The sequence below is a fragment of the Mesoplodon mirus genome, assembly GCF_964341445.2.
Source record: "Mesoplodon mirus genome assembly, chromosome: 11".
Classification (NCBI taxonomy): domain Eukaryota; kingdom Metazoa; phylum Chordata; class Mammalia; order Artiodactyla; family Ziphiidae; genus Mesoplodon; species Mesoplodon mirus.
This window is the reverse complement of record NC_138987.1, coordinates 29451463-29566788: the sequence shown is the minus strand read 5'-3', so window position 1 is coordinate 29566788 and position 115326 is coordinate 29451463. Positions and strand designations below refer to the sequence as shown.

At 44.4% G+C, this 115326-nt stretch overlaps 2 long non-coding RNA genes across 6 annotated transcripts; both read left to right on the top strand.

Annotated features, from left to right (window-relative positions):
• The first annotated feature begins 33988 nt into the window (after positions 1–33988).
• Positions 33989–51096, top strand: LOC309812224. 2 transcript variants are annotated; one of them, XR_014295302.1, is made up of 4 exons: positions 33989–34405; positions 42322–42459; positions 47267–47335; positions 50999–51096. It is a non-coding gene; the product is annotated as an uncharacterized lncRNA (long non-coding RNA). The 2 variants fall into 2 exon arrangements; XR_014295303.1 differs by having other exon boundaries at positions 33989–34915.
• Positions 51097–51322: 226 nt separating this feature from the next.
• On the top strand, positions 51323–99662 carry LOC309812712. 4 transcript variants are annotated; one of them, XR_014295385.1, is made up of 13 exons: positions 51323–51358; positions 53218–53876; positions 54866–54947; positions 56536–56679; positions 56956–57099; positions 59706–60860; positions 61139–61232; positions 66526–66617; positions 67572–67695; positions 77310–77407; positions 84048–84360; positions 86735–86822; positions 98739–99662. It is a non-coding gene; the product is annotated as an uncharacterized lncRNA (long non-coding RNA). The 4 variants fall into 4 exon arrangements; XR_014295383.1 differs by lacking the exon at positions 53218–53876; XR_014295384.1 differs by lacking the exon at positions 53218–53876 and having other exon boundaries at positions 56956–57103.
• The last annotated feature ends 15664 nt before the right edge of the window (positions 99663–115326 follow it).

The window sequence follows — 115326 nt, the reverse complement described above, 5'->3', positions numbered from 1 at the left end:
AGAAGGTGAAAACTCTAATTTGAAAAGATACATGCACCCCAATGTTCATAGCAGCACTATTTACAATAGCCAAGACATGGAAGCAACCTAAGTGTCCATCAACAGATGAATGGATAAAGAAGATGTGACATATGTGTGTATATATATATATATACACACACACACAATGGAATACTACTCAGCCATAAAAAGAATGAAATATTGCCATTTACAGCAACATGGATGGACCTAGAGATGATCATACTGAGTGAAGTAACTCAGAGAAATATTACATGATATCACTTTATGTGGAATCTAAAAAATAATACAAACACAAACAGACTCACAGACATAGAAAACAGACTTATGGCTCCCAAAGGGGAAAAGAGAGGGAGGGAGGGATAAATTAGGAGTATGGGATTAATAGTACAAACTACTATATATAAAGTACATAAAGGATTTACTGTATAGCACAGGGAACTATGTTCAATACCTTACAATAACCTAGAATGGAAAAGAATCTGGAAAAATAAACTGAATCACTTTGCTGTATATCTGACACACAATACTGTAAATCAACTATACGTCAACAAAACAGTAAATAAATAAAAAAAGTGAACCCCTTTAGAAAGACATAATTTGGCAGTCAGATAGGAAGAATAGCATATGCCTGTTCTAGAGGCTGGACCGAATGTGACATCTAAGGGGTAGAGAGGAAATAGGGGTGGCTGGATTGGCACAGCTGACATGTTGTCAACTGATAGGTCAGTGAGGTTAATGGGAAGTGGTCACTTTGAGGAAAATCAAGAGAATTAATATTTATTAAGCTTCTACATGGTGCTCACTTCATCCTGTTCAGTGGCAAGTGGTATAAACCCAACTCAGACCATATTAAGTAATAAGACAAATTTACTGCTTCTTGCAACTGAGAAGTCCAAGATGTATGTCTCAGGCACAGCTGGATCCAGGAGTTCAAGTGATGCCCTTGGCCTCTTTTTCACTCACTCTCGCTGGATGTGGGCTTTATTCTTAGTCAGGCTCTCTCTGCATGGCAGCAAGAGAGCTCCTGGTAGTAACAGGGTTATGAGGTCTTCTTACTGTGTGATCCTAGAGTCAGAGAGAGATTCTTACTATCCTAGCATTTATGTGTCAAGAAAGGGCTGTGATTGATTTTTTGGGGTCATTTGTCTCCCTCTGGCCCAGTCACAGAGTCCAGGTGGAGAGATGCTCCAATTGGCTAGCCTCGATCCTGTGCCTACCCTTGTGGTATACTTGAATGACAGCTTCCTCAGAATCACAGAGTTGGGGAGGGCACCTGTCCCAAAAGAAGGGATGCAAGCCTGACAAAAAGTAACCCATGTCAGTTACAACTTTTGGACATTAATTTCATCATCTATAAAGTAGCAGTAAATGATTCCTAACTTTCAGAGTTATTGTGAAGATTAAATAAATCACTTAATACAGGACTTGACACATACAAGATTTTTAATTTATATACAAAAGATCAGGAAAGACAATAATATACTATAGAAAGGAAAGATATTTGTTAGGAAGATTTTTAGCTGTAAAAATCAGGTATAACATCAGCAAATTCAGCTGAAACTGGTTTAAACACTACAGGGGCTTTATTAGCTCATATATTTGGAATTTTAGAGATATGGTGGATTTCATGGTCTAGGGGGAGAAATGGATAACAATGGAGAAATGGATAATAAACAAGTAAACAAAATCCCTGAAAATCACAGATTGTGTAAGTGCTATAAAGGAAATGGATAGGGTACAGAGTCAAGAATTAAGGGAGGGGATACCTCTTGTATAAAGGGTAGTCAGGGAAGGCAAACCTGAAGAGGTGACCCTTGGGGAGAAGTCTGAAGATGAAGAATTAGCTATATGAAGAGTGAGCATTCCAGGCAGAGGGAACGGTACATGCAAAGGCCTTGATGTCTTCAAAACAGAGCTTTACAGGGTTAATATCTGGTCCATTTGTATATGACAACCATGGTCCAGGAAGTCTGGTGTTTTGCTAAACATATGTGGCCACATTCTAACGTGAACTGGCTGTGATCATTTATGATTTTGTGTATCCTTAATTACAAGTGGCTGCTTCCTTTGACAGGTGGTCCCCAGATGAGACACATGCAATTTTAAAAGGAGAATATGTTTTCACTGCAGAAATTCACTGCTAATTTACTGAAATTTGTGGAGAGGATATTTTTAAACCACAGAATCCTGTGAAGTTTGGGGTATGGAAGTGGAGCAGCAGTGATGCTCTATAAAGACCAGAAAGTGGGGTCTAAGGTTTTCATGTCATAAAACCTGCCCCATGCTATTACAACTTTCTGGTTCCAGTAGGGAATTGTATAGAAAATTAGCAATCAATTTTGTTTGAAAATTATGACAATTATTTTCCTATTGATGAAAATTTACACTGCCCATCTCTACCTGACTGGGAATATCCACTGTATCTTCACCAGTAGTTTCCTCCATCCACTCCCTGAGCTAGTTTTCATTTCTGAATTAGTCTGGATGGGCTATGTTATGTTAAAGTAACAAACCCTGAAATGTCAGGGGCACAATATAGTAAACGACTATTTCTTTTTCTCACCAAGTGCCATACAGTTTGGGCAGCTCTTCCTGTCATGCTGTCCCCATGCAGGTACTTTCATCCTGTGGTCCTGCCTTCTTGAGGTCCTTCATTTCCAGCTGTGCCAATGGGGGTGAGAGAGAGCCCAAGTCAGGGCCTTTTAAGGAGCAGGCCTGAACGTGGCATCCATCATTTATGCTCAAATCCCACTGGCCAGAACTCAGTCATCTGACTCCAACCTAACTTCCTGCATAGTCTTCAAGTCTATAGTACTTAAAAAGTGAAAAGTAGGGCTTCCCTGGTGGCGCAGTGGTTGAGAGTCCCCCTGCCGATGCAGGGGACACGGGTTCGTGCCCCGGTCCGGGAGGATCCCACATCCCACGGAGCGGCTGGGCCCGTGAGCCATGGCCGCTGAGCCTGCGCGTCCAGAGCCTGTGCTCTGCAGCAGGAGAGGCCACAACAGTGAGAGGCCTGCGTACCGCCAAAAAAAAAAACAAAAAACCACATTCCAGAAAGAAGACAGGTAAAAATCCAATCAGTGAAAGGCAAGTCAGTTATTCTGCTTACTGGTAATTCCAGTAAAAAGGATTAGTCAGGGAGTTTGCCATTGTAGTTGGCTGCTTCTCAGAGGTGCCCTGCCAAAGTGAGCTTTCACTTATTTTTTCCTTGTGAGTGAAGAATCTACTGGGGCAGCTTTTCACTTATTTGTTCATTCGTTCATTCATTCTATCATTTATTCATCCATTCAAGATTATGGAACAGCTATCACGTTCCAGGCACGAGGCTTTTCTTCACGTTGGGGAGCAAGAAGTAACTCCCAACAGGTTCTCTTTTGCTTTCTTCTTCCTCTCCTTATTCACTCTCCCAAACCTTTAACATGATCACGTGGGAAAGGCCCAGATGGTGGCATTTTCAGGATGTCTCCCAGGACTCTGGTGAAGCTTCTAGTGGTTAGGAGAGAAGTTAGGGTCTCCTTCCCTATTAAACATCAATACCCCTGGGAGGAATCACACATCAAGCCACTAAACCTGAGCCAGCCATGAATGTTTTAGGAGAAATGTATTAAGTGCTGAGAATAAGAATGAAGAACAACATAGGCCTCTTGGGAAACGGGACAGGATGAGAAGGCAAGGGAATTCTCACAGGAAAGGTGGCAAGGACATACTCTGAAATTTTACCTCAAGCCGAGCCACTTAAGTATGTGTCTCTTGCCTTCTTTGGTCTGGGTGTCATAATAATAACAAAGTGAGTAATGTTTTGTAATTTCCCCCTATACACAGTTTTTCCTTGAGGCTGCCTCTCAATAGTCCCTGGAGGTAAACATTAATACCTCTGAGGAAATGGAAGCTAGGGAAGGGCAATCATGGGCTCAAGTCATCCAGCTGGTAAGTGCTTGGCCTGAATCTGAACCCAGGCCATCTAACTCCAGGGCCTCTGATCCTAAAATCTGCTCTTTCATCTAAGCATGCAAAGTTGCTTGCTATGACCGAATACTCTGTCTTCGTTACTCGTGCAATCAGTTGAGCATTTTGTACGTGCAACCCCTCCACGGAGCACCAAGTTCTGTGCCAAAGGTCATCTGGGCTCTTGCATGCCATCCAGATGTTTGTTGCCAATCTTGGGAATAATTTCTTCCCCTTTGTGACTGGTTGATTGGAATAGAAGTGAGAAGCAAGTCTGGCCAACGACTGCCCAGGAGACCAAGAAATGACAAACAAAAACATACAAAGATGTCCTCATCTTCAAGCTCGGCCCTCCATTTGGGCAACTAAATTGGAAAGAGAGGACTTTTGAGGAAAGACAGGAATTAAAGGATAGTCTATCACCAGGTTTGCTGCTGCTGGAAAACAAAATGCAATGTATTGGGTTGGCCAAAATGTTCGTTTGGGTTTTTCTGTAAGATGTTACAGAAAAACCCAAACGAACATTTTGGCCAACCCAATATTTGCAGGGTGAGGTTGAAGAACTGTTTCTAAGAGAGGCTTAAGCAGGCCTTAAATGAAGGCCTAGATGGGTTAATGAAATAAACGTATTTCCTGCTTCTCCATGATTTATATTTCTAAGGCTGCACCACACAGTAATTCAATGAGGCTGAAATGGCAAGAATGTCTGGCAGATATTTTGGGAATATGATGCTCGCCTCATTGCGGTGGTTCAATTTCATTATCTGGATATGAGTGAGGTACAAAGGGACATCAGAAACAAGGTTTTTTTCTTTTCTCTTTCAGCCTCTACTGCCTCAAACATAGCCCACGCCTTCTCAACTTTATTCATGTCAATATAATAGGATATTTACTGAAGACTTCCTGAAGCTTATGGTCTATTTGAGAATGATGAGGTATTCACTGCTGCTGGTCCTCACAGTTAGGAAGTTTATGCTTCAGTTCGTGGTTTTTCCTTTCCCTCCTGGTGTAACAAGAGACGTTAGCTTTGTCCCCTAAGTAATACTGGGATTGCTCCTCTGCCGTTTTTCAGGGCCCCAGAACTGTTTGAATCCTCTTCCTTCTGTGTGTGTATGTGGGCCAGTGAGGCAGGAGAGATAGAGAACTGTATTAATCTTAGGAGAAGATGTTTCCTTTCCATTCTAGTAGCTTTTTTTGACTACAAACTCTGTGCTACTTATGGTTCCGAGGTGGAAATCTGCCCTTTTTGTCACTTCTGCATGTTTTGCATCACTCTGGGGAATAGTCCCCCCCAAAGCAATGTGACTCCAGTGGGGCATCACCCAGCTGTCATTGCCTTCTACACTGCAGGGGTAAGCTCTTTACCCATTCTATCTAGTTGGAATTCCTGTTCTCCTGAGCCCAGTGAGTGGTCCTGGATTTACTCCAAAACACAAGGCCAATCAGTGCCATTTGGGTGAACAGGTGTGAATGTTGGGAGAGAGAGGTTTGTGTTCTTTTTCTTTTCTTTCTGGAATTATCATGAGAATGATGTAAATCTAGAGATACTAACGGTGGCAGTTTTATAACCAAGTGATAAGAAAGATGGCCTGAGAATTCAGCCAATTGAGAAAAAAAAAAAAGCACTAAGAAAGTAAATGAAATGTGCACTGTAGCATTGTTTGAGCTTCTGGGTTCAGCTGTTCCTAAAGCAAACACTAACCCAAGACTACAGTTATGAGAGTTAGTACCTTTTCGGGGGGTGCTTAATTAGTTTGATTCAGATTGCTGTCACTTGCAACCAAAGAATTCTTGACCGATAGAGTTTCTGAGCATAACCTGGGAGATAAAGCCAAAGGGAACTCTTAGTGGTACAGTGGTGATCAAGACAAACTTGGCCTCTGCCCTCATGTTGTTCATGGTCCAAGGGGCTGTCATTTCAATGGCTATATCAGTCAGAGTTCTTAGCTTCAAACATTAGAAACAAGTTCTGGTTCTTTTATGAAGAAATGGAAATTATTAAAGACTATTTAGTAAACACAGAACCTTCAAGAGGGCCAGACATTGAGACTGCAAGTGCAGAAACAGTTCTGTGGTAGACTTCGTTAGGTGGAGACTCCCCCGCCAGCCCCAGTGGTCACAGACATTGTCCCTTGCCCTGCCAACGTCTGACAGGGTGATGCTGGGGACAGGCCATTAATGATACAATATTTGTCACAGATGCCACTGAAAATTGAAGGTACCTGCCACTGCCCTTCCTAGAATAGACTACACGTGGGGTCTGCCTGTGGGTCAAAGCTGGGCATGGGTTTGTCTAATTGGTGGGGATTGGGTCACATGCCTGTACCCTAGGGGCAAGGGAAGTGACTATCTGGTTTCTGCAGTAACCTCTACCTTGCACTAAGCCTCATAAGATGGGGACTTCTCTGGACAAAGGATGAGCGTTCAAAGATGTTAGGCAGCCAGGATAACAAATATCCACAGTGTTGACCATATTAAGGAAGGTTAAGTTTGAACATACAGCATCTTCAGCCCCAACTACGAGAACTGTGGTGTATGCTGTCTGGGAAGACCCCGGTTGGACAGACTTTGCAAAACAGGCTCATATGGCATATTTCCTCAAAAAGCCAAGCAATGAATGCTGCTTCTCTTTTGTTTGCAAGTTATCTTTTGGTAGAATAATAATAATAATAATGGTGATGATGATGATGATACCAAATCAACTTCTAGTTTAGGATAGGATAAAAATGTTCACTTTTTCTGCTCCAGGTTCTAACTCCATTGAGAAACTGACCCAGGTGTTAGCTTTATTGATGATCAGGCAAAATTAGAGACTACAGCTTGGCCCTTGGGCCATATGGGGCTTTTTTTGCTCCTTATCTTCAGGTGAACTTGTCTAGCTGTCAGAGGCAGAGAAGCCTCCTCCACGTAGGGTACCTCACCTGGGACCAAGGGAAGAAGCTGGGACTCCTGTGGATGGGTGTTGAGCAAGAGAGTGACTCCAAAAGGCCTTGGGTGACCTTGCCCTGTGCCCCTTTTCTGGTCTCACTGGCTAGACAATCAATCACTCTGCGCCACAGGAGAGAGTGGGAAGAGAAGGATGAGCTGTGCCCCTCTTCCTAATATTCCCTCTGTTAAGTAGAAAAGGATTTCCTCTCCTTTTGTCAAAACAAAAGGAATAGGGGCTTCCCTGGTGGTGCAGTGGTTGAGAGTCGGCCTGCCGATGCAGGGGACACGGGTCCGTGCCCCGGTCCGGGAAGATCCCACATGCCGCAGAGCGGCTGGGCCCGTGAGCCATGGCCGCTGAGCCTGCGCGTCCAGAGCCTGTGCTCCGCAACGGGAGAGGCCACAGCAGTGAGAGGCCTGCGTACCACAAAAACAAAAAACAAACAAACAAACAAAAAACAAAAGGAATAAACACTCTCCTAGTACTGCCATTAATTGGGGTCTTCCTCTGTGTCAGACATGCTACTGAGCATTTTACAAAAATGATCTCATTAAATTTTCATGAAATAACATAAGAGCTACCATTTAGTGTTTATGCCAGAAAATTTTCTAAGCCCTTGGCATCTATTAATCAATTCATTCCTCGTCAGCTTTAGGCAGGGTCCTGGTATGAAACAGGATAACTTGAGATTTTAATAAAAGGACAATTTCCGAAGTAGTGAGGGATAGTGAGAATGACATGAGGAAGAGGGCAGGTCCTTGTCTCTGGAAGGATAGGAGCTGTCATCAGGGGAAGCAGCAGCCTGAGGGGACTGTTGGGAAAGTTAGTCTCCGCAGTCTTTCAGCCTCCACTCAGCTGCCTAAGGACCGCTTCCTTACTGAGAGAGAAGGGGCCCACCCCACCTGCACTGGGCCTACCACTTTGGCTGGGATTATCTTTCCCTGCTTCAGGCATGATGAGTGCTCTTTGGTCTAACAGCATGTGTGTCACATGGCACCCAGCCAGCCCCACTGTTGTAGCTGTCCTTCCTTCCACGGTGGCACAGAGGAGGGCACGTAGGCCAACTGCCCTGCGTCAGCCACTGGGAGAGACCTGCCAGCCAGGAGAGACCCACACCACTACTGGAAGCTCATCTTGTCCTGTCTCTTTTCTGTGTCAGTAAAGCTTTGCTCCAACCAGTACTTGACTGCGTTGTGTTCTTCTTGGCGACTCTGGCACCAAGATGCAGTGGGCAGAAGTGTTTAGAACCCTTCCCTGGGACTGGCAACCTGGGCACCATACTCTGCTCCACACTGACCCTGCAGGGAGGGAACTTGGAAATGGCCACGTCACTCTTCTCCCTTCCTCTCATCTGCCAGCTCGCCCCCTCAGCTGAGCTTCAACCGGAGCCAGCGGGCAGGGATATCTGTTGATGTAGTTGTCACCTTCCAAGGGCTCAGAGCAGATGGCAAAAGGTGGAGGGTATATCTGGACGGGCACATGGAAGATCCTCAGCAGAGGCACATGCTATTACTGCCCCTATTTCCTAGACTAGGAAACCAAAGCTCAGAGAGGTTAGATAATGAGTCCAAGGTTATATTAATAAGAAGTAGCAAAGACAGGTGGCAATTCAGTCCCTCTCACTGTAAAGCTTGTGCTCACCACTGTCATTCTGGCGCTGGGGCCTTAGGCTGTACCTTACTGCCTCTGAAAAGAGATCCACAGGCTTGTGTGCTAGGCTGGAGGAGGGGGATTGACATTGATTGGATTTCTACTTTGCACTGTAATAGGCAATTTACTTGCAACAGGCCTATTGAGACAGGTATTACTGATTTCATTCTATGTGTGAAGAATCTGAGCCTCAGAGAGGTTAAGTAACTTGCTTGAGCCCACACAGCTGGTTAAGGTACTAACCTAAGTCTGTTGGATTCTTGAGCCCATGATCTTTCCACTGTTTCATGGGGCAGGAAGGCAACGTGTATGATTCCACAGCAGATGGAGACTTAAAAAATCACAGGTCGGACTGGGCACAGCCAGCAGGATCTGACTCCTTAGCAGTGCTGTGAGTATGCTTTTTTGTTTGTTTGTTTTTGCGGTACGCGGGCCTCTCACTGTTGTGGCCTCTCCCTTTGCGGAGCACAGGCTCCGGATGCGCAGGCTCAGCGGCCATGGCTCACGGGCCCAGCCGCTCTGCGGCAGGTGGGATCTTCCCACACCGGGGCACAAACCCGTGTCCCCTGCATCGGCAGGCAGACTCTCAACCACTGCGCCACCTGGGAAGCCCCTGTCAGTATATTTGAGACGCTTCTTATCCTCCCTCCCGTGACTGCACTTTCCACTCCCTCTGAGTTCCTCCGCCCTCCCTTGTCTTTGTGTTCACTGTTTTTGGCTTTAACTTTTGTTTTCTCAAGGTCCCTCTGCTTCCTCCCGGGACCTGGGGATGCATGTTCACTGTGATATTCTTTAAGCCTTTCCAATGCAATGCGTTCAAATTAAAACCATTTTTTTCCCACCCATCAAACCCGCTTTTCTTCCTCCCTGGTTTCCCATTTTGCTTAATGGCACCAGATAAGAAGGATGGAAACTGGGAAGAACCAGCCTTGCTTTCTGCCTGGCTCCTCCTCCCCACCCACCTCCCGACCTCCGTCTCTCAGGTGGTTTCTCCATCACTCTCCATGCTTTCTGCTTCCACTGCCAGGTCCCCGGTTTTCACCCTCATTCTCTCCCACACCAGTTGATTTCCCCGACTGCTTTCTTCCTTCCCCACTCCCTCGTGCACACTGCCACCGAGTCGTCTTTCTAAAATGCAGATCAGACCTCGCTTGAAAACATTTTCTAGGAGAGATCAACAGTCTTAGTGTTACTGAGCAGGGGCTTGCTGCCTGATGCGCAAAGAAGCCCATATTATGGCGCCGGCTTTTGAGAAAAGAAAGAGCTGTATTGCAGGGTCCACTGGTAAGTAGACAGAAGGCAAAGCTCGCAAACCTATCTCCCCGATCCAGCGTCCAGGGCGAAATTTAAACGGTCAGGGGAATTTCAAACTTGGAGGCTGATTGGCTAGTCTCCAAACTTGGAGGCTGATTGGCTAGTCTCCAACCCGTCCGTATTAGCTATTCGGGCTGCTGGAGGCCAGAATTTCCTTATTGAAGCACTTCTCTCTTCATGAAGGGCTCTGGTGGCAGCATTTCTATTCTTTGAGCTCCGTAGACTGAAGATTCCCGGGTCATCCTGGAGACCCGGCCTCCCGTCTTGCATATGTGCAGTGCTGTCTCTGTAAAATAACTCGAGGTTTGACTAATCAATCAACCCACTTAAGGATGCAAACCCCGTTTAAGCTGGTCAATGTTTTACTGCTGTTTCATTAGCAAGGGGAGGAATTTGAGGCATGGCAGAGTGGGTTGGGGGGCGAGGGGGTGATGGGCAGAATTACAGCCCCCGTAAGGTTCCAGCCCTAATGGCAGAGGGACTTCATAGATGTGATTTTGGTTAGAATCGGTTGACGTTAAGGTAGGAAGATGGGCCCAGGTGGGCCCAGAATAGTCACACGAACCCTTCACAGCAGGAGAAAGCAGAAGGGAAAGTCAAAGAGATTGGGAGTACGAAAAATTCAATAAAAGAATTCAATAGCCGTTGCTGGCTTGTAGATAGAGGAGACCACAGGTCAGGGAAATGGGTAGCTCAGTCCTACAGAAGCAAGGAATTGAACTGTCAACCTCTCAATGAACTTGCAAGTGGGTTCTTCCCCAGAGCTTCCAGAAAGGAATGCAGCTCCGTCAACACCTTGATTGCAGTCTCCTGAGCCCCTGAGGGAAGAACTGGGTGTTGCTTTAAGCTCCTAAATTTGGTGTACTTTGTTTGGCAGCCCTAGCAAACTAACACGACCAGAAGAATAATTCCAAGGGAGATGCGCATGTGCTGACCAGGCACTGTGGCAAGTCCTTCCCACTGCTGTGCCAGGGACAGGGCTCTGAGTTGCAAGCAATGGAAAGAAACTCCAGCTGATCTGAGCAGAAAAGGAATTTATGAAAGAATATGGGGCAGCTCCCAGAATCTCCAGGAAGTCTGGGAAACAAGTCTTGGAAAACGGAAAGCTTGGGGATATAAAGGAAGCAAGGTGGCCAGAATTCAGCCAAAATTGGGCCACAGAGCCTGTTTGCTGAGAAGACTGTAGGGGCCATGGCTGGACACTGCCCTCATACTGGCTTTGCCACCACAGCCAGGTCTGACCTCCGGCCACTGGGCACTGCTGCCCTAGAAAATGCAATGGCCCTGGTCAGAGCTGCTAAAATGAATTCTCCCCCTTCCCTGCTTCCGAGGATCCTTATTTTGAGTTTTGAGATCCTGGGCAGGTGTGTCTGATTGTTCTGGCCTGGATCATAGGCCTAGAAGTTTCAGATGCTGGGAAGCCACAAAATGACTCACAATTAATGACAAATTACCCTACATCGACTCATTTCATCCACATAATAACCCAGCAGGGGGTTACTATTATCCCTATTTAATAGGTGAGGGAACTGAGGCCCTGGGGAGGTGAACCTGCTTCCTTGAGTCCTGAGCTTTCACTGGGCAGAGCTAAAACTTGAAGCCAGTCCACCAAAGTCTTGAGCCTATCCCTTGGGCTCTCCCTGTTGTGACTTCAGCTGGGTGAAAGTCAAGGTGCTGATCCCTTCCGAGGAAAGAAGAGGCAGGCGCATACCATTTGGTCCTTGGTCCAGAGGACTCTGGGTAGATTGATTGAATGTGGGCAGAAATGTATCTGGCCAGATACAGTTCTGACCCATTGGCTTGTGAGGCCTGGGCATGGCAGAACTTTATCTTCCCTATTTGGTGAAATATGCCTTCTAACATCTGTTCTGAGTCAGTCCTCTTTTTTTGTTTTGTTGTGTTTTTTTTTTTTTTTTTTTTTTTTTTCAGTACACAGGCCTCTCACTGTTGTGGCCTCTCCCGTTGCGGAGCACAGGCTCCGGACGTGCAGGCTCAGCGGCCATGGCTCACGGGCCCAGCCGCTCTGCGGCATGTGGGATCTTCCCGGACCGGGGCACGAACCCGTGTCCCCTGCATCGGCAGGTGGACTCTCAACCACTGTGCCACCAGGGAAGCCCTGAGTCAGTCCTCTTTGGTTGTTGTTGATTGTGTGACATGGCCTGCCCTCTCTCAACCTCAAATATAGACAAGGGATGTCTGAGGCCCTTCTGGTGAGAACCCCATGGGGAAGCCTCACCCTTCTGTCTGTCTTGCCCACCTACACCAGATACCAGCTCTCCTGTCCCCTTTGCTGTCTTTCTCCACCTGGCATTGCCAGGAAATGGGACGGAGTCCTGAGGATCCCATTCACCCAGGAATAGCCAGCAGTCACAGCATTCCGTGGGTCACGGGACCCACCTGGTGCGTTCAGCACCCCAGGCACCATCTAGCCTCCTTACCATATCCTTTCTTCTCCTGCCCCACATTCTCTTAGCTGTGAGCCAGGCCAACACCAGAAAGAACAACAACAAAAACCTCCTCTCATTTGGAGCCTATTTTCTTTTTTTCTTTTTTTTTTTTTTTTTGCGCGGTACGCGGGCCTCTCACTGTTGTGGCCTCTCCTGTTGCGGAGCACAGGCTCTGGACACGCAGGCTCAGCGGCCATGGCTCACGGGCCCAGCCACTCCCGCTGCATGTGGGATCTTCCTGGACCTGGGCACGAACCCACGTCCCCTGCATCGGCAGGTGGACTCTCAACCACTGCGCCACCAAGGAAGCCCCTGCAGCCTATTTTCTGACTCGGGGTTTTGGGAGCAGGACCAGGGACAGGACAGTGATTAAAAAAAGGTTTGAGTTACTATACTGGTGTGAGGGCCAGGCTAAATGGAAACAACTAAGCTCAGACACCCGAGAGAGGGAACCCCAATTCAAAAGTGCCTCGGATGATTCCCCCTATAAAAGTTATCTTTGAGGATGACTAGTGGCATTGACAAGGATTGGTTCATTTAGGCATTTATTTATGATAAATATTCAATATAAACCTATATATTCAATACAGATATTAATATACATTCAATATCCAAATATATATGAAAAAAAGATTCAATATATAAACATGATATTTGGTGCACACTTAGGGCTACGCAGTAGAGCACAGGAATAAAGCATAAGAATTGTTTAATACCTATCATGTGCCAAGCACTCAACACACGTGATCTCAGTCTCTAGTTACATCAGTTACATCTCTAGTTACATTTTCTCATTTTACAGATGAGAAAATGGAGGCTGAGCGCATGAGCTAATATGAGGGAGATTCTTTTCATACCTTGTAAAGCACAGTGGATGCATGATTAAAATTACTGCTATTATGATTAATCATTATAATTCACAATAGTAATGACTGTGAAATATAGAGAGTCAATGGTAACAGATGCTCTCTGGACCATAGCCTGTTGGGGTGACAGCCAGGAGGGACAAGATAATGGACTGGGTTCTTTATCCAAAACCCACTTCCCGTATCTATTTAGACACACCCTGTCCTAGGTATTTTGTTCACATAGCTCATCCAATCCTAACAACTATACCCTAAGAGAGCCTATTATTATCCTCATTTTACAATCAAAGAAGTTGAAGCATAGGAAGAGACTAGAAACACTAAGAAATTATTCAAGGTCCCATCACTCGTGGGGATTGAACCCTCGTACTCAGACTCTGGAGCCGGCTTGCTTTGCTGCTAAACCATATAGTCTCCCAGCTAATTGCTAGCCTTTACCACCTGAGGGTGTAGGATTCCCAGATTTCACTAACAAAAATATAGCATGCACAATTAAATTTGAATTTCAGATACACCAGAAATAAATTTTGGGTATGAGCATATCTCATGCACTGTGGCCATGTAATAGACATGCAAAGTCTGTTAAAATACCTAGCAGGTAGTTTGTGCTCAAAAACCCTATTTTCCTTCTCCTATGGCAGACACTGCTAGCTGCCTACCCAAATTCCTGTTAACTTTCTCTCCTCAGTAACAAACAGTAATTTCCAGCTGGGCACACCATCTAGAATAAAAGATGATGTTTCCTGGCTTCCCTTACTGAGCCCTTATATCTAGGTGTGATCAAGTGACTAAGTTATATCAAATGAAATGTAATCACAAGCATTGTTTGGTGCTTCTGGAAAGTTTCCTTAAAAGGGAGGGGACGAACCGTTTTTCCTTCCCTTTGATCTTTCACATTTCCCCCTTCATTTGGCCTGTCATGCAGATGAAATGACAGGCACTGTGGCATTCATATTGGACCATGATGTGACCTTGAGGCCTAAGCCATAAAGTGAGGCCAGTGGAGCAGAAAGACAGATGCCCGTGTTCCCAGTGACCATGGGTTCACCATATTTACCCTCGACTGTTTACCTCGAGACATCTTTTATGTGTGAGGGAAGTAAACTTCTTTCTTATGAAGCTCCATCTGTGTTAGTAACAGTCAAATGCAATTCATAACTGATATGCATCTATTCAGTAAACATTTAATGAGCATCTATTATAAGCTAGACATTGTTCTGGCTTCTGGAAATAAAAGGATGACAACATGTAGCTCATGGTCTTGTCAATTTCTCTTTGTTTGAAATTTAGATCCGAGCTAGGAGAAACCTCAGCAACTACTAGAGTCAACCCATTCGTTTTATTTAGGTAGTATCTGTACTACATTTCCCCTCGTGGTCCGAGAATTTTGGAAGTCACACCTCTCAGCTCATAGCACATTGTCATAATTAGTCCCTGCAAAACCTCTCTCCTAACACCCATGTCCATTCTCTCTCCCTTCAATAGGTACTCATTCTAATGTGATATATCCTTATATATGGGTGTGTCCTTGAGAGATACTGCTGCTGTATGTGTTTTTAATTTTCACAAATAGTATTATGGTATAAATCTTATTCTTTCCTTATTTTCTCACACAATACATGTTTTTTTAAAAAAAACACAAATATTGTTATTAATAATAAAGCTACTGAGTGAAGTTTAAGATTTCTCTGCAAAATATTTTTATTGTGTTGGTTCTTAGAATAGATCCCACTAAGGATGAATAGTTAGGATATTGTGCTCAAAAGTTTGTTTTCAATTTTGGAGTATGTCTTTTTCCCCCTCTTTTTGGTTCAGTTTATTTTTTGAATATGTAAGACACATAGTTCAAAAGATAAAACCAAATTAAAAGTTGAACTCAGAGATGTCTCCTTTCCATCCGTACCCCTCCATCCTATTTCTGGTCCTCATGCTCGTACGAGTAACTATTACTACCGGTTTCTGGTTTTTGTTTCTGGCAAATTTTTTTTTTGGCAAAAGTAAACACATATACAAGTACATGTATATATATTCTTATTTCGTGAAATTTAGTACATGTATAAACAGTCTTCTATACCTTGTTTTCTTTCACTTAATAATATACCCTAGAGTTACTCCGAATCAGTATATAGAGCTCTTCTTTTTTTTTTTGGCTGCACCTCATGACCCCCCCCCGCTCCGGGCAGTGGAAGCACAGAGTCTTAACCACTGGACAGCCAGGGAAGTCTCAATTCTTTGTTCTTTTTAGAGTTGCACAGAAACCCATTGTGACAATGTACAATAGTTCTTCAACCAGTTTTCTATTGTTGGAAATTTAGGTTGCTTCCATTTTTTATTGTTACAGACAATGCCACAATGAATAACCCTGGGTATATATTGTATTTATGGAGGTGTGTTTTCAGTGTAGATTCTTAGCAATGGACTTATTTGTCAAAGGACAAATGCTCTATCCCTTTATGAGATATTTTCAAATCCCCTCCATAGCGATTGCATCCTTTACGTGATGAAATGCATGGGATGCCAGTTAATCCACAGTACTGCCAATAGAGTGAAATCATACCTGTATATTTGTAGCAATCTAATAGGTGAGAAATGGTATCTTACTATAGATTTAATTGGCTTTTTTTTTTTCTTGTTATGAGTGAGGGTGTAGGTGTTTTCTGTGTTTCTGGCTGCTTGCTTATTTTGCATATTAATACTGCCCCTTTGAAGTCTATCCACGCTGCTCTAGGGATGTATACTTTGTCGATTCTCTTTGTAGCATTGTGTTCCATAGACCACATTCATTATGTTTAACTTGTAATTTCCCCTGGCACCAACCATTACCTTAAAGCATTACTGTGAACCAGAATTTCTCTGGGATATACATACCCAGGAGGACTTAGACACATTTAATTTCACTCAGGGCTAACAGACTTCTTTTGGAAATGTCTGAAATGTTTACCTTTCCACCAACATGGCATAGAGTTTTTACTTTTTGAATTTACTAATTTTACAGATAAGGCAATGAGACCTAGATCAGGGATGGGAGGGTCACAAAGTTTGCCAGTAAGAGCCAGGATTTAAGACCTGGTCTTTTAAGTCCATATTAACCATTGTTTGTTAATGCCTTATTCTATAAAAAAATGAATTAATTCAACAAACATTTTTGGAGTGCTTACTGCATGGCAAGAAAGATGCTGGGCCCTAGAGATACAAAGAGGAGGTTATAGTCTTGGGAGGGGAGATCAGTAAATAAGCAAATGGCCACAGTCAGGATTTATGTTTCCATCTGCAAATGAGCACGTGTCACATGGATGATCTGTGTGAACTGGCCAAGCCAGCCTTTCTTCCTACTCTTGCCCAAGTCAGAGCAGGATGAAGGAGGCTGGTGGTTTTGTTCTTTTGTCTTCTCTAGATTCCCCTGCTGGTCACATGAACATTTTATGAGGTTCTCTGGGAATGTTTCCATATCTAGAAATGTTGGCCAACTCACCCGCCATAGTAAGAAGCTCTTTGGAAAGTTCAATGCACATATAGTTAGAAAAAAGAAATACATTTGTACAGGCACATCTTCCTCTGGCAATGTCCTTAGGACTGTGAATTTAGAAAAATTGAGTTTTTCTTTTACAGTTTTGTCCAACTTGGCTCCCATAATTTCCCACCTTCATTAGAAGCAACAAGATGGGCTGGAGTAGGGTCTCACACTTGTCAATGCCTGGGGACTTTTTTCCAATTCCTTTTCTCTCTGTGGTTTTTTTTTTTTTTTTTTTTTTTGCGGTACGTGGGCCTCTCACTGTTGTGGCCTCTCTCGTTGCGGAGCACAGGCTCCGGACACGCAGGCTCAGCGACCATGGCTCATGGGCCCAGCCGCTCCGAGGCATGTGGGATCTTCCTGGACCGGGGCATAAACCCGTGTCCCCTGCATCAGCATGCAGACTCTCAACCACTGCGCCACCAGGGAAGCCCTCTCTCTGTGTTTTAAAAAGATATTGTCTTCTGAACAGACTGTTTGTTAAATAATAACCACTTTTCTTTTTCTGCTATTTATGATTCAAATGTATAAATATTTCTGACTATAATATAATAAAATCACATTTTAGGAATTCTTATGATAGCCCTGATAGTCAATCAGGGCTTCTAATCAGTATCTAGTAAGTAGTGCTGGTATACCTGGTCTCCAGGATGGGACTGACAGACCTCAATAATATCTAAGAACTTTTCTGGTTCCATATTTCTGATTTTATCTTTCTGTCATCTATCTATCTATCTATCTATCATCTTTCTATCTTTCTATTTATCTATCTATCTAGGCTTACATCTCAGGAATTCCTTTGATGCACCTAGGATTATTATTAGATAAATTCAGCAGATTCAGTTGATGGGATCTCAGACAAAATCCAAGTATAGTTGGATTTTGAAATGTTTGGTTAAACTTGGTTAAAACTTTGCTCTGTGAAGTCAGACTATCTGTGTTTGAATCCCAGACCTGCCATTTGCTCCTTGATGGCTGTATGACCTTGAGCATACAAGGTCATATGTATCTCTAAACCTCTGTTTATTCGTCTGTGATTTAACTCTAATAGTCATTCCTCTTATGAATATTATGGGGCTATTATGTGGATTTAAAGAGATAAGAAGTGAAAAGTGCCTTGTAGCACATAATACATGCCAACTTGTTATGATGGTGATGAAGAAGATGATGATGATGGTGATGATGAAGAAGAAGACAATGCCTTTAGAAGTTTTGTTTTAATTTTTACCTATGTTGCTGTCCTCACCACTATCATGTAAGTTGCATTTCCAAGCTGCCTATTAAATTCTCCAAACCTCACACTGCTTGTGCCCTTGAAAATATTGGGGTCTTTGGGCTGTACATTTCACCACCAAGTTTACTTGATGGATTTAACATTCATGGCTTTGGTCTAGATCAGTGATTTTCAACTGGGATGACTTTTTTTCCCCTCCAGGGGATATTTGTCAATGTCTGGAGACATTTTTGGTTGTCACAATGGAGGCCAGGGATGTTGTTACACATCTACACTGCACAGGAATGCCTCTACAATAAAGAATAATCTGATCCAAAATGTCACTTGTGCCAAGGTTAAGAAACCCTGGCTTAGATATAATGGGGGAGGCAGTCACTGCATCTGTTTTGGGGCAGGACAAGGGGTGAGACTTTTCCTTCAGTGTCCTGGGGATGGTGTGAACTTTAGTGTGGCAGACAGTGTTTTGTTGGCAGCCAGAGGCTCCTATCAGAGATACTTCACAGGGTCCTGGAGGGAGGCAGGGAGCTGCAGAGGAGGCTAGTATCTCCTTTGGTTCCCAAAACACAGGCCTCCCTAAGACCTTCATTTCAGGCCTCATCACCAAGGTGGAGTCATGTAAGCTTGAGAATAATGGTCTTCAGATATTGAGTAGCTACTGTGTGCCAGGCATGGCTTTAAGCCCTTAGAATATATGTATATTATTCAATTAAATGCTCTATTAGTTGGGACTTTTGGCAGCAGGTGACATCTTAAACTGGTTTCATCAAAATAAAGATAATTTATTTATTTGCATTGGAAAAGTCTTGGCTTCAGGTATGGCTAGATCCAGGGATTCAGAAAATGTCATCGAGTCCTACTCTTATTTTCTCCATCTCTTGGATCTGCTTCTCAATCAGGCTGCCTACTGTGACAACATGTCTTCTAGAAGTTCCAGTTTTATTATAATCTACCCACTTCACAATCTGAAGAGATTCTCTCTTCTTGATAAAGTTCTCAGAATGAGAATAGGTTCACCTGTTCACATGTTGGTTTCTGAACAACTGGCTGTGGCTATGCGAATTTCATGCTCAAATCATTCAGGTCTCTGTCAAATGCCGAACTTGGACCTGAGGGTGAGGTCAGCTTCACAACATGGGCTGAGACTGGAGGCAGGTGGTTTTGCAAGGAAACTCAGGAGCCTATATCCAGAAGGGGGCATGGATGCTGAGCCTGCAGAAGAAGAGATGATGCATCCATTTCACAGATGAGGAAACTGAGGCTAACTTAGACCGAGGTTAAGTCACTTGCCCAAGTCACAGCCAGTAAATAGAGCCACCGAGCTTCTGACTCAGGTCTCCCTAACTCCAAAGCCCCCGCCCTGCCTGCTACATACTGCTGAAGGCATGCTGCACCACATGCTTCTTTCTGTGCCCTCTCCTCATTACATTCTCCAGCTATTCCTGGTTCTGAGATCCTACTTTTACTCTCAGGAGTTCTGTACATATGTATTAATCATGCTCTCCTCCCTCCACCCTTATTAATAGGGCTTTGTGGTTTTAGGGACCACCTTGCATTCACTATCTTGTTTCAGCTTGTCCTCACAATAATGCAGGGAGGTAAGCAGAGCTCAGATTATTAACTCAGCTGTTACTGATGTGACAACCACAGCCCAGGGGACCTGAGCAGAGAGGCCCATTGATGATGGTGGTGTGCAGTGAGTGCATCACAACCTTGAACATTAATGGTCCCCCTACAAAGTGTTCCCCCCACTTGTCCCTCAAAAAGCAGCAGGAGGTGAGTTAGCTCTGGATCAGATGGCAGACTCACGGGCGTCCTAATACTAACCCTGGAATAGACAGATTCCCACCAGATTACGCAGTGAGGTCAGAGCTGCCGGGAGGTGGGAGAGCAGAATGAATGCTCCAAGTGGGCAACATGGTCCTGAGAAGAAGGGAAGAGAAAGGAGAAGTGAGAGGAGGGGAGGGGCGGGGAAACGGCTTCCTTTCAACCTCACCTATCAGGTTAAGTGCCCCCTTCTTCCCTGGGGAGAGGTGGGAGAGGGGCCGGAGAAGCTGAGAGTGTTACTCCAGGGGAGGGAGAGGAAGCTTCCCCTTCAAGGGTCAGAATTGCTTGCTGATGCAGAGTCCTGGGCTCTGAGATTCATGGAAGGTTCTAGGGAAGCTGCCTTGCCCTAGCCCTCAAATTGTTCACATACCACAGATGTTTGAGGGAAAGAGTTGGTGGGGGGATTGAGGAGGGAGGAGAGGGGAAAACACAGAGGCACTGTAACCACTAAAATCCTATCCTTTTACCCAGCGTGGTGCAGTGGTTAGCTGCACGGGCTTTGCAGTCCGACAAATGTGGATTTAAATCCCAGCTCTGCCTTTTACTGTGGGATATAGAACACATCATGTAACCTCTCTGCATTGTATCATCTTCATCTATAACATGGCGGTCATGACACGGACCTTGTGTGGTTACCCTGAGATTTAAAGAGAGAGTATCTGTGAAATGCCTGGAACATAATAGGTGCTCAGTAAAACTATGAACAAAATCCAATCTCCTCGACATGGTCTGCAGGCCCCACGTGCTCTGGCCCCTCAGATCTCTCCCATCCCATCTCCTCTCCCCTCCCTGTGGTTTATTACACAGTGTGCAAACACCAGTCTTTCTCTGGCTCCTCCAACATGCCAAGCAAGTTCCAAGCCTTTTCATGTGCTGTTCCCTCTGCATGGAGAATTGTCCGCATGAATTTTCAGCCTTATGGCTCCTTCTTATCTCTAGGCTCTCACCTCCAAGGATGCTTCCTCTCATCTTCTTGTCTAAGCTTTCTCCCCCTTGTGGACCCGAGCTTCTCTCTACCACATGACCCTGTCATCTCTTTCATAACATTTATCATTATCTGACATTCTCTGGAATTGTTTTATTGTCGTTCTTCCATGAGGATGGAAGCTCCATGAGGACAGAAACCTCCTCTGTGTTGCTCATGCTGTAGCCCCACTCATGTTGGGCACGTAGTTGGTGCTCAATAAAATCTCCTGGAGACGAGAATGATGATGGTCATGCTGGCAGTGATACTGGAGGTGATGAAGACTTGTTCATCTCCTCCTTCCCAGGCTTCAGAAATTTTTTTCTTTTCTGAACTTCCTCAGCTGCAGAGCCTCTCCCTGTGTCTTGCAGGCGTCTTGAGGATAAGAGGCAGTGCAGGTCGAAGAGAAAGCAACCCACGGGAAGAACTTTCAGGAGGAGGCAGCTCGGCTTTTGGGAAACAATGACGTGAAGCAGCGGGGTTTTCTTGGCTTGAGGCCTGAGATTCTAGAGAGAGTTTATAGAAAGCTATCCCATTATTACCGCTTGTTATTGATCATCTACATACCTCTCCGCACGGGCCAGGATCTTTTACAATGCCTTTTATCAAATTTTCAAAGAGCTTTATACATGTGTTTTATTAGCTATTATTAACCTGGCAGGGGTGTACCTGTGTCAAACGGAACGCTTGCATTTTGTGGGACTGGAATGTTTTCTGTTTTCAGATGTCTGATGTCGTCTCCTCAGCTGGTTGTGTAAATATCAAAGAACAAAATGTCAAGAGCAACATGAGCTTTTTGAAGGCAGGGACTACATCTGAATCATCTTTTTATCCTCAACACAAGACCTGGTGTGTAGTAGGTACTTAGTAAATGTTTCTTGAATTCATAAATAGAATGAACATAAGTCAGTAAGTAATTGAGACATCCCTAGTGTAGACACACATCATATATGGAGGGAAAAATCATCAAAAGTCAGATCACCATCTGCAAGGGTTAGCTTTCCCCTCTGTTCCTGGGCTGTGGTCTATGGACCCTTCTTTTTTTCCCCACACCTCTCCTCCCCATGCTAACCAGTTCAAGAACAGGAAGAAAAGGTTCAACCCTGCCAACAGCAAACTTGCACGTCTCTCTCTCCCTGAAACCAACAATCCAAGACCGGGTGGCAGAGATGAAAATGTTCTTTTGTTAACTGGCTGTTGGTCAACTTGTATATATCACTGTGTTGCAATATAATTTTTGGAATCTCAAAAGACATTTCTAAAATAATAAAAAATCCCTAAAAATATGTTATGTAAGTAACACATGCCTCGTGTAGAATAGTTAACAAATATAAAGAAAAAGAAGAAAACAGAAATGACCTGTAATCCTACCATCCAGACGTAATCACGGCTATTTATCAAGGATTTAAAAATATTTATAGGTAAATGAATAAATAAATACCTATACATATATATACACCTGTAAGTGTTACCTATATGTATGACATATATATGTATGTACGTGATTTTCACAACCATGACATCAAATCGCACTAATTGTAATAGCTGATATCCATAGAGGACCTCCTATGGGCAGGTTTTAGTTTAATGTCTTTGTATGTTCTAGCTTACCTAATCCTCATAATAACACCATGACGTAGGTATTAATATGATCATCCTCGACTTAGAGATGAGGAAACTGAGTCATAGAGAGGTTACATAAGGTGGCACAGCAGTAAGTGATGGAGCCAGTATTTAAACCTTGGCAATTTGACTCCAAACTTCATTTGGCAATAGATGGGAATATCTTGCCATATTAATCATTTTTCTATAGCTATGGCTGTGAAGTTTTTATTGTACTACCCAAGATGGTAGACAGATTTCAAATCATGTGCCAAATTTTAAAAAATAAAGAAAAACTCATGATTAGTTTCAGTCCAAAATTTGAAAATGAGCTAAGATATTCCCATAATAGCTTGCTAGGGCTGCCATAACAAGATACTATGGAGGCCATAATTTCAAAATCAAGGTGTCAGCAGGGTTGTTTCCTTCTGACAGCTGTGGGGAAAGGCTCTGTCCCTGGCCTCTCTCCTTGGCTTGTAGACGGCCAACTTTTCCCTCTGTCTCTTCACATCATCTTCCCTCTTACGGATCTGTCTTTGTGTCCAAATTTCCCCCTTCTTTAAGAATACCAGTCATATTGGATTAGGGTCCACCCTAATGGCCTCCTTTTAACTTGCCTACCTCTGTAAAGGCTCTGTCTCCAAATAATATCACATTCTGAGGTCCTGGGAGTTAGGCCTTTGACATAATTTTGGGGGGAAGACACAATTCAATCCATACCATTTCCCAATCACCACCATAAGGACATTTGTCTATATAATTTCTTTTTATTTGTCTTGTTGGAAGTACTGATGTTTTGCAATTGTAGCCTGCTGTGCAAAAAAATTATGAAATATGTTAAGGACTTAGGAAATTGGCTAATATATCAGAAAGCTGTATGCCATGGAATTTCTAGGGCAAAAGTGTCCTTTAAATAAAGATGAAACTGATGAGAAGAATTCAGCCAGTGAGAGATCAGGAGAAGATGAACAGCTTCTAGGCAGATGAACAACTTGTACAAAGGTTCCATAGCAAGAAAAACTTGGGAGATTTGGGTGTTGGTATTCAAGAAACAGAAAGGAGGCTGAGGCATATTGGGTGAGGGGATAATCTTGGCAGATAAGGTTGGAGACGTAGAGAAAGGCCAGATTGTGAGGGACATTGTAAGCATGGAGGGCAGGTCCATTAGATGTCCTCCTCACCCTCCTGGACACACAGCTAGACTACATTTCCCAGCTTTCCTTGCAGTTAGGTGTGGTCACGTGACTGAGTTCTAGCCAATGGCACCTCCATTTCCCCAGTGCTTGATGTTCTTTCTTCAACCACAATGTGGTTTAGTAACCACATGTTTAAGATGGTGGAATCATAAGATGGAAGGAGCCCGAATCCTGAATCATTACTTGGATGTCAGCTGCCCATTGACCAGGAACACCTGTTTGGACTTTAGACATTGTCTTAGCTTGGGCTGCCATAACAGATTGGCACACACTGGGTGGCTTTAACAACAGGCATTTATGACTCACAGTTCTTCAGGCTGAGAAGTCCAAGATCAGGTGCCAGCTCTCTTGCAGATGGCTGCCTTCTTGCTGTATCCTCTAATGGCTGAGAAAGAGAGAGAGAAAGAAATCTCTAGTCTCTTCCTCTTCTTAGCAGGACACTAATTCCATCATGGGGGCTTTACCCTCATTATCTCACCTAAAACTAATTACTCCCCAAAGGCCCTAGCTCCAAATACCATCACACTGATGATTAGGGCTTTAACATATGAATTTGGGTGGGTCTAGGGTGGGGGTGACACAAGCATTCAGTCCAAAGCACAAGTGTAAGAATTAAACTTCTGTTGGGTTTTGTCACTGAGGTGCTTGATACAGCTGCTAGAACTGCCTTAACATCTGGATAAGTAGCATGAATTTTTTTTCTTAAGTGCATGGGAGACCATTAGAAGATTTTTAGCAGAAGCACCAGACCATACAACTTAAGTTGTGGCTGATTTAAGATTTTGGATATAGTTAGCTGACTGAGTGAGGGGCTAGTGCTAAGGAAGTGAGTGAACCTTTCAGTTATCCATGCATCTGTGGGTTTCATTCTATTTTTGCAGCCAGAATGCTATCTGACCACTTCTAGAGGGACATCATGGCAGAGAGTGGGCAACCTTGCTCAAACCATCTTTCTTGCTGGGCAAATGATCCCAAGTGTCCAGTGTCCTGACGGTCAGTCCCTGCTGTCTCCATTGGACAGAACTTTTTTGTTGTTGTTGTTTTGCCATACGTAGGCCTCTCACTGTTGTGGCCTCTCCCATTGTGGAGCACAGGCTCCGGACGCACAGGCTCAGAGGCCATGGCTCACGGGCCCAGCCACTCCACGGCATGTAGGATCTTCCCGGGCCGGGGCATGAACCCGTGTCCCCTGCATTGGCAGGCGGACTCTCAACCACTGCGCCACCAGGGAAGCCCTGGACAGAACTTTTGACTCCATCTCACAATCCTTCCAAGCCTACTCCTTTCCCCTCCACTTCTCCACCTCAGTAAATGGCACCCCATCTCCCCAATTTCTAAGGTCCCCATACCTAGGAATCATTCGAATGTCTTGCCATGGTTGACAAAGCCCTACATGGTCTGACCACTTTCTACTCTTCCGTTTTCCAACCTTGTCTCTGGCTGTCTTGTTCTCACTCACTCAGCTCCAGACACACTGGTCTTCTTACTGTTTCTCAGACAAAAACCAGTCTGTCCTGGCCTCAGGGTCTTTGCAGAACCTTTTCCTTCTGCCTGGAGCACTCTTTCTCCAAGTCCTTTGCATGGCTCTTCTTCCCATCCTCAAACCTTGTTCCTCAGAGAAGACATCATACCCATGCCCCTCAACCTGCTCTTCCCTTGCCCTCAAGTCACAGGTATATTATCTCCGTGTTTCATCATCTTCCTAACACTCATCACTGTCTAAGGCAGAACCCCAGAAAGAGGCCATGGTAACAAAGTAGGGGGAGATGTTAAGAGGACCATGTCGGTAGCTCTTGTCAGACCCCAGTGACTCAAGGCAACTCAGTGCTGTAGCCTTTGAGAGAGGGGCTGGAACAAATAGTGACTTGAGCTGTGAGCTGCCCCAGCCTATAACGCAGTCAGAGAAGAGAGAGGACGTGATCCCCCAGACACCAGGAGGGCCAGGAGATGCCATCGTGGGAGTAGGAGAAAGAGAGTGGCCGTTGCTACCTGGTGGCTGGGAGGCGACATTGGTGAGCACATTTGAGCCCTGCCGAGGGCTCCCACAACTCACTGGGGGGAATCTGATGGTGGTTGGATCTCCCCTGACTGTGTGGGTCTGGAGCCAGAGAAATTCTGTTTGTTACCGGTACTGGGTAGAGGGGAAAACTGTGGCTAAAATGACAAATCCTCTTCTTTAAGAGAGGTGGGGTGTGGTTAACTGGACTGAGGCCTAGAGAGTGATAAGGAACGCTGATTTCACTCGGTGCTCCGCAGTGGGGAAAGGCCAACCCCACAGGACATTTTTGTGGGCCGGCTGTAAAGGGTGATCTTGGTCATGAGGGACTTTTGGGTTTATCGGTCTTCTGGCTGCATTAGTCCGAGGAGAGTTTGGGGTGGGAAGGTGGTGGGTGTGTGTTGTGATGTGGAGAGGAATCTTGGCCAAGTAGAGGCTGGACGCTTTGAGCCAGGAAGCCCTTTAGGAGAAACATTTTCTTCTGTTCTCACATTTCCATGAGGAACTTTTGCCCCACTTTCCAGGAGGTGAAAGTATTTGGAAGTAATGCGTTTCCTACCTTTGTTCACTGAATCTTCCCCCAAGGGATGAAGAGGATCTAATCTGACTGGTCAAACCAGGAGAAGGAAGTGAATATGCATATTCACCTCTTCCCCTTTTTCTTCCTTCATTATGGTCTGTCTATAGAACAAAAGTTTTCTCCCAGGGTCCCCACGTGCAGCTGCTCATGTTGTACACTGCAAAACTCCATATGGTCCTTTGCATAAAGTGGGCAAATGGCACTCCTTAGAGTTGAGCAGGGTGCTAGCCCTGCATTCTCCTCCAACTCCAGCCCCCAGTGGAGTAAACACCTCTGGATCAGGACTCAGAGACAGTTTTTAGAGGCAGTTCTGGAAGTGCATGTCTTGCTCTCCCAGTATAGGGCTCTGTTAGTGGCCAGAATAATGGCTTCCTACTCCCAAAGATGTCCACATTCTAATCCCCAGAACCTTTGAATATATTACCTTACATGGTGAAAGGAACTTTGCTGATGTGATTAAGTTAGGGATCCTGAGATGAGAAGCTTACCCTGGATTACCTGGGTGGGTCCAGTATAATCACAGGGTCCTTATAAGACAGAAGGTGATGTGATAAGGAAAGAGAGAGACTTGAAGATGCTATACTGGGGGCTCTGAAGATGGAAGAAGGGGCCGTGAGTCAAGGAATGCAGGAAAGATTCTCCCCTAGAGCCTCCAGAAAGGAGCACAATCCTGTGACAACAGCGTTTTAACCCAGTGAAATTAATACATGTTGGGTTTCTGACATTCAGGACTATAAGATAAAAAATTTGTGTTGCTTTAAGCCACTAGGTTTTGGTGATTTGTTACAGCAGCAGTAGATACTAATACAGACTCAACTGGTATTAAGCAGCAGCTCCCCTTCTTGCTGCCCTGGTGTCTGGCTCTCCTTCATGAGTTGTGCTCCAAGGTCTAGAGCTGTGTTGTTCACAGCAGTAGCCACTAGCCATATGTAGCTCTTAAAATGAAAATTAAACACAAATTTAAAATTCACTTGCTCCATTGTACTAGCCACACTTCAACTGCTCAAGAGCCACAGGTGGCTTGTGGCTACCTATTGGACAGTGCAGGTACAGGACATATTCATCATCATAGAAAGTTTGATTGGATGGCACTGGGCTGGACATTGGGGGAAGTCATAGGAACCCCATCAGCCAGGGGGTATCATCCGTGTTCTCCAGCCAGACAATACCAAGTTGGCAGTTTAGCCTCCATTTGACTTCTGTGTTTATAGTTCTTGAGGTATTTTGCCCTGGGGGCAATGGGGCAGAGGTGAGATGGATCCCTTCAAATCCCAACACAATCAAGTGAGGACAAGGGTGTAATAGAACTGGGGACCGAAAGGGGAACTAGAAGGGAGAGGCCCAGCTGCCAAGGACCCAAGGACGCCAGGCCCAGCACTCAGTAGGAATCCTTGACCCCCAAAGAGATCTGGGGGAGAGGAAATGGTCAAGTCCTTCAGAAACATAACTCAGACAACAGCTGGGTTTCTGGAACCCTTGAGATCCAGAAAAGATTGGTTTGAAAACTCGTTCCATTCCCTGGGCAGTCCAACACTCTCCTCCAGACTTCTGGATATTCTTGACATCCTCCAAGCCATTTTTGCCTTGAGACTAACCTCTCTGAACTACATTAACCCCGACCTGACTTCCAGCTCCTACTTTGATTTCAATGCAAAGCAATGCTCCCTACTCCACCCCACCCTGCCGCCCACCAAGTGTTTGAGAGACGGTGTGGCGTGGCAGTGAAGGCCATGGATCCTGAAGTCAGACTGCCCGGGCCTGTCACTTACAAGCTTTGGGACCTTGGACAACTTACCTAACTCCTCTGTGCCTCACTTTCCTCATCTGGAAATTTGAGATAATAGTTAACTTGTTGTGGGGATTAAATGAGTTAATTTGTGAAAATTCCTAGGACAGTTCCTGGCATGTAATATGTCCTTAAAAGGGGTAGGTTAATATTTGTAGGTATATTGAAAAGTTCGGGTTCACAGAGGGAAAGCTGTATCTTGCTGTAAACAATTCAAATAGCCAACTAGCCATTCCTGGCTAATTACATCTGTTCAGCTTCTGCCACTAAAGGTTCTAATTAGCCTGCCCCTGTTTGTGGTATCTGTCTCCTGGTCTTATTTCTCTGCTTTCTTTGGCAGGCGGTCCCCAGAGTGGGTGTCCCAACTGGCTGTAGCAGGGTAAGGGAGTTTAAAATGCAAGTCCCTGACTGCAATTTTACAAAGATTTTTTTTTCAGTCCAGATTTATTACTCTTTGTGTGTCTATGCCAGGGGCATTTCAGACTAAAATAGCCATTGTTATCTATTTCAGAGGAAGTGGGAGATAGGCGCCTCCAGACACTGTCTGTGAGCAATCGGCTGCGGCTATGAGTCAGTAATTCCTGGTCCCCTTTCTGCAGGGTCTAGGCTGGGGGCTGTCCGGGAGCTAGTCTAAGATTTATTCTAGAGTGTTGCTTAAGCCCTGTGCAAGCACCACCCATCTGAGAGAGAAGACGAAAGGACCTCTAGTGGCAAATATGGGAGGAATCAGCATTGATCTTAGCATCCAAAAGATCTAGGTTTTCTCCCACCTCTGCTCCTTCCCAGCTCTGTGACCTTGGGCAAATGACTTCACTTCTCTGGGCCTCAGTTTCCTTACATGCAAAACACAGTAGCTACGAGGCTGCCACTATAGTTCAGCATGATAATGTATTTAAAAGGCAATAGTGCATTTAATGAGCCTGGTATGTAGTAGGTGCTCAATAAACAGTAGTTATAGCTTATCTGGTGATCAGAACATTATTATGAGGAAGGTGTTATTGCCCCCCTCCCTTTTTTTTTTTTTTTTTTTTTGCAGTACGCGGGCCTCTCACTGTCGTGGCCTCTCCCGTTGCGGAGCACAGGCTCCAGACGTGCAGGCTCAGTGGCCATGGCTCACGGGCACAGCCGCTCCATGGCACATGGGATCTTCCCGGACTGGGGCACGAACCCGTGTCCCCTGCAACGGCAGGCGGACTCTCAACCACTGCGCCAGCAGGGAAGCCCTATTGCCCCATTTTGACTGAGCCAACTGCCAGAGCTCACAAAGCTGATAGATGTCAGAGCCAGGATGACAGCCCGACTGATTCCACGTGTTATGATTTTCTTTGTCTCTTACATAGTACATGAAATTCACGAATGCTTTCTTTTTGTAAAAACTCAATCATCAGAAGCTGAAGAGTGAAAAGTAAAATTTGTCCCTTATCTGTTGACCCTACTTTCCTCCTCAGAGATAACAACTGTTCATAATTCATTATGGATGAGAGTCGCCCATTTTCTATGAACTTCCCTAATAATTTTCACCATGCTCTTTAAATGTGAGTGAGATCTATCATCTGTTATCTATCCCTCTATCCAGTTCTGTGGCTCATTTTTGACACTTAGCTCTATGTCTTGGAAAATTTTCTACACCTGTATATATATGTATATAACTTTGTCTTAGTTTTGGTAACCACTATTAAGATTCCATCAAATGGCTGTAGGGTAAATTATGTAATCAAATTTACTAGTGATTACTCTATTGAGAACGTTTGGATTGTTTTTAGTGCTTCACCTTTGAATTTCACTTTGTGTTAATGTAACAGGACTTTAAATTTTGATGTAGCTGTGTCTGTCAATCTTTCCTTTACAGCTTCTGAGTTTTGTGTCTTATTTACAAAGGCCTTCTCACCATCTCAAGGTTGTAAAAATATTCTTGCAAGTTCTCTTCTGGTATACTAAAACCCCATTCTGTTCCTGGAAGCGGGGCCCAAAATGTTGTCACTTAGGAGGTGGGGTTGGTGTTCCAGCGTTAAAGATGAGAATTAATTGCCAATCACTGGTCGTGCTATATCTGAATTCATTTGTTATGGGGGACACTCTGTAGTTTTGGTTTTTATGTTGAAGTCTAAATCATCTGGGATATATTATTTTGAATGGCATTGAGTAGGATCTAGTTTTATTTTTTCCCTTGTAAATGAGAAATTGTGTCAATATCATGTATTGGAGGGTCTTTTTTCCTTCTTAAATTGTCACCTTTATCTAAAAAGTATGGTAAGTGTCTAGATATGGATCTGTCTCTGGAATCTCCTGTATATTTGTAGGCTTAATCATATTCATCCATCTATTTTGTTCTATTGCTCTGTACTTGAGCCAGTACTACATTGGCAAAGAGTTAAATGTCCAAACAATACAATAAGTATTTTTGAATGAGTTAATGTAATGAATTACAATGATACATGTCTCGCTTCATGATTCTTGTATTTCTTTTATTACAGTGCTAAATCTGACCTGTTAATATTTATTTGGAAGTTATCATCTGTTTTAGTGAATAGGGAGTATGGTTTTTTTATTTGCATTTTCTCCTTGTTTAGTTTTGGCACAAGTGAACAGTCACTGGTTTTGCCACTGGATCATCCCTCCTCTCTGTTGCATTTCCACATATGTTAGTGACACATTCTGTTCCAGCTGTCATGATGGATCTATAGCCCTGGAGCATCAGTGAGAGGCTGTAAGTAAAGAAAACTCAGATCTCGGTCCTGGATGAAATCACTAGAATCAGGGGGTGTAGTGGAGGGGGTCGCAGGCTGGAAGACTCAGCTCAACAGAGGAAAGCAGGCATCGGTTCTAGGGGTCAGTGTTGTGAAGTTGCCTCAAGGGGTGCCAGGGTATATTCACACCATAGGTGAATGTGTGTGTCTTTTTGTTGTGTATCTTGCATTGGTATTTGTGTATGTGTTTGTGATAAGCCTGGGTGCATGAATGTATGTGCATATGTACATGCCTGTGAACATGTGAATGAGTGTAAGCCCATGTGTGTATGTAGATGTGTAAGAATGTGTGCATGTGTCAGGGTGCTTGTCTGTGTACTGAAGAAATTTCTGCTTCATTCCAAGCTGGTCAGGCAGGACAATGCAGGGATCGCTTAAGCCTTCGTGGGTTTTGCGGGAGGATGGGTCAGCAGGCCTAGATAGGGCACAGTTGGAAAAGGCTGAGGCAGGGAAACTGAAGCATAGGACTGGAAGTGTGGTTTTGACAAAGCAACTTAATCTCTTTTAACCTCAGTGTCCCCAGGTAAAACATGGGAGAGGCTCACCTCTGCCCTGTCCCCTCCTCTTGTCCTTAAGCTCGAAGGGAGACTCAAATGAGCTGACATCTATGAAAGCCTCTTACAGGTTGAGAGGGAAGGAAATGCTATCAAGCACTGCTTTCTTGTTTCCCAGGTGGGCTGTCACCCACAAGGCTGGGGCAGTGATGTGGCGGCCCAGCAGTGGCTCTGTTCCGTTTGCACTGGGCTGTCAAAAAACACGTGGGAATGTGTTTTCCCCAGGAGCTGGTGCCCTCTGATCCCACGTCAGATGGTTTGGACACTCTTCAAATCAAGCTGGCTTCACTTCTCTGTACCCTGTGGATAGAAGTGCCGGCTCCTCCTACGCCGACCCCATCGGCACACAGGAGCCAAGACAGACAAACTGCATCTCTCTCCAGAGCAGATGCTGGACACGCGGTCCCAGCTTCGGAAGCCACCTGTTGGGGAGAGACAGGAAAACTCTGACCACTCCCTCTGGCTGAACCTGTTCGGCTGGCAGACTCCTCTAACTTTCTCTCAGATAACTGCACTTGTAGGTTTAAAGCTTCCTGGAATAGACTTAAGCAGAACAGCCTGACTTGGTTTTTCCTGCTTTAAATGCTGTGGTGTGGGCCAGCCATGTGCTCTGTAGAGGTCTGTAGGCGTGATGCCATCCATGCCACTTGGTGGCCAAGGACTGGACGGCAAGGGAGAATGGCCACTTTTCAGTATGAAGTAATGTGGCAGAATGCTGCCCATTGGTGACCCATCTGACCAAATGAGGCCAAAAATGTTCAGTCAGAGTGCATATCATGGGAAGTGTATTAGGATTCTTTTTGACAAAAGTGACAAAAAAAACCCCGCAACCACCCAAGTCAAATTAGCTTCAGGAAAAAGTAAAAGTTGTTGGCTCACATAACTGGGAAGTCCAATGTAGGTTTCAGGCATAGTTGGATCCAGGCCTCACTCCTCTTCAGAGTGCCCTCTTTTTCTTCATCTCTTTGCTCGTTTTCCCTCTCTGTATTGGCCTTATTTTCTTCTCCTATAGACAGGTTAACTCCCTGTGATGGAGGAAGATGACCACTGGAAGCCATAACTACACACCCTCCCAAGAACCGCCATAAACAGGAAGTTATCTTCCCAGATTGCTTTAGCAGAAAAGTCTCAGTGAAGCCTGATTGGCTTGGCTCAGGTCATGTGTCCACTTCGTGTCCATTCACTGTGGCTGGAGAGATAAAGTGTTCTGATTGGCCACCCTGGATTCCTGGACCACCCCTCTAACTGGAAGAGGGGGTGGGGGGATTGGCAGTCCCCAGATAGTGCTTGGAGTGGCTTAAACAAAAGACATCTATTTCCTCATGGTTCTAGAGGCTGGAAGTCCCAGATCAAAGACCAGTAGGATTGGTGTCTAGTGAGAGCCTTCTTAATGGCTTAAACACAGCTGCCTTCTCCCTGTGTCTTTACAGGGTGGAGAGCTGTCTGGTGGATGCCTTTTCTTATAAGGACATAATCCCTTTGGATCAGATACCCACATTATGACCTTATTTAACCTTAATTACCTCCATTAAAGCCCTATCTCCACTGGGGGCTGGGGCTTCCCGCCTTTGGGGGGGAAACAAACTTTCAGCCTAGAGGAAAGGGCAGTAAATTTATTCTCAATCCCACTGAATCTGTCTCCTATGATTATGTGTCAGAAACTGAGCTAAGTGCTTTATGTGAATTATCTTAATTAACCCTTCCACCTCTATGAAACAGATATTATCTTTACCTCAGTTTTACATAAGAGGCAATCGAGGCTGAAGGCAGTTAAGTAAGTTAATCTCAGGTCACAGAACTAGTAAGTGGCAGAGCCAGACCTCGGGTCCAAATCTGCCGAGTTTAAAAACCTACACATTTAACCATGATGCTCTCAGCCACTGAAAGCCTACCCCGGTGAGGGTCTAAACCACAATTCTCTTTGAATGTCCAGGCTCCTTGGAAGAATTGGGCTTCGGTATCTGCCTATTTCCTGAAGCACCTAGTTTTGAAATAGTTTCTTATGGATAGAAGAGAGAACTACAGCCTGGGGAATCAAAAAGCCCTTGGTGGTTTGGTTTTGGAAATGATCTCAGGTGCCCTCATTCACACTTGGGTATCCTCTGCCCTGCCCACCATGACTAGTTAAACCATGCTCTTATTGGCAGCCCAGCTCTGAAGGTAGGTAACATCAGGTTCTTGGTTTGATGGAATGACATCAGGAAGCAAAATGTGGAAGACGCAGGAGTTCATGGTCTTAGTTCTCCATCTCCATCAGGGAAGCTAATGAAGCTTTGGGGTCCCTCACTTGCCTAGGGGTGGGCCTGGCTTCGTGTTCACCTGGCCATGTGTTTCTGTAAGCGGTTTTAGCTGCAGTGGGCTCAGTCTGCTATCTCTTTCCTCCCCTCTCCCTCTCCCCTCACACTCTTGGGCTGCGTCATGTTGGGGTGACCACTCTTTCCTTCAAGGCGGTATTGGATGGCCGAGCATATTTTATAGGCATAGTTTTGTCTGATTTTTCTCAAAAAGGTCCCCCCACCCCAAAGTATAAGCTTCAGGCTCCCCAAACTGATCTGCCTCTTCTTCCCTCTGCTGATGGCTTCTACGACTTGTGATCCTCTTTCCAACTAGACGAGTACCTGTGAGTCATCAGTAGGATGGAGATCACAATGCCTCTGCTTTCATGTCACCCTTGGGGTTCCTTTCAGCTCAAAGAGCAGAGTCAACAGCCAGCAGGCCCCGAGTGACCGCCTGACCTAGGTGCCTCTCAGGAATGAGCCTATTATTCATTAACAAGCCTGGTTATGTTATGGGCCAATTAACTTGGGAGGACATGGAAGGGAAATTCCAACATTGTGCAAGACTCCTCATCTCTTCTCCTCTCTGTAGTTTGAGTCTCTGCCACTGTTTACATTTAAGCCGATTTGCTATCCCAGCATCTGCAGTTTGATTATTTGACTATGGCCTGGCTCTTGGTCAAACCACTGGGGAGCCCACTAGCCATGATTATAACGGTTTTTTTTTTAAGTTGGGCCTCTGTGTATGGGCCCACTGGTATTAGAGTGTAGAGTTATTGTAATGAGGTATTAGCCTCATAGAAACAATCGTGCAAAGCAAGTGGGCTGAGAAATGCCAGACAAATGCAGTTGATTATTTGGTCAGTACATCTTTGCTTGATTTTTCGTTCTGTTGTGAAAGAGGGTGTGTGGAAAGAGAGGAGACTGGCCGTTACTGAGCACCTACTGTATATCAGCACGACTTAGGTAACTTTTCCATGTTTTATGTTTTGTTTTGAAATGATTCAGCAAGGTAGCATTATGAGCTTATGTCTATTTACAGAGGAGACACAGAGACGTTAAGAAAATTGCCCTTAGTCACACAGCAAGCAGATGAAGGAGGCATACGCACAGCAGAGTCTGTGACTTCAAGTGCTCCGTTTCTTCCACTTTAAGCTGACTGATGTGGATATACTTGTAGGGGCACTCCCAGTCTCTCCGAGCCTCTTGTGGTTTGTTTTTGGTCTCAGAGCCTCAGTATCAGACATGCTCTGAGGTGGGTGCTGCTTGGCTAGAGGAAACCATGAGAAGCCAGAATTCGGGTGAGGTCCTTTGTAGGAAGAAGAATCACCGGGATCATTTTGGAGGCAACTTGAGGTCAGCGATTTTGCTCCTGACTTCTTAGTGAGCACAGCGCAGCCTCAAGAAATGGACAGACCCGCCATCCCTGGAGCATCTTCTAATTCCGGCTGTGTCACTACTTCTGTGTGTCTTTAGGCAAGTCCGCACCTTTCTACCTCTCTGGTCCCTGTCTACTTTCCAGCATTGCCACCTACCATTCTCTGTCTTGCTCAGGCTGCTTTAGCTTTGCAGAATGCAAGTAGTTTATTTAGTAAGTGATCCCAGGAAATGTGGATGAGGGAGACGGGGCAGGAGACAAGGAAGAGAAGAAAGGCAATAAAGAGTGAGTTATTAGGAATGACCCCTCTGGGCACCCGGAGCTTAATCCTGCTTGGGGTCGTGGGAGCCCATATAGAACAGCACTTCTCATCCCCCACCCAAGGGCAGAGTGAACTTCTGCGACTTTGGAGAAAGCTCTTGAAGAGTTGTATGTTCTGGCCTTTGGAAGACTGGCTACTGTGCACAGAGGTGTCCACTGGCAAGAGGATATGGGGGTGTCTCCACAAGATTCTGATGCAATCAGAAAAACCACTATCTCTTGAAGCCACTGTAGTAGGATTTTCTGTTATTTGCAGCAGAAGGGATTCGCAAGGTGAGCATTTATCTAAAGACACGTCACTTTCTTTCAGTCCACGGAACATGTCACTCTTTTTCTTGCGTTAGATAGGGACTCCCCTCATACCCATGTCTCTGCCTGGTCCACTTTCCCCTCCCCCTCCTCACCCAAGGCCTCACTCCGTCTTTTCAATGCCCTGCAGTTTCCAAAAGGGGCTGTGTCTGACCAACCAATCAAAAGTGGTTTCCCTTCTGCTGTTTGAACCCAGGTCTGACCAAATCCAGACAAAGCATAAGTCCATTTTTTTTTTAATTATTAGATTCAACAAACATAAAATCATCCTGTGAAAGCTTCTAAACACTTACTCAATTTCTATACTAACTGGTAACATACAGTTCATTCCCCAGCCCTGGGCCAGGGACCACACTCTGAGTAGCTCTGTTTCATACGGTTCTGGCCACTGTGTGCCCATTGAATGGGGCTCTGGTTAGCTACTGCTGCATAAAAAGGTCATTCCCAAAACTTCCTGGCTTAAAATAATTATTTTATTATTATCTCTCATGATGTCTTTGGGTTAGGAATTTTGGGAGAGGCACAGCTGGTCAATTCTGGTTTGGGGGTCTCTCATGCAGTGGCAGTCAGAGGTGGCTGGAGTTGTAATGGTGTAGGACTGGAGCAGCTGGGGGCTAGTCAGGCATCTCTCTTTCTCTGTGTAGTTTCAGGACCATTTCATGTGGCCTCTCTGCGTGAGCTAATTTGGACTTCCTCCCAGCATGGTGGTCTCAGGGCAGCTGACTGCTGGCGTGGAGGCATAAATGGAGACCAAGGGTATCAAGAGTGAGTGTCAGGGCTTCCCTGGTGGCGCAGTGGTTGAGAGTCTGCCTGCCGATGCAGGGGACACGGGTTCGTGCCCTGGTCCGGGAAGATCCCACATGCCGCGGAGCAGTTGGGCCCGTGAGCCATGGCCGCTGAGCCTGCGCCTCCAGAGCCTGTGCTCCGCAATGGGAGAGGCCACAACAGTGAGAGGCCCACATACAGCAAAAAAAAAGAAAAAAAAAAAAGAGTGAGTGTCATAGTGAGCAAAGTGTTACCTGAATCGCCTTTTAGAAATTAGCCGAAGTCATGTAGCAGCACTTCTGCATACTCTATTGATTGAATTAGTCACAAAACACACCCATATTCAAGAGAAGGGATATTAAACCCTACCTTTTGATGGAGTAGTGGCAAGATTCTAGAAAAATACATGAGATGGGAGATTCTGTAACCATCTTTGGACTATACAATCTGCCTCCTATGGGGTGGTGGCAAAGGATGAAGGCAGAAAGCCTTGTTAGCAAGCTGGTCTGGGTGAAAAGTGGAGCTGGATATCATATAGGCAGTAAGAAAGAAGAGAAGAAAAGGAGGGCCTGATTTGTATTACGTAGGAGGTAGAAATCGCTAGGAAGTGGTGATCAGGAAACGAGGTGTGAAGGAGAAAGTGGGGCAAGGATGTGCCTCACATTCCTGCTTCCTCCGTTTGGGTGAATTGTGGGTCAGTTGCCAAGGTGGAGAATTTAGGAGGAAGAGCAGGAAGCAGGAGGGAGGCGGTCGATGGCTTTGGCTTTGGCCTTGCTGAGTGGGATTCACATTGCCTAATTCATTAAACTTCTTCCCAGTGTAAGACTGAGCAACAATGTGGAGATTGGAAAAGACTATATCCTGCTCTTAGAAACTCTGCCCGGGAATGTGTCAGGTCCTCGACCTAAACTAGGCAACAGAAGGGCTGGGCTCTCGGGCAGATGGACACACCTGACTGAGGAGGCTGGTAAACACAGCACAGCACAGTGTTTGCCAAACTGCCTGATTGTCAGAATCATCAGGGGAGCCTGTTAAAAATAAAAGTTCCCCGGCCCCACCCCAAACTTACTGAATCAGCATCTTTGGGGGGTGAGTTTGGGAATGCCTCTTGTATATATGCCCCAGGTGACGCTGATGATCAGGCGAGGCTGGCCAGCGCTGGGGAAGTGCGTTGTTCATTGCACAACAATGCACAGCGGCAGGAGGGTCATCCACATGAACAAAAGGTTAGCAGTACCCCCAGAGTTGTGCAAATCTAAGTGTAAATTTGGGCTCTACAGTTTCCTCCTATGTGATCGTGGGAATGTGCATCCAGGCTACCCACATCCTATCCAATTTGGCTACAGATTCAGGGGTTCCCACGATCCCTATGCCCCAGGTCTGATAATTCGCTAGAATGACCTTACGGAACTCAGGAAATTGCTATACTTAATGATTACCGTTTAAAGGATCAGGATACAAATGGGCAGCCAGATGAAGTGGTACATAAGGCAAAATCTGCAAGGGTCCCAAGTACAGAAGCTTCTGTCCCCAGGCCACAGTGATGTGTGTTGAAGTTGGAGAAGCACTGCCCTAGAGCCGCTGTGTGAACAAGTTGTCTAAGCTGTGAGAGGGGAAGGCCAGGTACATCAGATCAGGACATGGCAGGCACCGTTGGGTTCCTACCCAACAGCTATCCTTCTGCCTTTGTACGTGCTGGCAGGACAACAATTCAGTTTTAGGTAATGGGTGGCTGTGCTGTTCTGGAGAGGCTGGCCCTTACCCATGCTCGAATCCTGATTGGTGAAAGCCAGTCAAGGAGCCCTACTTCGACTTGCCACTGCAGGTTTGGGTGTGGCTAGATGATGCAGTGCTGACAGGGAGTTAGGAGGGGATGTCGGCAGGGGTTTTGGACATGGCTATCCTTGTGGATTAAATAGGTAAGGAGGAATCACTCCCTTTTCTGCCCTTAGACGTTGGAGTCAGCAGACGACACCTGGAGGTAGAACAGCCATCTTGGGAACATGAGGGGAGCCAGCCTAAGCAGATGGGCCAGCACAGTGAGGATGGCACTGTGAACCCCCCAGCCCACCTCCACCCCCCCAAAGGCTCTTGAGGTACAGTTGAGATGATAGATTAATCCAGCCCAGAGCTACTCTCTCCCTCAGGAGCTCTTAATACAAATAATAAGGGATAGATGTCTAATGGGGCTTTTTTCTACTCTTGACCAAGGTCCCAAACCTGAGAACTAGAGGCACCTCTCCACTCCCCACCCCCAACATTATAGAAAGGGAGGTACTAGACCAGGTTTCTCCACCTTGGCACTATTGATGTTTTGGACCAGATAATTCTTTGTTATGAAGGGCTGTCCCACTCATCATAGGATGTTTAGCAGCACCCTTGCCTCTCAACCCCCTAGAAGCCAGTAACACCCCTCCAGCTGTGACAACCTAAAGTGTCCCCAGACATTGTCAAATGTCCCTGAAGTGGAGGAGATGGGGCACCAAACCACCCGTAGTTGAGATCCACTGTGCAACACCGTCCATGTACAGGGTAGTCCCAAACGAGTTCTGTGATCGGTAGCCAGCCCTTGCTTCAGCCAATGTTTAAGAGAAGGTGAGACAGATCACGGAATGAAGGGAGGGAGGACTTCTGTGCAGAAAGTTGTCAGAGGCTGGGAGTTCCCCTTCACAGGGAGCAGAGAAGGCCACCAGGAAGGAAACAAATATGTCCCCATCGCGCCCCCCCACCCCCGCCGCTGTCTGGGCTGTGCAAACTCATGGCCTCCAGGCCTCCACTGGGCTGGGGTTGAGTGTAGTCAGAGTTCTTTGGGGAACTTTGGGATGCCTGGATGTTTGGAGAAATCCAGGGACTGTTGCCAGACCCTGGACTGGAGAAGTTTACATGCGAGACACTAGCTTGAGTGACGCTTGACAGGACAGCAAAGGGCGAGGGCTACAGTGGCAGGGAAGGGGTGGGAAAACCATGGCAGATCATCATGGCAGATTCACCCAATTCTGCGTGGAACTTCGAGGTAAGGTGAGGGCCGTGTGGGGTGTATGGGAGAAGGTGGTGGTTATTAGCCGGGGTAGGTCACCTTTGTCAGAGAAGGGGACAGTGGGAAGTACCAAGGAGAGAGTTATTGGTGGTTATTGGAGACAATAACCACCAAAGCATCCTAAACTGCTGCACAGATGGCCACTTTTCCAGCACCAACCAAATCGGGTTTTCCTTTCACACCTGCTCTCCCTCTGCCCTGGAGGGACCAGAAACAGCATTAGCCAGTAAGAGAGGAGCTGGAGCAGGGCTAGACCCCTCTGTCCCCACCGCTCACTGGAGGCTTCCTAGCTGGGATGTGACTCGAACTGAGTGGTTGGGAAGGGCCAGGGTGTGGAGGGAGAAACTTCAGCTTGGGTTAGAACTTGAGGTTTTGATATTCGTTTCTAGGAATTTATCCCTTTCTTCTAGGTTGTCCATTTTATTGGCATATAATTGTTCCTAGTAATCTCTTATGATCCTTTGTATTTCTGTGGTGTCATTTTGTAACCTCTTTTTTATTTCTGATTTTATTTATTTGGACCCTCTCTCTTTCTTTCTCGGTGAGTCTGGCTGAAGGTTTATCAATCTTGTCTCTTTTCAAAGAACCATCTCTTACTTTCATTGATCTTTTCTGTTGTTTTTTTTTTTTTCATTTCATTTATTTCTGCTCTGATCTGTATTATTTCCTTCCTTCTACTAACTGTGGGCTGTTTGTTTTGCTTTAAGAAAGTATGGATGTTTATTTTTATGAGTGAAAAGCATTCTTTTTCCTTCCCACTCCCCACCCAACTCCCTCTGATCTAAGTGACATGTGATCATCCCTCAGGCACAAGATTTCCCTGGACCTCGGCAGAGTAAGTTGGCTCCCTTCCTACATGCCCTGCCGGCACCCTGTACGTCCCTTTCTGGAACATTCTCCAAGCTTTGGATAGCTGCTCCCACTTCACTTTCCCAGTGCAAGCTCCGTGAGAGCAGGTCAGGCTTGCCTCCTTCCCTGCTGGGTCCCTGGCCCAGCTGGCAGCACATAGTAGGTGCTCACTAAAAAATGCTTGCTGACTGAATGAACTGCAGCCTCTCCCGTCGCCTTTGCCGTTCCACCCTTCACTCTCTGGTTCTGTTTTTAAGTGACCTATTGGAGAAAAGGGCAGGGATGATGAAAGTGAGGAAGGAAAAAAGGGGTTGAGGAATTTTGCACAAATGAACCACATTCAGCAACAGCAAATTCACCACATTCTTTAGAAGCCTGTGAAAATCTGGCAGACAAAAGAGGGTTTTGTGAGTGGGTGTCAGATGATGACTGTAGCCATGAACATTTTTTAGGCGTGGGGAAAGGGGTGAGGAATTGCTATATCCTCCTGGACTAGAGAGAACAATGCCTTCTAATTTTAAAAGTCTCTCTTTTAATGTAAAGGGCCCAGTGGATGGTTTAGGAGTATTTCCCTCTTAGAAAAGCAAATCTATTGTCTTAACAGCAACAAGGAAGCCTTCTCTGGAATGAAGCTGTGTCTATAGGTGAGACGGTAAGAAAATATGCTTCACAGCTAGTATGCTCAGGGGCAGGCATGGACAGTGAAAAGATTGGTTCTTTGTCTTTCTTTTTCCGAAACATTTTATTTCAAAGTGATTCCAGATCTATAGAAAAGTTGCAAGTATAGTACAAGGATCTCCCAATATTCTTTACTTAGATTTCCCAAAAGTTTACATTTTACCACATTCATTTGATCATTCCCTCTCTCTATACATATTATCATTTCTTTTTCTGACCTTCTTGAGAGGAAGTTGCAGACACAATGTCCCTTTACCTCTAGATCCTTCAATGTGTATTTCCCCCCCAAACAAGGACAGTCTCTTAGAGTGATCAAAATCAGGCAAGTTACATTGATATAATGCTATTTGTAATCCACAGACCTTATTCAGTTTTGCCAATTGATGTAATAATATCCTTTATAGCAAAAGAAAAAAAATTTTTCTGGCTCTGGATCCATTCCAGGCTCATGTGTTGAATGTAATTGTTAAGTCTCTTTAGTTTCCTGTAACATGGAATAGTCCTCAGGCTTTGTCTTTCATGACCTTGACATTTGTCAAGAGTATGAGCCAGTTATTTTATAGAACGGTCCACAACTTGGATTTATCTGACATTTCCTTATAGTTAGATGCAGGTTTGCATTTTGGACAGGAATATCACAGGAATGATGTGGTGTCATAAAGACTGACTTTGAAAAGGCAAGCATTTCAAAGGGTTTGGCATTCGAGAAAGATTGGAAGCATCACAGAGTGGTTATGACTCCAGGCCTTAGACTCACTTGCTAGAGATGCAGTTTAGAAATGCGACCTTGAGAGAGTCACTTCACCTCTCTCAGGCTTTGTGTTCTAATCTGCAAAATGGGTAGATTGGTACTGGCTTACATTTATTGGGTGCTTACCTATGGCCAGAGGTTGTTCCAAATGTCTTATATGCAATCGCTCATTTAATCCTCATGACAACCCTCTAACAGATGTTTTAGAACATTATTAGAATAATAATGTAAATAATGTAAAAGGAGAGTCCTTTTTTTTTTTTTTTTTTTTTTTTTTCTTTTTGCGGTATGCGGGCCTCTCACTGCTGTGGCCTCTCCCGTTGCGGAGCACAGGCTCCGGACGCGCAGGCTCCGGACGCACAGGCTCAGCGGCCATGGCTCACGGGCCCAGCCGCTCCGCGGCATATGGGATCCTCCCAGACCGGGGCACGAACCCGTATCCCCTGCATCGGCAGGCGGACTCTCAACCACTGCGCCACCAGGGAGGCCCAAGGAGAGTCCTTTTACAGATGAAGGAACTGAGGCACAGAGAGGTTGGACAACTTGGCTGAAGTCACAGCTGATATGTAGCAGTGATGGGCTTCCAACCAGGTTACTTTGTCTCTAGAGGCTGCCTGTTTAATTCCCACCCCATATGGACTCCTGCAAGTGACACCTTCAAAGGTTTTTATGAGGACTAAAGAAGGGTATGCAGGGCAAGCATCTAACCCAGTGCCTGGCACATAATCACAGTAAATACTAAGAGATAATTGTTAATATCTTCCTTTACTCCATTTTTTTCTCATTTTATAAAGGACTGGATGAAGGACATATTCCAACTTGATGATACTGAAGCCTAATTGGGAACCTCAGGCTATCCCCAGACCAGCTGACATTTATGAGGCTCCTGGGTCTCATGAAGCAGTGAAGTCGACCTTGGGCTGTGTTTGGAGGTGAGGGAGAGGAGAACATCCCAGAATCTGCACTTGGCTATGGCTCTCGCCATTGCCCAATGGTGGCTGGTGCAGAATGAAGCCCACAGAGGAGACTGGTGCCACGCGTATTGGGCTTTGGAAAGCTTTGCAGGTGCTTTGTGTTAATGGCATTTCCTCAGGCGGACATAAAGCGTGTTCACATTTCCTAGCTGCTGGCTAGCTAGCTGTGGGGAGGCAGGGAGAAGCAGGCAGATGAGATACTGCCGGGCAGGAGAACTGATGCCTTGGGATTAGAATGTGTAATGCTGGGGATGGGTGGAGGAGATAGTTTGAAGTAAGCTGAGTTCATCACATTTTTGCAGGAATAACCACCCCATGGCCATTTGTTTTCTTGCCTGGATGAGACAGGGATCAAACTTATGGGATGTTACCTGTGTAGGAAAGGGTTATTAAGCGAGTTCCATGGGTAGGTTTCAAGGGTGCTATGAACTCCTCGAACTGTATGTATAGAAGTGTGAGTGAACATGTATCTATTTACATGTGTTTTTCTAGGGAGAGATTTGCAGTTTTTTTTATCAAACCCTCAATGTGTTCTGTTATTTAATGCAGAAAAAGAATCCTTGGTGGTCAAGGAGAGGATATGAGAGAGAAAGGGAGGGAAGGAGGGAGGGAGAGAGAGAGACAGAGACAGAGACAGAGAAAGCGAAAGAATATTATTTCCTAATAGTTACACAAAAAGTTGCTAGGAAACCATTCACTGACTTTGTGAATTATAAACATTTTCTTCTTAACCCCAAATAAATAGACCTCATATCATTCCAATCATGAGAACACAGCTGTTTGTGTGTAGGGAAGGAGTGGGGTTGGGTGTTGTGTGTGTGTGTGTGTGTGTGTGTGTGTGTGTGTGTGTGTGTGTAGGGAGGGGTAGGGATGGTGGAGAAGGGGATGAAGGGAGGGTGAGTGGAGCAGAGAAGAGGAATGTGAGCTTCTTTCTGTCCTTAAGAAGGAGCACAAATGTCCCTGCAGCCCGCCCTCCGTGGATGCCCCAAGATGACGATCCTGGCCTGCAATGATGGTGGCCACCAGGTGACAGGACCTGTCCTTATTTACCCAATGGATGCTCCTCTTCAAATTTGCAAATCTCACAAATGATTCATGTCCTCTGAAAGGAGAAATGAAAGTAAAATAGGCTGTTTAGCTAGTTTGCTTCTCTAGTGGAGCCCTTTGAATTTCTGGGGCCTCATTCTAGGTACGGCTTCAGTGTGTCCCATGTGGGTTATCTGGTTAGTGACCAGAATTCCTGGATTTTTAGGGTGTCCTGGCTTCAGATACTTGGTTCATTTGACAGAACTTCCTGGCTTTGCTCCATCCCTTTGAGGGTCTGTCCTGTTCCTCTTGGAAGATTTCTGGGAGCAGACTCCCTGCTCCCCCAGGAGAAGACTCAGAAAACACTCAGCTACTGACTCTCGCCTTCTCTCCAGTGGGGTCTTATTCCATTTCTTTCCTCCTGTTGAAGACATTTACTAGTTCTCTGTCCTTGGCTCTTCCAAGTGCTCCTTCCCTCCCTCCCTCTTTCTCCCTCCCTCCCTCCTTCTCCTTCCCCCCTCCCTTCCCCCTCCCTCCTTCTCCTTCCCCCCTCCCTTCCTCCCTCCCTCCTTCTCCTTCCCCCTTCCCTCCCTTCCTTCCTTCCTTCCCTCCTCTTCCTCCCCCGCATCACCGCATCACTCTCTATCTCTCTCATTTACTCTAAAACATTTATGAAGGCCTAGCAGGTGCCAGGCACTGGGTGCTGAGTGTTCAGAAGGGAACAGCATAAGGTGTAATCCCTGCTATTACAGCCCTGACACTCACAGACTGCATATAAAAATCTCGTTCTGTCTTCAGTAGGGAGAGAGATTAGAGAGTTGCAGGAGAGAAGGTAGGGAGACCAACTGGGAGGCTGGCAGAATACAAATAGAAATGAGCGGGTCTGAGATAAGGCAACGGCAGGTTTCACTTGATGAATACTGATGCTCTTCCACCGGGTCCATAAAAATTAGTGAGTTCACTGTAGTGGCGTTTCCCTTGTATCAGTTTAAAATGACCCTCTTTGTCCCATATACAGTGCACTTGTGCTTTGCTTTCTGTATCCTCTGGTGTGGTTATTGGCACCCCTGCTTTCTCTTTGTTCATGTCTGCCTTTATATCTGAGGACACAGGGGTTCTGCACTGGACCATGTATTTAAAAGGTTGATTTGTAGAAAAAAGTCGAGGTTGGACAACTTCCACACATTTCATTGATCTTTCGTGGCCAAAAGAGAACACTGGTAGAGCAGGAGGATGGCCTTGTTCAAGGAAGATCTTGTGCCCAGTTCTAAGTCAACGAGCTTCGATGGTAACCTTAAACGTAAGACAGCATGCCCAGGTAGGTCTCGATCCTGGGGGCAGGTAAGAGGCACACAGGCAGTAGGAATCAAAGAAAGGAGCCAGGAGGGAGATGAAAAGATTAGTAATGAGTGTGGTAGTTTGATTTTACTCGCTCTGGTTATGATTTTCTCTGGAGTTAGTTGCCGTGGTGTCAAACTGAGAATTCATGAATGGATTCTCCTACCAGCACTAGCCTTAAGGTTGTGCCATGTACCTGAAGTTCTTTCCAGGAAGCAGGCTCATGGACTTAGGTCTTTCCAGAACCATCATGTTGTCAGGTCACAGTGCCTCGGCCAGAAGGAGCCGACAGGGCAGGACCAAGCATCATGGCTAAACCTTTGGAATCAAACAATTCAATTCCTATTTCCACCCCTTATACCTGTGGGACCTTAGACAAATTACTTAACCTTTTTGAGCCTCAGTTTCTTTATCTGTAAAATATAAGTTATAATAATACCTACTCCGTAGAGTAATGTGAGGGATAGATGAGATGATTAATGCAAAATAGTTAGTGCCTGGCTCAATAAATGGAAACTATTTTTTATTCAATCAGCAAAAATCATTTGATCATATAATTTAGTAACCAGTTATTGAATATTTACTCTATATCAGATACTGTGCCAGTTACTATGAGGCCACTACTGATTTATTCAATGAATTTTTTGAGTATTTTCTGTATGCTAGACATCATATGAGGTGCTTAACCATCAAAACCTTCAGAAGTCTAGATAAAATATCCCCAAGACTCTTCAATTCTAGCACTCTGTGAGACCCCAGGTTATGAACCAGTTTTTCTTAATTCACGCAACAAGCATGATGCCAAGAACTTTGTGAACCATTGAAAATATAAACAGAAATAAAACTTGGCCCTAACCAGGAGAGGTTTCCAGCCAGGAAGGGCCATTTTGACACCTCTGTCTTATCATTTCTTTCTTTCTTTGAAAGTAATCTATAGTTGAGTTCTCTTTTGTGATGTGCTCTATGGTTATATTAATTAATTAATTAATTGGATAGATCTGTGTTGTGCATCTGCTCTGTGCAGCTCATAGTACTGGGTTCTGCTTAGAATATAATAAGGAAATAAGATATAGTCCCTAACTCTAGGAAGTTCTAATTTAGTGATGGAGATTAGGCATCCATGAGAAATCAAACAATAATATAATAATATTTCACTGGACACAATGAATGCATGAATGAAATGATGACTTTGAGGAAGCATCATGGTTAAAATGCGTGGACATCATAGGCAAATGGATCTGCCTTCAGCCTTGCCTCTGCTCTTAACTAAGTCTTGATTTTGCCAAGTCACTTAATCTCTTTGAAAAGTCTGTCATCTTTAAAGTAGGATGAAACATTGTGAATATTCACAGAGACAGTGTCCCTGGCATAGAAAGGCATGACTTTTAGCCATTACTAACAGCATTAATATTATCATTATCATTATCATATTCATGCACAAACCCTCCCAGTCCTGTGTGAGGTTGTACATGCATATCTGTGCCCACTGTTTGTGTGGTTAGACATTTCACTTGTCATTCATAATCCAATCTGATCAGAGAGATTCACTCAACCATCTGTTCATTGAATAAATATTCACGGAATGCCTACAATGTTCCAGGCACTGTCCCAGGCACTTTCCCAGGCACTAGGGATACAGTAGCGAGCAGTTGACCCTAAAAGTCAAGGTCTCTGTCGTTATGGAGCTTATCTTGTAGTGGAGGACCCAGAAGATACATATAACACATACACTATCATGTCAGGCAGTGATAAAATGAAGTGTTATGGAGAAAGGGGGTTGAGCATCTTCTCTCTTTCTATGACACAGGGACTATTGTATTCCTGAACTTGTTTCCCCATATCCAGAGCAATTCATCAGCATGAGTATCTCTGGTCTCCTATGAAGCACATGGGCTTCTAGGAAAAGAGAGGCTGGGAGATAAAAGGGAAAACCCGAGAGGGGGGACTTTCCAATAATGCTGGAAAAAAATAATTACGGGTGCTCACATTTGATCTGAATATTGGTCAAAACGCATGGCTTGAGTGGCTGGTAGCCAGCAGGGAACAGCTGCTTTTGCTGTCACTGTTCCCTTCAGTTAGAGAGGGAGATGTCCAGTCAGCCTGATGTATTGAATAATTTAACATCCATTAGATATTCTTTATTTTACCATTACTTATGACTTGCTGAGTCCTGGCATTAAGCTTTGGACAAAATAAGGTGCAGGTGGAAGGCATGGCCTGGGGCTAAAGAGGTTTCAACGTCAGGAAGGGACAAATCAAAGTGTCCCCAGCTGTCACTAAGTGCATTGGCTGAGAAGGTGGTGACACCTCCAGGGTGTGAGTCTAGCTTGTCCTTCATTCCCTGGATTCCTCACACCTCCGACTCATCCCCGCTTCCTGTTCCTTCCCTGCCTCTCTTCAGGGATGTGTCTTGACCTGGCAGCCAGTCCTTCATGGGAGAAAATGAACCACACACGTCAGAACCACCCAGGTATCTCAGGGATTTGGCTTGTGAGCCCAGGCATCGCATATTATGTTTATAAAAGTCGGGAAGAAAGAGAGATGGGAGAGGGGAGGCCTGAGGAGGAAGCAGAGACGCACACACGGAGGCCATTTTACTCCCATGAAGAGGAGCAGATGTTTCTCCTGTTATATTTTCCACCTCTGGAGGGGCTGAGACGCCGGGGTACCATTGCTGGCTTCTCCCAGGGTTCAAGGTGGGGAGTCTGACGGAAGTGGGAGGAGGGTCCGGGCTCTTCCCTTCCCAGCTTTAGTCACACACGGGGCCGCGAGGAGACCACGTGCTGTTTACATTCCCTTTCAAGGATCTACTGCAGAAGAAGCTCTCAGATTGCCAAAACGCCTCACATTCCTCCAGAAGCCTCCACCTGGAAGCCCATCCGGTTGACCGCAGCCCATCCCATGCCTGACCCCAGCTTGCCCGCTGAGGGCAGCCTCTTAAACCTTTCCGTCCTCACTCACTCTGGACCAGCATCTCACCTCAGCCTCAGTTGTCCTGGGCTCAGCTGCCCTTCGAATGAGCCTCCAGCCCAGAGAGACTCCCCCGAGTGGCCTTGGTAGCTTAGCTAGACCCTCCTGAGTGGTCCTATGCACATGAACTGCCACAGACTAAACACTGGGTCTCCAATCACTCACTCTCCCCGAAGCTCCGGTTTCAGAAGGAGGACCCGAGGGCTTTACTGAGGGAAATAGTTTCCCCCTTTTCTTGCTGGGTGGTTTTAAGGTGAGGCAAGATTGCTGGGAAAGTTGTGGGTGGTCCAAGGGCCAAGTACAAATGAAGGTGTCCCTGGGTCAGCATTTCGTCTGAGCATCAACCCCGGCCTCTCCCTTCTCCCTACCCCTCTGACTCCCACCAGACTGCAGTCAGGGACAGTGGCTTATTGTATGCCCACTACCTTAGGCTTCCAGAATGGGAAGTGGCAATCGTACCACCTGATCCCACCCACAGCCCTGCAGGGCAGCCCAGGAAGGGTTCTCCCATTTTGCAGATGAAGAAACAGAGCTCCAGGAGGACAGAGGATGTGTAGCCGAGCTATGGCTAGAGAGTGCTGGAGGCTGGTCTTGGAGGCAGGTCTCCCAGCCCAGCGCTCTCACCCAGCAGGCGGCTGCAGGAAACAGCTGGAACGTATAATGAGAAGAGAGACTGGGAAACTCAGTGTTGGATTCTTAGGGAAAAAGGAAACTGACCTCCCACAGTGCAATGAGCAAGTCTTGGCTCACAGGCCAAATGGGCATTTGTTCAGTGGCCTATGCAGTGACCCAAAGGCTGCACTTTTCCATGGGTGGGGAAGAGTAGGGCAGAATCTGTTGGCTCTTAACATCTTGACCTTGTAACTGGACCCCTGAGAATTTGCTTAGCATGCTCCTCAGGGGCTGGTCCACTCTGAGCACCCTGGTAAACCTGAATGCCTGGCATGGCCGTCTGAAGCTTTGGGCTGATCTGTTCGTGGATGGGAGGGAAGTCTGGTCGTTTTGTGTCTTAGCGAGACAGTTCCAGGGTCATGACCAGTCACTAGTAAGGCATTTCCATGAGCTGCCCATCAGAGGGATCCACACTGAGGCTGATGAGCAGCAAATTCTTGTCCACGCCATGAGTCACTGTTACGTATCAGCCTGTACTCTTTCTCTTTTGTCTGCTCCATGTCCATGGACCTATTCATGGATAGAAGGAGGATAGGAGTGGAGAAGGAGAGGAAGGGAAGAGAAGCACTTTATAATTGAGCATGACATACATTTCTGCACCTCTTCAAAGCACAAAACCCCAAAGCCGGAGGATTCCCTTCCATCGCATTTCAAATCTTAGGAAAGCATCCAGTAAACATCATTGACCTCCATACTCTCTCCCATAAAGCCATTCCTCAGGAGTAGAAGTTAATAAAAGGAGAGTCTGACTCAGGCAATGTTCTAAAATATTTTTGACCATGACCCACGCATCCATGTAAATGTGACTGAAACAGTTTCATGAAGCGATATTTACCCTTCCTTCCTGCAATAAATTCTAATATGTACGATTTGGCTGTTTTAAATCACTAAAAAAAAAAAAACAAACCAAGAAACACTGGTTGACCCACTAATGCATGATTAGGAAAGCTCTGTTACAGAAATTTTGGTAAAAAATGGCTTCTCATAAAATGGCTTCACTTATTAGTCAATCCTACAGCCTGGACCCTGTAGACGATACCAGTATGGCCAGCTGCTCACTGGTGCCCACCTACGAGGAGCAGGAGGATGACGGGGAGCAAGGTTTCAAATCCTCAAACAGATTATTACCAAAAAAAAAAAAAAAAGTGACTTCACAATAACAAACCATGAGGCCAAATAGGGGAATAGCAAAAGACAAATGAGAATGACCAATTTACGAATGATCATTCATCCTGCTTCCTGGTCTTTGTGCATGCCATCCCCGTCTCCTGAAATTTCTCTGGTTCCTCTTCCTCCATCCAAAGTCTCCCGATCTCTCAAGGATCACCTCTTCCAGGAAGTCTTCCCTGGCTATCTTTCCCTGCTAAGAGCTTTTGGACAATATCTGACTCTACCACTTATTTGATGTGACATCACACCTTGCCAGCTGAGCTGGAATACCATAACGTTATTTACATTTTGTGGTTAATCACTTTTAAGAGTCTGCCCAGCTTCACGTACTACCTGGAAACCACGTCTGTGAAGCAGTCTCCTGTTTCCTGGTCCCAGTAGTGTGAACTGGAGGGCACTGGCACCACCCAAGCTGGGCCAGTTAGAGCTTTTCCCTGGGAAGTTGGAACTGGAAATGATGGGGAGAGAGAGAGAATGAGAGAGGGAGAGAGAGAGGAAACTGCCTTTTTCCTAAGCACTTTCTTATTATCAGTTCTAGAATGATCTGAGGTGCCCCTGTACTCTTGCTCTTGGGCCTTGTGACACAGCCTATACGTGTCTATATTTGCCTTTATGTCTATATAATCTATTCCTAGGGTGACCAAATGTCCTGTTGGCTGACCAGTCCTGGTTTATGACTGTGATCCAAGCATAATTATTTCATTCACTCTTCAAGTGTGCTGGTCTTGAGGATTTGTGACCTCAGGTCACACTAGCTCGACTTGGCTTCTGTTACTATTGCACGTTTATAAGGTCTGTAGCTCACAAAGCAAGCTCACGTGCATCACCTCATTCTCTTTCCAAATTCATTATTTTCCCCTCAGAACTGCCCCTCCCTCTGTGTGCCACCACTAGCCCCCTGTCATGTCAGCCAGAGACTCTGGTGTTAGCCTAGACCCTTCCTTCTTCTTCACCTCGTAAATCCCTTTATCCATTTCTTAAAAAAAAAAAATCGAGTGCCCACCAAGGACCAAGCACTGTGCTAGTTACTGGGTAAATAGTGTGGTGAATGAAACAGAGTCTTTGTCTTTGAATTTATACTCCAGCTCAAGAAACACCCCCAAAGATATAGTTTCAAGTTGTGATACGTGTGGCAAAGGAAAAGAACTGGCTCTCGGAGAGAGAAGAATGGGCTGGGTATGGGGTGGGCCCACTTTGTACTGGGGGCCCCAGGAAGGCCTCTGTGAGGAAGTAACATTCGAGCTCAGATCTGAAGGGTCAGAGGAGCCTGTCATTGAAAGGACTTCAGTAGCAGGGGTTGAATGGAGTCTTTACATTTTAGGTTGATCCAAAAACTCTGTGGAGAATGGAGCCTAAGGGGTGAAGCTGGAAGCTGGAAGACCAAGTAAGAGGCTATTACAATTGTTCAGACAAGAGTTGATGGTGTGGGCTTCCCTGGTGGCGCAGTGGTTGGGAGTCTGCCTGCCGATGCAGGGGACGTGGGTTCGTGCCCCGGTCCGGGAGGATCCCACATGCCACGGAGCGGCTGGGCCCGTGAGCCATGGCCGCCGAGCCTGCGCGTCCGGAGCCTGTGCTCCACAGTGGGAGAGGCCACAACAGTGAGAGGCCCACGTACCACAAAAAAAAAAAAAAAAAAAAAAAAAAAAAGAGTTGATGGTGGATTACACACCAAGTAGTGGAGGTAAGTAAAAGTGGACAGATTGGGGAGATATGCTGGAGCTGAAAATCCTCAGGGTTTGGCAGTGGCTTGGAGGTGGTGGAGGCGAGGGGCTGGTGGTGAGGAAGAGAGGTGTCCACAGGTGTGTGATGTCAGCAAGAACAGTTTACCAAGATGGGGAGGAGGAGACGCGGAGAATATTTGATGATGGTGGTGGTGGGTAGTTGAAGACATCAGTTTGGGATGTGTTTAGCTGGAGATGCCTGTGAACATTCCAAATGGCTATCTCAGCTGCATGGGCATGTGAGGGACCCTGCACTCAGAGGAAAGGCCCTGCGCTCGATTTAATTGCCATCTTGAAATGTTTAAACATTTGAACTTGAGTTTTGTGTGTGAAATTTGATTGGACAATGGAGCATGTGTGTGGGCAGAAGAAACGTGCCTAATACGTATGTGTGCCAGCCCTCGCTGCCCCATTCACGTGTAGTATTTGTGATGTCCTGATCACAAATTTCAGTGGACTCATGATGTGGAGGGGTTCAGTGAGACTCCAGCTAAGTAGAGTAGTACCCCTTATCTGTGGGGGACATGTTCCAAGACCCCCAAAGGATGCCGGAAACCGCAGATAATACCAAAGCCCATAAATACTGCTTTTCCTTATACATACCTACCTATGATAAAGTTCAATTTATAAGTAGGCAGAGTAAGAGATTAACAACAATAACTACTAATAAATTAGAACAATTATAACAATACACCATAATAAAAGGTATGTGAATGTGGTCTCTCAAAATATCTTGTACAAATTTAATGCCTTTTCCATCTTAACTAAGCACTTATCATGCACTGTGGTCGTAACTTTGGCAGTTTGAGGTGCAACAGAAAAACTAGCATAAATGTCTTTTTCCTTCTTCACAGTTTCACAGATGGAAGATTCGTTCTTACAGTAGATTTTAGCAACCTAGGCTTATGATTTTTTCTTTCCTTACTAAGTCGAGAACTTTAAGGAAGCACTTTTATGGCTTCTCTTTGGCAGATCTGAACTGCCAGCATCACAACTCTTGTCCTTTGGGGACCATTATTAAGCAAAATAAGGGCACTGCGTTACCTTGACAGTTGATCTGATAACCTAGATGGTTACTGAGTGACTATCCAACTAACGGGCGGGATACGCTGGACAAAGGGATGATTCACATCCCAGATGGGATGGAGAAGGATAGTGTGAGATTTCATCACACAGCTTAGAATGGCATGCAATTTAAAACTTATGAGTTATATATTTCTGGAATTTTCCATATAATATTTTCAGACCTCGGTTGACCACAGGTCACTGAAACTGTGGAAAGAGAAACCACGGATAAGGGGGAACCAGGGTATAAGCTAAGTGTGTTATGTCTATGGACGGCTAAGTAGGGGCACTGACCACCCCAAGAGGCCATGCTTTCCATTTTAGCCAGAACGTTCTTAGAACACAGAAAGAAGACAGTGGTGTTCTAAGAAACAAACAACCAAGGAACCCTATCATACCCTTGCTTAGGCTGAAAATGAAGTTAGGGAAGGAAAGGGAAACATAGGGCAACCTGTAATTCCTTTTCCTTTCCTTTCTTGCTTCCTTCCTTCCTCATCATTCTTGCTGGATGTGCATGTATTATTAAGAAATGAAAACAATTGGGTTAGCTTTGCGCAGATTTTCTACTCTTCTGGCAAAAACAAAATACATAGGCATGCAAGAGCTCTGAAACAAGAATTGTGCACTTTTGACGATTCTGCATGTGAGTTAAATGCTCTTATATTTGCATTTTAAACAGACATTGCACAAGATAAAGATGAATGGTAAAAAGGTTGTGCTAATAATTTTAAATTTTAAATTTTTCTTTATTTAGAATGACATTAAATTGCGAAGAAAAAGGACCATGAAAAGTTACAAGAGAGACTGTGGAAGAAAGAAAAAATTTAATATTTTAACACCTTTAATGGCACTTCTGCACTTTGAACAGGAGGCCCACATTTTAATTTCATGCAGGGTCCTACAAATTATGGAGCTGGCTTTGGGTAGTCCATGAAGGAAAGGGGTCAGGAGCCCCACATCATCAAGTTCTACTGGTTCTACCAATTAAGTATCTTTTCTCTCTGTCCCCTGAGTCTTATTAGCCTGGTGGTCTCCTCATGGTCCTGCTTTCCTTCATCTCCTTCAATTCAACCTTCTTTCTGAGATGTCCCCACCCCCCAAACTTTAAGGAGGATTGGCGTGTCTAGGAAAAAATCAGCGGAGATACCATATAGGGAAGGGCTTAAAGAGAGAGGATTGAAGGATCAAGGAGAGACAAGAGAAGTAGGGGACAGGGGGAGAAGAAGCCCCATGTGGGACACTTCCTGGAGACCTAAGGCTCACCCCAAGGCCTGAGAGGGAGGAGTGAGGCTTTGTCCTTCGTGTGGTGAGAGGAGTCCTAGTTGACTCCTGGTGCTGATGAGGAACAACTCACCAAATGCTGCCTTGCTAGGAAAGCAGACCATTGGCCTCCCTACATTGTCTCCCTGGAAGGTAAGTAGAGACACACTCTACAGGGCTACACGGACCACCCAGTGTCCATTTAAGGGGCTTATGCCCAGGACTTTGAGACCATGGTCTAATGTCTGGATGTTCCTGAACTATCCTACTTCAGGCCAGCAGTCCAAGCCCCACAGATTATACCATCTCCCCTCCATTGCTTCACTGTCAGCCAAGTGATGCCAAAGGGCAAAGGAGGATCTCACTGTGAGCTTCCCAGAGTGTGAGGGGCCCTGTGGAGGCAGAAGTAACATAAGTGTAAGAGTCTCTGTGAGGGTTGAGCCATTTCTCAGTTTTAGAACTTGTTGGAAGACTACATTTCCCAGCCTCCTTTGCAGTTATATTGGGGTCATGTGACTGGGTTCTGACCAGCGGGATCTGAATAGGAGTGATCTAACGATGTGAGATGGATATAATGATGCCTAATGGTCTGGGTGGAAAGTCAGACTTATGCAATTTTATGCAAGCTCACCGGGTGATTCTCTTATCAATGTTTCCTTGGGAGATACCAGGGAAGGTGGGCTGTGGAGAGTGATACAGCTGGTGGGGGCAAGATGACAGCTTTCTTAAGGGCATAAAAGGTATTTGTGGTAAGTTGTTATAATAATAGCCCTGAAGGAATTTCTCCTTCTGGTATCCATGCCATGCCCTTGTGTGGTCCCCTTCCACACTGATGCTGGACTTTGCCATGTGACTTGCTGTGGCCAATGGGATGCTGGCAATCATGATGCAGACATAGGATTGGTACATTCTTGTGCTTGTTCTCATGGAAGACAGCCTTCCCAGCTCTCCCAGCTGAGCACAATCCACAGCCAAGCCACCAGGTGACTGCAGCTGCGTGAGTGAGCCCAACTGAAACCAGCAGAAGAACCACCTGGCCAACCCACAGAACTATGAGCAATAAAATTATTGTTGTTTTAAATCATTAAGCTCTGGGACAATAGATAACCAATACAATATCTTATTCATATTTGTTTCCCTAGAATCTACTGTATTGCCTGGCATATTTCTGCTCTCAACACATTTTTATTGACATAAACTTTATCTTCCCAACAACGCTGTAAGGTAAGTATTACTATCATTTTCTATTTATTTTTAATTACAAGTGTCACAGAAACTCTTACTAATCCCGACCCCACATGCCGAGAGGAACTCTCTGATCATCTTGTGGAAGATGTAATCAAGGTCCAGGAGATGGAATAAGACATTGGGCCACCCCAGCAGGCTTTGATCACCTCTATTATAGGCTCCTTCTCTTAATAAAAAATTGATAATCTTTGGCATTTATTGAGTGCTTTCTATGTGCCAACTGCTAAGTGCTTTAGGTATATAGCAGCACTTTCATCCTTGCAAAACCCACATGAAGTAGGCACTATTAGCATCTCATTTTAGAAAAGAAGAAACTGAGGATCAAGAAGGAAATGTGACCAGTTACTAGAGCTGGTAAATGGCAGAACTGAGCTCTAGACCCAGGTCTGTCTGACTCCTCACTCTTGTTTTTTTTTTTTTAATTGAAGTCTTGTTGGTTTACAGTGTTGTGTTAGTTTCAGGTGTACAGCAAAGTGACTCAGTTATACATATATATTTTCTCTTTTTTTTCAGATTCTTTTCCCTTATAGGTTATTATAAAATATTGAGTATAGTTCTCTGTGCTATACAGTAGGTCCTTGTTATTTATCTATTTTATATATAGTAATGTGTATCTGTTAATCTCAAACTCTTAATTTATCACTCTTGTTCTTCACCCTTTCATATGATGTGGAGTCAGAGTTCACATGGGGATTAGGTTCCAAAGTCAGTGCAAGGAGCAACATTCACGCACAGTGAGAAGTACTCTTGAAAATCTCCCAAGTCTCCTTTGAGTTTAAAGTGTAAAATACTTTATTTAGCAATAGAGATGAGGAAATGTATGCTATATTTCAGGGCTGCTTCATGTTTAAGAAATGATTTTCAAGAGTCACACTGTGGCAGAGTCTGGCTATATGCTCACAAATTCCATTTATTTTCTTTTGAGACTCATAGACCCATTTCCTAACTTTATGCAGTTACACTGGGGCCATGTACTAAGCTCTGGCCAATGAAATTGGACAGGAGTGATCTAAGTCATTGATAGAGCTGGCTCTTAATTACTTCCATCATCTATAGCCTGTGAGCCTGTTTTTGTAAATAAAATTTTATTGGAACATAGTCACACTCATTTACCTATTGCTTCTGGCTGCTTTCATGCAACAACAGCAAAGAAGAGTAGTTGTGACAGAGACTATGTGGCCTTTTACCAAAGGTTTGCTGACCCCTGCTCTAGTCCCCTTGCAGTGGATGTTGTGATGAGCCACCCAGATCTCCCTTTAGCAATGAATAACATAATTCCTCAGCTGCTGGGGGTGCTTCTGGAAGATGGTCCACATCTACATTCAGTGACTGATAAGCACAGAGGTTGAACAGCACAGCCACCCTGCCCCAACCTAAGACAGTTCTGAAAGGCCACCCAGGTCCAGAGTTCTCCATTGGCTTGGAGGAGGCATTTTGGGGGCTGCATTGCATCTCAGCTTCCCTCTTGGCCCAAGCTTACATCCTCCTCTCCCTTCCGCATGTATTAATATTAATCCCAAGAGCACTTCGTATTAAATGTCCTGCACTCTCATCTCCATCTCAGAGGCCAACCTGCAGCAGCTTCCAGCCCCTTCCACGGTGTTTCATATGGCAGTGTCACAGATGGAAGATGCTGGATCCTTGAATCGCTGCTAAGAGGACAGTCACCAAGGAGCACCTCCAGACCCACCTCACACTGTGACTGTGGGTAAGCAATTAGCTTCTGTTGTGTGATGCCTTTGAGATTTGGTATTGTTCGTTAGAGCAGCTCGCTCTACTTATTTTGACAAGTATACTCAGCAAGGCAAGACGTTCATGAAATGAGAGGCCCACAGGAGCTGAGACATACTGTGGGAACCACAGATTATGTACACGTTCTCACACTCACTAAAGGGCATCTGCCCTAGGAGTGGGATGGAAGGTCAAGTCACTCATACCCATTATCTTGCTCACTTTCAGTCTCTTTTTTCTCTTTCTCACCCAGCACACAGAGCAGAATTCTTATCAGTTAAATGTGGGCATGGTTTGACTGTACCTCCACCCCTGTTTGGGGCTCCACCATCAAAGCATCTTTGAGCAGCTTGCATTCTGCTGTGGTTGAAAAATGTAGCATGTGGATGACTGAGAGGTGGGTAAGTAGGGGATCAAATCAAGCCCAGATGTCAGCCAGTCTCCCCCGACCGAAGCCGCCAGTTGGGACAGAATTCAGAGGAAGAGCCCCCAGTGGGGGGGTCCCTGGAGCTGAACATAAACAACCCCATTGTTGACTGCCCACCAGGCATGGCTGCACTTGTGTCTGCTCCACGGTAAGAGTGGCTGCAGAGGCAGCTGGAGCCCAACGTGGTCTTTTGTCTCCCTTCTCTCTGAAGTCATCCTGGGACACAGGTGTGCATCCCTCACAGGCAGCCGACAGAGAAGATGAATCAGCTTCCCTGAAAGACGTGCCCCAGAGCAGTCTGTCAGCTGAAACTTGTCTGAAGGAGCACAGTTTCCCTCCTGACCACAGGATGAAATGAAAATGTGTGGCTTGCCCGGAGAAGAATCTGTGTTATTCTTTAAAGGAACAATGCTAACCACAGATGTGCAACATCTGGCATGCGGTAGGGATTTCCCTGAATGAGGAGAATGTAACTGGACCAGCCAGTACATGAGCTGCCTTTGGGTCCAGGCATGTATTTGCCTACTTTCAGCTGTGGATTTTGGTTCTCAGAAGTCCAAAGGCCTCTTTATACCACTTGGCACTTTTTTTTTTTTTTTTTTTTTTTTTTTTGCGGTACGTGGGCCTCTCACTGTTGTGGCCTCTCCCGTTGCGGAGCACAGGCTCCGGACGCTCAGGCTCAGTGGCCATGGCTCACAGGCCCAGCCGCTCTGCGGCATGTGGGATCCTCCCGGACTGGGGCACAAACCTGTGTCCCCTGCATCGGCAGGCGGACTCCCACCCACTGCGCCACCAGGGAAGCCCCCCACTTGGCATTTTTATAATATGCCTCCTCCCCCTATTTATCTTCTATGGCTCTTGATGAATATGTTGAGACACCTAAAGGCTTATATCCCTGCCTTTAGGTCTTTGCTCATGCCATTCTCTGTGACTATTCTGTTATCCCTTTTTTTTTTAATGAATATCTAATTTGTTAGGACTCTTTTCATTGCAATTAAGAGAAGCCCAATCCAACTTGCCTTGCACTAAAAGCTAAAGTTATTGAGGAATGTAACTTAAAATCCAGGACCATTTAACTTCAAAATCAGGCATAGTGGGATCCAGAAGTTCAGCTGATTTTTCCAGGAGCCGGTCTTAGTCTATTTCACTATGTCTAAACTATGTTTCCTTCTACATTGGCTGTAGATCCAGGTAGGCACTAGATGAGCCGACTTGGCATCTCCAGGCTTATGTCCTATAGGTTACTTATTCTACAGAAAGAGATTGTCTCTTTTCCAATAATCCTGGGGAGGCAGCTGATTAAACCAACTTGAGACGTACACAGGTTCACTTATGAATGAATCCCTGTAATCAAGGGGCTGGGATTCCCATTATTTCTCAGGCCTGGGTCCCTTGCTCATCCCTAAGGCCAGGGAGAAGGGTCTTTCCCCAAAAGAAATCAGGATCCTGTTATGAAAAGAAGGTTGAATGGATACAGGACAGGGAAAATCAACAAACATACAATCCACAGCCTGCTTCTCAATCTCAAGTTCATTCTCAGGCCTTTCTATAACTCTGACCTTCCCATGGAGGCTTTCCTGGTGACCCCAGTCCATATTCTCCTTTCTTGTCATTGTTACACTTTACAGTTGACTATGGGTTTGTAGATACCTCCTATGTTTCTTCCATGGGATTGTAGGGTCTTCTTAGGTAATACAGATCATGTGGTGAGATGTGGGTAGGATATGGGGGCTAGAAATCATACCGTATTTCCTTATTTGAAACTCAGTGAAATAAGATGGAAACACAGCAGCTTTGAGTTGAGGAAAACATTTACAACAGTTAACGAGCAGTTTGGAACAGGGAAGAAAGGGGCCTTAGTGCCAAGGACTGGAGGCTAACTCTGCTTGTGTGTATGAGTGCACCCCCATCCCATGCTCCCCAGTATCTGCCTCCACGTTCAGGTAGGATGCCCAGATTTGCCATACTTTGGGGCTGGCTGAGCACTTGTGAGGTCTTGGTGGCCAGTGCTCTGTGCTTTATATTCCTTCTGTACCACCACATGTGGTGAGCACTTTATTGAGGCCCTAATAATTACTCAACAGGTTTTTGTTGGGTTAAATTGTGATTTGGATGCCAGCAGTCCAGTCTGGGAGTCAAGAGGACTGGGTTGTAATCAAGGCTCTTGACCTTGTCCAAACTAAGTAGCCATACCGAGAGAGCAGTGAACAGGATAACAGATATTTTTGTCTAGTGCTTCTCATTTGCAATGTTTCATTCTTGGCTCACCCACAGTGACCCTGTGAGATAACCCAAATGCTATGAGGTAAGCTTCTCAAGGTTAAGCCTAAGACAAAAGCAAACAAACAGGCAAACAAAAAAACCCAAAAAACAAAACTGGTTATAATCAAAATCTCCCTGGAAACTCCTATAAATCATTCATAAAGTAGAGTTTAAATGGCTTTGTGATTACAACCAAATGCAGTCGTCCTTGTGAATTGTGTGGGATGGATATAATAACATATTGCATATTATTTAGTGTGTGTACATATTCCAAAGTGCAAAATTAAATTATTAACAATGATTTATGCATTCAGTACAGCAAGGTTTCAAAACCAGGAAGGGGAAGAGGAGAAGTTCCACATCTTCGGCTTTAGCGTCCGTCTGGGGCACACGTACACTGAGTGGATTTATCAAGCAGAATCTTCAGGCCTATTTAAGTTGTTGTTTTTATTTCTCTGTGTTTTTTACTTAGTGCAAATGGGTGGATTTTTGTAAATTAAATGTGTGATGCCCTTCCCCAGTCTTATTCAATTAAAAGTGGTGACCATAGATTTAGAAAGTGTCGGGCATTGGGTTGGGTGCAGGAATTTAGTAATGAATGAAATAGGTATGATTTCTAGCCTAATGGAATTTACAGTCTTTTGCAGATTGTCTTATAGATAACGAAACTGAAGCTTAGAGAGGTGATTGCCAAAGATTGCCCAGCTAGTAAAGAGCGGGCCTGGGATTTGAATGCAGGTCTTCTGACTTTAACCCTAAGTTTTCCCAGCTACTCCCCATTGGTTTCCGTGGGAGCCAAAGTCACTTCTAAAGCCAAAGTCAGAAACCTGGAGTCCATTATAGAAGAAACAGGCCACTGGAACTGGCCACTTGGCTTGGCAGTTCGGATCTGGAACTGAGTTCATATTTGGTGTTGAATTGTTCCCTCCAGAAATGGGGTGGGTTGGAATGGAATGGTAATGAGGGCTCTGTTTGCTCCAGAAGGCCTATTCCTTATCCTGCCCACCAGCCATAATGGTTGACCACCCTCTTTAAGCCCCCTATTGATTACAAAGAGTTGATTTCTCTTGATGCCAGTGGCTGAGCCAAGAGCATTCAGAGCTGAGCCATGGCCCCCCAAATTACTGCTTTCCAGATGAAATATGTCAGGCAGCTTTCCCAAGAGCCCTTTTAAAGGACAAAGAGGCTGGTTCTGAGCTTGCATCTCCTTTGTTTGGTATCTAGTGTGTGTAGGTTCCTCTCCCATGGGTACCCCGAGTGGCCTGAACACCGGGGTGCCCCCTCTTCCAGAGTCACAGGCCTTCCAAGAGCCTCTCAGTCTCCATCCTAGGAGGAGCCTTGAGGATGCTGCCAACGAGACCCATTAAAAGGCTGTGGTTTGCCCTGGCACTCAGTACGCTGATCCAGCCCACCCCAGGGGTGGTGGCACCAGACCTGGGGCTCCTCCTAAACTGGGCACTGCCATTTGGGTGAGTTAAATAGCAATCTTCATATTGAAAATAGTGGTGACTCCCCTCCCATTCCCTAAACCAGGGTAAATCTTGCTTCATCTGCTCAGTTTCATTCAGGAGACATCTTCAGTGAGTGGACATTCAAGTTAGAGATGATTCCTTTCTATCACTCCTGTCAGAAGGATAAAAATAAGGCATTTAGCCTGAGGAAAGTTGGCTTCTCAAGTAGACTTGTGTATATTCACCCTTTGGAGAAATGTCACTAATGGTATTTTAATAATGCTTTATGTGCCTAGGCACCAGTAATAAGAAGAACTTATTATTTACCAAAGCAACTGCTAGCCCCTTAATGATGGACTAAGTATCAGCTACTGGCAGGATATATAGTGGGTAAGTGCTGTGTAATTACCAAGCAAATTCATCATTATTTCAGTCTTATAAACCAGAATATGTGTTAAATAATACTTTGGGGCCACTGAAAGTAATTACTGAGCACCATCTCTGTAAGAACATGTAATTATCCTACAGTTGCCCTGTGTTTACTAAGCAAATCTAGGCAATTATTATCTAAAGCCCAAACCCTGCCCTCGGAGCCACAAAAGTGCACCCGAGGGCAGGTCCGTATTCAGAGTAGAAGCAGCATGTGCACGGGGTCCTGAAGGATCAGGCCCTCCTTTTCCCAATTCCAGCTCTGCCCTCCGTCCTGGCCTCCGAAAAGACACAAGCAAGGCTTTTTGAAAAAAGTCAATGATGGTGTCTTCACCTCTCCCCAGCCCAGCCCATCCCAGCCCCTGCACTGGCCTCCCTGCTGTTCAGACCTGCCAGGCCCTTCCACTAGACCTGCTGGGACCTCAGCATCTGGTTGCGAAGGGCTCAGTTCAGCAGTTCCAGGACACTCTTTCAGAGGCTCACCTCATGTCAAGAATCACTCTGGGCTCTGAAGACACGGAGATCAGTGAGACACTGCTTTTGAGGGCCCAGTGGAGAGAGGCAGACAGGTGTCAGGGAGGCTGCATAGCCAGCACCAAGGTCAAGAGCATGGGCTCTGGAGCCAGCCACCTGGCTTCAGATTTGGTTCTTTGTTTTGTTTGTTTGTTTGTTTAAATTAATTTTTATTGGAGTAGATTTGATTTACACTGTTGTGTTCGTTTCTGCTGTGCAGCAAAGTGAATCAGTTATACGTATACATATATCCACTCTTTTTTAGATTCTTCTCCCATATAGGTCAATCCAGAGTATTGAGTAGAGTTCCCTGTGCTACACAATAGGTTCTTATTAGTTACCTATTTTATACCGGGTTCAGATTTGCATTTGCAAAGTGGAGCTCATCAGAGGCCCTCCAATGAAAAAGCACCGTGGCAGTTACAGGAGGAAAGTGCTGAGAGCAGTGCTGGCTACACCCAATGGACGTTCTTTCTAAACCAGCTGGCTATTATTTTACTGTGATAAACACGTGGGGAAATGCACCTACGGAGGGCTCAGCACTCAAACGGCACCATGAAATAGAGCATTCCCTGATCCTGCACGAGAGAAGCGTTCTTTCCTCCTTGGAGTATCCTGGAGCATGCCATCCGGATGTCTCTTCTGGCAGCTAGCACTTTCTACCAGACACTACGTTATCTGGCGCTGATCTCTGACCTCCCTTACTGCGTTTATTGAGTCCCCAGTTTGGGTTTTATTCATCTTTGTGTCTCTAACACCAAGCACAGGGCCAGGAGTGCAGTAGGCACTCTTTACACGTTTGTTGAATGAATAGCAGTTACTCAAACACTTGGAAAAAAAAAAAGAAAGAGCCTGTCAAAGTCCTATTTGACCACGTGGCCAAGGCAATGAGCCCAAACCACAAATTTTATTCTGTTTTCACTAATGTGGGTACATGTGTGGGAGTTGGATTTTGAAAGGATTGCAGAAGAGATTTCTTTCCAGCTCAGATGGGTGAACAAAGACTAATTAATGAAACACAAAGAAACAAAGGCCCTAAGTATTAGACTCCTTTCTGCTCACTTTGGTATGGATGGGTTGACATTTGACTGTGAGGCTGTGTCTCCAAGCAGGACCCCAGCTCCCTTTCAGCAGCCTCAGCCCCGAGCTGGCCCTGGATTGCCGCAGAGCCGAAAGCAGCATTGTTAACTGCTTTTGTTTGAGAGGTCGCTGGTCCCGGGTCACCACGCTTCACTGTTGACTTGTATGTTCTTAAGCTGGGGCCCTTGGTATTAGCAAAAGATTAGCGTTTTCTTTCTTCATCACCAACTGTTCCTTTCCCACCCCATTCCCCGCATCCTCTGTCCCTTTCATTTCTTGGGTCTCAGAAGCTCTCTGGGTTAATTAGGTTGAACTCAGGCTGGAAGGTCAATGGCCTGGGCCTCTTCTGTAAGGCACCCTCTCTCTGGTGGATTCTTAAATTTGAGACTAGGAACAATACCTAAACTGGTATAGTTAGCATTTCAAAGAACTGTCCCAAATGTTCTATCTTTTAATCCGAGCAACAAGACTAGGTGGCAGCTATTTCATTCTTCCCATTTTATGGTTGAGAAAAGTAAAGCTCAGAGATGGTACCTGGCTGGCCCATGATCACAGCCAGGAGACTGTAGAAGGGAACTCAATGACACGTTTTCTACTTCCTAACTCTAAGGCATCACACTGTCTGTGATGCTCTGAAAGACACAGAAAAGGCTACCTAATGTTTATTAAGCTAAGGATGTTTATGATGAGACAGGTGCAGTGGGTGAGGACATACCACTCATTGTCATTGTCTTTTAGAACTTTCTGGATGACAGAGTCTTGTCGTTTCTTGAGTTTGACAATAGGATAGATGAGGGTGAGCTGGAGGTCAGTAGGAAGTATCTTAACAGGAAAGCTAAATGTCTCGAAAATGATTCACCCGACTCCTGTCTGGTTCACTCAACTGAAGAACATTCCAAACCCAGTGTGTGCTCATCTGGGCGGTTTGGGGCTACAGAGAGGAACCCCCAAAATGTATGATTCTTGTGTTCTTAATTGTTGGAGAAGCAAGATGAATAATATCTGACAGAGAAGGTCATATCCCAGTAAATAGTTTAGAAAATACTGCTAAGGGACTTAGAACGAAATGAGGTTTGAGCTAGGCCTAGAAGGATGGTCAGTATTGGCATAGGGGTCAAAGTTCTGGCTTGGCCAGTGAGCAAGAAACTCAAGCTTATAGAGCCCTGTGTGTGTGTAGATTGTGGTAGAATAATGATGACAACAATACATCATTTTATCATACAACCAAATGATAAAAATGAGCATTTATTTAGTGCTTACTATGTATCAGGGCCTGTCCTCAGAGCTTTGCATGGATTAACTCATATAATCAGCACGCTAGCCCTATCTAGTAGATATTGTTATTGTCCCCTTAAAAATGATGACATAGAGGTTCAGAAAAGTTAAGTAACTTGCCTGAGTTACCCAGCTAGTAAGTGCTGGAACACAGGAAATTGGACTCCAGAGACTGAGTTCTTAAATATTGTCTGACAGTTTGGAAAAAAACATCAGTGGTTCACATAAACTAAGTCTTACTCTGCACTAGACAGACTGAGCATTGCTCATTCAGGTATTAATTCTCCAAACATATGTTACCCAGAGATAACCAGGGGCCCCATTGCCTGGTTTCTGCGTGGTATCACAATCAACGAAACACAGTTTAGCAGCCAATATTTCTTAAAAGCTGAAATCTCTACTGGTATCTCTTGAAGAATATTAGAGGACATCCAACTCATAAACCTCAGCAATATTTCTTAAAATCCATTTTTAACATTTCCATCACTTTCACTATCTCCCGAACTTCACAGCTGTCCCCAACCCCTATTTTTTCCTTCAATACTTGCTCTTGCTTCTCTGCCCAAACCTCTGCTAAAACCCAAACCACGTGACTCCTGACTCTTTCCTCCTTCTTCCCATCTTTTGGGGCCTCTTCGTTCTTTGTCTTCCTAACAGCCCCTTCTCCAGTGTAAATTTGCTCCTGTTTCTTATATTCTTTACCCCACTGATTATCCTGACCTGTGCAATCCTTTCTAGGAACTCAACTGAAAGACTTAAAATATCTCTCAGAAAAGATGAGGAAACTGAGACTAAGAGGGCAAAACAATTTGCACAAGTTTGCACAGCTAGAAGGCGGTAGAGCTAGGACTCATCATCAGATGGATCGCTTTCCTCTGTCTCCCAGCCACGTGCATCCATGAGAGTCATGTGCTCTTGTGGGTGGTGCTTTATCTGCTCATGCTCTGCAGGCTGCACTTGCACTACGTTTATGAGCTGGGTCAGTGGTGTGTGATGTGGTCTATGACATTATTATGAGAAAGCGTGAGCTAATGAAGGGGGTTCTGGGAGAAGGTCATAGAGGTGGGGGAAGGGAAGGGGACTGGCCCCTAGTTCTAATCACAGGCTCCTTTCCTTGTGGTCTGGCTGACTACTCGTTATCCAAAAACTCTCGTCCTTCAAGGGCAGGCCAAGCTCAACATCTTGGGGAACTTTTCTGACCCCTTCATATTGTTTTGCATTTTCATCCTGAGCTCTTGTGGTATTGTACCTGTGCCCACTGCTATTTTTGCCTCAGACTCTTGGTGTTGTGATCGCCAACTTTCTTGTTTGCCCCTCCTGCTACATGGAGGTAGGCACTGTGTCTTGTTTGTCTGTCTGTCTCTAGCACCTAAGCAGTACCTGACATGCCAAGTAGATGCTTAATGAGTGTTGGTTGGATGAACGAATGAACACTAATTGCTGTCAGGCATTCTTCACTCTTGGCTTGCTTTTTTCTCCCCCACCCCCAAGGCTGTAAACATCAGAGATGTAGGAGGGGACCAAGGGTCATAGTGTGTATGTGTCTGTATGTGAGGGATGTGTGTATGGTATATAACCATGTGTGCACTTAGACAAGGTGGCTCAAGACACCATGAAGCCTATTCCAGTCCAACCTGATCTATTTTCCTTCTGAACATTTTCTGCCCACACCATTGTGAGCGCACAACCTGCACTAGGTTCTATTTTTACTTATTTATTATACCTCATTTGGGGGAGGAAATGGTGCAACAGTGCTTAAAAATAAATAATTGAAACAAAGTGTCCCATGCAGGTCTTCTGGCTCCTGACCCATTTTGTTCATTCTTAATCTTTCCTGACCTTCCTAAATGTACTTGTTGGAAAAAGTTTAAAGTTTTCCTTGAAGATAATGTCAGTGAAAATCATCAGTAAACAATCTATAATAGGAATAAAAGAGAGTTTTATTTGAGCCAAACTGAGGACTGTAGCCCGGGAGACAGCCTCTCAGATAACTCTGAGGAACTGCTTCAGAGAAGCATGGTTTTCAGCACAGTTTTATGTCTTGTCAGAACAAAGAACATCAGACAATTCAGGGATACATTCCTTCATGTACACAGTGAGTCAGTATGGCCATGGCACCTGGGAAGGGAGTCTTAGCATTGAAGGAGTACCAGCCTTGGTGTCCCAGGAAGGGAGGCATTTAATCTTTATTTTTAACATGCACATTCTTAACTTCTGGTCAATGCGCTCTTTTCTTTAATAATTAAAGCAGATGTACAATGTATGTTTGATAAGCCACAAACAGGCTGTTCTAGTTAGCATCAAATTCAAGTTAGCTCACATATAAGCCAGAACGACTTCCCCATACCACAATATGTGGACATTTCTTTTATTGCTTCCATTTCAGCTCTGAGTTCTGGTGGTGGGAGAGCTCCAGCTCTCCTACACAGTACCGAATCCCCACGAAACACAAACATTCATCACATCGGAAAACCACAGGTATTTTCTTTTGCTTCACAGTTTGAGAAAGCCAGGTAGGATTTATCCTCACTTAGCCAACACATCTTCCTTAACAGCAGTTCTGTGGAAAGACGAAGCAGGAGCACAAGAAAGCAAAGTTCTTAGATTTTTCTTCTGTTAGAACTTGCCACCTTGTATAAAAAATGACTTGTTTGCAAGGGCGGCTCTCCCTGTAGACTGTGAACTCCCTGGGGCCAGCCAGAGAGTTGGGGCCAGAGAGTATTCTTTTTCATTTTGAATCTCTAAAGTTCAGCATGGTGTCAGTGGAAGAGATGTAGCTTTGAGTGATGTGACTTGATGTAAAAATGAACAGAAGTGGTGGAACTGATAATAGAAGAAGTGATATTCACCAAATTCATCACCACCATAAAATAAGGAGAGATTATTGAACTCTTATCTAATGCCCAGCACTATTTTAAGCACTTTATATTTATTAACCCTTGTGTATTCATTTTCTTTGGCTGCTGTAACAAATCACAACTTAGTAGTGTAAAACAACACAAGTATTCTCTTACAGCTCTGTAGGTCAGAAGTCCAGTAAGGGTCTCATTAAAATCAAGGAGCATATTGAGCATGTATCGATTAGATAATCAGAAATTAATGATTTTAAAGAATTAAGTCACTCATGAAAAAAATACACAGTAGCTTCTTTATAACCTAAAATTTGTCTTTCTTGAATTAGACAAATTCCATATACGATGGATTAAAAACAGATCAAAAGTAAGATATTTTATTGTAATTTCAGAAGACCAACGAAAAAGAGAAGATCCTGAAAACTTGCTAGTACGGTCTGAATGTTCATGACCCTCCAAAATTTATATGTTGAAAACCTAATGTCCAAAGCAATGGTATTAAGAGGTGGGGTCTTTGAGAGGTGATTAGGTCATGAGGGTGGAACACTCATAATTGGAATTTGTGCCCTTTTGACAAAAGGCCCCACAGTGCTCCCTCACCCTTTCCACCATGTGAAGATACCACAGAAAAGTCTGCAACTCAGAAGAAAGCCTTCACCTGACCATGCTGGCACCCTGATCTCAGACTTTCAGCCTCCAGAATTGTGAGAAATAAATTTCTATTGTTTATAAGTTAAAAAAAATAAAGGTGCAGGCAGGGCTGCATTGCTTTCTAGAGGCTCTAGAGGAGAGTCCATTCCCTTGCCTGTCCAGCTTCTAGAGGGCACCCTTGGCTCATGGCCCCTTCTTCTCTCTTCAAAGCCAGCAGTGTTGCATCTCTCTGACCATTCCTCTGTAGTCAGTCATCTCTGTCTCTGACTCTACTTTTCTGTCTCCCTCTTCCACTTTTTTTTTTTTTTTTTTTGTAGTATGCGGGCCTCTCACTGTCGTGGCCTCTCCCGTTGCGGAGCACAGGCTCCGGACACGCAGGCTCAGCGGCCATGGCTCACGGGCCCAGCCACTCCATGGCATGTGGGATCTTCCCGGACCGGGGCACGAACTCGTGTCCCCTGAATCGGCAGGCGGACTCTCAACCACTGCGCCACCAGGGAAGCCCTCCCTCTTCCACTTTTAAGGACCCTTGTGATGACATTGGGCCCACTGGATAATCCAGCATCATTTCCCTATCTTAAGGTCAACTGATTAGCAAAGTTAATTCCACCTGAAAAGTTAATTCCCTTTTGCCACGTAACAATATACTCACAGGTCTGGGGATTAGCATGTGGTCATCCGTGGGGGCCATTATTCTTCCTAACATGTCTTGAAAGTGGATACTGTTTTTATCCCCATTTTACCAGTGAGGAGACCGAGTCACCAAGAGACAAAGTAACTTGCCAAGGTCAAATAACTAATTGGTGGTGAAATGGAATTGGATTCATTTGAGAGGCCAACGTGGACCACACATGTTCCTGAGCTGCTGCTTTGACCTGCCTAACTTCTCAAGAATGAGGAAGTTGAAGACAAAACAATCCACTTGCTGGGATATGTTTCTCCTTTAAGAACAAACAACAATAATAAACCCTCCCATTCCTCAGCCTCACATGTCAAGAGTAGCTTTCAAAGGCAGTAACAGTATTGTTTTCTCAGACACTTCTTCGGGAAGAAAACTCTAACACAAAGTCTTAACCGTGGGGGTCTGGTGCAGGGTTATTGCAGAGGTAATGTTTCCTCTCCTGGCTTGAAACGTGTGTAGCTTCCTATAGCCCTTGGGATAAAACCTAAACTTCACATTACAGAAGACCCTTCGTGACATGACTCCTGCCTCACCTCCTTGGGCCTCAGCTTCATCCTTCTCGGCAATGTAGAGCAGTGGTTAAAAGCTCAGACTTTGGATTCAGATCTCATGTCTACATGACTTTCCTTCCTAGCTCTTTGACTTTGGGCAAGTTATTGTTGGGGGGAAACTCTTGGAGTTTCTGAATTGCGACTCCCGCCCACCGTAGACTTGGAAGCAACTGAATGGTAGGCATCCATTCATCAACTTTATTACTAATAAGGCTGGATGGGACCTGTAGGCGAAATCAGTTTTCTGAAGTCTAGACGTCTGGATTCATCTATGGGTGAATCTTACCCAGGTGTTCAAAGCAGGCAGAGAACTGCAGGTTTTCTCCTGTGGTTGTACTCGGCTCACCAGACGCAGAGGCAGAGGATGTGTGTGTTGGGGGTTGGTGCTGGGTGGGGACAGCTGCTCTGAAAACGTCGAGAAGTGGAAGGGAATGAAGGACACGTGCTCCGAGCTTTCCTCAGTCTCCCTAATTCGACACATCACGTTGGGAGGCGGAAATGCAAGGTGGAAGGACAGGTAGAAGCTCCTTCCCAATCCTCCTGAGAGGCCTGAAGTGTCTGTTGGGTGCACAGGCAGAAAGCCGAGGAGAGAAGAGGCTGTGATCCACTTGATCTCGTGTGAATCAGATCCTGTGCTTCGTGTCCAGGTAAACCAAGCGGCCGAGCCCAGAGTAGAAGCGGAGTAGAAACGGTCCACACCAAGTGGCCGTCAGCCACATCTGCATGCACGCTTTCAACAAATGGTTTATTGAGTTCCAACTCTTTAATAGACACCCAGGGGATATAAGAATGAATACGACAGGAGCCCTCCTCTCAAGGAGCTCACAGGCTACTGGAGGACAAAAATTGCAAACGAGTGGGTGCCATCAGGGTATTACAGGTGCTATGAGAGGGGTAGGTTCCAGGTATTGGTGCAAACGAGGGCTTGGCTGGTGCAGTGGGGAAAGGAGTGCTGGAGCTCTAGAGTTAGCCTGCCTTCTTTTGAATCCCAGCTTGGTTACTTAGTTGCTCTGGAACTTTGGGCAGGTAACTTCAGCTTTCAAAGCCTCAGTTTTGTCATTTATAAAAATGCGGATGATAATGGTAACCTTGTCAAGTGATGATGCATGTGAAGTGCTTAGTGCGATGCTTGGCAGGTACCTAGATGCCAAGGTAAATGCTACTTATCATTACTGTTACTATTACTATTATTTTAATTGCTTAGTGGGAGTTCAGAGAGGGAACACTTGAGCTGAGGCTTGAAGGATGAATGGGAGTTGGCTTTGCGGAAGTTATAGCAAGAAGTCGGGGCCAGCGCACGGCACAGCTGCAAGGGGCATCGTTCCCACTGTAGTCTGTGTGAATGGCTCCCCCTGGAGTTGGGCGGTGCACAGCTTCCATGGCAATATAATACGCAGTGGCCTGGAAGTAAGGATGTTCCACCAGCAGGAGGAAGGATCTAGGTCCCAGCAGGGCTTCTCCAGGCTGAGTGCTGATATCCTCCACACCAGCTGGTGTCATGGGGACAAAGATGCTTAAGGAATCACAGCAGCTACTGCAAACAGACAGAGAACATCTTTGGATAATGTGACTTTGAGAGCTGCAATCCTTGTGGAGACCGGGCACACCAGTCTGGACTTCATGACCCAGGCTTGTTCTAATGCAAGCATCCGGCCACCTTAATCTTATGCTGTTGGTATGAAGCCTAATTTAAGACAGGTATGTGTTAAGACAGGCTGGACCTCCAGAAGGTCCAAGAGGCCTCTCAGCACCTTGGTCCCTGCCTCTTCAGGGCTGGGCCCAGGTGTAGATCGCCGATGTTGCTCTGGTTACAGTGCCTTGGTGAAGAACAGGGCATCTCTTCCTGACCCATTAGGCTGTATAAATGGAGATTTGGCCGAGGATTAGGGCCCACACCCTGCCTGCTGTGGCTGTCTCTGCTGCCTTTCAGAACTCTAGATTCTGGGCCTCAGTTGCCCGATTCAACTCTTGTCTCATTGGACCTGAGACACCATTCTGCTTCTCTCTGACTCAGCTGATTTTGCTGGACTCAAGCTCCTGTCTCCTTTAGGAAAGCTGTCAGGTTTGAGCAGCTCACCATTAACCTATTTTTAAATCCTGGGGCCACCAGTATTAGTGTGTGACCTTGAGCTATTTACTTAAATTGTCAAAGCAATCAGTTTCTTTGTGTATAAAGTGGAGATAGTAGCGCTGACCTCATAAGAATGTCATGAAGATACATGGGATTTAATAATACAAAGTGCTTAGTGAATGCATACAAAAATAGTTGTTTTCCTCATGTTGGGGGCACTCATAAATTCTTGTGTGGCTGCTCTGATTGCCCTTCCTGAATGTCTGCCTTGCCCATTGTCCAGAACATCTGGGTACCTGTGACACATAGGTGGTCATCCTAGCAGCAGGGGCAAAGCCTCCTCCACCTGCCCCATTCTACTGAGCCCCAAATACAGTGAGGCCCCAAAACCTCTAGTATCATTGAATTTTGACTGAAACAAGTTTTTTTCCCACTTTTGTCGACTTCCTCTAGAAACTTTCTTTTTCTTAAAGTTCTCGAGTATGTCAGGAATAAAGAATTTGATCCAGTGGGTTGAAAAGTATTTGCCACTATTTTTGCCTTATTCCCTAGATGGCTGACTCAGAAGGCGGGGGTCTCAGCATCAGCCATTCCACTTCCCCTATCTTTGAAGGGATGTTTACCTTCACGCCAGTTTCCTGCAATTTACAACACTAGACATTAATTTTCCCAGATCCTATTGGTGCTTCCAAGAGGGAAGTTGAGTTGACTTGCTAGGAAATCCACCTCTGGTGCAGATAGAAAATAGTTCCAGAGACAATGCACAGAGAGAACATCCCTCAGCTTGACAGTCACGGTCATTCCCTAGAGCCCACTCCAGCCTGTCAGAGAGGGGTCTGAGAAGGTGGGAGAAGGCACTAACCATTTTTTTTTTTGTCTAAATCCAGCACTTTAGTTTTCTTCAATAATATTGGTTTTTTAAAATGATACATGATAATGATTAAAGCAAGTCACACAACATAGAAAAATGCAAGGAAGCAAACTAAAGATGATGTCCAATCTCACTACTCAGAAATGACCACCTTCAATATCTGTGATCATAATTCCATCCTTTCTCCCTCTCTCTTCTATATGGATAAAGAATAAATAGAAATGAATAGGAGTATTCTATGTGTGCCTTCAAAAACAAAAAAGTATTAAGTTAAATAATCTGCTATTTCGTAGAAGTAAGGAAACTGAGAGAATTACCAAAACCTCATATAAACATTTATTTACAACTAGTAATACGTTTCTGAAAGAGCCTACCAAAGGCAAAACATAAAGATGATAAAAAACTAACAGCTTGGGGTTACTATATTTTTTGAACATGTGCTTTAAATGCAGACAAATCTGTAAGTCCCTATTATGGCAACCTCAGAAATTAGAATTCTTACACTTCACTTATCCTCTGTCTCCTCTTTGTTATATGATAATTTTTATATTTTATTTTTAAACTGCAATTATTGTGGCTTGATAGCTATAGCTTTATATTTTGATGTACTCATTTTCACCACCGACACTTTTAAAAACATTTTAAAATCTGATTTTTCTTTTTCAGAGTTCTTTATTTTGGTTCATCTTTTGGTTGGCTGGATTTGATAAACAATTCTTTTTTTATTATTTTCAAAGGGCACATTAAGCTATATTCTCTATTTTTTTCCCCTTTTTGGTATGTTCCATTTGGCTGTTGCTTTTGAATTTGAAGGACAACATCCTTGTATGTAAAATTCTTGGGTCACCCTTTGTTTCCTTGGAATTTATGATCTCTGTCTTACGCTGTTGAGATGTTTGACGCCAGCCTGAATTTTACCCTTGTAGGTAACTTGGTTTCTCTGCTTATGTGTCCATGGTATTTTATGACAGTGAAGCTAGGGGTGGGGGGATATGTAGGTAGGAGTGAGGTGGTGATGGGAAAATGAGTGAGTATTACATAAGGAAAGGTAGTGTGGTAGGATGTGGGAAAAGAGCAGCCCTAAGGGAGAGGACATTGAACTGCCTTCTGCATAACTTTGCAACTCATTATGAAGAAATAGAGCTAGTTACCAAAGAAGTTGCTCTCTAGGGGACAAGAGTTTTAATGCAAACCGAGAATATGATTGCTTTACCTTGCACAGAAAATGGTCTTCCTTTCTACAGCATCTTTGAGAGAAGACCAGAGGAGAAACGGTACATTTCTATAAGCAATTGCAATGGCAAATCTACCATTTTTCCTGTTTAAAGAGTCAAGTTTCACTTTCCTTGCTAACGGGAAGGCCTTCAGCTCAGATACCTCCAATTATTTTCTGTTTGGCTTTGCAGACCATTAAGCAATGGATTTGGCCACAGGCTCACCCTTCCTAATGATGTTTTTCTTGGGCTGATATGAAAAACCAGTTGGCAATTGCCGAGTAACCACACGATGACAACTTGGCAGGGGGACACAAAGGGTCCAGGTGTATGACAAATGGCAGAAAGAAACCAGGATGTGATTTGGACAATACTGAATCTGCAAAGCATTCAAGGTACCATTAAAGAGATGCCTGTAAATCATTCTCTTGGAGGGTCTGACACAGATGGAGTCTCTGTGGCTCCGGAAAGCAACCATCGCTGCTCTTGAAAGACAAGTGGAAAAAATGACCCTTTGAGTTACAGGCTCCTCCATCCATCGAGGCCTAATTGGTTGTCCTGGCTTTCACGTTGTCAGAAAGCCAAGTTCTATGATGATGGGCTAGCAGAAAAGAAAACATTATCAGCCTCAGCGCCCAAGAAGCCACCATGCAAGAGAAGGGAGGGAAACATTTGAAATCTGACTTCCATTCTGATTTTTCCATCTTGAAAAGAAGAGGTTCTGATGGAACTTACAATCTAAATAACGCAAATAGAATGCTTTTGAAATGCTAACGAGAGCTACCATTTCTTGTGTATGTACTCCCTGTCTTTCACTAAGTGCCCTACACATACATTATCCTATTGGATCCTAACAACTCTAAGAGAGAAGGATGATGATGATCTCTGATCCTGGTAAATAGTAACCTTCTCTCTGACCATAGAACTATCTCTAACTCTAGGGGGTGGGGCGGAATGATGGCCAGGGAAATAGACCTTGGCCTGTGTTCTCTCTAAAGGGGTCTCCTCCCTCTACTGATGTTGTCTCAGGTCCCCGCTGGTACCTGGGGAGCTGATGGTCTACTCCTCTGCTGTTGCTGAGTGAGCACGCTTGGGACCCTACCTCTAGGCCGGCTCCTTCTTTTCATCTGGCTCATGGTGATGGAGAAGGGCTAGTGACAATTCAAATATAGCACCAGAAAGCCACTGCTCTGATCTTCGGGCTCTCTCTTTCCTCATCCATGTGAGAGTGTATCTTACAATATTTCTTTCCCTTGGCAGATTGCCCCCTCTAATTCCTGCGACCCCAGCCCCTCAACAACTTGGGACTTGGAAACCTCCAGGCCTTGTAGCGAGGCACAGAGCTCTCCCTGCTTGTACAGAGGAGGATGAAATGCTCGGTCCCAGTGGTGACCCCTTCTGGCCTCGGGCACAACCATGCTCGGGTGGCTCTTTCCAATGCTGTTGGTTGGCGTTGACTGCAGTGGACGGGGAAGGGCAACCCTCTCCTCTAAGGGATGAGTTGGGAAGGTGGAGGCTTCTAGAGGTGAAGAGACTTGCCTGACTGAGCAGACTTAGAATGTGGCAGAGTTGAAATCTGAACCCAGACTCCAAATCCCAAGCTCTCAACCATCATGGCAGAAATGGGGGAAAACTGAAAAAGCTATTCCAGAGATGACCAGTAGTCATTTCCTTCGGATCTGTCCAAACCTGACTTCTCTGCCAGCAAAGACAAGCCCAGACCTCTGACTTCTTACTGTCATTCCTCCTGCCGCCCCCTGCCCCCCACCTCACCTGGGAGTGTCTGCCTCATGGACAAGTTCACTCAGACAACAGCCCATCTTCCCTCTGCCCCCCATCCCTCTCTGTCCAGAGATCCCACTTCTTCTCAATGATCCTCCTTCCTCCCCCATTCCCCACCAGTGTTCTCTCTTTTGGATGCAGAGCTGCCTTTGAAGTCAACCAGGAGATTTCATTTGGGGAAAACAAATATGTCTGGAGAGGGCGGCAGAGGGAGAAAGATGGGCAAAGGGCCCGGCGTCCTTCACCCTTTTCTCTCATCTCTGACCGTTCATCTGGTGGAACCACAGTATTGAAAAGATCTGAGGCCAAGGACGGGGAGAGCGTCAGTTCCCGGGATGGTATGAAGCACTTGGAAAGGGACAAGAAATCAATTCATCCAGCAGCTTAAAAAAAAAAAACAAAAACAAACCAGCAGAAGTAGGAAAAAAGCCCTGCCTTTTCCCCAGTTTCCAAGGAGCCCTTTGATAATGCAATGACTCTAGGCCATACACATTGGTCACATTATTTATCACTGGAGCATGAATGTCCTAACCACATCCAAGGGCTTTCACTGGGCTCCTTAAATCATCCAGGACCACAATGAAATGCAAATAGCCTAGTGGAGGACTGGAGCAGAGGAAAGGCGTCCTGGCCCCCAGCCTTCCCCCTCAAATCTGGGGGCAGCCCCAGGGCCCGGGAGGGACTTTCTCCTTTGTTCCCCTGCCCGGCATCCTGTGTTGCTCTGTCTGGCTGGGATGATGGGATTGGTTTATGCACTGGGTTCTTGGAACTTTTCTTTTTTTGTTGCTTGTTCTCGAAAATTGTTGAGGCCTGCTCCAGGAATGGAGTACCCCTGCAGGTAATTTACTTTCCCCTACATGCCTGGAGAGGGTTTCCATCTTTTCTCCCAGAGACTTTGTAACTATGAAAAGGCACAATGACAGTTGTAAGGTTTTGGCTGGAAGTGAGTTTGAGAGGAAGCAACAAGGCTCTTTAGGGCAGTGGGCTTGGGGTCTAGCTGTTCCTTCCCCCACTCAGCTCACTGTGTGATTCTGAGTGTCATGTAACCTCTCTGGTTTCTGTTGTTTCATGTGTAAAGTGAGGGCTGTAATGGATGTTTAAGGACTGCCCCCCCCACCATCCCTCATTTCCCTTACCTATGGTACCCCAAATTCTCCAGCCATGTGGTCTGGGTGAGGCTGACATTCCCCCTAGCTCCAAGGATGGACTCTGGCTTGGGCCAAATAGCAGGTGGCATTCTTTCTTCCCATCATGATTGCTTCAGAAATGGGCATATGATCTAAGCCAGTCCAATCAGAGGGAACCTTAGGACTTTTGCTAGAAATGCTGAGACACAGACTCTATTTCTGCTGGATGTGAATATAGAATCACGTAGCTCTGCGAGCTGTTGCCGGTCATCTTTTTTTTTGTTGTTGTTGTTCTCATTTGTTGAGTTCTTTAATAAGTTAATCAGCAAAGCAATAGGTTTTAAGTCCCAAATTGCAGTGGGCAAGGTACTGTAATAGACTCAGATCTTACAATGAGATAGTAAGATCTATACATTTATAATTATAAGAAATAATCAAGTGCTAAATCTTGTGGTCAGACAGGAAGCTCCAGGAATTCTGGAAAAGACTAGGTTTAGTCAGGGAAGGCTTCAAGGAAGAAGCAGCCTTGAAGAAAATGTAAAGATTTCGATTAGCAGGAAGGAGGAGTTGAACATTCCATTTGGTGGAGGTGCATTGGTTAAAATGAAATAAATGAATGTGCTAACAAACTTAATGAGTGTGATAATAAAAAGGTGGGTGTGGGTGCTAAGGAAGATAGTTTGGAAGGTAGAAAGGGTACATAGAGTGAAAGGAGCTACCTTTCTGGAGGAGTCAGCTTAAGTGAGGAAGAAGTTAGAGGGAAGATGAGACAGGTAAGATGGGGTCAAATGAGTAGAGGTCTTCCAAGGCAGGCTGAGATTTCAGTCTTAACCTGGTAGACAATAGGATTCTTAACAGATCAAGGAAGGTTTCCTGGAGGGGATAGTCTAGCACTCAAATAGAGAAAAGGATGGGGACATATGTCCACATAAACTGATACTACAGTGGAGAACAGAACAGGTCCAGGCTCATCAGAAAATTCTCTGTACAGTCTTGTTGTATACCCATTCCCCAGCAAGCCCATCGTAGGGTGCCGGTCATCTTTTAACGGGATGAGGGGATGGACTACTCAAGAATGGAACAGACATCAAAGAAAATGGACTACTATTATTTAAAAAAAAAAGGAAGAAAAAATCAAGTCCTCATCTCAAAATATGAATGCTGGATCAAGCTTTGCCTGGAGCTTCACTCATCCCTGGACCATTCAGTTATGTGAAAATGAATTCCTTTTATTGTTTGAATTTGGTTTTCTAAAGGCCGATGATTTAGGATTGGTCTTAGTGCCAGAGAATAGACATATTTAGCTTTAGAGTTTCTTCTAGAGGGAAAGGAAAAAAAAACAACTAAAAAACTTTTTTTGTCCTCCTAGTTTGTTCTAGGAACTATGTTAGGCCGGAGAGAGCACTGGTGAAGAGGCTTTGGTTCTGTAGTTGTACAAGTTTGGTTCAGATCCTTCAAACCCCAAAGGTGAGTCAAACTCCAAACCCAAAGGTGCATAGGTCCACGGCCCTTGAAGTACTTTATCTTCTAAGCTGCATATAAGACCTCGATTGTTCACTTGAGGGATTTGGGTTTCACAATGTCATGAAAGCTTTAGGTATTTAGGTGTTTAGCTTAATACAAAGCTCCTTATAGGGTGAGTAAATTTATATGCATTACCCTTGTACTGGGATAATTAATCCTTAAAGTGAAACTAAATACTAATCAGAAAGCTGGCTGATTCATAGAAGCCCATGTAAGTCTCCTTATTTTGGCTCGGTGCTTGGTTGGTTCTCTGAAAGCTGATCAGTACATTAATGTTCACAGGACCTGCTACTTTGCAAATCAGATGAAATCTCACTGTACCAGCTTCCCTGATATCCTGGGGAAAAAATTGGCCAACTACATCTTACTGGGCAGTGGGAGTTAGGCGTGTTTCTAAATCCATTTTCTCTTTGGGGAATGGAGATTGGGGTTTGATCAATTGTCAATAACTTGTGGCACTACAGGCAGGGTATTTACCAGTACCCAGATTTGGACTTGTTTATTTCCTCAAGTATGTAGCATAGGTGCCAAGATTCCCTGTCCCAGCTCGGGATTTACACCAAGGACATCTATTTCTAGGCAGCTGAGCACTCTCACTAAACATCAAATGTACCATCACATTTCTCAAGAAAGTGAAAGACACTGCCTATTTCTTTCACTTGGGATTCTTCTGGCTGTAAGTGATAGAAAACCCAACCCATTGTGGTGTATGCAGAAAGGGGAATTTGATAGCTTCTCTAATGGAATAGTGTAGAGGCAGATGCTGGATGCAGCCATGGCAGGAGTCGGGGCCTGAATGACATGATAGCCAGACTCTGCTTTATCCCTCAGTTCTGTGCTGCCTCCGTTCCCAGACAGCCCCTATCTTCATAGTTGCAAGGAGCTGCCTTTTCACCGCTAAACTGTTCCTATTGGGGCATATTTGAAAGGAGCAGCATGGAAATGGGGTTCTAACAGTTTATGCTGAAGTTAGATCAGGGGGCACTAATGAAGCTTCAGCAGGCTCAGGGGCCTTGAGTTAAGGGCAGTGATTTAGACCAATCTGCTCACGAACGAGGATCAGAGGCTCACGTAGAGAAAGGAACTGACTGGTCCATGATCAATAGCTGTCCCTACTTTTTTTCTCTGGACCCCAGATCCCAGATCTTCACACCAGGATCCATTGATGTCCTGACCCCCATGCTGGCAGATCTGGTTTTATCCCAGTTCCCGAGTAAGCCTGAAAGAGCTAAGAGAGATGTGAGATCTGGAATAAAGTCTATCTGGGTTTCTGTTGCTTCAGCTTTCCTGGAATTCTTCTCTTCCTTATTTTGGTGACAGTAAATTTCTTTCCTCTGGGGACATTATTCCATTTAGATCAGTTGAAGCCAATATTCTTTCACATGAGGTGGACCTATGACCTTGGTCAACTAAAGTTTATATTCCTCTGGTCACGGTGATTGATTCAGGGAAAGGATGTTACACAAGCTGGGGCAATCGGAGATCTTGCCAGAACTTCTACTCCAGAGCTACTGAGTGAAAAATCTTGCATTCGCCTTCTTGCCCTGCACAAATAGCTACAAGTTTGGAGCTGACAGTCACAGACCAATTTTGCCACTACAAGGAGGGAGCCTGTTTGGGAACGAAGCCAGCACAAAGGCGAGCAGAGGGGAGAGATGCGGGGAGAGAGAGAGAGACAGGGATTCCTGAATACTTCACTGCCTTGACTTTTTAAAATTATGTGACTTAATAAATTCCCTCTTGTGCTAATTCACATTGACTTGGGTGTCTGTCACTGGCAACACTAAGAATCCTGGCTAATTTGGTTAGGATTTCTTGATGGCCCACACTGTGGCTCGTTGACAGCTTTGATGGCCACCACGGGCATTCAGAGGTTGGGCGGATGCAGGAAGCAGGAGGGAAAGATGTTATTGGAGGTGGAAGTGATAAGCCAACACCCTCCCTGATGTGGTTCTATTCAATAAAGCCAGTCCTCTAAGTTGGGTTTAAGGGCAGTAGAAGTCTGGTACCTGGAAACGGAGGAGGCTTGTTTGTGAGCACAGGAGAGGTGACCCCTTTGGGAGAGGAAATTCTCAGGAATACCTGAGATCTTGCGACAGGGGCAGGACTAGAATCAGAGAGATAACAGTTTATTCCTCTTAACTCAGCCCCATTTTGCCCCAAGGCTGGTGTGTCTTGGAGAAACACCAGGGATGGAAAGGATGGCTTAACCTAGGGATAATCTACAAAGTGTGGTTGCTATGGTGATTATGTTAGATAATGAAAACATTAATCAGATGAAGGACAGTGGGGTGGGTTTCGTGGGGAACTAAGAAACCCTCCGGGTTAGAATTCACCTCAGGTAAAGAGTAGAGGCACAGAGGTTTGTTTCAGTGGACACAGAAGCATCATAAGACGGTGGGAGCTGTTTGCACAGCATATATACATCACTGGTTGTCTCAGCCAGCACTGAAAGGCTCTTGAGTGTGTCCTCAGGAAAAGAGTGCTGAGAATAAAAAAGAAGGAGTTATTTCAAGAGACTCTAGCAATACTAGGACATCAAGGCAGGCTGTGACAATGCCAAGGTGTCTAGGGGTGGCTTTGTGAGTCGCAGACTTTGGGGCCGCAGCAGGAGGGTGATGGAACACTTGTTTATGATCACACCTGAGATCCTCTAGTGACTCCAAAAATGGTGGAGGGACTGTGTAGGGGAACAGAGTTCTACCAATTTCCCTCGCAGGATTAAAGCTAGAGAAACACTTGGTTCTCCTCTTCGGATCCCTAAGATTAACTTTTGTGCTTTCAGTGAGCTAGGCTTCAGCCTCTCTGTCAACCCCTTGGCCCTCCAGCTGGCTCCCCTGGGTCCTGAAGCCCGAGGAATCCTCATCACTGGTGGACACTCTGGGGGGGGTTATTCAAATCCTTGGGGAAAAGCCTGGTGGTCAGTGTCTTTGGTGATTAAGGTAGTGAAATGAGAGCAGTGGTGGAGGAATATTTTTAGATGTGACAGCATTGGGTGTCCTCAGCCTTCCCACCATTCTGCTCTGGCGTAGAACCACTCTTTGTCTTGCTCTTAGATCTGCAGAGCGATACATCAAATGCCTAAACATGCCCAGCTTGGAAACATGTGATATTTATTGCCAGCTGGGAAACCAAATTCCTTTAGAACGCTTGCATAGGTTATGATTCTCTCCTCAGGCAATGGAGTAGTGATTAAGTAGATATTTGCCTACAAAACACAGATGACACTTCAGTCTTCGGGATCTTGGATTCCCGAAACCAACCTGTTAAACTGCGACAGGACTCACGCCTGTCTCTGAGATCGTGGACCGCAACTTGCAAACTGGCCCCTCTGAAACGGTTGTAAATTAAAGCCATTCCAGGGACAAGCCATCCCGGCTGAAGCTCATACTGAAACTCTGGGCTTTGGTGACACGAGGTTCATGTTAACTATTTGGGCAGGTCTGTGGGCTTTATATATGGTAACCACAGGGTTTGACAAGCTACTTAGGGGGAAGACAGGACAGATACCAAGTCTGGAAACTTCCTAAAGCATCTGGTGTGTCTGATTGCCACAGGTGTTTTCTAGGATGCCGTCCACATCTGATATTCAGGTGGGCAATATCAAGGTGACATTGTTATTTATTTCTGTGACCTGGCAAGAGCATAGGAGGTGACAATGCAGAGAGACATCTGAAAAGTTAAGAGGATCATGTCTCTCTCTCCATCAGATGCAAGGTGTTGGATTGCAAAGATGATCAGTCAGTTAGTTATCTGGGTCTTATCCCATTCAGTTATAAGTTCTGGAGATGGATAATTTTTTTCCTGTCTCAACTAGAGGACAGAGGTAGGTTAAAAATCTAAAAGCCACTCTTGTTTCTCAGGGCAGAGGGTTTATCTCAGTAATTCTTCAAGGGCAGCAGGTTTGCACAGTGCCCAGCACATAGCAAGACTTCAATAAATGTCAGCTGTGTTGTTAATATGACATGTCACAGAGGTGAAGGCCCTAGAAGACAATACACGAGCACTGGAATCTGAAACCTGGGTCTGAAATCAGGCTCCACCACTTCCTCGCTGTGTGACGTAGGGCAAGTTACTTAACCATTCTGAGCTTCAGCTCTTCATTTTGTGTTATGGTCATAATTCCAGGCTCCCAGAGAGCATAATTCCCTGAAAGTAAGTGGTTAATTGTACCCTATATAAGAGAGTCATCAAGAGGAGAAGGGGGGAGTGAAGAAACAGGAAAAACTTATGTTCCATTCAACTTGATGGGTGGGTCCTGTTATCTATTTAAATTTCATACAATCTTTTCTGACACAAATCCTCAAACTGGCAAATTTAGCATCGCTGTGCTTTAAACTTCCTATAGATATTTATTCTCTTTAACATGTTTTCTGCAAAGTAGAGTCCTTTGTGTTGTTTGGTCCTGGGCTGAGTAGTGGGTGGGGGAGAGGGGTTGGGTCAGGAAGTAGACTGGGCTGAGACCTACTCTTTGTGGGGTGGGTTGCACTTCATTATTTTGGATGGTTTAAGTACATGGCTATTCTAAGCCTGTGCAGCATTAAAAATACTCTCCTCTCCTTAGCAAGAGTGGTGTCACTAAAAATAACCAGGAAGTTGATGAGAAGAGAGTGGATAGGGTTTGGGAGGGTTGGGGGAGGTAAGGAGACCACTCCATGCAAATCCATTTTATAGCCTGTGGAACCTTCAAAAGAGGTGCAATAGTGGAGTAGTTAACTACCAAATGCAGTCCCTGGCCGTGCCCTTTAAGAATCATGCTTCTTATAATACTAGCCCAAATTTTTTTTTTTTTTTTTTGCAGTACGCGGACCTCTCACTGTTGTGGCATCTCCCGCTGTGGAGCACCGGCTCCAGATGCACAGGCTCAGCGGCCATGGCCCACGGGCCTAGCCGCTCCGCGGCATGTGGGATCCTCCCGGACCGGGGCATGAACCCGTGTCCCCTGCATTGGCAGGTGGACTCTCAACCACTGCGCCACCAGGGAAGCCCCAAATTTATTTTTAAGAGTCTGTTTTCTACCACAGTTTCTAGTAACTGTTGGGAATTTGGAGAAAAAAAAATCTCATAAAGGTTTTGACTCAAATGCTCTAATCTGGTCCGGTGCCATGCATAATAGGAACTGCACAGTGTGATGGAAACAACACTTAATTAGGAGTCAAGGGACCCGCATTCTCCTTCCAACTGTGCTTTTAGTTTGCTTTGCAATCTTGGGCACTTACTTTCCTTCTCTGGTCCTCAGTTTTCCCTAGATCTTCACCTAGATCATGTGGTTTAAAACTTTAAAAAAATGTATCTGTAAGGAATAGAAATGAATTCCTTGAAATGAGTCCTTTATGAAAAACGTAAAAGCTGCCCTAAGACGGGGTCCCTGTTCAACCCTGATGAACTCCCAGATTTCAACTTGAAATCGTACGAATTGAACGGCAGATTTTGATTTGAAAAACCACACAGCAGAGGATCTTCAACATCATGTTCAGGTCCATCATTCCTTAGACACATGTCCCATAATGAATACAGGAGATCAGAAGGTTTGGGGCTGGGGTGGGAGGGGAGAGGAACGCCTCTGAGCCTGAGGTCAATGCTAAGTGGGCACAGGGAGCAGTGCCTCTCGATGCAGTAAAATCAGAATGCAGAGGGGCTGGAGGGTCACATGGGTTCCTGGGACAGCACAGAAAGCCCCCGCCCAGGCTGGCTGCTGTGGAGGAAGAAATCAGGTCCTAAAACTCTGGCTGCCATTTGGCTGGAGGTGGCTGGGAAATGGTCGGCTGGCTTGGGGTCAGGGCACACCTGGAGCTAGCCCTGCCAGGGCAAGAAAGATACCGCCTTTGGGTGGTCCTGAAGGCACTGTCCCTCTCTGCTCATTGACTCTCAATCTGGGCCATTTGAAACCAGCCAGGCAGCTTTTGGAGGTAAGCAGAAAATACTTCACCTTCCCCTCTGCCAGGACAAATGTCACCGCTCTTTGAGGTCCAGCTCTACCCCAAAGCCCTTCCCGACAGTGGCAGCACCTCCGTTTAGCAGCCTCGGTGCACTTTTGGTCTGATCCACTGCTGAGTCCACCTGTGGGCCCTGGACCACCCTAGTTCCCAAACCAGTCCTGGGAAGGGTTGAGAAGTGTTTCTCAAAAGATGTTCCAGGGCTTCCCTGGTGGCGCAGTGGTTGAGAGTCCGTCTGCTGATGCAGGGGACACGGGTTCGTGCCCCAGTCCGGGAAGATCCTACATGCCGCGGAGCGGCTGGGCCCATGAGCCATGGCCGCTGAGCCTGCGCGTCCGGAGCCTGTGTTCCGCAACGGGAGAGGCCACAACAGTGAGAGGCCCCGTGTACCGCAAAAAAAAAAAAAAAAAAAAAAAAAGATGTTCCACAGAACTCTGCTTCCATAGGAGATGAACACATACTCCATGAAAAATGAAACTCATGGTCAAATACATTTGGGAAACGCTGAGCTAAAGTTAAACAGGTTTCTTCATTATGAAGCATCTCAGAGTTTTGAAACTTTAAGAGGCAGGCAGGTGCGGGCTTTCTAAACTAATTTATTTTAGCCCCTCTCCCTGACCCTCTCGGCCCCTTTTGTTTTCATCTAGCATTTGTTCGGTGATCTAGAATTAACTCTGGCGAAGGAAATGGCAGCCGAATCATGATCGCCCAGTTGCTGAGTTCAACCAACAATTTTTGAGCACTACGATGTGTCAGGCACTTGACTGTTGCTGGGAAGACAGAAAAGCGTGAGTTGCACACTTCCTGCCTTCCAGAGTCCATGACCTCCCAAGGCCGTCAAATAAGCAAATAATAGTTGCAAACACAGCATGACAGACTCTCCAGCTGGAGGATCTCCAGCACCGAGCACAGTGCCTGGGACCCAGGAGATGCACCTATCGGCTTGGACTGCCTTCAGCTGTGAGTAACAAACAATCGTCACATAATATCAATAGTTTACACAAGTAAGGAGTTTATTTTTCCTACTGTGGTAGACTGAATGATGACCCTCAAAGATGCCTTCATCCTAATCCCTGGAACCTGTCAATATGTTCCCTTAAATGGCAAAAGGGACTTTGCCGATGTGATCAAGGATCTTGAGATGGTAGGTTATTCTGGATTACCCTGAGGTCCCCAGTGTATCCTGACATGGCCTCATACTCACAAGGATCCTTAAAGAGAGAGCCAGAAGGGTCTGAGGGAAGAAGATGGTGTGATGACAGAGGCAGAGATTGGAGTGAAGCATGTTGCAGAGAGAGGATGGGCCTTGAGCCGAGGAACCCAGGTGGCCATTAGAAGCTGAAAAAGGCAAGGAAATGGATTCTTTCTTTGGTGCAGGAGGAATCAGCTCTGCCAACACCTTGACTTTTACCCCTTGAGACTAATTTTGAACTTCTGGCCTTCAGAACTATAAGAGAGTAAATTTGTGTTAAGTCACTAAGCACATGGTCATTTGTTACAGCAGCAATAGGAAACTAATACACCTACCTAACAAATATCTGGAAGTAGGCAGCCCAAGGTGTGTGCAGCTGCTTGAGAAAGTCATCAAGGGTCTGGTCCCTCTAGCTCCCGGCTGCGCCCTCCTTAGCGTCTGGCATTCTTCTTCGTGGCTGGAAGAAAGTGCTACATCTCTAGGCATCCTATCCACATTCGAGGCAGGAAGAAGAGGGAAAGACCAGGGGAAATGGAAAAAAGGTATTTCCTTGGAAGCCTTTTATTCCCATTCAAGGAAAGAAACCCTCCCTAGAGCTATCTGCCTACTTCTCATTGGCCAGAACTCTGTCACACAGTTACCTTTCGTTGCAAAGAAGGCTGGGAAGGTGTGATTTTCTTTTTTTAAACTGTGCATATTACTTTCCTGAATGAACTGGGATTCAGGTGGTAAGGAAGAAGGTGAGGAAAGATATTGGAGGGCAAATCTAGTATCTGCTACAAAGCTCAATAAACATCTGTTGGACTAAAAGAACATTGGAAGAAGGGAAAACTGGAGTCAAGTTGTAGCTCTATTAGCCCAGATGAGAAAGCGGGGGTGGGGGGCGGTGTATGAACTACAGCAAGGATGTGGGGATGGGCAGAATGGAGAGATTTCAGAGGTAATTTGGATCCACTGGGCTTGGTGATTGAGTGGAGGGTTAGTGATGATATTGATTCATTTCTGACTCAAGTAGCTTGGATGTGAGGCAACTCACCAGGATGTGGAATACAAGATGGGGAGAAGTTCTGGATGGTCTGATTCCAGGGTGTCTGTGTCTAGTCCTTCTCAAGGCTCTTTTGCTCAGAACCTGCATTGTGCCCGAGGTGATTTCTCAGCGAGCATGTACCTCTACTGGGTGATAGTTCTCTTTGCTTTTCCTCGTCATCCCTTTCCTGTCTCTCTACCTCTTACAATGATTCAGTCACAGGACCTTATCTTGTTCCCTCTGCCTGGCATTCTTGTCACTCCTTCCAGACCTGAGCCCCATGATGAATCCAGCCACGTTCTAGCCTATTCTATAGATAAAGCATCTTGACGAGATCCTGGTGTCCCTCCAGACTCCAGATGTGGGGGACTCTGACTCACTGACTCACTGGCAGAGGTCGTGCTGCATCTGGTTGGTTTTGGGTTTTGTTTTTGCAGGGGAGCAAGGGGAAGGAAGAGCCTCTGTTTATGGTGCTTCTGAGCACTTAGTCATGCTTGGAGTTTTCTGCTTCCGCTGTGGGTTGCTAGCTATGAAACTGGCCCTCAGGTACTCTTAGCCATCTTCTAGAATTAGGACCAAGGGTGTTGCTGCTCTTTGGATACTGGATTCTACAGCTGTGCATTTGGTGTTGGCCTTTGGAGCTAAGTCTATTTTTTTTACACTTGGATGAATGATTTGGGTTTTGTCTTGTGTGCCAGAGATTGTGAGTGTTCATCAATATCCATGTTTGCCCCAGGTGTCTGGCTAAATGACATTTCCCGGCCTTCCTTGCAGTTAGGAATGGCTGTGTGACTGAATACTAGATAATAGTAGAAATGAGGGGTGCCACTTCCAGGCCTGGCCATAAAATCCTTTGTAGGGAGAGACGCCCCTCCAGGAGATCTCCATAAGAGGACTTCATGGCCCTAGGGAATCATGGAGGCACAAGATGGGAAGAGTCTGGGTCCCTGAATCACTGTGTGGAAGGATGCTAGCTGAACACCTGTGTTGAACTGTTACGTGACAGGTGATAAACTTCTGTTGCGTTAAGCTGCTGAAGACTTGGGGTTGTTCATTATAGCATCTGCTGTTACTTATACACAACTAACACAATCTGGTTTCCTTTCTTCTGAAAGGAAGTGTAAGAGAATGGTCAAGAGCAGTTATGAGAAGGAGACTGTCTGAGCTCAAAATCCAGCTCTGCCACTAGCTGTGTGACTTGTGGTAAGTTACTTTACTTCTCTGTACCCAACTCGTTCATCCTTAAAATGGGGATAATAACATGACCAACCACGTAGGGTTGTTGTGTGGATGAAAGTGAAAACGTACGTACAGTGCCTGACGAGTATCTGGCACATAGTAAATGCAATGTAAGGATTACTTCTCACCTTTTCCTGTCAACCTCAAATTTTAATGATCTCAGGCCCCTTGGGAGGGGGCCAGCCAGACCCTAGGTATCCATTCCACTCCTCCTGGATACCTCTCTCTTCTCAATAATCCCAGGGATTATGGTCCCATCCACCCACATTAGCACGGAGCTACGTGCCTTATCATAGGCTTTTAACATTTTTATATGACTTTTATCTCCGTTTATGCTGTCTCCTCAGTTAGACTGAAAGCTCTTTGAAAGCAGGAACCATGTTGGATAATTTTATTTATTCAGAACAATAAACAGCACTGAGGAGATAGTAAGCACTGACTGAACTTGTACTTTAAAAACTGGATATGTTCTTATCACAATATAGTACTATGCCCATTCATCCTAACACTTTTACAGGACATAGATAAGCAACAACAAAAAAATATAAAGTGCAGCCACAATCCAGCATCACTCTCAGAGCACACAGCAGTTTGTCACTGGTTGTTCAGAAGTGTTTGGTGCTTTCATAATACGTATACTTCATGCTATGTGATTATCAGAGCTAATATTTATCGACCATTAACAATTTTCCAAAGACTGTGCTGAGAGCTTTGCTGAATCATCTCCTCTAAGACTCATAACAACAGTGGGCACTATTATTTTTCCCACTTTGAAGATGAAAAAACGGCATCTAAAAGAGGTTCGGTAATGTAGTAAAAGTCACACAGTGAATAAGCATAAGGTCTGGCATTCAAACAGAGATCTGATCGCAAAGACCCTACTTTATCCAGCAATTTCCTGCCCTATTCTTTCCCACACTGACTCTCTGAGCGGCCCCAGGCATCAGTGGGATTTGCCATGCCAGCTTTGTTAGGGTAGGCATCTGGCCCTACCTGTATTCAGTGCCCCAGGACTCCACCCCACCTGCTGGGAGCTGTAACTGACTCTTCAGATCCCCTGTGCCTGTGTGTGTGCCAAGGCAGATGTGAAGCCTTCAGCTGGACAGATTAGCATCTCAGACTCAAATCCGCCCCCGCATCTCATCTCAGACGCATCCAACACCCAGCGGCTCCTGGTGCTGAGGCGGGGCCGGCCAGGAGCCAGACAGTAGCTGGTGTCCGCCCATCGGAGCATTATCTGAAACCTGCATGGGATTAAGGGGAGAGCCTCCAGGCTCCAAGGGACGCTCCCTCAGCTGGGAATGACAATGAAGTCAGCAAGTTATCAGAACTTCAAGGGAGGGAGAGAAATCTCACGGGCATCTGTGCTCAAAAGGGGATGCTGGTGAAGGCAGTGAGAAGCTTGGACCAGGTCTCCAAAGTTAAAGAACACACAGGCTCTGACAGCTGCGAGGCCCAGCTCGCCTGGACACCTCCTCTGGAGCCTTTTATTCAGGGCTGGCCCACATTCATGTCACAGATTCTTACAGGGCTTTTGGGGGGATGATGACAATAATGCTGCTGGGCAATATTTTTTGAGCCTTTACCAGCACTCTGCCAAACACCTTACATACGCACGTCACATTTAACAGAACACACCAATGAGGAAGGGACTATTGTCACCTTGTTTCCATAAGAGGAAACTGAGGCACAGAGGAAAGAAGTGTCCGTGCTTGTAGAGCTCGGTGGTGTAGGGCCTGGGTTCTCCCTCAGATTTCTCTCATCTTCCACTAGCCTTAGCCCAGCTGCCTTATGGGCAGATAATCATGATGGCAGCCTGGCCTGAGAGAAGGAACACAAGCTTCAGCATCACCCAGATCTGGATTCAAATCCTATTCCCACCATACCCTGGTCAGCCTAGCATCCTCCAGCTTTGGCTCCTCATCTGTGAAATGGGAACAGCAGTACCAGCCTTCGAGGGCTGTGAGGATTCATGAAAGAATGCAGGAGACGTAGTATGTGCTGAGCAATGAGTGGTAGCTATAAATATTATTTTTATCTAGGGCACTGACCTCTGTAGTCTAGTGCTTCTGTCTTCTATTAATACAGTCATGTACTCATTGATTCATTCATCAAACACTAAGTGAGAGCTTACTTACTACATCCTAGAAATTGTGTTCTTTGCTGAGGATGCATCCTGTGTGCTGACCAGGTCTTTCTGTTAGGAAGTCTACATGTAGCAGAAACCCAGCTACAGTGGTTTAACCAAAGGAGGGATGATTTTCCTCCCTCGACCCAAAGTTTGGAGACAGGGAATGGGAAGCAGGGTGTGGAAGCTGCACGATTCCATCGATGCCCAAGAATCTATCTTTTTTCTCTACCAGCTTTGGTAAAGAACTTTCATCCTTGTGGTTGTGAGATGGCTGCTGGCTGCTCTACTACAGTAAGTCCCTTACATGCAAACGAGTTCTGCTCTGAGAGCGCATTCGTAAGTCCAGCAAAGTTAGCCTAGGCACCCAACTAACACAATCGGCTATATAGTACTGTATTGTAATAGGTTTATAATACTTTTCACACAAATAATACATAAAAAACAAACACAAAAAATATTACTGTAAAGCACGCAAAAGCACAACCACTTGTAGAGGATGCACGCACGTGACAATGTACACCAGACACATGAACTAACTAACGTGACTGGACATGCGAATGCACGTTCGCGTCTTTGGAAGTTCGCAACTTGAAGGTTCATATGTTGGAGACTTACGGTACTAGTTCTTTGGCCGCATTCCAGGAAGAAAGAAGAAGAAAGCAACCAGGAAAAGACACACTTATTTACGACAGAAAAGCAAAACTTCCCTGGATATCCCCAACAGACTTCTGTTGATGCGTCATTGGTCACCTCTAGCTGACACTGCAAACAAAATTGGGGTCTGTTAGGAAAGGAAATGTAAGCATTAGCAGCTGGGAGGCGAGTAGCTGTGTCACCAGCTGAGATTCTGTTGAAAAATAATAAGATTCTATTGAAAAGTGGTAAGAATCAATGAGTAAATTACTTAAACACTTTAAAGCAAGCCTAGGCATTTTGCCAAAAACTGTTGGTACTTTTACTTTGATATTGTATTTCATCTCCCTAGATTCTCACCCAAACCAGGTGCAGGAGGTATGTACCCACTCCCTGCTCTGGGCTTCCCATCCCACGGACAAAGGGTCTTGGCCAAGTGTACATTCCAGAGCAGGTGGGTGGGGCTCGCTCTGTCTCCTGCCTCCTTTTCCCAGTCTCAGCTGTGGTATGGCTGAAAGAACAGGGTGTTTGGAGAGGAAGGACGGGGAGGGTGGAGGAATGTGATGGGCTGTGTAGATCACAGGGAGGTGTGAAGGCCCTTGTGGATCATGAGTGAGACTGAGGGCTTTGGAGCTTGACTGCCCAGATTTGAATCCTGGCTCTGTCACTATTTGTGTGACCTTAGCAAGTTCATTACCTCTGAAGTATAGATAATAGTAGTGGGAATTTAAATAAATTAAGACATGAACAGCTCCTGGCATAAAGCAAGCACACTATGAATATTAATGATTACTTTATCAAGACGCGTGGATTAGCTCCTAAAGACAATGTTGTAGGGCAAGGGTTGGCAAACTATGACCAGAGGGCCAAATCTGACCTGAAGCTTGTTTTTGTAAATAAAGGTTTATTGAAACACTTTCATGTCCATTCATTTACGTATAGTCTAGGGCTGATTTCACACTATGGATGGCAGTATTGAGTGGTCACAACAGAGACCATATGTCCTGCAAAGCCTAACATATTTACTCTCTGGTCCTTTACAAAAGAAGTTTGCTGAGCCCTGTTATAGTGAAACCTGCAATGCTAGTTTAACTTCGGGACTCAAAGAGATCAAGAGTCAAACTTCAGTTTTTCTGCTTACTACTTTTGGGAACTTGGGCAAGTGACAGCTTTTTTTTTTTTTAAGATTTTTTTTGATGTAGACCATTTTTAAAGTCTTTATTGAATTTGTTACAATATTGCTTCTATTTTATGTTTTGGTTTTTGGGCCCTGAGGCATGTGGGATCTTAGCTCCCCGACCAAGGATTGAACCCACACCCCCCTGCCTTGGAAGGTGAAGTCTTAACCATTGGACCACCAGGGAAGTCCCAAGTGACAGCTTTTTAAAAGATCGTTTTACTTCAACTGAAAAATCAGGAATCGTAATTCCTCTTTCCAGGGATGTTGTAAGGATTAGATACAGTAGAGATGGACCACTGTGCCCTCAGCAGGTGCTTGATAAATAGAACCCATAATTTTCATTATTGTGGAAGGACTTTAAGCAGAGATTGGTATAATCAGATGTGCGTTTAGAAAAAAACCTTGGAGACAGTGTTAATTCACTAGGGCTACTGTAATAAAGTACCACAAACTGGGTGGCTTAAACAACAGAAACTTATCTCACCGCCTGGAGGCTAGAAGTCTGAGATCAATGTGTCAGCAGAGTTGGTTCCTTCTGAAGATATGGGAGGGAATCTGTTCCATGCCTTTCCCCTAGGTTCTGGTGGTTTGCTGGTAATCTTTGGTGTTCCTTGGTTTATAGACACATCTCTGCCTGCATTTTCACATGGCATTCTCCCGTGTCCGTCTCTGACTCTGTGTTCAAATTGCCCCCTTTTCATAAGGATGCAGTTGTATTGGATTAGGACCTGCCCTAATGACCTCATCTTAACTTGATCATCTACAAAGACCCTATTTTCAAATAAGGCCACATTTACAAGTATTGGGGATTAGGACTTCAACATGTTTTGAGGGGCCATAATTCAGCCCATAACAGAGGATGTGAGGGGCTGTTTTGGTGCTGGCAAAACTAGTGGTTGGACAACCAGAAGAAGGCTCTTTGGATGACCAAGTAAGTCAGAGGTGGTCAGGTGAGAAAAGAGGATGGTTGGAAAAGCATCAGGAATTAGGGCCAAGATAGAAATATGGAGGAGAGGAGGAAGAGTTGACAGTGACATTGAGACTTCTTGCTTGGCCAGCAGATGAGTTGATGAGGCCACTGTTGAAACTGGAAGGAGGCACTTGTTTGGAGAGAGCAATGGTGAGTTCATTGAACAGGAGAGTGGTTATGTGGAGACAAGAGGAGGGAAATTCAGTGAAAAGGGGAGTGGGCAAAAGAAAACAGCATGTATTGAACATGTAGTGTGCCACGTATCATTCTGGAGTAACAAATGGTAACTTATTGAGGTGAGCCATGATTAATACTTCTTGATGGCGAGATTAAGTCACCCACAGCTAGAGTGGACAAGCTTTGGGGGGAACCGGATGTTGGGAGACTGGCTGGATATCTTCTGACGTCATGGCCCTGAACTTCTCTTTAATAACCATATTTAGAAACTCAAAATGGATTAAAGACCTAAATGTAAGACCAGACACTGTAAAACTCTTAGAGGAAAACATAAGCAGAACACTCTATGACATAAATCACAGCAAGATCCTTTTTGACCCACCTCCAAAGAAATGGAAATAAAACCAAAAATAAACAAATGGGACCTAATGAAACTTAAAAGCTTTTGCACAGCAAAAGAAACCATAAACTAGATGAAAAGACAACCCTCTGAATGGGAGAAAATATTTGCCAATGAAGCAACTGACAAAGGATTAATCTCCAAAATTTACAAACAGCTCATGCAGCTCAGTATCAAAAAATCAAAAAACCCAGTCCAAAAATGGGCAGAAGACCTAAGTAGACATTTCTCCAAAGAAGATATACAGATTGCTAACAAACACATGAAAGGATGCTCAACATCACTAATCATTAGAGAAATGCAAATCAAAACTACAATGAGGTATCACCTCACACCAGTCAGAATGGTCATCATCAAAAAATCTACAAACAATAAATGCTGGAGAGGGTGTGGAGAAAAGGGAACCCTCTTGCACTGTTGGTGGGAATGTAAATTGATACAGCCACTATGGAGAACAGTATGGAGATTCCTTTAAAAACTAAAAATAGAACTACCATATGACCCAGCAATCCCACTACTGGGCATATACCCTGAGAAAACCATAATTCAAAAAGAGTCATGGGGCTTCCCCAGTGGCGCAGTGGTTGAGAGTCTGCCTGCCAATGCAGGGGACACAGGTTCTTGCCCCGGTCTGGGAAGATCCCACGTGCTGCGGAGCGGCTGGGCCCGTGAGCCATGGCCACTGAGCTTGCGCACCCGGAGCCTGTGCTCCGCAACGGGAGAGGCCACAACAGTGAGAGGCCCACGTACCACACACAAAAAAAGAGTCATGTACCCCAATGTTCATTGTAACACTGTTTATGATAGCCAGGACATGAAAGCAACCTAAGTGTCCACTGACAGATGAATGGATAAAGAAGATGTGGCACATATATACAATGGAATATTACTCAGCCATAAAAAGAAATGAAATTGAGTTATTTGTAGTGAGGTGGATGGACCTAGAGTCTGTCATACAGAGTGAAGTAAGTCGGAAAGAGAAAAACAAATACCGTGTGCTAACACATATATATGGAATAAAAAAAAATGGTCATGAAGAACCTAGGGGCAAGAAGGGAATAAAGACATAGACCTACTAGAGAATGGAGTTGAGGACATGGGGAGGGGGAAGGGTAAGCTGGGACAAAGTGAGAGTGTGGTAGTGTATATATGGACATATATACACTACCAAATGTAAAATAGATAGCTAGTGGGAAGCAGTCACATAGCACAGGAAGATCAGCTCTGTGCTTTGTGACCACCTAGAAGGGTGGGATAGGGAGGGTGGGGGGGAGGGAGACGCAAGAAGGAAGAGATACGGGTATATATGTATATGTATAACTGATTCACTTTGTTATAAAGCAGAAACTAACACACCACTGTAAAGCAATTACACTCCAATAAAAATGTTTAAATAAATAAATAAATAAATAAATAAAAATAGAAAGGGAATGTCATCATTCTTAAAAAAAAAAAAAAGTCATGTACCACAATGTTCATTGCAGCTCTATTTACAACAGCCAGGACATGAAAGCAAACTAAGTGTCCATTGACAGATGAGTGGATAAAGAAGATGTGACACATATATACAATGGAATATTACTCAGCCATAAAAAGAAATGAAATTGAGTTATTTGTTGTGAGGTGGATGGACATAGAGTCTGTCATACAGAGTGAAGTAAGTCAGAAAGAGAAAGACAAATACCGTATGCTAACACATATATATGGAATCTAAAAAAAAAAAAAAAAGGAAAAAAATGGTTCTGAAGAACCTAGGGGCAGGACAGGAATAAAGACACAGACGTGGAGAGCAGAGTTGAGGACACAGGGAGGGGGAAGGGTAAGGTGGGATGAAGTGCGAGAGTGGAATGGACTTGTATATACACTACCAAATGTAAACCAAATAGCTAGTGGGAAGCAGCCCCATAGCATAGGGAGATCAGCTTGGTGCTTTGTGACCACCTAGAGGGGTGGGATAGGGAGGGTGGGAGGGAAATACAAGAGGGAGGGGATATGGGGATATATGTATACGTATAGCTGATTCACTTTGTTATAAAGCAGAAACTAACACACCATTGTAAAGCAATTATACTCCAATAAAGATGTTAAAAAAATAGTAACCATATTTAGGCATCAACCCTACTTGCCTCTCAATGAATGTCATTCTGCACTTGTCAGGAACTGCCCTTATCCTGCCCAAATGCTTCCTGTTCTGCCGGGTAAGCACATCTGGTGGAATCAGGCCAATGCCACATGTTGATTGGTTCCTGCCCAGACAGAAAATGTACTGGAGGCTTCCTGGCTAGTGAACACTATTTTTTTTCTTAAATAAAAGCCCAATCTCTTATTTCTCAGTGTCCCTATCTGTATAATTCAAGATTAAATGAGGCAAAGTGAATCAGTTATACACACATATATATCCACTCCTTTTTAGATACTTTTCCCATATAGATCATTACAGAGTATTGAGAAGAGTTCCCTGTATAGCAGAAACTAACACAACATTGTAAATCAACTATACTCCAATAAAAATTTTTTAAAATAAAATAAAATAATATTCCAACCAAAAAAAAAAAAAAGATTAAATGAGACAATGCAAGCCAAGCCTGAGCACAGACCTGGGCATGTTATAAGCACTGAATGCATATTAGCTTTTCTTATTGTTATTGTTATTTCTGGTTCTGGTGCCTGTATCTGTTCTCTTTTGCTCTCGGTTCTTCTTCCACATTACTATCGGAAAGAGCTTCCCTAAAATTCAAATCCGATGCAGGGACTTTTCTGCTTCTGTTTGCTCCCCAATGCCCAAGGAATAAGATCCAATGAACTCAGCTTGGTGACCACCTCCCTCTCCAACCTCATTACCTACCATGCATCTCCTCAGACTCTGCTCCATCACCACAGGACATTTGACTCTTCTTGGATAGATCAAGGCTTGTCATCTCTCTGTGCCCTCTCTTATTCTCTTTCCTCTGTTTCCATACCTGGTAAACTCTTAGACTTTCCTCAAGACTCAGACCAACCATGGTCCATCAACCCTCAAGGTCACCTTCAGCTACTCCCAGGCAGAGTGATATTCTCCACTTTCTATGGTTCACAGTTCTTTGTCCCTAACAATGAAATAGCGTTAACCACATGCCATCAAAATACTCTGGTTACTCATCTGAAACCAGCAACTTGGGTGCAGGATAGATGTTTTTTCTCTTGGTAAGCCCTTGAGATTTTTGTGATTAATGCAGGTGGATGTGGCTGCTCTTTCTGTTGTGAATTCTTCCATTCAATCTTTCTTTGATGTAGTTATTCATAAAATCTGGATATAATTGGTGAATAAAACAGACACATGATCTGCCCTCACAAGGACCACTAATCTAATTTCTTATCCATTTCTCACATGATCCAACAACAAAAAGGATTTTCCATTTTTGCTTTTGGGAGTTTGTATTATCAAAATGAGTTTTCCCACGCACTTTCCAAGAGTGAAATTACCTTATAATATTGAATTTATTTTTTCCCTTCACTCATATGCTCTTATTTAAGTTTTAATTTTTTAAAAATCAAAGTCAAGTATGTGTCTGTAATCTAAAAAGCTAAACCTCTGTCCCAGTCTTCCCCACCTGAGTTCCATTCCTTAAACTTTTTTTAGCTGTTTCATGCTGTTTTTCTAAGTGTTATGTTTATATTGCTATTCATGACTTATCACTTTGGCTATTGCCTTAACTTTCTATTAAGGAAGATGAAAATTTAGCACCCTTATTCCATCCTCTGCCTTCACTTGTCCTTGCTCCTTCCTCTTGATAGACTTATAGGCTAATGCATGATAACTCAAAAAGTATTCAGCATTTACAAGTTTGCCAGCCATTACGCTCAGCCCCAAACCCACCTTCTGCTACTCTTCTCTGTGATGCTGGTGCTGGGACTTTGTACCTTACATTTTCTCCTTTACCAGCAACTTCACAGAGGAGATAGGGAGGTCAAAGGAGAACTTCTCATTTCTTCCTGTTCTTGTCAAAGTCACCCTGGCAGTTGGTTTCAGCCTCCAGCTTGTTTTAGTACCAGGCCCATGAACCCTCTCAGAGCTACAGCACCAGCCAGCACAACCTCTTTCCCCAACTCTGTTGAGGGCTTCTTCTGCTCCTGCTTCTGTAAGCCTAACCTCTTGACTACTTAGGTGTCCAGCACGATTTACTCAAATGTATATTTTTTGCACCAATGACTTGAGAGGCCACCTTTATCATATACTAAATTTCCAAATGTACCTGGTCTATTTCTGGATTTCCAATTCTATTCCATTGGTCTATTTGTCAATTCATGTGTCAATCCTGTTTTGTTTGTTTGTTCAAATTATACTGGTTTTATAGCATGTTTCAACATCTGGTAGGGTTAGTTTCCCTTTTTTAGTGTTCCCTGGTTCTTCTTCCATGTTTGTTTTTCCATGTGAACTTTTCTAGTCCTGCAGGTATGGATGATTCTGATAAGATTAGTAATGAAGAATTACAATCTTCTGAGTCATTTCACTGCACTCCTGCTGTAAGTGGCACACAACTGAAGTCCCTCTTTGGGCTGAAAGCTGCTCATCAATGGATTTACACGCCTCGTGATCTATACTGCCCTATTGCACTGTGCAGGTCTGTGGCAAACAACTCACCAATGCGGTGATAGCTTTAGCAAAACATGACTTTTAACAACAAATCACAGCCCTTTAACAAGGAAAGGTGCTGATGCTTTTAAATGGCTATTAGAATATCAAAATAAACAGGATAAATTTTTAGCTAAAAAATCACACTCAGGTTCAAGGAGCAAGTTACTTAGTAGCAGAACTCATTGCCCCCAAAAGGAAAAGTCACACAGTTGGTGAAAACCTAATAATGCTAGAAAAAATAAACTGAATAAAATGGTAGGAAGAGATACAGGAGGAGAAATGGAAACATTCCACTTTCAAGCCATTTGATTAGTCAATGCATGGATGACACCTCACATGATGATGTAGAGGTCTGTGTAATAAACCAAGAAATAATAGGTTTTCTATTGAAGCTGATGAGTCAATAGATTTCATCAGTAAATGTCATGATGTGGAATTTGCAAGATTTGTAAATGATGGTGAAATTCAAGAAAACTTCTACTGCTACCAGAAATGATTGTCTGAAACAAGCAAAAAACCATCTCTATATATTTTTTATAGATACAAGATGTTTTATTTTTATTAATTTGTATATTTGTTTATTGACTGTTTTCCTCCAATAGAATGTAATCTTCCTTTTTTTTTAAACATTTTTATTGGAGTATAATTGCTTTACAATGGTGTGTTAGTTTCTGCTTTATAACAAAGTGAATCAGCTATACTTATACATATATCCCCATAGCCCCTCCCTCTTGCATCTCCCTCCCACCCTCCCTCCCCACCCCTCTAGGTGGTCACAAAGCACCAAGTTGATCTCCCTGTGCTATGCGGCTGCTTCCCAATAGCTATCTATTTCACATTTGGTAGTGTATATATGTCCATGCCACTCTCTCACTTCATCCCAGCTTACACTACCCCCTCCCCGTGTCCTCAAGTCCATTCTCTACGTGTGCATCTTGATTTCTATCCTGCTCCTAGGTTCTTCAGAACCTTTTTTTTTTTTTTTTTTGGATTCCATATATATGTGTTAGCATACGGTATTTGTTTTTCTCTTTCTGACTTACTTCACTCTGTATGACAGACTCTAGGTCCATCCACCTCACTACAAATAACTCAATTTCATTTCTTTTTATGGCTGAGTAATATTCCATTGTATATATGTGCCACATCTTCTTTATCTATTCATCTGTCAGTGGACACTTAGGTTGCTTTTATGTCCTGGCTATCATAAATAGTGTTGCAATGAACATTGGGGTACATGACTCTTTTTGAATTATGGTTTTCTCAGGGTATATGCCCAGCAGTGGGATTGCTGGGTCATATGGTAGTTCTATTTTTAGTTTTTTAAGGAACCTCCATACTGTTCTGCATAGTGGCTGTATCAATTTACATTCCCACCAACAGTGCAAGAGGGTTCCCTTTTCTCCACACCCTCTCCAGCATTTATTGTTTGTAGATTTTTTGATGATGGCCATTCTGACTGGTGTGAGGTGATACCTCATTGTAGTTTTGATTTGCATTTCTCTAATGATTAGTGATGTTGAGCATCCTTTCATGTGTTTGTTAGCAATCTGTATATCTTCTTTGGAGAAATGTCTATTTAGATCTTCTGCCCATTTTTGGATTGGGTTGTTTGTTTTTTTGATATTGAGCTGCATGAGCTGTTTGTAAATTTTGGAGATGAATCCTTTGTTAGTTGCTTCATTTGCAAATATTTTCTCCCATTCACAGTGTTGTCTTTTCATCTTGTTTATGGAAAAACTATCTATATTTAGTGTTTTGTCTTTATATCTAGAAACACAAAGTCTGTATTGGAGAAACTGTGTTGGTCGCTGTGTTGATGAAGGCCCATTAGCAGTTGGCTCCAGGAGAGGTTTCTTCATACAGAAATTTGGTGGCTTTTCAGAGGGATTGTTCTCAACAGGAGTTTGAGCTGAAAAGTGAATGGCAGGGATACTTTGAGGAAAACCGTTGGCCAGATTTGCTGAGATCTTTGAAGGTGAAGAATGGCTGCAGAAATCAGCCTACCTCGAGGACACTTTTCATCACATGGGCCAAGGGAAGAAGTCTCTGCAAAGCCTTAGGAAGAATGCTTTGACTTCAAGTGTGAGATTCTTGGGAAAAATCACATTGGGAGAGGACTGCTTGACATGTTTCCACTGGTGCTTAGGCTTGCGAGACAGGAAGGCTAGTGGTGTGCAAGGCTTATCATCAACCACCTAGAAGATCTGCAGGACCAAACTGAGGAGTATTTTCCCTCCCTTTGGACACACGTGTCTGCCAGGATGAGGGACCCTTTCTCTGAATCTTCTGCTCTGCTGGAGAACTTGACTTTGAGAGAAGGGGAAGAACTCTGCGAGGGGCAGTCAGATAGTACATTGGAGATGAGGTTTACTGACCTGCCCCTTACAAGATCTGGTTTCTGTGAAGAGGAATATCCAGGCTTGCATAGGAAATCAAGGGCCGTTTTGGTACAGTTTTCAGCTTCCTACATGTGTGAGCAAGCTTTTCCGTGTGTAACACACACCAAGAGTCCGGACATAAACTGTCTCACTTCAGTTGGAAAATCTGTATGTACTGATCTCAGGTTTGGCCAAGAATTTAGTATTCATGCAGTAAAAAGAAAAAATTATTTTATTATAAACATAACTTTTTTTAATGCATGCACAGGCCTATAAGAAATCAAGAAACCAACACATGTCTATAATTATTTTGGAATAGCTAGGCCTATAGTTAAGTCTGACGATGTTAACAAGAATATTTTTTTTCAAAGTCTTGTATAAATTTTCTTAGGCTATATTTTTATTCATATTGCTTTGGTTTATGATTTCAGTAGCTTTACTCTTCAACAGTGTCAATACATTTTCATGTTTTAAATAACATGTAAAAGAAATGGACAAACTTTATTTAGATTAAATATATAAAACCGATCTTTAGGAAAATTAAATTCTGTTTTATCTTAAGCCAATTAGTTCACAGAAATGTATTGTGTTCTCCTTATAACTTTTAAAAATGTGTAAAAAGAAAAGATCGCTTTCAAGAAATGTTAAGTGTTATTGATTATTTTTTTAATAAAGTTTGACTTAAAAAGTAATTCTCAGTTTTAAATAAGGGAAAAAACCACTACTCTTGCATATGCCATATACCACGTATCAGATCTCATTAGCATCTTGTATAGTAGAAATTTATTGTAAAATTTTTAGTTCTACTTGCATAAATTAAAAAGGATTAAATAGAAAGTTAAAGAAAGGCAAGTCTAGAGACTGCCTGGTTCCGTTTCACCAGTGACCCACTCTTTGTCCCCTGCCCTGGGTATCTGATGAGATAGGGGACCCTGGTGTCTAAGGTTCCTATTATATGGATGCTCAACCAGCCCCATTGCTAGCCTAGATGCACGTCCCACAGTATCAACTCCTTCTCTTCCTGAGACGTTCCAGGGCTGCCAATCATGAATGAGCTTGCCACTCATTGCTGCTGGATGGATAGAGACTCCCCACCCTGAAGTGAGTGATGCACCATCACTCAGCTACTCACTCGTATTTGGGCCACTGCTTGCCTTCAACTCTGTCCTCGAACTCTGCCTGTTGCCTCTTTTCTCAGACTTTGCCCTCTTTCAGCTTCCTAGGTTCATGCCAGCCCCTTCCCTCTCCCCCATCCCAGTCGATGCCCTGTCATTTGTTTCTGGAGTGGCTTATCTTATTTGAAGATGATCCAGGTCCCTCCCATCTCTGAGTCCTTATTTGCCACTTGTTATCTAAATAGACAGTGACTCACCGCAAAACACAGTAATACAACCACTAGAGCCACTTGAAAGGGAAGATAGGAATGCACTGATTCCAGGTGGTGTGGCTCATCTAATCAGGGTGGCTCCCTTTAGGTGGTGGTGGTGATGGCAGCAGGTCAACCACTTGCTAGTCCCTTATACAGAGTATTTATAGAAGCTTTCAGACCTCTACGAAGTGGGTATTCTCCATTTTGAGGAAGAGGAAATAGAAGCTCAGAGGTGCTAGTTGACTTGCCTCAGGTCACAGTTGGTAGAGCCAAGACTGGAAGGGAAGTCTGCCTGATGCCCAAGTCCGTGTTTTCACGCTGCCTGTTGCTTTTTGATTTTAGCTCTTTTCTGAGCCGTTTCAAGAGAGAAGAGACTTTTTTTGCCCACCTGTCTATTTAGTTTCTGAACAACTATTTCTACTTAGGGTTCCTGAACAATGCCAGCAATTTCTGTTGCCAAATGTACTCAGTTAAATCATCCCTTTATAGATGTAGCGAGTTGGCTCATGGATGGATTGGCTGCCGTTTCACTCATCTCTGCCAAACCCTTCCCTGGTACCCAGTAAGCAAGAGCTGCTGGTGTTTGTACCGTGTACGGACCTAATTAGTAGCTTTAATCAATCAGTACATCAAGTGCCTTCCCTTTTCTGCTCGCAAGATTTCCCAATGTGCCCACAGCATTGTTCTCGGTGACGCATGGTGGTACTGCCTATTGAGGTGGAGCCCAGCTGGTGCTCGTATTCCCTGCACCTGCCCAGGTCACTTGGTGCATGGATTCTGGCTGGGATGTTTGTGCTGGTCAGAGGAGCCCAGACATTCTGTTTGTTACTCTTGGATCATGGGATTCTAGAGTGTTTGTCTCAGATAATGTGTTCTGGTTGCAAAGGGGAAAGTTCTAACACTAATTGGGTAGAATTCTCAAGCCAAACAATGTACTAGCTCTTTTTACATACATTATCTCATTTAACTCTTACAGCGATCCAGGAGAGGGGCGGCATGGAGTTATTTACTCATTCATCGATGGATAACATGGAAAGCATAGCACGTTCTGGGTCTGTGTGAGGTTGCCAAATGCTGTGGGTACAGGGGCAGATAAGGAAGAGACAGATTCTGTCCTTGAACATGTAGTTCAAGGAACTCACAAACATTGAAACAAATAATTACAAGTATAGTGGGTGTTGCCATGCTAACAATGAGATTATTGTTACCACTGCAGTCTACAGGCTCTCTTACTCTGCTCACGAGGGCTCAGGCCCTCTGAATCCTATTATCTGCATTTCTCAGTTATTTCCTTAACATCCTATGAAGTCTGCAAAAACAAAACCCTATTTTCTCTTGATGCAAAGAGACTGAGGGAGTTAAGTAACTTGTTCAAGTTCCCATTAACAGAGTTGTTTTGAGGGTTAAAGAAGAAATCTGGAGTAAGTATGGCAGGCAATGCAGGAAGGGGCCAGGCTGCCTGGGCTCCCATTCAAACTGTGCTTTTTATTAGTTGCTTCGTCTGGGAATAATCACTTCATCTCATCGTGTCTCAGTTTTCCACACCTGTAACATGGGAATCATAGTAGGGCTCACCCATGGTTATTATTCCCATGTTACAGATGAGGAAACTGAAACAGAGATATTAAGTCAGAGGCTCAAGGTCAGTGGAAAAGCCAGGACTCAACCCAAGGCAATCTAATTGCAAATTAATGCTTTTGCTGTCATTGTTACCAAGATCTCCAGAAGTCAGATATCTTCTACGTGACCTAGAATGTCAAGTTGATTCCTGGACCCCCTTATAATGGTGTCAAACAGGCTAAAATGCCAAAGTACTTCTTGAGAGATGCCCTTGGGCCTCCACCATTTGATATCTCACTCTGGACACATTTCCAGAGCCTATTCTAGGAGCATCACTTCTGAGAATAGTTCATTTAAGAGGACTTAAATATAAGTCCTCTTAAGTACTCATTTAAGAGTACTTAAATATAAGCCCTGGTGTATAAATATGAATTGGCAAAAAAAAAAAATAATAATTGACTGGCCTTCAGTGCAGAGAAGGCTTCTGGGACTATGTACATGTGTGACTGTGTTTGGTTGGGGTGCGGTGATTTCCCTTGTGGAGGGAGTTCCTCTTTGGGATAAAAGGGACCCCCTTTCTGCCAGAGATAAAAGAAGGAGCAGCTCTGTGCAAAGGGGTCCCCGCTGAGAAGGGCCAAACCTCCATTAAAGGTGTCTGTCTGGGTTTCCCTGGTGGTGCAATGGTTGAGAGTCAGCCTGCCGATGCAGGGGACACGGGTTCGTGCCCCGGTCAAAATCCCACGTGCCGCGGAGCGGCTGGGCCCGTGAGCCATGTCCGTTGAGCCTGCGCGTCCGGAGCCTGTGCTCCGCAACGGGAGAGGCCACAGCAGTGAGAGGCCCGCGTACCGCAAAAAAAAAAAAAAAGGTGTCTGTCTTGTGTAACCGGTGTTCAGAGGTGGCCTTGCCAAGAGCATTTGTTCTCTTAGGACATCTGTATACAGAAAGCCTGCCGTTTCTTTGGGACCCGCACACGTGCTCCTGGGCTGCCAACACACTCCCTGCCTTTGTTTCAGCGACAGCTGATAACCCCCGTTAACATCTCGCTGCAGAAACTGGCGGCCTCACAAACCAGTCCTCACCTCTGGGCAGATTGCTCCAGGATATTCCTCCCCGTCTTCCTCCTCCCTTCCACAACCTTATTAGGACCAAACCTGTTTTTCTTTTTACCTCCGACATGCGTCTTCTTGCCTGGCCTCTTGTTTTTCTCCTGTGCATATTTATGAAGAAGATTCAAGGAAAACTTCCATCCTCAGCTAGTCCTAGGAAGAAGACTTGCTTCTAAGAGGCAACTCATGGTTTGCATTCCGGTCCACCCTGCTCCAACCCTGTACATCACGGATTACAAATGTAAACCCATTGTACATATGTCATTTAACCAGTCACCAAGTTTGGGTTTTTCTTTCTCCTGAATGTCTCTCAGAACTATCCACTTCTCGTCACCTCCATCAGCACACCCCGATGCAGACCACCATAGCATTTTGCCTGGACTTTGTTAAGAATCGCTGAAACCTTCCCCCTGGTCTCCCTGCCTTTCCTCTTTCCCCACTCAAATCCACACCCTACAGTGATCTTTCTAAAATGCAAATCTGATCTTGTAAGTCCCATGTTATAAGTATAACCCTTTAAACACTCCCCTGGTACATCCAAGACTGAAGAGAGTGTCTGGGTCATGGTGGATGCTCAGTAGAAATTTCTGGAATTCAATAGAGTTGAATCTTCATGTTAAACCAAATGAAATATCCATTCAGAGGACTCAGAAATGGCCTTGCCTTGTGAACTTTATTCTTTTTGTACTTCACACCTTTATACTCATCTGAAGTCCTTTCTTTCACTTTAGAGACACTTTTCTCCATAATTTTGTGTTCAGTGACTTTGGGGGGCATCTTACAGAAAAAAATCACCTCATATTCCAATTAGAAATGGAATGTTAGAACTGGTAGGCGCTTTTGAAACCATACTTTTGGTGTCAATGGGTTCTATAGCATATTTGAGTCCCTGATAATTTCACTCATGGGCATATTGTTAAAAGATTCAAACAGCTACATCAGCTTCCATCAATATGGGGACCAAATCTCAACAAAGGGCGCAGTTTTCCACCCAGGAATGAGGACAACATCCGTGAAAACACAAAGAACAATTTTGATTTTAATTTATTGGGATAGCTTCCTCATGAGGCTTCTTGGAGATCAACTAGTGTGACATTTAAGAGGTGAGAAAACTGAGCCCAGAGAATGGAGGTGAGTGTCCCTAGGTTACAAAGACAGTGAACGACAGAGCATGGATTAGTCCTTTCATCTCCTGATTCACAAAGCATGAGCCCCCTAAGTCATCCCCATTGGAAGATTATCCTTACCTAAGATAATCAAATACCATAGACCACACCAATGACCCTAGCTAAGCAGGTGGAAATTTCAGTCTATAATTTTCCCATTTTCCTATAAGATAGCATCACTTATCTCAATATCTAAAAGCAACAGTGGAACAGTCAAGGAAAATTGAGCACTGCTGTAGACGAGGCCCTGTTCTAGGATATACATACATTACACGAGTGTGATTATCACAGTTTTTACAGATAAGGGAGCTGAAACCAAAAGAATTAAGTCATTTGCTTAAGTCTAACTTCTACGCTGAATTTGAACACAGATCTCTCTGACTCCTAAGTGTGAATCCATTTTCTTTCATCAATATTTTCTCCAAATGTCTTACAGACCACTAAAATTATAAGAAAAATAAAATAAAGGAATTTAAGAGCAACAAAGATAATACTTTAATATCCCTGCATGTACTTCTAAATTGCTCTGTCAGAGCACCTCATTAAGCAGTGTTCTTGATATGCAGGGGTACAGAGAACATACCCAGTTTCCTACTTGATATGAGCAATGCACTTAGGCTTCAATGTAGAAAGTGACCAGAAGAAGCCATTGCTCCAAAGGCAATTCTTTCAAAAGAAGGAAACACAGGTAGATATAGTACAAATGTTGGTTCCATGCTCTGGCAGAAGCATTGGTAGTATGGCACTGGAACGGGGTGTATCATTTTTTTTTTCCTTTATATATCTCTGGTCAGAAGTTTGGATTTATCTCAATTATCGGTTCGTAGAAATTTATCTTCATTGGTTGATGTAAGTCTTTCCCTCCCTCCCTCCTTCCCTTCCTTCCTGTCCATACACATTCTTTACACTCATTCTCTTCCCCTGTAAACAACCATTGGGTTTATTATGTATCTTTTATTTGTATGTGTTACTATATAATGTATTATTTTTGTTTATATGAATGCATTTTTGGATTTTGCTTCAAATTTTTAAAATTTCAGAATAGTTCTAGATTTATAGAATTTTAGAATAGTTCGATTTACAAAAAAAAAAATGGCAAAGATAGTAAAGAGATTTCCCATGTATCCCATACCAGTGCCTGTTTCACTATTATTAACATTTTACATTATCATGGTACATTTGCCATAGTCTGAGCCAATACTGACTCATTATTCTTAATTAAAGCCCATACTTTATTAAGGTTTCTTTAGTTTTTATTGAATGTCCTTTTTCTGTTCTTGAATCTCATCCAGGATGCCACATTAAATGTAGTTGTTAGGTTTTCTCGACTGTGACAAGTTGATCACACTTTGTTTTGATGACCTTGACAGTTCTGAGGAGTACTGGTCAGATATTTTGTAGGACGTGTCTCACAACCGTTATTTGTTGGATGTTTTTCTCAAGATTAGAACAAGGTGACATTTTGGAGGAGGTAAAATGCCATTCTCATCTCATCATATTAAGGGTGGCTACTATCAAGCCAAGCTTTCTCACTATTGATGTTAATCTTTTTTTTTTTTTTTCGGTACACGGGCCTCTCACTGTTGTGGCCTCTCCCGTTGTGGAGCACAGGCTCCGGACATGCAGGCTCAGCAGCCATGGCTCACGGGCCCAGCTGCTCCACGGCATGTGAGATCTTCCCGGATCGGGGCACGAACCCGTGTCCCCTGCATCGGCAGGCGGACTCTCAACCACTGCGCCACCAGGGAAACCCTAATCTTGATCACTTCTGAGGTAGTGTCTGCCAGGTTTCTCCACCTTTCCCCCCTTTTTCTATACTATCCTCGGGAAAGAAGTCACTACGTGTGGCCTCCACTTAGGGAGCAGGGAGTTGTGCTCCTTGAGGGCAGAATATCTATAGAAATTATTTAGAATTCTTCTGCATGGGAGATTGTCTATTCTCCCCCATTTATTTATTCAGTAGTTCATAGACTCAAAGATATTTATTTTGAAACTCTTTTCAGTTGGCTCCTTTGTCCTTTTGACAAGCCCTCATCATTGTGGGTATTGTTTCATCTTGAGCACTTCCTTACTTTCTGGAACTCTAAGGGGCTCCAGGTCATCTTATATATTTCATGATCCAGTCCTAGAATCAGCCATTTCTCTAAGGATTATCTTCCTGTGGAATAGTATTAGAAATCAAGATCTAGGCCCTGGTATGCTCATTGTTATATAGGTGTCATTGCTTCTGTGATCCCTCAGCTGACAGAGCAAGAAAAAAAACTGAATATAAATATTTCTAAATGTAAAAATCCATGTCTATATTAAGCTAAACATGAGTGAATACTGATGTCTCCAACCCCAATTCATCATTACATAGATCATTCTAGGCTACTCCCTTGCTCATCTGTGATCTCCCCCTCCAATAGTGAGAAATTTGGCTCCCATCACGTACCATCCATTAATTGTTCAATTCCAGTATATTGTATAGTGGTTTCAGGACTGTTAACCTGCACCCCTGTGGAAACAACTGTATCAACAAGAGTACAGTGCTCTTATACACTTCCCTTTACCTTTAGTCTTTCAGACTCCATGCCTTTCCAAAATTGCTTTCTAACCTCCTTCAATGAGGTTATTTCATACATTTGTAATACATTTAAAATCTTTTGTCACCTTCTGCATTTATCCTGGATCCCCTAACCTTCTAAATGATTTTTTAAATTTTGTACGCATTAGGTTTACTCCTTGTGCTATAAAGTGCTATAGGTTTTGACAAATGCATAGTGCCATGCTTCTACCATTAAGTATCATATAGATTCACCATCTTGGAAAAAAAAAACCCTGTTCTTCACGTATATAACTCCACTCCACCCTGAACCTCTGGTAGTCATTTATCTGTTACTATCTCTATAGTTATATCTTTCCCAGAATGTCATATTAATGGAATCATGCAGTATGTAGCCATTTCACATTGACTTCTTTCACTTAGTGATATGCATTTCAGATTCAAACATGTCTTTGTGTGACTTGATAGCTCATTCCTTTTTATTGTTCAATAGTATTCCATTGTATGGTTGTATTACAGTTTGTTTATCCATTCACCAATTGAAGGATATCTCAAAAAATCTCCAGTTTTTGGTGATTACTATTTCACCTTATGGTTTTGGCCTTGGACTGTTTAAATTGGACCAATTTCATTATTGAGGAGGGCAGGCATTGCCTCCTTTGAGGCTTTCGTGCCATCTTCAGGTGAGGCTGGGTGGAGAGAAGAGGCTCTGTCTTCTAACAAGGGGGCATGGCTCACTCCTGCAGGCACGGAGGTTCAAGGAAAACTGGTAGATCCAGATTCTCCAGTGCATCTACCCAGACAACCTCATCCCAGCCTTAGCATCCCACTTCTCTATCAGGGCGGAACTTTGGCATTAGAAGACTTTCTAAGGCTTAGAATTCAAACTTCTCTGAAGTTCTACTGCTCTTACAAATAGGTTTGAGCCTGTTTTTTGGCTCAGTTGGTCCTCTGGTTTACAGGATAAATACTGTCAAGTTTGAATTTCACACTTTGCTTTGAATTGATGAGCCATTAATCTGAACCTATGATGTTCTTTCTTCTGTGTATTAAGGGCACTCGGCAACAACTACCCCATTCCACTACCTCTACAATTACTGTTTCCCTTGTATCTTTCCCTTGCAAGGATATTTTACACAAGTTAGTGCATCTCCTTACACCGTATTCTATGCAAGTTCAGGGGAAATCTTAGCATTTACTGGGATACAGCGTGCCGAGGACCACCAATCTCCACTGACCAGGAGAGGCGGGGGTCCTCATTGCCACCTGCAATGAGGTGGGTGACCCAACTCCAGAACCCTTAGAGGTAGCTTCCTAGGATAACCCTAAGTGTACTGCCTTATGTTTGGCTTGTTAGAAACAGAGTTTAAGGTGGAGATTCTTTTGCAAGTGTTTACTGAGGGAGCTCTCTTAGGAGAATCTGTAAAGAAAAGAGAGAAGAAGCTTAGCAAAGATACAGGTTCAGCTGAAATCTAGCCTTTGTTGAATCCCATGGGGAGCTCTACAGCACAAAAAATGTTACAGAGTTATGATACCCAACCAGGTACATTTTGCCCAACACACAGCAAGCCGAAAAGCTGAGAGGCCGAGGTTTGCAGTAAAGAGAAGGCCTATTAGCAAGGCAACCAAGCAAGGAGACGGGAGAATGAATCTCAACTCCACCTCCCCGAAGGCAAAGGGCTTGGGGTATTAATGGTATAACGAATAAAGAAGCAGGGCGGTCTGAGGAGTGGGGAGCCGTGGGGAAAGGTGATTGGAAGAAGGTGCAATAATCATCATTCTGCACAGGTGTAACAGCTACAGGCCTCAGCACCTTCAAAAGGTCACTGGCGGACCCTCACGCATGCCCAGTTGGAGGGGGGGTCAGGGGTCCTAACCGGCCTTAACCAGCTCACATCCAACTAGATACAGCTGACTCTAAGTTCTTGGTAAACATCTTATTGTTTAGGTGATGTGCCCCCTGGAGGACATGTGAGTCTTTTGTAGCAACAATTAAAATGACCTTGATTTAATTGAAGGCAGGTGAAGTGGACTTGACTAATAATTGCCCATTATTTTAGTGATCTCATTTTGAAGAAAGTGGGATGAGGCTTTTATGCCAGTATCAGACAATTGTCACCTGCAAGTGACCCTTTGGGAAGGAGGGCTAAATCTGAAATCCCTGGGCAAGAAGCTTCTCGTAGGCTAAGGGCAATTTTTTTTCTTGTTTGTTTGTTTTTGTTTTGTTTTGTTTTGGTAAAGGGTACCGTACAGCTGTGAGTTGTTAGTAGCCAGCTGTCAGATCATCTAGGGGATGGACGCACCATCCCAGGAAAGGAGATTGGGGGGGGCACCCAACAGCATTTACTGTAGCAATGATCTTCGTTGATATCATATGGAACTATGGTTCTCTGAAACACATTTTAGGAAATACTGTGGCATGTGCCAGGTACTGGAGGGCGAATGGCATGAACACATAATTGCAATACATCAGCTTCACCCAACATTTACTTATTACGGCCTACCTGGTGACAGGCGCTGTGCTAAGTATAGGGTGACCAACCCTCTTGGTTTATACAGGGCTGAGAGAGTTCCCTGGATTCAAACCTCTCAGTTTTAAAACCAGGACAGTCCTGGGGAAACCAGGATGAGTTAGTCATTCTAGCTAGGTGCTGGGAACAGAAAGCAGAGTAATAACAGCATTGCCTACTTCAAGAACCACAGAATCTTCTAAACTCAGTGAATGAAGTGCCGGGGATTCCTAGAGGAGATGGCTGCTAACTTTGCTTTTGGAGTGTCATGGAGGAGGAGGAGACCTTACACTGACTTGTGCTTTACTAAAACCACTAGGCTGTACCATTTCTCCTGGGCCCAGAGAACTCAACCTGTGCTCTTCTCCTGAAAGCTCATCTCCTTGCCTGGGGCCAGCCCAGCTCCAGCTCTAGCAACTACAATCATACTCTAAAAGATATGAAGGCTGCAGAAGTGCTCACAGCAGATTAAGCCTGATTCTTGATCTCTTTCAGGATGGAAGGGGCTATCCTAAATTGCAGCAGGGATATTGAAACTACCACCCACATTCCCTTCTTCGTTCACTCAAAAAATATTGAATACCTACTAAGTGCCAGGCAATGTTCTAGCTACTGGAGACACAGCAGTGAACACAACAGACAAAAAAATCCTTACAACTTACATTCTAGTGGCAGAGACAGGCAATCATTGTGACACATGGTGATAAATGCTACGGTAAAAAGCAGGAAAACAATTTAGGAGGCTAATGAAATCTAGGTGAGAGGGGATGGTGGTTTGGATTGGGGCAGTGGTAGTAGATACAGTAAAATGTATTGGGGTTACAGATGTCTTTTGAAAGTGGAGTGATCAGGATTTACTGATGGGTTAAATGGGGTGTGAAAGAGAGGGCTCAAAGGATGACTCCTAGGTTTGTGGCCTGAACAACAGAAGGATGTTGCCAATTAATGCGATGGGGAGAGCTGTGGGAAGAGGAGGCTTGGGAATGGGGGGAAGACTAGAAGTTCAGCGAATAGGCACCCAAGTCCAGAAGCTGAGTAGGCAATTGGATATATGAGTCTGGAGTTCAGGAGACGCCTGAGCAGAATACATAATTGGGGGAGTCTTTAATTTCTAGGTGGTCTTGAAAGCTATAAACTTGTGTGAGATCACTAAGGGAAAGGTGAAGAAGAGAAGAGAAGAGGTACAACGCCTGAACCTTGGGGAATGAAGAAGATCCAATACAAGAGACTAGGAAGGAGCAGCCAACAAAGTGAAAGCAAAACCAGGGGTGTGTGTTCCCCTGGAAACCACGTGAAGACACTGTTCCAAAGATGAGGTCATGCTCAGATGCAAATCAAGTAAGATAAAGACGGAGAATTTATCACTGGGTTTAGCAACATGGGAATGATTGATAAGCTTGACTAATCTAAGTTTTGACCACTAAAATGGAAAATTATTTCAGATTATATTATCCTCTGGGATATCTCCCAACTTTCCTTTGAAAAATGGCCCAAGGCTTCCAAAAGAGTGTCAAAGTTTCGCTTTTTTGATTCCCAGACTGTGGTAACCGCAAGGGCGGGGATCTTATTTATCTCAGTATCTCTGAACCTCTGAAAAAATGCTTGGTATGCAATAGATGTTCAGAAAATATTTGACACATAAATGAAAGGGATGTGATGTTTAGTATGCAAGTCTCCTCCTTTTCCTCTTTCTTTTCCTTATTATTCTTCTGTATACTGTCATCTGCTTTTTAAATTTCTCAAAAAGATGAAAGATTTGACTGTTCATAGATCTCCATTTTTGATAAAATGAACAATGAAAGATAAAAAAACATACAACAACAATGATAACAACAATCATTCCCTGGGAATTGATTGTGCGCCTGGCACTAGACCAAGCATTTCACAACTGAAATCTTCACAATAGCACTGTGAGGCAGGCAGTATTTTTCCAATGTTACTGCTTTATAGCTTAAAAAATTGAGACTCATGGAGGTTAAGCAACATGCCAGGGTCTTTAGAGTAGTGATGCTATGCATTCACCGAAGCCCATTTCGTTTTCCTTCTGGGCACACGGCTCGATACATTTTCCAGTCTCCCTTGCAGTTTAGTGTGGCCACGTGACTGACTCCATAATGCAATGTGGGTACCATGATATGCACCCCTTCCAGGCTTGACCCATAACAACCTTACATTCATCATCCTCTCTCTTTTTCCGAATACAGAAGCTAAATAGAGCAATCTCTGAGACCTGGTTAAAGCCACAAGAAGAAAGGAAACTGGGTCCCTACTCTGTCAAGGAGGACCATTGACATTAGGCTATGCAGGAATAAGAAGTAAATTTATTTTGTTAAGCCATTGAGATTTGGGAATTTGTTTGTTACTACACTTAGGATTACTTGCCTTAAATGGTTAAACAACTGGTAAGTCTGAAGGCTTATTTTACTGGGTGGGCAGTGGGGGGGAACTGGAGGTCACTGGAGCATGGGACACCAGGTGTGAAGCATAGACACCGTGTCAAAGACAAGGGACTTAAATGACCGCACAATGCATGCTGTGTGCTGAGATCTCTAACCTTCTTCCCCACTTTGACCACAGGATGCTGCCAGGATCTTTCCCTTCCAGGCCAGAGATGGGTAGAGACTTCTCTGGGGACTCTAACCTCCAGCCAAGAAGAAAGACTGAAAGATACAAACAAAGGGGGTTTCCTAACACATGGTCTGATAAAGTCAATGCTGACAGGCTCCATTCCTTGGCTTAGAGCTTCTAATCAGGATTTTTTGGTTCCTCACTTTTATTCATAACAAGCAACAAGGATTATCAGACATTAGAAAAGGCTTTAACATGAGATACAGAAACCACAACAATTAAGCAGAGAATGCAGTGGAGAGGAAATACAGACACGAAGGAAATGAAATGCCAAAATATCTTTCATTAATGTTCTTAAGAGAGACAAGATAGCCCATGAATGAAATGAGAAAAAGATGCTCTAAAATAAAGAAAGAGAAGAAAATGAATTTTTGGTAATGAAAAACATGAGGGCAGAAATAAAAATCTCAGTAGGATTGGAAGATAAATTTGAAAAAATATCACCAAAACTTGAGTAAAAAGACAAAGAAATAAAAATATGAAAGAAATTATAAAAATATTAGAGGATTGGTCCAAAAAGAATTCCAGAAAAAGAGATCTGAAAAAAGCCCAGAAGAAGGGTGGAAACAGTCTATGAAATAATTTAAGAAAATTGCCCAGCATTGAAGGATTTGTACTGACTGATCAAAAGTGTTGTCATCTAGTGCAAAGGGGATGGGGAAAAAAATCCATCCAATTGGAAAAATCGGAAAAAATTCAATTTCATGATAAAAGCTTATCATGAGATTTCTGATTAGTGGAGATATGAAAAGAGTCTATGAGTTTCTGGAGAGAAAAAAACAGATTACATTATAAAGCTTCAGGTATCAGAATAGCTTCAGCTTTTCAATAGTAGTACCTTCCAAAATTCTAAAGGTAAATAACATCCAACTCACAATTATATACCTAGCCAAATCATTCATTATAATTGAGGGTAGAATAGCAATATTTTCAGATATTTAAGGTCACAAAATAGTCTCAAAAATCCCCTAGAGGATATACTTCAACAAAACGAAAGAATAAATCAAGAATGAGAAAGAGGTGGATACAGCACATAGCAGAGACCAAAGAGGAGAGAGGTGAGGGGAATTCCTGGAAGGATGGTGAAGGTCTATCCCAGGACGGCAGCTGTGTCCACACATGATGGGCAACCCACCAGATCTGAGCAGAGACAGACCCACAGAGTGCTATCAATACCAAGTCCCCAGCTAACCCGAGGACAGAACACCCGGGAGAGCATGGGCTGGGCTCTGGACTAGACCTGGCTTGACCATACGCTCAGCGACTCCTTGCTCTCTGCCCCATGCCTGGCTGCTTGCATAAGCTGAGGACACTCTCTTCACCCACAGAAATGTTCTGTTTTAACCTGATCTTTTGAGCTGGATGAGGGCCATGTCATTCACAGCAGCCCACTCTCTCTGACTATACTCCTTCCCCATATCTAGTTCTTGTCCCACAGTTGTCTTGCCAGATAAGCTGTCATGTTCTAAGTGAGCTCTATGTTTTGAGGACTCATATGTGACCTTGCCTGGTGGCTTCCCCTGAAGGGGCTCTTGTACAACCTCAGGGAGGCTGGGCCAGACTATGCCCTAGAGACTCAGTTCAGCCTGTCTCCTCCTGTGGGACTCTATTTAGAGGGGACACATGCAGGTTTGTGCTGCTGCCCATTTTCCAAAGCTAAACATATTATTTGGGTCTTCATGCGTAGGTGAGAGACCCACCAAAAAAACCTCCGTGGAGGAATGATTAACACACAAGGTAGGATAGTGGTTACTTCTAGATGGGGCTGAAGGGAGAGCCATGTGACTGAGAAGGGACCTAGTGGGTATATAAAGGACTAGTGATGTTCTCTGTAGTAGCTGGATAGTAGTACATGAATACTTACTTTATTGCTATCATTTGAAATGGTTCTGTATGTATGATCCATTTCAAATTTTTCAAAAGGATAACAGTTGAGCCAAGCAATTGTCTGGGTTCCTTCCAACAATGATGAGCTCTGATTTTATGACGCTGAGTGGAATCGATGGACAGAATGAATCCAATGGTACAATTCACTGCAATCTATGAGCTGGCTCTTGGGCGGATGGCACTGATTTGGTATGAATGACTACAGGTCCTAGAGAAAAGGCTGGTGAACTGCTGATGGAAAATAGGGGTCAGAGAAAACCCTGTGAGGTTTGTTGGTCATAAACTGCTTTCATCCTTGTATTGCTTTCCCCTCACCTGATCTACTCTCAACAGAGTATCCAGAAAGATCCTTTAATAACTTAAGTCAGATCATTTTATTCCTCTGCTCAAAACTCTCCAAAGAGTCCCCCTGTCTTACAGAGCAGAATACTGAAGGAGGCCCTATATGATCTGGCCCCATGTCACCTCTATGACCTCCTTCTCAGCTGTTCCTTCTTCCTCCCCATTTGTTCCGCCTCAGCTACTCTAATCTGCTACTTTTCCACAAAGTGGCCAGGCATGCCTCTGCCCCAGGGCCTTTGCACTTGTCAGCTTCCTTTGCCTGATGAGCTCTACCTACTGAAATCCCCAGGGCTTGCATTCTCATTTCCCTCAGGTTCCTACTGAAATGTCACTTTGTGAGGCCTTTACTGGCCATTATTTGTGAAATTTCAACTCTTCACTTTACTCTTAACATCCTTGTCCCATTATATTTTTCTTATTGCATATATTTTTTGGTTCATTTTTTATTACCTTTCTCCCTCCTCCCTTCCCCCTCCACACTAAAACATAGGCTCCATGAGGGCAGGATTTTTGTCTGTTTTTGTTCACTGTAATAGTCTTGATACATAGAAGGAGCAACGAGGCAACACTTAAAGTTTTCCTCTTGTCCTGCCTGGTTCCAGGACTCCATTTTCTGGTCTATAGCATTTCCTTACATAAGTAGTAATTAATGGTATGCCTCAACAGTGGATGTTGATAAAGCATCTTCACCCCGAAAAGCATGCAGATGCCAAGGTTTATTATGATTAGAAAGACACAAGGGCCTCTGAGAGGCATGGGAATGGCTCAACCTTCCAGGCTCCAATGGTACCTTCTAGATTGCCTGAGCTGCCCTGCTGGCATGCTTTGAGGCCTCTCAGACATAATTTAGCCGATTACTTGACATGCA